Source organism: Myxocyprinus asiaticus, chromosome 5 (assembly GCF_019703515.2).
Source record: "Myxocyprinus asiaticus isolate MX2 ecotype Aquarium Trade chromosome 5, UBuf_Myxa_2, whole genome shotgun sequence".
NCBI classification, from domain to species: domain Eukaryota; kingdom Metazoa; phylum Chordata; class Actinopteri; order Cypriniformes; family Catostomidae; genus Myxocyprinus; species Myxocyprinus asiaticus.
This window is the reverse complement of record NC_059348.1, coordinates 45,989,497-46,092,495: the sequence shown is the minus strand read 5'-3', so window position 1 is coordinate 46,092,495 and position 102,999 is coordinate 45,989,497. Positions and strand designations below refer to the sequence as shown.

The 102,999-nt window shown below is 38.4% G+C and overlaps 2 protein-coding genes across 23 annotated transcripts; one reads left to right on the top strand and one right to left on the bottom strand.

Annotated features, from left to right (window-relative positions):
* Positions 1-5,255: 5,255 nt before the first annotated feature.
* Positions 5,256-56,210, top strand: LOC127440536 (zinc finger E-box-binding homeobox 1-like). Of its 18 annotated transcripts, none has more exons than XM_051697195.1 (9): positions 5,257-5,363; positions 18,668-18,829; positions 26,671-26,802; positions 27,504-27,706; positions 27,868-27,973; positions 36,366-38,059; positions 39,547-40,128; positions 40,651-40,822; positions 56,082-56,210. In XM_051697195.1, exons 1-9 carry the CDS (start codon positions 5,306-5,308, stop codon positions 56,099-56,101), a joined length of 3,129 nt encoding a protein of 1,042 aa, XP_051553155.1. In that variant the 5' UTR covers positions 5,257-5,305; the 3' UTR covers positions 56,102-56,210. The 18 variants fall into 18 exon arrangements, 3 of the variants coding, with proteins under 3 accessions (XP_051553155.1, XP_051553153.1, XP_051553154.1); XM_051697193.1 differs by lacking the exon at positions 56,082-56,210 and adding an exon at positions 41,514-43,322; XM_051697194.1 differs by lacking the exons at positions 5,257-5,363; positions 56,082-56,210 and adding exons at positions 5,370-7,164; positions 41,514-43,322.
* LOC127440538 (rho GTPase-activating protein 12-like) lies at positions 43,883-102,772 on the bottom strand. 5 transcript variants are annotated; one of them, XM_051697197.1, is made up of 17 exons: positions 102,618-102,772; positions 92,015-92,736; positions 64,134-64,391; positions 60,877-61,008; positions 58,655-58,738; positions 58,181-58,249; positions 57,558-57,643; positions 57,350-57,431; positions 57,153-57,251; positions 56,750-56,848; positions 56,542-56,644; positions 56,314-56,430; positions 56,050-56,148; positions 48,746-48,823; positions 48,532-48,666; positions 48,324-48,429; positions 43,883-47,421 (listed from the first exon to the last, which is right to left on the bottom strand). In XM_051697197.1, the coding sequence occupies exons 2-17, from the start codon at positions 92,660-92,662 to the stop codon at positions 47,247-47,249; spliced, it is 2,370 nt and encodes a 789-aa protein (XP_051553157.1). In that variant the 5' UTR covers positions 92,663-92,736; positions 102,618-102,772; the 3' UTR covers positions 43,883-47,246. The 5 variants fall into 5 exon arrangements, with proteins under 5 accessions (XP_051553157.1, XP_051553158.1, XP_051553159.1 ...); XM_051697198.1 differs by having other exon boundaries at positions 57,558-57,619; XM_051697199.1 differs by lacking the exon at positions 58,655-58,738.
* Positions 102,773-102,999: the final 227 nt, after the last annotated feature.

Genomic DNA, 102,999 nt, shown 5'->3' with positions numbered 1-102,999 from the left:
CATTGCATCTATTGTAAATGTAAGTAGGCCAACAATTTAAACTATAGATAACTTTTTATATTCTCTATATATCTACATATTAAATATGTTGGATATCTTATAATGGTTTCGAGACCTATTTAGCACTTTTTACTGAAGACAGGACTATAAACCCTAAACGAGCAAATGTTCAAATCAGAGTTGGAAAAATAAGAGAATGAATGTGCAATATTGTAAGTATAAGAGAGAGTGTATAGGATCAGTGATCATTTGTGCATGTGTGTGTGTGTGCGTGTAAAAGAGAGTGTGTGAAAGCATGTGTGACTTCAGTTCCATTTCATCATACTTCTTTATGATGAAAAAGGACTGTTCTGTGCTTATGATTTTTGTCATTGTATATTTCACAGTTTTATTCATCTTTTTAACAGTTCATAAGAAATATGTATGGTTCATGTGCTTTTTCCCATTACAGCTTTTTTTTTATTTTATTTGTGGTTATTTTTTCCACAGTATTCTCAAATAAAAACATCTCTTTCTTAGAACCTCAGGATTTTATGTCGTTTTTGTCATTTAGTGAACTTAAATCGAGAAAATCAAAAAGGATGGTCGAAACTATATGATTGTTTCAAAAATGTTTCAGACAAGCCATTAGGAAGTAAAATGGAATTTGGGAATATACTGTACATACACAAGGCTGGAACTAGTTCCACTTATGGACCGGTAACAGAATATTTCACCCAAAACAGCACGTAAACATCGCAAGCATCCAATAATACTGCCTGACTTACAGTATACTCAACTTCTGGGAGTCAGAATGCACAGGTGTTTACCATTCTGCCTGTAAACAAAATAATATTTTCAAGGTACCAGACTGCAACAGTGACCACTTCTGAGGAAGACGTTATCACTGGACTTGTCAAAGTTTGTTAGGTTTGTATCATAAAATCTTTGAAAGCTGCTTTGAGTTTTGGCCTACTGAACTCTGCTGGGTTTAGACTCCAGTTCATCAACCAGGTGCGGTTCCTTCTCTTTCAGCAGTCTGTAAAATTCTGTTTTTACGGCAGAAGAACATCGTACAAGATTCTCATTTTTGCTTGCTGTGGATTTGCAGCGTGAACTTAACTGTACATTTCATCTGCAGTCATATCTGTGCTCTTCAGACAGTCAGCAATCTCCATCACAGATGTAACTCTCTGAATGTGTTTATCTATTATGTTTAACAAATTCAGATTCTGGGCCTGGGTAGCTCAGCGTGTAAAGATGCTGACTACCACCCCTGGAGTCATGAGTTCGAATCCAGGGCATGCTGAGTGACTCCAGCCAGGTCTCCTAAGCAACCAAATTGGCCCGGTTGCTAGGGAGGGTAGAGTCACATGGGTTAACCTCCCCGTGGTAGCTATAATGTGGCGTGAAGCCTCATTAAAAAGGGGGTCAAAAAGTCACTAAATCTAGCGACAAAGTCGCTAAATTGGCAACACTGCTTTGATCATAATATTGCACTATTGAGTGCTAAGTTTGATTGTTTTTTGGAATAGGAGAGAGAAAGCACGCACACTCATGCATGGTTGCTAGATTGCATAAAATAATTTATGACATAAGGCGAAATATTTCTTATTTGTGTATAAATTTCTGATTGGGGTGTTCATCTATTATCTGGCAACCCTGAGTATATTAAAAGCTTGTGGATGCACAATGGGTCCAAAAGCCAGATAAATTAAAGATCTAATAAAAATGTTCATGATAAATCGACCCGCGGGCAGTAGTTTGCCCTGGTCTGCAATTAAGGGTGCTCTAAGCTTCATTTGAGGGTGCTTGGCACCCTCAAGCACCCCCGTAGAACTGGGCCTGGGAGTATGGGTAGACAGGATGCTTAATGTCATCGCATCGTGCGTTAAATTCACTGCTGTGGAGAATTTGATCTTCTAACAGAATGTCGCTTTTCTATTTTTGTTTGAGTAGTGCTATGGAGAACATATGTGGTCTTTGAAAACGTCCTGGTTACTTTCGTAATCTCCGTTCCCTGATGGAGGGAACGAGATGTTGTGTCGATGTAGTGACATCAGGGGTCACTCTTGGGAGCCCCAAACACCTCTGCTTTTTTTAAAAAAGGCCAATGAGAATTGGCGAGTGGAATTTGCATGCCACTCCCCCGGACATACGGGTATAAAAGGAGCTGGTATGCAACCACTCATTCAGGTTTTGTGCTGAGGAGCCGAGACCAGGTCCCGGCCATTTTAAAGGGTAGTTCAGCGTTGTGGCAAGAGGGACACAATATCTTGTTCCCTCCATCAGGGAACGGAGGTTACGAAAGTAACCAGGATGTTCCCTGTCTGACACTCACTCAACGTTGTGTCGATGTAGTGACACTAGGGGTCCCTATACAAAACGCCACAACTAGCTGAACTGTTACGTGAACTGGCGGTGTGTGACAGGCAGACTGCTGTGTGCCTCGTAGCCAGTGCACCAGACCGTCACGTAACCTCCCCCAATGCTCTTATGAGCGTCGAACGGTCCATCAGGAACAAGTCGACTGCCCAACTATAGGGACAGGCTAGCCCAGCTGAGGCCTCTTTTCCCTTTCTTTTCTCCCCAAAAAGACTGGAATTTGTTAACTGACTGGGAGCCATAAGTGTCTACGTCGGGGGGTGTCCCTCCCAAAGGGAAGACACCGCGGAGACCACACCCCGCCCAAAAAGAGGGGGGTATTTTGAGTGGAATACGTCACATGGTCTTACCGAGTCTTGTTGGAAGTATGTCATGTGGAGAGGTCCCATGGTAGGTCCTACCCAAAGGGGAAGGAGTTTCTACAGAGCATGGTGACCGGGGGCAGAGGGGCCTCTGCCCAAGGAAGACGCAGTTTACCGAAAGGGAAACGATTTTGCGGAAGATATCACATGGGGTCGCCTTCGGGGATCCAGCACATGTGGAGCACCTACCTCAGTACAGGGGCTCATTAGCGCATGTACTGGGCTGGTCAGCGAGTTTCTCTGCAAACTCAACTGCTAGAGGGCTAAGGAGGAAAGTCATCCAGGGATCACAGTCTGTGAACACGACTGGGAGTCAAGAGCGCACGTCTTCACCTCAAGGGAGGGGAAAGGCGCTATGCGCAAGTTGTTCCGGAACTTACCTGCTCGTGCTTGCCATTACACGGGACGAGACCGGCTCAACCCGGAGATTGTAGAACCTCACATAACACACAAACGGAAAGGCATCTTTAAAAAGACGTTCCGTGTGTGCCGCTCTTTTAGAAAGAAAATATACTCTTTTTAGAATATACTCTTTAAGTTGTTTCTGCCGAAGCGCCCAGGGGCATTCTCTGCACTCCATGGGTGCAGAGGGGGAGAAGCTACTGAAATGCGCCATAGAATCCAGCAGATGAGGTGAATGAACTTTGCGGATGAATTCAGCTTCAATGAATAGAACCGCTCGGCTCCGAAGAGAAAATCTGAATGAGTGGTTGCATACCAGCTCCTTTTATACCCGTATGTCCGGGGGAGTGGCATGCAAATTCCACTCGCCAATTCTCATTGGCCTTTTTTTTTTAAAAGCAGAGGTGTTTGGGGCTCCCAAGAGTGACCCCTAGTGTCACTACATCGACACAACGTCGAGTGAGTGACAGATAGGGAACTTAATATGGACAACAGTGGCTTTTGTAAAGGACCATTTCATTCATGGTAAAAGGCTACCACTTGTTCTGTTTCAGTGCTTCGTGGATAGTGATGACGACCCATAACTTTACCCTCTTTGTCACAAATTGTTGGATTTACCATCATGCACTTACACTTTTAGGCAACATGAGAGATGGTACATCTATGCTATTCACGATCACCCACCTAAACATCACAAGACACCCATTCAGCTCATTTGGCCTCCATTGACTGGTTTCCACTTTCATATTGGCGCAAAATCGTGTCATTAATTTATTTTCAGTCGTGTATTTGCGGTGGTATATCTGCACTGGATCATTTCTAACAGCAGAGGACAGCAGAGTGCTCTTAGAAATGGTGAAATAATGAGAAAATAGTGAATACACACATTCTGACTCTGTATACACCTGGCATTTGGTGTAGGCTATGGTAGACATTTTTTTGTGAATGTCAATATAAGTACAATCATATCATAATGACCGGTAATGAATATTAGAAGTGGATATACACTTAATACTTACTCGTACTTAATATTCCTAAAAATCTATACTAATTGAAGAGTATTTTTACTCTGATCATTATGACTGTTATTTTGATTCTGTGCATAAAAACAGCATTTGTGTTGTTTTTCACAGTCGGAGATTGAAACTGGTCTGTTTGCATAATACTGCAGGTATTATAGCTGCAAATGTTCTGCAAACACAGACCAGTGTGAATCCATGAGTGCATGCACATGCAAACACAGATAGCTCTGTATGATATGACCCTAGGTACACAGAATTTTAAGTACATTTGAGATTATGTCTTGATCCACGTTGACCACACAAGCGCACTTTATTCTCTCATTTAATGCGTCCTCCTCGAGCCGCGTGTGAATTAATTCTTTCCTATTTTAAAAACAGATTTGACCATAGGTCATAGGAATGCAAAGCAACAAACCTTTTAAAAAAATAAAATTAGCATTTATATTATTAATGCTTCATTAGTATTCCTGTTTAAGCAATATTAATATTAAAATAAACATTAAATGTAATTTAATGTTATGCTACTTTAATAAACATTTCAACAACATCGTGCAAACAGCCAAAGAGTCCATGCAATGCTGTAACTCGTGCTAACTCGTTACATTGTAACATTCATTTTTTGGCAAAGATTTAATCTTTCACCCCATCGACTTCCAAATGCAACAGCAAAAATTGTCCGTGTTTGCAGGGGCGTAGATTACAGGGGAGACAGGCGTGTATGTTCACTAAACTTTCATTATGTGCCAACTGCACTCACGCAGATCTATAACTTGGCTATTGAAAAGTTAAACTACATCATCGGACTTCCATGCCAGTCGGAGGCGCTGCTGATATTACAATTACACTGTAGGCCGTTGAAAACTTTTAAAACGACCCCACACTCTTTAAAAAAAAAGAAGAAGTAAAAAGTACAACATTTTGTATCGAAAAGCTGTATTTAAACACCGATTTGAAAGAGATGGTGGACGGCTGCTTAGATTGAGAAGTGTCAGGCGAGAGGTGTTCTCTGCTTGCACAGAAGGTGATGTCGTAAAGCAAGCAAAATGTCGTAAACCAGGTGCGGAGAGGGGGCTGGCATGGGGAGGGGTAATGGAGGGGGAGACCCAGGGGGATCACTCCGCGAGTCAGCGCTTTTACAGACTCAGTGCAAAAATCATGGCGGATGGCTCCAGGTGTCAGCGCAGAAAACTGTCACAGCCACGACGCAACAACGGTGAGTCCCTCCGGCTGAAATCAGATTGCACACACAAGTACAAAGGAGGGAAAAAAGTTGTTTTAATTTAGCTCCGGATGCATTTTCCACCTCTGGACTCGTTTAATGGCGACTTAAGAAGTTGTGGAGTGTGGGATAATAGGCTGTCCCAGTGTGCTGCACCGTTATACCTGAGTCTGCCCGGACCGTTATACGGAAGGACGCACGTCTTTTCCACCCGTTCTCATGCAGTAGCTGCTTTAAGAGCTGAATGTTCATTTAACGACTTCAGAACCAGACACAATTTAGTCTCTCAGCGTTTGTTTTGATCGGAAACTTGTGCAGCAGAGTAGGCAAACATGGCTGTCTCTTTAATTTTTTTTTTTTTTTTTTCAAAACTACAGAACATGTCTGCTGCTTTAGGAGAAAAAAACTTTGTTTTGCATCTGAATATTTTTTCTCTGGTTAGTGGCTTGACAATTGATGGTGCCATACGCCAATTTCCATCACAATTTACTCAAAAATGTAATAGAAGACACAATAGCGTCAAGTCTTGTTTTCAAAATGTGATGCGTTTCGAAAGTTAGCGTGCCAACTTCAGCGAAATATATGCAACTTTAAAATAATAATAATAATAATAATGCTTTACTTTATTAAGAGTAGCCTAAAAACACACTCAGTTTTATAATTGTGTTATTTTCTTTATTGAAACATATCCACAGTGTAACATTGCTATTGTTTTTCTCTTTTCAACCGACTGAAAAATGTATTGTTTATATCTCTGGTTAAACATACATTTATTGACATGACCCTGTTATAGCAATAGTATGACAACTGCAGATCTTTTTAAGGAAATCCACTATCAAGTTGACATTATCTAGTTCATTTCTTAAAGGATAGATGGTTTATATTCACTTAATAATCTACAATGACCAGTTTACTGTTTTTGCATGGCCAATTTTTCAATATAAGACAAATCTTAATATAAAATATAACAGCGTCAAGTCTTGCATCTTAAAAGAAAGCTTTCGTGCCAACTTAAGCGAATATCCTTCTTTTTTTAAATAATAATAAAAAAAGAATGGTTTTATTTCTTTAAAATAGCCAATGAACACTCTCACCTTTCTAAAAGTGTTATTTTCTTTATTGGTGCAAGGCAATATACTAAGAAATTATGAGCTAAAGTTATGAATTACGGCTTTTATATCATTGTTTTTCTGTTCCCAACAGATTGGAAAATGTATTGTTTACATCTTTCGTTAAATATACACTTAGTGACATTACTTTGTTATAGCAACTGTATGACTGACTGTAGTTAAAAACTTCAAATAACTATATCGGGTTTATCCAATTAATTTCTTAAATGCACTTCATCATCTAAAATGCCCAGTTTACTATTTTTCCATGGTCAGTAGTGCAATGGTCTCCTCTTGCCTGGTAACACGCACTGAACGGATGTTGACTTGTGTTTAGATGTCGCTCTCTATTTAAATAACCTCTCCGGTAATCTGGTAATACAGTCCAGCGTGCAGTCATGAACAGCAGCAGCGCGCTACCTTTTCCTGCGCATGCGTATGACAACGAGCGCCGATCCGCCCGCGACGTAACGCGCGCAGGAGCCGTCAACGTGTTTACCTGAACGGTGAGGAGACAACGGAGCGAGCCGATGTCCTCTTTTACCGGTCATCACACTCCTCCCGTCTCCAGAGCAGCGATTACACAAACGGCGGAAAGGAAAAGGCGTGTGAAACACGATCTGCCCAAAAGAAGCGAGAGGAACGAGGCGCCCAGTACACTCCACAGCAAATGGCAACTTGTGCAGGTAGAGAGAAGATGGTGTTTGATATCAGACGTGCATGTCGCATCGTTTTGCATCACACCAGTGTGTGGCTGTAGCTCAGATTCCTGGTTGTCCCCTTTTCTTTTGCTTTCATGGTGACATTTAAGGCGTCCGCTCTTTGCTGGGACACGGATTGTTTTGTTTATTTTTATTTTACGCTCGGGCGTCCAGTTTCAGTGGCCGTAAAGTGCTCGGACGGGGTTGATAAGGAACTAAAGTCGCGCATAAGGTGGTTGTTGGCGCCTGAAATAAAGCAGATCTCCGTTACCCAGTTTTCCCCATAAGGTATTCATGTAATGGCGGTGTGGACCGTTATTTGCTGCAGTGAGGGCGGGGCGGTTGCTCTCGCATGTCGGAGACGAGCCAGGTAGGATAGGTGACGAAACACCTACATAGGTGCTTTCATTTGCGTGTCTTAGTAAATACACATATTCTAACGCAAGATATACACACAACAGTCGTTTTCACAAGCCTAATCATTTGTAACCTACATTGCTTTGTATGGAAACAAAGGTAGTGTCTATTCATCTCAGCGTGGACAGGTTCAGGGAGGAGCTGCTTCGCTGTTTCTTTTTTTGTCGAGTGTAATTACACGCGAATAGTCTGTTTTGACAGCTCTGAGCAGTTATGAAACATTAATAAAACGTATAGAAATACATAGCGGGCAGTTTGGCGAGCAAGTTTTGGCGCGGACTGATGTATTGTGTGTGTGATGAACACAAAGCGTGACGTAAGCACGATGCTGTCGTAACTTTTGTTTGCTTACGGCACTGCTTCTCTTCAGGACTCGAGCTTGACATGTTCATCGGACCATACGAACTTTACCATACGTTACTGCAGGGAGAGGCATTCGGAAATGAGGTCACACGGTGGTCCACCCGAGGCTCATTTTCATTGGTCCAGTTACTCAGCCTCATATTTCAAGGGAAATGAGTCGCACATCATGTTTGTGTGCGTCTGTGTACTTTTAACTGGTGTGTGGGTCATCAGTGCTGCAGGAGTGAATGCTAGCAGAGAGGCCATAGGTAATCAGTACATACATGTACATCTCTCTGTATTTGCCACGAGTATGGTAGAGAAAGACAGAAAGTGAAACACATGTGTTTGGAAACCATTCTTTCCCTGGCACTCTCCTCCTGGCCTTTTAAGTTAACCTTTGACCTCTACAACCACATATGTTAGCATTTATCTCTCTGGTCAGCAGCATGCTGGTTTTAACCAGTCATTGTGTGTGATTGTGTGTGACTTAAGGAATACCAAACCTAAAAAATAAAGTTCCCTATTAAAAATAATATTTATGATATAATAATAATAATTAAATCTACATATAAAGTAATGCATATGTTGTTACTTACGTTTCCTTTAATTGTCATGCATCATTAACAGTAAACATTAAACAAACTTAGATACTGTAGTTCTGCACAGGTGGCAATGCACAGATATAATATACATGTTACCAAAAGTAACAATGTGCAATCATCCTTATTGTCTTGTTAGTATTAATGAACAGATTAATGATGTAGTAAGCTACATCATAATATAACAGTTTAAATATTGATTAATAATCAAGATAAAGGTGAATTCAATTTTCAAACCATGTATACATAAAATGAATTAAATGTGATTTTTTACATTTCATTTGAGCCCAAATCACAAAGTATTATTAGATTAGATGCTGCCAAGTCAAACTACGAGTGTCATTTCACACATTTTTTCATTTTGAAAAAATAAATAAATACATTCCTCTGGAAAAAAAAAAGCATGGCGGCATGTGACACGAGGCAAAAAAAGAAAGAAAAAGGCATAATTCTGAACCTGTGTTTATTTTAATTGACACTTAGAAATAATGATTAAAACGGTAGTTTTTTTTATTGATTATCATTTATGGCTGCATTTAGAGTAGAAATAAAGCATGGTCATATGTTTTGTGTCCCTGGAACATAATTGGAACATAATAAGGGTTAGAGCAATAAAATATAGTATTGGTATTTGTAATAATAAGGTTTGTGATGAAATGGAGTTAATATCTTCAAGTGGTTATGCAACTTACCTATCTATTTAACATGGTGATAGCTTATATTTGAGATGACTCCCATTGCGATTTGTGCAATTTGTGTCCAGTAAGTCACTTTGGATGCAAAGCTCCTACAAAATAACAAGGAGCCATAAATGGCATTTTCCTGTGGATGACAGACCCTCACAGGCCCTGTCTACACCTATTATTTAGATGCATTTCGGGCAATCCATTTGAAACGGGACGACCCTAAAGACAAGTGTAAAAGAGGTTCGAAATGTTTTGAGAATCGTCCACTTTAACCACATTTGGAGGTGATTGAATATGCATGTTGACCACATTTTGCATGTATCGGACACACTCATGCATGCAAACAGCAATGAAGGACCACCTACTCACCTGTCAATAAACCTCTGTGCATAAACAAGACTTTGCCAGTTACGTGTGGTAAATATTTTTAAGTTAATACAGGTACTTCACTTAAATTACTGGGAATACTACTTGAAGCATCATGTTTGTGCTTAGATTGAATTTAAGTATAATTGGGAAAAACATCTGTCTGACTTTGTGGATCTGGGAGTGTTTTAGCAGAGTGCTTGAGGATTACCTGTGCTTGTTAATTCAGAGGAAAATGACATTGTTCTCATCATATTGTTCTCATCTTTCTCTACATTTTACACTTAATCTTCTCCCTCTTCCCCGGAGTGTGTGTAATGCGCGTGTCAATGTGTGTTGTAAAGGTATGGTGCGAGTGTATATGTGCAGGACAAAAAAGGCAAAACGAATACCTGTAGCCCTGAGCTCTTCTCACACTTCCCTGTTGATGGAAAAGGGAAATGGGAGGGCATTAAAGAGCTTTTCACATCTCACTCTGTGCATTGGAGTAGTGGGGGGCTTGTGACTGCTGGGAATCTCTTTTTGCATGCTAATCTCTCCCAGTGGTTCGCCGCCTCTTTGTACGGCAGGGGGAAAGTTTCTCAGGGTAAGGGGAGGGTTCTTCTCTTTCTTTTTTTAAGGGTGGGGGAGGGTTGTGTTCGTGCGACTGAACGAAACAGAAATATGTGGAATAAGTTTGTATGGATGAGAGAAATAAAATGCACCGATAGATGGTACAGAGTGTTTAATTGGTCTTTAATTGGTCTTAAGCAAAAGGTCGGGGAGAGATGCTCCCAAGTTGTTCTAAATTGATTATGTTCCTAGACACGTGCATGCACGCACACACCCCTCAAACATAAACACACATGCACACTTCATTTCATAACTAAGACATATTGAAAGTCTTTCTGTCATAATAAACAGTCACTTCAAGAGATTCATTTATTCCAGCTAATAATTTGCTGCTGATTTTAAACTTTAAAATGTTTAAACTTTGATTTTTTTTCCACACACACCTTCACTTTAGATTCGCACCTAAAGTAATATATATACTTTGTTACCTTTGACAATTATGTTTAAAATAATGTACCCACATTAGAATAGGCTCTAGTTACCCCTCATGGTGGTAGAACTGCAGATAATTAGAATACAGATATTTATTGATCATTTTTGAGTGTGTTTACGTGCACACCAATAAGCTGATAACTACCAAAAAATAGCTTATTTAAAAAATCTGACAACGCAAGAAAACTGTGATTACATGAGATTTGAAACTATCAGGTTATTCTCTGCTTTTGACCTCAAAATGTACACAGGCATGCGCACAATGTTTGCGTACATTAAAGCGCTGGTGAAGGTGTTTACATGCAATGCAAAATCAGGGTAATAGGTAATTTGTGTGTCGATCAGTTTATGACCTTACCATGATAAAAGAACATGGTTTAAGGGGTTTAAAAGACCTTAAACACTGTCGGCTTATAAAGCATGATCAGTGTAAGATTGTACATTTAAATGCGCTCGTTGACATATTCAGAGTAATTAAGGAAACTGTTAGTACTCCAAATGTGGTACATTTTAGTACATCAAAAGTCGGTAAATGAACAACAAAACACTGTTGTTTAGATAATTATTCACAAGGTGTGCCAAATGGTAGAAAAAAACTATATGAGAAATAATGTGTGGTTTTGTGGTGTTGTACTGCCACCTGCTCCAACAGGTGGCAGGGCAACCTTTTGCTTGTCCTAGGTGTGTTCCTATTTTAAGATATAAGTGTGTGTTAAAGGAATGTTCTGGGTTCAATACAAGTTAAGCTCAATCGAAATCAGTTGTGGCATAATGTTGATTACCATAAAAATTTATTTTGACTCATTCCTCCTTTAAAAAAAAGAAGCAAAAATCGAGGTTACAGTGAGGCATTTACAATGGAAGTGAATGAGGGCCAATTTTTGAACATTAAAATACTCACTGTTTCAAAAGTATAGCCACAAGACATGAACAATATGCATGTTAACATGATTTTAGTGTGATAAAATCACTTACAAACCTTTTCTGTGTAAAGTTATTGCCAATTTACTACTTCGTTACCATGATGATGTAATGTCAGCAAACCCTAAAACTCTAAAAAGACAATAAAAACTACAATTTAAACAACAAACAGCTCAAATTATACACAAGTTTTAACTGAATAATTAATGCAAATTATAAGCTTCACATTTCTGTTTAAACCCTCCAAAAATTGGCCACATTCACTTCCATCAGTGCTTCACTGTAACCTTGATTTTTGCTTTTTTTAAAGAAAAGTAGGAATGAGTCGAAATTACTTTTTGTTGTAATCAACATTATGCCACAAATTCTGTCAATTGAGCTTAACTTGCATTGAACCCGGAACATTCGGTTATACTTCTGTGTCGAACCTACGCCGTATCCAACGCATAGCTATGGTGGTTAAGGCGTAGCTTGCGCTGTAGCCTGATGTTACCTCTCCAAAAATATAACTGCGCATCGCGTAAACACAGACCACAACAGCTGTAATTGGTTCGCTTTATAACCAGAGACCGCAGCATGACAAAAATAAATCTGAGGTAGCAGCGCTTTTTCTCTAAGATTATTTTAAGATCAGTGCATTGTATCCAGTGATCAGTGATCATATCACATTGTATTATTTTGGACTCGTTTTGCTTTTTGAAAATCTGCTGTTTTTATATTCTGTTTGTGTTTTATGAAGTTACAAGCAAAAATCAACAAAAAGACACTTCTGTTTACAACTTAAAAACTCTAAAAGCTGTTTCTCTGAGATTTTACTCAATATATAGGCTATTTGGTTTGTAAGTGAAACAATATTTGTATTCTACATGAGACCGTTCCGATCTGTACGAACTAACATATGTGCACAGTAAATAACCGTATTTGATAAGTTATGAAAACGGAACACTTCTGATTTGTTAACAAATTTAAAAGCACCTGTTAAGAGTTACATTGCCTATATACATTTTAAAGTCTGTAAAACAATACCCATTTTGTGTTTGTTACCCATTAATTTGATGATTTCTTTTTCAGCACGAAACATCAAAAGTAGGCCAAAATATTTATTTATTATAAAGTGACTCAAGAGCAAGCATACAGGTGCATCTCAATAAATTAGAATGTCATGGAAAAGTTCATTTATTTCAGTAATTCAACTCAAATTGTGAAACTCGTGTATTAAATAAATTCAATGCACACAGACTGAAGTAGTTTAAGTCTTTGGTTCTTTTAATTGTGATGATTTTGGCTCACATTTAACAAAAACCCACCAATTCACTATCTCAAAAAATTAGAATACATCATAAGACCAATAAAAAAAACATTTTTAGTGAATTGTTGGCCTTTTGGAAAGTATGTTCATTTACTGTATATGTACTCAATACTTAGTAGGGGCTCCTTTCGCTTTAATTACTGCCTCAATTCGGCGTGGCATGAACAAATTGCACATATTTTCTTGCTTGATTCACTTCAATAGCTATTTATAGGCATATTATGGAGATGTAATAAAATAAAAAACTATTAATTTGGACTGTTGTTTTTAAATGGAATGAACAGTATGGTACGTGAAATCGCTTTTTTATGGAACGTATGGTGAAAATTTTAAAACGGGAGCTTTTTAAACTCAACAGTCTTGGCCACAACGGATTCAATAGCAGTGGGTTTAATGAAGATATATTGGTGTGGTTATTGCTTTGAAAAAAATATCACTCACCTGTAAGTTAATAGAATTTCCTATTCCATATGTTCTGCCAATGGCCCTATGAAGATTGCAGTCTTTAATCGCACACTAAATTTAGTTTTTATTTAAAATGTGTGACATGAAGACATAAACTCCTGTTATTATATTCAGAGACATTGCATAACTTTACCTTAAAATGACTGGTAACAATGTCATTCCCTAGTTGCTGCTCATATCCAATTTTAAGAGGGAAAATAACAAGAAACAGGCTGGGTCGGAAATATTTTCATTGTCATATAGAAACTAGACAAACTGGGAGAATCCACTTCTCCAACCACTGCCCCTTGCATTGATGTTATTCTACACAAACTTCCAAAAGTTTTAAAATCTGTCTCACCCTCTCTTTCTTTTGCATGCACGCACATTATCTCTCACTGAAACGAACATGATGAATGAGGTGGTGTCTAGGTAGAGGATGTGATTGGTTCTTAAGAACGGCAATTCGTTATTTTGAGCCAATCACAACATCCTGTTCGTAAAGTTACAGAGTCGAACTAAAGAATCGATTCCTGTATCAGAGTCGACTTCGATTCTAGGATGATACAGAGTCGAGGAATAGACTCTTGGAGTCAACTCCCAATCACTAGTTGCAGCATCGTGCATCAAATAAATGCGGGAGAAGTTCTGTTCAAATTTTAATTTGTCTCAGTTTCTTATTTTATTATATAATAGTGTTTAGGCGAACCCTATACGAATGCTTGGTTACATTAAAGTTCTCGTCACGGAGGAGTCAAAACAACAGGAAATAAGGTAAGAATCCAATTAGATAACACATTTACTTAAAAATAATTTAATGTTGTTACATAAGGTATGTTGAGGCAAAATGCTTGTTAAATGAGCTGATTCATACATTTATGATGAGCCATGTATTGTAAGTACATTTTGTAAATGCTTGTCTTGCCATAAATCAATGATTACCTGCCACAGTTGTAAGCAATATTTGATGACGGACCAACGCACCACCGTGTGTTGTGCATTCAATGGTCTGGAATCAATAATTCTGCTCATCCAAAGATTATCACATTTGTTTTAGCACATCTTTCAGATTTTGGTTCTCACGATGCTCTTCGGGTTTTACTACAGTAATATTAATTGTACTATCCATGTCTTTAGGAACCTTTTTTTTTACTATAGTAAAATTGTTTAACGATTTTACTACATTAATACTGCAGTATCCTTATAGTAACCATAGTTTTAATAAAATTATATTGTAGTAACTATGACTGTAGTAATCATGGTTAATTTTGTGGCTCTGGTTTTACCTCAGATACCATGGTTTAATGATGCTTACTAAAACATTGGGTAGTTTTTGCAAATATAGATAGTGCTAAAGACTTGTCAGTTTTGAATCCTGACTCCACTTCTGTGCTCAAAGAGGACTGGGTGCCTGTGTTTAAGGACAAGATCCTGCACTTTGCCAACTGGGAGAAGTCGCTCTTTATCTGCTTTCCAATGTGGAAACTATGACAGCAGGTATTGGGGATAAAGAACATTATCTGTATTTAAGAGAACAGCAAGACTATGCTGTCATTCAGGCTTAACTATTTAAATTACATAAAGGAAATATTTTACCCCAAAATTAAAAATTGTCATTACTTACTCAAACTCATGCCATTACACGCCAAAGGAGAAACTGCTTTTATGTCCATTTTGGTGGTTTACAGACTGGTCACTATGTCCTGACATCGTATGGAAAAATATGAATTTGAACAACATTTAACATTTTTCAATTTTTTATTCCATTGGAAAAATAACAACAAAAGAGTTTAGTATGGCATGAGGTTAAAGTAAATAATAACTAATCAAGAGTAGGGTTCATACAAAGAGTAAATGATGATAGAATTTTCATTTTGGGGTGAACTCTTCCTTTAAGAAACTTTACATAAATTAATTTCACATCATACATCCAAAGGTCATAGCAGTCAAATTTTCTTAAGATTTCAACTTTTTTAGTTCACATTGAACAATTGTACATTCTCGTTTTATTTTAGACAAGTTGTCATCGCCTTTCTGGTCCCTATTGTGCTCTCAACATTGATACATGATTGGAAGGAAAATGTTTGGATCAAGCTTCACAGGAACCAGGAAAGCCTTCATTGACATGCAGGCTGTAAGTTAACACAGACATTTTTAAAATCATAGGATTAAATACTTACACGTACACATTTGCATGTACACATACACATGCTCAGTTGCATGATGCCCCACCATCAAAACTGCCCTTAGATCTAGCAAAATCCTGAAAAATGCATTGTATGTTCGCAAACAGTATGCCATTGCTCAGCTGTTTCGAATTTCTTTTTGGCTCGGAGCGAAGATTAAAAAAGAACTTCTCAGTGAGTATGCCAGGGCCATTATGGAAGCCTTCAGAAGGAAATACAGTAACACTACAATAAGGTTCTAGACCAATTTGTTAATGTTAGTAAATGCATGTCTTGCCCTTGACCCACCTACTGAGCACTGTACATACACACTACTCATGTACACGTGCTGTATAAATGACGAGATAATTATAATTTTTTGGGTGAACGATTTTAACAACTGTGTTTTAACATTAATGCATTACTAACTAACAATGAACAAATTTCATAAATTTACATTAACCCAAAATATTGTTCATTGCTACTTTAATGTAGTTAACTAACATTAACGAATACAAAGTTATTGAAAAGTGTTACTGAAAATACTAAATACTTTAGAAGAAGCACTTGTAAGTCATGAGTACTGTGTCAGATGCATAATGATTTTACTGCTCCTAAAGATTTGTACGTAAAGGTTTTAAACTTCATGCATTGATGCACAGTCATTTCTGTTTTTACAGGTTGGTACCAGTGGCATTTCTGGAATTTCTACTGACTGGAAACTTTGTGTTGACAGTCTTCAGTTGTATCCTTGTAGTCATGTTTTAATGTGTTTTAGTGTGGCATGTTAGTTCAAAATGTTTGTTTTATGTAAAAGTCGCTAATTAAATAAGTAGCTAACAATGTTTGCACATTCCACTTAATTATAAAGTTTGCAAAATTAATTTGTCTTTGCTATTGTCATTTTTTGTTTTTAAATTTGTATGTGATATTGCTGCAACATTGTAAACTTCACAGGTGCTATTTTCTAAACTTTATTTAGTGTTTAACATTAAGACCAAATGTAACTGTAGTTCAAGGTACATAGGTACTGTTCCTGTCTTGTACATATTTCGATACCAAACCTGTTTCTTTGTACTCCCATTTGTGTTTTAGATTATATAAGTTGGTGTGTTTTTGTGGTTTTATATTTTTCTTGGATACATTTACAAATGTATTGCGGTTTAAATGTTTAATGAATTTGTAACATTGTAACATGAATAAATATTTAGAATTTCTTTTGAAACACTTGTTGTCACCACTTTTTATAATAAATAGGCTATATTAGGAAACTTGGAATATAAATTAAACGCATTTGAAAATCAAGTGTAACTAACTTAAAAAATCGGTGTAGCCTATCAGAAAAAATTAGTACATTTTACTTGATAATGATTGTTCAGTACAAGATAAATATTGCCTTTATAACTTAAAAAAAATGGCCTGTAAATTGATACATTTGAGTTGGCATTACATGTAAAGTCTAATATGTCAAACAAAAATTTAAGTTCAAAACACTTAATAAGCTGATGCAAATAGTTGCCTCAATTTTTTTGTGTAAAACCAGCACAATATTTTTTACAGTGTACTGAGCCTGCATGTGTGTATCTAAAGTGAAGTCAGTGTGAGCATGTGTGGGTGCACAGTCTGCGGTGGCAGGTGCACTCTATAACGAGCCAAATCACCTTATCCCAGCAAATGCCACATGAAATGGGGGTTGCCATGGTGACTTGATTGTGTTGATTATGAGAACACACTGGAACAGTTCTACCTGCCAACACTTTGTCTCTCATGGTGTAATCTAAACACACCCATAAAGTAAGTGTGTGTGTGTGTGTGTGTGTGTGTGCATGTGTGTGTGTGTGTGCAAGTCATTTAAAGTTCACCCAAAAATGAAAACCCTGTCATCATTTACTCCTTTGTTGTTCATATACTGAAAGCATACCGTACATTGACCAGGGGCTCTCAAGCTCCAAATAGACAAAAAAGCACCATTCAACTCATACAGATAAAAATTGAAGTCATCATTAATCACTGGAAATCTTTTCTCCTCCTGTTGCTCTCAAATTTCATTTATGCTTCCTCATTAGCATTGTGATGCGATATTGATATACAGTATAGGGTAAATGCTTCTCTGCTTAATACATACCTGCTTTATAATTCAGATAAGGAATCTGCATTCATTGGGATGGGACAAATATTATATTGTACTAACTATGACTGTAGTGATCATGGTTAATTTTGTGGCTCTGGTTTGACCTCAAATACCATGGTTTAATTATGCTTACTAAAACCTTGGGTAGTTTTTGCAAATATAGATATATGAGCAGTCCATACCCTTTTTCACCTCTCTCCCCTTTATGAAAATAAAGATGAATTAAAATAAGATGCATTGAATGACACTAATATATACTGGCATGTTTAGACAGATAATGTCATTTCAGATGCAGCATTCTGGCATCCACAGCTATGTGAAATGACCTGGTAACAACTTATTTAAAGGAACTGAAATCTCAAGCAGAAACAGATTTACATAATCTGAACACCTTTACATCACTTCCTGTTGACATCCTCTAATTCTGCCAGCAGTAAAGGGATCAGAAGAAACTGGATGAGCTCCACATAAACAAAGCATGTTTATACATCAGATTCACAATCTGTGTGTATTAAAAACACACATTTGACACGCACATCTTGAACCAATATGTAGACGCACACACACGAACAAAAGATTTTCTAGTATTTTCTGCTTGTTCACAATCCAAAGGCATTTGAAAATGAAAGCTCTCAGATTTAGATGTGTGTAAATGTGTTAGTAAATACATAAAAAAAATTTCAAGTAAACACTCCCATCATAGCTCTGATGTCATCACACAGCAGGTAAAAAGCTTTTTAGAGCAGCAGGAAACTGATCTAAAAATAGCTGAATCTCACTTCCTGGCATAAATTCTACATTTGATTGCATGTGTGCATATGTATTTGTGCCTCGGGGACATAAGTGAGTGTGTGTGTGATGTGTGCATGTTTGAATATTTGTGTATCATCTATGATCTGAAGAATCTTACATAGTTTATGTAAGTTAATGTGGTGCTAAACTGGTTGTTTTACCAGGATCACAAATGATCGACAATACAATGTGAGTGCAGGTATTCTGCTGATATGTGTTGGGAACTTTACTGATCATAAACTGAACAGGTCATTCTCTCTCTCATGTAGTGAGAAGTTTTAGCAGTGTGCCAGAGGCGACCTCAGATTCAGATGATGAAGACAAACTGCACATTGTAGAGGAGGACAGTATTCCTGATGATCTTGACCCAAAGACCTCAGTATTCCTGCTCAAAGCAGAACAGCAGCTCTCTAGCAGATGCGCACAGGATGGTGAGTAAACAATGAAAACAAATTAAATCTGCTTAAAACTAAATGAAACAAAATGATAAATTATCTAAACAATGAATGAATAGTTAAAAAAAAAAAAAAGCAGATGGCAGACTGGGGCCCAGATTCTATGATAGAAGAAATAAGGGTCAAAGGTCAGTCTAGTGCAACAAACACTCATAGGGCTCATCTGAATTTGTTTATTTTTAAATGAATTTTCTAGACTTCTTGCCTTAAAGGACAGGACAGGAATGAAAGGGAGAAATGTTATATGGCATAGACTAGAGCTCAAATGATGCAGTGTTTGAACTGTAGTTGTCTGCACATGCAAATGTTGAAATGACTGTCTGGGAGAGGGTATTATGGTAGCATAACTGGAACAGGTGTGTGTGAGCTCACTTAGCTGTCTCCAGGCCATTATTCATACTGAATAGTCACTTGGTCCTTATAGACATCCATAGCTCATAGAAGTGGGTCTTACTGACCCACTTTCAAGTTATATATAAATACACTTCAACTTAATGCCTAAAAATGCAGCCTGTTACTATCAAACATCCAAATCCAATGTATGCATATTCAATTTAATTTGAACCTGTAGGTGTTCAGCTGTGTTTAAAAGAGGTAAATATATTCGATGCGGAAGCTAGGAATGCACAAGGGGTTTACTGAAAAATAAAATGCAGTCTTCTACATTACTTCACCACACGAAAAAGACATCTGTTTACTATAACATGTCACACCTAGCAACACTGCTCAGCATCAACTCTGAATGGATGTCAAAAAAGAAAAAGAAGAAATAAGAAATTACTTATGATGTGTTATACAGAAATAATAAAGGATAAAAAGTTGTGTGGAAACAACAACAGTGGATGTGCACGTCAAGAGTGCGTGTGTGAGGAGGTCAGGAAATACTTGCATTTGTATAACTCGAGTCTTAAGTAATATTAAGACATCTTTTTTATTTTTTATTTTATAGCCTTTTCTCCCAATTTGGAATGCCCAATTCCCACTACTTAGTTGGTCCTCGTGGTGGCGCGGTTACTCGCCTTAATCCGGGTGGCGGAGGACAAGTCTCAGTTGCCTCCGCTTCCGAGACAGTCAATCCACGCATCTTATCACGTGGCTCATTGTGCACGACACCGCGGAGACTCCCAGCACGGGAGGCTCATGCTACTCTCTGCGATCCACACACAACTTACGACACGCCCCGTTGAAAGCGAGAACCCCTAATTGTGACCACGAGGAGGTTACCCCATGTGAATCTACCCTCCCAAGCAACCGGGCCAATTTGGTTGCTTAGGAGACCTGGCTGGAGTCACTCAGCACGCCTCGGATTCGAACTCATGACTCCAGGGGTGGTAGTCAGTGTCAATACTCGCTGAGCTACCCAGGCCCCTATATTAAGACATCTTTATTGTTTTAAACTCTTGAAGAGCAATAGTCCAGCATTTCATAGCGCCAGCCGCCTATGTATGTGAGCACTGTCAAATTAAGTATTATTTAAAAGGTGAGCGTTCGACTGTACGTAGGTGCTAAGCATTCACGTCAGAACTGAAGTATACTTTGGGCTTATCTGCTCCTAGAACTTTCAAGCTACATCCACCAATCTTGGTATAGATCTTCAGGCTGTTCTGGAATAGTGTGCTATGTTTTTTTTGTTTTTTTTTTTTTTTTTAACTAATCAGACTTGTGGTTTCTGCCATGCAGAAGATCAAAAATCTGAAGAAAAAAAAAACCCATAGACTTACATTGACGAAATGTTCAAACAGGCCAAAGGAATGCTCGTTAATTCAAACTCCAACTGTCAAAACAAATAAATAAATAAAAAAAATAAAAATATTCAAACATAAACAAACCCCCAAAAAGCCTTTGATCTCTCTCTCTCTCTCTCTCTCTCTGTGTGTGTGTGTGTCTATATATATATATATAGACACACACACACACACACACACAACCGGTCAAAAGTTTAGGGTCACTTACTCATTCTTTATTATTATTATTTTTCACATTTAAGGATAATAGTAAAGTAATTAAATCTATGGAAGAACAGAAATGGATCTATAGGAATTGTGTTGTGACTAAAAAAAATCCAAAATAAATCTAAACTTATATTTTAGCATCTTCAAAGTAGTCACCCTTTGCATAGACTTTGCAGACATGTACTCTTGACATTTTCTCAACCAGCTTCTTAAGGTATCACCATGGGATGCTTTTAAAACAGTATTGGAGTTCCCATCAATACTGGGCACTTATTGGCTGCTTTTCTTTATTATTACCTATATTTCTATATTTATTTATTACCAAGTCATCCATTTCCAAAAAATTTTTTTATTTTGTTTTATTATACAATTTGAGTTTTGTAATGAAATAAATTAATATGTTGGCACAATTATATTTTTGTCTACAAAACTAATTTCAAACATTTAAGCGTACGCCTTCAAATCAAAAGATTTTTAAGATCATAAGAAACATTTCAGTCAAGTGACCCCAAACTATAATAAAATTTCATTCAGTTTGACATTTTATTTTAAAACACGAACTCAAAATCAATTATTGTTAGGTGACATTGGTTTTATGTTGGGAAATATATATATATATATAAAAAAAAAAAACTGAAATATCTTGCTTGCATAAGTATTCAACCCCTGTGCTGTGGAAGCTGCCAGGTTACACCGATGAAAGAAATTGCCCTAACGAGGACACAGTTATTTTACCATTGGCATTAAAGTTGCATTCACATTTTATGGATAAAAAAACACATTGTTGAAGGATCATTGGTCAGGCTGTGAATCTGAATGAAAATGAAGACCAAAGAGCATTCCACAGAAGTTAGAGATAAAGTAATAAAAATGCATAGATTAGGGAAAGGGTACAAAATAATATCCAAATGTTTGGATATTCCAGTGAGCACAGTTGGATCAATAATCAGGAAGTGGAAGCTGCACCACACCACCCAGGCACTGCCAAGAAAAGTCCATCCCTCAAAACTCAGTGCTCTAACAAAAAGGAGACTTGTGAGAGAAGTCACAAAGAGGCCAACAGTCACTTTGAAGGAGCTACAGAGTTCAGTGGCTGGGAGTGGAGTAATAGTGCACCAGTCAACCATATCAAGAGCACTGCATAACGCTGGCCTGTATGGGAGGGTTACTCAAAAAGTATCATCTGAAAGCACGTCTGGAGTTTGCCAGAAAGCATGTGTGTGACCCAGCTGTTGTGGGAGAAGGTTTTGTGGTCAGATGAGACCAAGAAAGAGAGTTTTGGCCAAAACTCAAAGCGCTATGTGTGGCGCAAACCTAACACTTTCTATGCCTCAAGACACACCATCCCTACAGTGAAATATGGTGGTGGCAGCATCATGCTGTGGGGATGCTTCTCATCAGCAGAACCTGGGCATCTTGTTAGAATTGAAGGAAGAATGGATGGAGCAAAATATAGGGAAATACTGCAAGAGAACCTGCTTCAGTCTGCTAAAAAAACTGAAGCTTGGGAGGAAATTCACCTTTCAGCAGGACAATGATCCCAAGCACAAGACCAAAGCAACATTGGAGTGGCTCAAGAACAAAAAGATAAATGTCCTACAATGGCCCAGTCAAAGTCCTGATCGCAATCCTATTGAGAATCTGTGGCACTATTTGAAAATTGCAGTCCACAAGCATCACCCAACCAACCTGAACAACCTGGAGCAAATCTACAGAGAAGAATGGGCCAAAATCACTTTGTCACTATGTGCAAAGCTGTTACATATGTACCCCAAAATACTTAAAGCAGTTATTGCAGCAAAAGGTGGCTCAACCAAGTATTAATGTGTGAGGGTTGAATACTTATGCAAGCAAGATATTTCAGTTTTTTATTTTTCATAAAGATATTTCCCAACAAAAAGCAATGTCAACTTACAATAATTGATTTTGAGTTTCAGTGTTTTAAAATAAAATATCAATCAGAATTAAATTTCAGTGTACCATTTATAATTTGGTAATATGAGAGAATTGGTCAGGGGTATGAATGCTTTTGCAAGGCACTGTATATATATATATATATATATATATATATATATAGTTGTGCTCAAACGTTTGCATACCCTGGCAGAAATTTTGGCATTGATTTTGAAAATATGACTGATAATGCAAAAAAAAAATACTGTCTTTTATATAAGGATAGTGATCATATGAAGCCATTTATTATCACGTAGTTATTTTGGCTCCTTTTTAAATCATAATGATAACAGAAATCACCCAAATGGCCCTGATCAAAAGTTTACATACCCTTGAATGTTTGGCCTTGTTACAGACACACAAGGTGACACAGGTTTAAATGGCAACTAAAGGTTAATTTCCCACACCTGTGGCTTTTTAAAGTGCAATTAGTGTCTGTGTATAAATAGTCAATGAGTTTGTTAGCTCTCACGTGGATGCACTGAGCAGGCTAGATACTGAGCCATGGGGAGCAGAAAAGAACTGTCAAAAGACCTGCATAAGGTAATGGAACTTTATAAAGATGGAAAAGGATATAAAAAGATATCCAAAGCCTTGAAAATGCCAGTCAGTACTGTTCAATCACTTATTAAGAAGTGGAAAATTCAGGGATCTCTTGATACCAAGCCAAGGTCAGGTAGACCAAGAAAGTTTTCAGCCACAACTGCCAGAAGAATTGTTCGGGATACAAAGAAAAACCCACAGGTAACCTCAGGAGAAATACAGGCTGCTCTGGAAAAAGACGGTGTGGTTGTTTCAAGGAGCACAATACGACGATACTTGAACAAATATGAGCCGAATGGTCGAGTTGCCAGAAAGAAGCCTTTACTGCGCCGATGCCACAAAAAAGCCGGTTACAATATGCCCAACAACACCTTGACATGCCTCACAGCTTTTGACACACTGTAATTTGGAGTGATGTAGGGCTTTACTGGTTGTTTAGATCAGTGTTACTATCAGAAATAATTAATAATTATTTCTTTAGTTATTAATTAATATTTTAATTAATTAATTGAATCTAACTCATTAAAACCTCATATGGGGCTCCAGTAAATGTAGTGCGCTACGTTTAGGAGCGGGTTTGGTTAATAGCAATAATTAATAATTATCAAAGATAATTATTAATTATTAAAATCAATAGAACATTGATGAGAATCAATGTTAGCTTTTTTAATCCTTTAAATCAACAATTATCAAAGATAATCGTTAATGGTTAACATCGATGAAACGTTAATTAAAATTAACACTAGCTTATTGATCATTCAAATTCAACAATCTTCAAAGATAATTAACAATTATCAAAAATCAACAGAATATTAATAAGGATTAACATTGACTGGGCACCACCCTGGAATCAGGGACTAATAACCAGATAGTATAACAGTCTCAATATTAGATTGTTTTCTTAGGAAAATCGACATCCGAAGAATATCGATTTTCGGGAAAAAAACAATGAATGAAGGCTTGAATCCGAGCACTGACATCCCGTCAGCATGACACAGGCGTATGCAAAACAAACCAAAACACTTCTCTTTGTAATATAAACAAAGTTTATTTATGCAGTAATATAAATTAATAATTAATACAATGCAGTCAATAAACTTCCGACTTACAACTACAAACTAAACAGTGATATGATTAGATATGGAAATCAAAATAATCCTATAACACATGAGGGTGTGTGTGTGTGTAAGAGCGAGTGTGTGTGTGTGTGTGTGTGTGTGTGTGTGGTTAGTACGAGAGAGAGAGAGAGAATAAAGTGACGGCCCTAAAGCCGATTTCGCAATTGTGGGAGAGAAAGCAGCTGTTAGTTTATCGCTCAGAGACGCGGTGGACGGCTTGTAAAACAGTCCCGCGTTCTTTGACTCTTTAATGGATGAACTCAGTTTACCGGTCTCACCCGCGATGGCGAAATTGCACAACAGTCCAATTTGGTTGGACCACAATACAGCAAAACAAATTCGTGATAATTAATACCCTGAGTATTAATAATGAGCAGACATGGCGGTCCGTAAACTGTACAAGCAAAAACCTTGAAACACAAGAATAACACACTATAATATTCTATCTCTGCCCAGATGTAAACCTCTTACTTGAATCGCTTGAGGATGCAGAATGTGTGTTCATCCGTCCTTATGCTCCGACCCGGTTCCTTGAGGCTCGGGTGATGACGGGAGGCCGTTTCCTCGCTCTGTTGGCGGGCACGGCTGCTGATTCTCGGCGGGCTGGCGGAGAACTCAGAAATGTCGACTTGATTGAAGATGGAAGAGAAATCTTTAATCTCTTCACTTCTGCAGGCAAACGGATGAAGATGCGGATTGCTCGGTGGTCTCCTTCGGATCCGTTAGAGTGTTTGGTTGAACAGAGTAATCTCAAGTCGTCCAGCGAGATGGAGATTGTATGGCCACAGTTTGAAGTCTGACGTTACTTCCTTGTGCCACGAGGTTGCACCTGAGAGCAGCGATGAGCTACGTCTATACAGGGCGAACAAAGTTGCTGGAAACAAATCCCAGAAGCATTTCAGAGGTATTTCTACTCCTGATGATGTCATGGTTTGAGGGATGTTCTGTTGTGTGCCTCATCCAATAGGAGTTGAGAGTTCGATCCTTTAGTGAGCAAGGCTTCATGGGATTTGTAGTCTGTTTTGTACTCCCTTTGTTTGATTTTGGCGCGGTTTTTATCAGTAAGATTTACGACGTGGTGTGTGGGGGCTGAGTTAGGTTTTACGACTTGTGTTAGGCCTGCCTTTGTCTTCTATCTGAATACATGAGGCCCGACAGTGATGAGACCAAAATAGAGCTTTATGGTCACAACCATAAGCGCTATGTTTGGAGAGGGGTCAACAAGGCCTATAGTGAAAAGAATACCATCCCCACTGTGAAGCATGGTGGTGGCTCACTGATGTTTTGGGGGAGTGTGAGCTCTAAAGGCATGGGAAATCTTGTGAAAATTGATGGCAAGATGAATGCAGCATGTTATCAGAAAATACTGGCAGACAATTTGCATTCTTCTGCACGAAAGCTGCACATGGGACACTCTTGGACTTTCCAGCAGGACAATGACCCTAAGCACAAGGCCAAGTTGACCCTCCAGTGATTACAGCAGAAAAATGTGAAGGTTCTGGAGTGGCCATCACAGTTTCCTGACCTTAATATCATCGAGCCACTCTGGGGAGATTTGCCAAGACGAATGGGCAGCTATCCCACCTGCAAGAATTTGGGGCCTCATAGAGAACTATTACAAAAGACTGCACGCTGTCATTGATGCTGAAGTGGGCAATACACAGTATTAAGAACTAAGGGTATGCAGACTTTTGAACAGGGGTCATTTCATTTTTTTCTTTGTTGCCATGTTTTGTTTTATGATTGTGTCATTCTGTTATAACCTACAGTTGAATATGAATCCCATAAGAAATAAAAGAAATGTGTTTTGCCTGCTCACTCATGTTTTCTTTAAAAATGGTACATATATTACCAATTCTTCAAGGGTATGCAAACTTTTGAGCACAACTGTATATATATATCTGACAGTTTCTCTGACTATATATATGTGATTGTTGACTATCTAGCTAGCTGGCAGTTTGTCTTACTGTAATGTCTGTATAACCAACAAACTTTTAAAACTAGTTTATACCTTTAGACGAGGCTTTGTCAAGCCAACATAAAAGATTGTCTTGACAAATTTTACCTATGTAGTTAAAATTACAGCTTTACTAAAAATACAGGTATCGATGAGCACAAAAGTGAAAGTATTGGTACATGAACCCGGTATCTACAAAATATTATTGGTAGTAGTAGTTGAGAAAATCCTATAACAGAAAAGGGTATTTGTGTGTGTTATAGTTGATCTAATCTACCTGTATGTGTTTCAAAGAGGAGTGTATTACTGATGAGGAAGATGAAGAAGTGGCTGGTCAGGAAAAGCAGGTGGAAACTACGAGTATTTACTCAGATGCCCCAGAGGAGCACCAGAGCACTCCAGAGAGAGGGGTCCACGATGAGAATGGTACCCACCCAATAAACATCTTTCAGTGTTGCTGCATTCAGCTCTCTCTCCACCCTTCTGTTTTTCACCTCTCCTACAGTTGCTATGAGCTTTTCTTTTAGAGTCTATCACATAGGTTCCGTTTACACCTGGGCAATACCAGCATTATGAACAAGACTTTTACAGTCAAAACGTGTGATGTAACTGCTCGGAGAAATGACTAGTTACCAGTATGTCAAACCAATTGAATTTATAACCTTAAAGCCCTGCAGACAGATTCTAGATATCAGAAAAATGTCTTTTTGGGAGACAAACTCAAGAAATGTACAATTCAGAAACAGCCACAGAATGTAGTAGGGATGTCTCTCCAGAGAACATGCAATAGTTTTGCATTTTCTGTAATTTAATTAAATTAGTAATTTAATTACAAGGTTCACCTGGTCATAGAAACCCTGGAAAAAATCAGGGAATTTTAAAATCCAGGCCTGGAAAAGTCATGGAAATGGGTCAAAAAGTGTGGGAACCCTGTAACTATTTAATATTGTCCTTTTGACATGAATCATTACACATTCATTTGAATGTTTGGATCCACTTGTGATCAGATTATCTGAAACGGATTTCAATACCAGGTGTAAACGGGTCACAATTAGGTCTATTACCAGCTTGTTTTCCTCCTCATCAGTGTGATCATCTGTCCACCCCTCTCTCTGTCTTTCTCCCAGGTACCCCGGATGCATTCTCTTATCTGCACACTTGTCCACACTGTTCCCGTGGTTACAAGCGTCACACTTCTCTGAAGGAACACATCAAACTGCGGCATGAAAAGAGTGACGATAACTACTGCTGTTCCTTCTGTAGCTACACCTTTACCTACCGCACACAACTCGTCCGTCACATGACCTCACACAGAAATGTCCGGGAGCAGGTACGCCACCCCAGTAACACCTTTGTGATCTTCATACCTTTACTGAGCTTTTGTTTACAGTCACAGTCTATTGTCACCTAAACTACTCTGTAGAAGCACTTTTAACCAACAGTTTGTTTTGCCTCTATTTTGACCACCATCCTCTCTCTTTGTCTTCCCAGCTGACTATTTCTCAGTCAGGTGGAAACAGAAAGTTTAAATGTACAGAATGTTCCAAGGCCTTCAAATACAAACATCACCTGAAAGAGCACCTGCGCATTCACAGCGGTCAGTTGCATACAGAAACTACATACAGAAATTATTTTGACAGTGCCACTGTCAGCACACTTTGCTTAACCTGTATTAATAGGTTTTTAAACCCAAAGTAACCCTGGGTAAAACAACCTTTTTACATTTATCATTTTTAAAGCAGTTAGCACAGCTTTTAACCCTGGGTTATAAAACGCTGCTCCAGAGAAAGATGTTTTTGTGGTGCTGACCATGAAATGAGATGCCAAAGTTATACATTTTAAAACTATGTGCTGCTAGATTATTACAGCAGGTTGTTTAGTAACAGACAACCAGTCACAAACTTTACAATACCTAATTAAATATTAATATGCTTTGTAAAGTTGCAGAAACATTCATGTGCTGTTTCATTTCAGTGGATTTTTTTTTTCTTCTCCCCTTTTCTCCCCAATCTGGAATGCCCAATTCCCAGTGCACTCCAAGTCCTTGTGGTGGCTTAGAGACTCGCCTCAATCCGGGTAGCAGAGGACAAATCTCAGTTGCCTCCGCGTTTGAGACAGTCAATCCGCGCATTTTATCTCGTGGCCTGTTGAGCGCGTTACCGCGGAGACATAGCGCGTGTGGAGGCTTCACGCTATTCTTCGCGGCATCCATGCGCAACTCACCATGTGCCCCATCAAGAGCGAGAACCACATTATAGAGACCACGAGGAGGTTACCCCATGTGACTCTACCCTCCCTAGCAACCAGGCCAATTTGGTTGCTTAGGAGACCTGGCTGGAGTCACTCAGCACAATCCATGGGTGGTAGTCAGCGTCTTTACACGCTGAGCTACCCAGGCCCCCTGAAGTTTTGCATATTTAAAAAAAAAAATTTGGTATTATTATTAAAACAAGTTGTCTCATCGATCTCTGCTCTAATGAATTTGACATAGTTTAAGAACGATTTTAATGGTTTCACAGGGTAACATGGCTGCCCATGTTAACATGGTACATTGGTTTGAATGGGAACTGGCGATTACACTTGTCAGTGCAGTAAATCGCAAGTGGAATTATTTTATTTGCAACACTAAATCATCATAGGCTGATATTTTTGCTGCAGATCAAAATGTATTTTTAACAGGTCTGTTGAAGACGATTTTGTAAAACACAAATACACAATTTATTAAATTGTTTTAAATAAATCAATCAAAATTGCAATTGAATCTGACAGCCAGTAATTACCAGGCATTTTTTGTTGTATGCTGTGTTTTGATTTAATTGTTTGTTTTTTACTTAAATTGAATGGCAGATCACCATGATCACCATAAATAAAAACAGTTTTGAAAAGGCATGACACTTCTGCTCAATCTATCATTATGAACGATTAACATGTCAATACTGCCCTACAAAGGCAAAATACTAGGCCTATACTTACACCAACACTTAAACGGAGAAACAGTGCTTCAAAGATTGTCCAGCCAAATATGATTGATTAAATTGTCACAATCCTTTGAATCTGAGCATAGTGAGCAAGCCAAACACAGTCTGACACAGGTCAGATCATAATCAAAGAGACCCAATTTCAAGCTCACAATTTAATTTGACAAAATGTGTAGCTACTGTGTATTGCCTTTGCATAGCAAGTGTTAACAATGCCTTATGCCAATGAGAGATGCAAAAGCCTGTAAGTATGGTACCCTCAAATTTCACATTTATGCCATACTACAGTATAATCTATAGAATTTTCTAAGAACGGTTGAATTACTGAAAAAAAAAAAAAAAAAACTATGTTGTCCTTAGTTAACAGTATTATAAAAAATTGTCAAACAGTTTTAAGATTTAAAAATGGAAAATCTTATGATTTTGCCAATCATTTATTCTCACCCATTGGTCAGTTTGACCATTGTACTTGCTCTCACACACACACACACACACACACACACACACACACACACACACACACACAAATCACTGTTCTAAAAGATCATCTTTTGGCAGTGTCATCATGGATGGTCATAAATAGCTTACAACACTGTCATAAACAGAACCTTTGAAAAGTGAAGGATGCTTTTATAACAACTTAAATCATAATGCAGCTGCTTACAGGGGAATTGAACCCAGGTCGACATGCATAGTTTGCGAACAAACTACCGCGAGACCAATGGGCCTTCAAATCCCATGTGAACAATCAGTTTTATTAACTTTATCAAGCTATTATTTTTTTTAAATACATTCAGTTGATTTAAGAGCACAGGCCTGCCAATGACACATATCAGCCTATGATGCTTTAGTGTTGCAAATAAAAGAATTCAACTTGCGATTTACAGCTCTGACAAGTGAAATTGCAAGTTCCCATTCAAAACAATGTCCCACGTTAACATGGGCAACCATGTTACCCTGTAAAACCATGTTAAAATTGCTCTTAAGCTGCCTTTTCACTGCATCCGACAAAACGCTAGACGATAGGCCAGAAGTCATTCATTTCCAATGGAGAGTCGCACAGGGGCTGCTTGGGTTTCCGACCGTCTCCGGGTGCAACATTTTCAGATCCGATCTGAGCTTCTCCTGCGTTGAAATATTTCAGCAAGAACATATGCGACCGCCTGACAAGTGATGTATGTATTCATGCAAAATTATCAGCTCGAAGTGAGAAATATCAACAGATTTTGTCCTAAACTTTATTGTAAATGTCTGTTACTTCTGTATTTGGACAATTATGGATGTAGAAGTCAGAAATGATTTTTTTGCATTGTTATATATAACAAAAAGATTTTGTAATTAGAGTAAATGTGTGATTAAAAGTGTAAATGTTTCACTTATTTCTGCACATGAAAAACCTACATATTTAAAATCACATCTATGAATTTCTCCTTCGTATTTACTGGATTATGGTTGTTGTTGCTGTTAATTATCATAAAATTAACTATAAAAACAGTATTAAAATTAAATAATTTCAATAATACTGAGTGAATAGTAATCAAGAACATCCATCTGCTCAAAATCAAACACAGTAATGTCATTCCATGGTAAACCTTTGGTAGCTTCTCATGAACAAAATCCATTCATGCGAGCAACATGACAGTTCATCACGATTGCTACTAGGGAGAGAAATACGACAGTCATATACGAATAGCGGAGACAGTGAAAAGCATACACTTGATGTTGCGTTTGCTAACGCATATGGGGAGTGTCCTTCCACACGATCTAGTTGAAACCTCTCTACAATAACACCAGTATTCTTATAATGGCTATGATGTTTGAGCCCCGCCCTTTTAGACATGTAGCTGTTCGCTATAAAAACAGGCACGCAAACACCATTCCTTAGAATTTTCTTCCGTCAAGACAGCAATTCATCTCTCATCTAGAAGCCCTCTATTGCCTCACTGTCGACTACACGAGTCAACGAGAAGACTCTCCGCCTCCCTGCAGTGTTCCGGCGAACATCACTCCGCCTTGCCGCTTGATGCTTCGCTGGTGAATGGGCTGCTTCAGCATCCTGATTCCCCACAGCGTTTCGGCAGGAGTTGTGTATCCTTATAAGCAATTGTATATTGTTATATTTTGTGTATATACAGTATAAATATATGCGTGTTCGCGTCTTTTTAAAGATGTCATTCTGTAAGTGTTCCTTGTGCAAGAGGCACATCTTGCCGTCAAATCAGCACGAGAGCTGCATTCACTGTCTGGGCTGCGCCCACGCAGAGTCAGCTCTCATGGGGACAGACTGCCCTCACTGCGAGGGCAAGAGTCTCAAGACGCTTCCTCGCGAATCGCCCTCGATTCAGCCTACTGCACACTCCCACCCATCTTTTCTATTACTCCTGAGGGATCACACAAGGAGTCTCAAGACGCTTCGCTCGCAAATCTCCCTCGTTCTGAAGGGGGATTCAGCCTACAGCACTCCCACCCACCTCTTCTGTGACTCCCGAGGGATCACAAAAGGAGGCACGGCGGGGCCGCCAGGTTGAGCAGGATAAATTTGAGGTGGTCCTCGTGCCTGCACATGCCCCATGAGCCCCTCAATCTCCATGTAATGCATCTATGCTGATACAGTGTGCGTAACGAGCTCCGGCCCTCGGCACATGATGAAGCTGGGGATGATGAAGATGTCATGTCTCTCGCTGCATCAGGCGAGTGGTCAGTGGATGACGCTACTGCCCCTTCCCCCAGCAAGGTCGAGGAGCGTGTACGTGCCACTGACAAGGAGATGCTTCGTGTCCTTTCAAGAGTGGTCGAAGAGCTCGATATCGAGTGGTCTCCTGCAGAGCAACCTACACAATCTCACCTTGATGAATGGTTCCTGCAGTTCGGATGCCGTCAAGTGACTGCATCCCATAGATCTACCCCGTTCTTCCCTGAAGTTCATAATGAACTGTCAAAATCCTGGCGCGTGCCCCATTCAGCTCGTTCGCACAGCGATTACATCCTCTCTAATGTGGTAGCGGCACATCTCTGCCCGCAGAGTAGCAGGGCATGGAACTCATGCCCCGTTCATCTTTCTAAGCCGTGTCGACTAACGTCTGCACTGGCTTGAAGAACATACTCAGTGGTTCAACACTCCAAGTGATGACGGTGTTCCAAGTTTTCCAAGCTATGCTCCTCAAACAAGTAAGGCTATGATCCAGAGATGTTCAAAGGGGTCTGCACCGCTATGGACTTTGCGCTGTGAGCCACGAAAGTCACTGCACAGGCCATTGGCAAGTCAATGAGCAACCTGGTGTTTTTGGATCGTCACATCTGACTGACCCTCACAGAAATGCATTACATGGGGAAAAGCCGCACTATTTGATGCTCCGGTGTCTCCAGCCAGCCTTTTCGGAGGCTCTGTGAATAGAATTGCGGAGCGCTACGTCACGACTCAGGCTATGAGACATTTTATGCCAAAACGAAGCAGTACTTCATCACAACCGGCTCGCTCCCGCTCTGTGGTTTGTCGGGAAAGGAATATTGTTGTTCAAAATGTTGTTCAATATGTTGTTTTCTGTGTCTCACATTAATCACATGCAATAAAGTTTGCACATTATGCACAATCGCTTCCCAATGGTGAGCGGCACATTATATCATGTATGAACATACAAAGGTTGCAAAAAGAGTACAGTGCTCGCACGAGACACTCACATTTTTTCAGTAAGGGCTTTCCCTCTCCAAAGCCCACACATTTGCATGTTGGCCGCCCCGTTTCAATGGTGTTCTGTCTTCCACAGTTCCATCCGAAGACACGCCGGTGTTACAAGCCGAAATGCACAATCTTCTCGCAAAGAACGCAATAAAGGTTGTTTCATATGAATTAATAAGCCTGCTGTCCCGCTCCAGAGAAGGACGGCGGGCATCTCGTCGCACATCCGTCCTCAAGACTGATTTGCGTCAATAGATCTGAAGGATGCGTACTTTATGTACCAATTGCACCGCGTTACAGGCGGCTCTTTAGATTTGTGTTCGAGGGAACTGCGTATCAATTTCAAGTCCTTAATTTCAGTCTGTCTCTGGCTCCCTGCACGTTCACAAAATGTATCAATGCAGCGATCGCCCCATTGAAAATGAACGGTGTGTGTGTGTGTGTGTGTGTGTGTGTGTGTTTTGAATGACCTCAGCGAATTGGTTATTACTAGCCAATCAGAGGCACTACTGAGCAAACACAGAGACTTGCACACATTTTCACACAAAGCACACATTTTCTCCAGCCAGTAAATCAGTAAAAGTATAGGCAAACAAGTTCCTTAAAAGGAACAATATTATTAAATCCACCTCGGCCAGCTACAGTCCCAACTTGGGACCTAACTTTGGAGAGCGCTCACAGGACCCCTCTTCAAGCCTTTGGACTCTGTTTATTTGTGCTTGCTCTCCATTCAGACCACACTAATGCTGGCTCTGGCCTTAGTAAAATGGGTCATGACTTACATACACTATCAGTTGACAATTCATGTTTGGAATTTGGCCCCGGTCTTTCAAAAGACACTGTGAAACCCAGAAATGGCTATGTGCCTAAGGTTCTAACCACTTCCTTCAGAGCGCAGGTGATTCACCGTCAAGCCTTCTTCCCTCCTCCATTTAATTCGGATGAGGAACAATCCTTGCATTTTTTACGCCCTGTGCAGGCGCTACACGCATGCATTGAGTGCACCTGCCAGTTCAGAATGTCTGATCAGCTCTTTGTGTTCTATGGAGGACACACGAAAGGAATGTTCATCTCCTAGCATAGACTTTCTCACTGGATCGTTGATGCGACTGCTCTGGTTTACAAGTTGCAGGGTAAGATTTGCCCAATTGGTGTTAAAGCACACTTAACTAGAGGCATGGCCTCCTCATGGGCATGGACGAATGATGTTTCTTTACAAAACATATGTTTTGCAGCAGGATGGTCTTCTCAAAACACATCTGCAAGGTTTTACAACCTAGACGTAACATCTCTCTCTTCACAAGTCCTCTCTGATTAGAGCGCTTGCTATTTCGTTTTCCAAACATATACTTATGCCCCTCCCTTTAAGTACGGGCTCCCCATAATTTTACACAACCGCCTGCATTCAGGCCGTTGTAATTTACCATAAAGTCACAAGCACTTTCATTATAAATAAACTCCCTTCCTGACTGGGTTCGTGAAGGGATTAATTCATACTATATGACTATAGTTAATATATTCATTCTGAGTGCTCCCCTCCTGGCCCAACATGAGGGTCACTCACTTGTGGCATACTCATGTCAGTCGCCATCCCGTGAGACTGCGGCATCACGTTCCCTCTCTGGAAGGTTATGTCGTGTAGTGTGGCGTGATGGGATTCTGTTCCCCATATGCATTAGCAAACACAATGTCAAGTGTACTGAGTTGTAAGGGAATGTCTCGGTTACGTACGTAACCTCGGTTCCCTGAGACGAAGGGAACGAGACATTGCGAATTCTGGCCGCACTACTTCTTTTGAGGTGCGAGCAATGCATTCCTTGCCCCTCAGTCAGAAAATTGTGAGGAATGGTGTTTGTGCACCTGCTTTTATACAGCGAACAACTTCACGCTTAAAGGGTGGGGCTCAAACTCCATAACCAATATTAGAATACTGGCATTATTGTAGAGAGGTTTCAACTAGGTCGTGTGGAAGGATACTCCCCATATGCGTTAGCAAACGCAATGTCTCGTTCCCTTTATCTCAGGGATGTCTCATTCACTTTGTCTCAGGGAACCGAGTTTACGTAAGTAACAGAGACGTTTTAAACTGTGACAAATTCACTAGAACAGACATCATCATAACAAAGCAAGTTAATAATTATACCAACATATTTTATAATGTGCAAAACATCTTTTCTTTGCTCCTTGGCAATTCACATTGAAAGAATCAGCTGAAAAGGCAAGTAAAATGATTCACGTGCACGTGCCCAGTTAACACAATCCCCAGATGATGATTGATTATCAATGCGTGAAAAGGCCATTGATCCCAAGCCTTGTGTAAAATTATAGCCAATATTACAACTTTGTTGTCACTGCAACAAAACCCTGTAATCCTGATATAGGATATAATTTTGCACAGATAAGTTGAAAGAGATTTCATCACACTAAAATCATGTTAACTGAACACATATATTGTATTGTTTACATATTCTGGCTATACTTTTGAAACGATGTGTATTTTAGCGTTTATGGACAGGCCCCATTCACTTATATTGTAAGTGCCTTAATGTAGCGAGGGGCAAGTCAAAATTATTTTTTGTGGTAATCAACATTATGCCACAAATGCTGTCAACTGAGCTTAAAGGGATAGTTAATCCAAAAATGACATTTCATCATTGTTTACTCACCCCTGTGTTGTTATAACACCATATGACTTTATTTTTCTTAACACATTTGTGAATGAGATTTTGTGCATTACAGTGTATTTTTTTTAATTGGGTCTCATGCAGATCTTGTGTGTGATTATTGTTTTTGTATTGTGGTGAGAAGTCAAAAAAAAAAAAAAAAAAAAAATGTCCATGTCAGTGGACAATAAAGTTAAGTAAAAAAGAAAGAACACAAAGGAAGAAATTGTGGGGGGAAAAAATTTTGCTTAGTGATGTCATGAAGTGGTGGTTTATGGTGACTACCTCTTCAATCTTCATAAAGGACACAAAAGTATAATTCAGAAGTCTAATAAATTATTGTATGTCTCATGCCTTGTTCTGAAGGCATACATTAAGGTTTGGTGAGAAACAATCCAAAATCGAATGTATTATTTATTGAAAATACTCATTGACCGTTGCTGTCCAGTGCATTTTTTACATAATTTCTCCCTTTGTGTTAAGAAAAAGAAAGAAAGAAAGTCAAATGGGTTAACATCAACACAGGGGTGAGTAAACAATGACTGAATTTTCCTTTATGGGTGAACTGTCTCTGTAACATGAATTGAACCTGAAACATTCCTTTAATAGGCTTTATATCTCAAAATCAATGCGTTTATCTCTCTAATTCTCTCTTTATCTGTGTGTGTCCAGGTGAGAAGCCGTATGAATGCTCTAATTGTCAGAAACGTTTCTCCCACTCGGGGTCCTACAGCTCTCACATCAGTAGTAAGAAATGTGCAGGAGGGACCCCTGCAGTCAACAGTGTACCTCGCACACCTGGAGTGAAAGCAGCCATTACCCTCTCTCTCCCTACACATATCCTTCTGAGAGAGAAGGTGGACATTACCAACAAGCCTCTACAAGAGCAACTCCCCCTGAAGCAGATCAAACAGGAGCCTGTTGAACATCAACCCAAAGCGGTGTCAGGAAGACCAACTATACACGCCACCACCAATGAAGTTGCGGCCACAAACGTTCAAGGTGTTGTGCAGACTTTGGTCGTGCCCACTGTCGGGCTGGTCCAGCCAATCAGCATCAACCTTAGTGACTTACAGAATGTGGCAATGGACGGTAATGTTCTTAGGCAGGTGTTGGCAAGTGCCAGTGTAAATGGAACGAATACCAAAATTCTAGGCCAAGTACAAACGCAGACACAGGCACAAGCCGTTGTGTTGCAGCAACAGCAGACGCAGCCACCGGTGATCTCTGCCATCTCTCTGCCATTTGTGGGACAAGAAGGAAATGGCAAAATTGTCATCAACTACAACCCCCAATTAGACTCGCAACTCAATGCAGTTAAAGTAAATGCAACACAGCCTGTTGTGACACAGCCCATTGCAGCACAAGCCGGAACACCTCAGGCAAATTCTACGGTTTCTGATGTCACACAGCCAGAAGTGGTGCAGATTCATTCAGCACAGTCCAACTTGACTAAAACCCAAACATCAAGTACACTCAATGCAAAACCTACACAGGTAAATATTATCAAACCAGTCCAAGCCGGAAACCCCACTAAACCAGCATCTATCATCAGACTAACCCCCACACAGGCTGCCAGGTTGGTCCAAGCCCGTGCGGCACAACCAAAGCTCACCCAGCAATCTTTACTGCTAGTGAGGAGAGCAGATGGGACACAGAGTCTTGTGGTTCGACAAGTAGCTATCGCCAATCCCAACACACAGGGCAATCCAACAGTGGAGACAAAGCCCACTGAGATGAAATCATCCCCAGAAAAGACTACAAATACAGCGCTTGAACCACAAGCCGAGAGGAGAGACACAACAGAAAATATGAGTTCCTTGGAGTCTGATGTTTGTAAACAAAACCTGACTGCCAATGTATCATTGGGCATCAAAATCAAAGCTGAACCTGACTCTCCTTCCAAGATTGAGACTGAAATGGAGAAGGAGGGAGAGAAAGATATGGAGACAGACAGCGAAAAAGAGGAAGGGAAACAAGCTGCAAATAACACAGTCTCACACTCTGGAACAGTTCACAGCCATGTTGCATGTGGAGAAAACTTCCATAACTACGCAAGTTGTTTGCTTTGCGAAAGTGGCCCAAGCAAACATAAACTCCTTGACTCTCTGAACGGTGACACCAAGGGGTCACCTAAAACAATCTCTCTGTCCTCTCTACTTGATAAGGATAAGAGTGGAGCAGCAGAGCGCCTCCTCCCTCTTCTGAAGGCCTATAGTCAGGACCCTCATCCCACTGAGGAGCAGCTGTCTCAGGTTGCCAAGTCTGTTAAGCTGCCTCTAGAGGCGGTCTGCAAGTGGTACCAGAAGATGCGTTCCAAGAAGATTTTGCTTAAGGCTGCAAGCAACCTGAAAAACAGCCAACAGGTAAGTACAAAACACATTTTGTTTTAACTTTATCTATGGTAGGGTGGTAAATAAGTTTAATTAAAACATGCATGTCATGTAGTCTTCAGAGTATTTCTCAATTAAGTAATTTTTCCCAACAATCAGTAAACAAGTTAACAATCAGTAATAAAAAACACTACAGTAAGGTTGTATTTGTTAACATTGCTTAACTACATTAGTTAAACTAACAATGAACAATACTTTTACAGCACTTATTAATCTTGGTAAACGTTAATTTCAAAATATACAAATATTTTTTCGAATTAAAAGTTGTATGTGTTAACATTAGTTAAAGGTACGCTCTGTAATTTTTTAAGTCTTGGACTTACACTGACACCTAGCGGCATGGATGCAGTATCATTCAAATGCAATAGTTTTAAGTTACCGATGCCATTGTAGAAAGTGAAGGGCGGTGGGAGTATTTAAGGAGAGGAGACAGCAGTAGATTGAGAGAGAGAGAGTCATGAAGCGATGTGTTTGTGAGTGTCTTTATGTTGAACGTGTTTGCTGAAAAGCAGCGCATGTATTGAATGTTACGGCTGAAAAGCCTTATTGTGTGACACTGAAAAGTGTATGTGCAATAAATGTCTACGTGTTGTGTTAAGCCCTTCCCAGCTTCCTCCTTTGCCATTCTTAAATCCATTACACAGCATTTACCCAGAACATTAACACCATTTTTCGTTTAGAGGATATGTGATACAGGAGCAGCAATTTACCCAGAATGCAAAGTTGAAACATTACCGGAAAAGTATCATTTTGCTATGTGTGAATAAAGCGGTGAGTTTAACGTACACGTACGTAGTCAGGACGCAGTGATCTAAGAAGTCTGCTTTGGGCCAATCACAAAGTTGTGACAGAGATTATGCAAATACTCCACATCTTTTAATGCCTGGGATTTGAGTAAGAAAAAAGAAAAAAAAATCTGCAAATTGGACATAGTGAAAATGATAAACGATGCAAAGCCGTTACATATGAATAGCAGATATGGACACAATTTCACCCGTTTACATTCACTTAAAAGATTAGTTCACCCTCATGTTCCAAACCCATATGACATTCTTTCTTCTGTGAAACACAAATGGAGATGTTAGAGAGAATAACAGTCACTAAGTCAGGAATAACAAGTCGCTAAGTCCAAGTCATCTTTTTCTGAACAATGAAAGTGAATGGTGACTGAGGCTGCAACATTCTGCTTTGGTGTTTCACAGCAGACAGAAAATCAAACTGGCTTGGAACAATATGTGAATAAGTAAATGATCAGAGATTTGTCATGCTTGGGTGAACTATCCCTTAAAGACAACTTCATGAATTCGTGTTTATTGTAATATTATAATTAGTCCACTTACAAGTTTTTGCTTTTGACATCCCAAACTGTAACAAAATTCTTCTAAGGTGGTGGTCACTAGGCTAACTAGCCTTCAAACAATAATGATCCAATAATAAATGATGTCCTGATTTCTCGCCAGACAAAGGAAAACACTCCATGTGATCCCTCTGAGGCGTCTCAAGAAAATAACTCAACCCAGGACACCTGCACTCCTACTCAGCCTCTTGATGGCACTTCGACGGACACCCAAAATGGAACCCTCAGTGCAGCTTCACCTGATTCTGCAACCAATGTCTCCACTGATGATCTTGTCATTGTAAAGACTGAAGACATAGAGGAGGAGTTGCAGTGTGAGCCGCTGGACCTCTCGATCCCCAAGTCCATCTCTACACATGCCATCACTGCCAATAAGCAGCCAATCTCCAACCAAAATGAGCCGCTCAACCTGACCTCCCTCAAGAAACAATCGTTGCCAAGCAACACCATCTATGTGGCACAGACCGGCACAGGCCCATTAAACATTATGACAGCGCCATTGCAAACACTGGTTGCCATAGCAGAGCCAGGCGGTGTTCCGTGCATCGGAACTACACTATCCACCAACAAACAAACCATCCTCATCCCTCAGCTCACCTACACCTATAGCAACAACTCTAACATCAAGACAACTGACAGTGCCTCGGCAGACACAAACGGGATGGTGATACTCAACAACTGTAAGGTAAGGAAATCAAATAAACACATATATTAATGTGATAGCTCATATTGTTCCAAACCCATGACTTTCTTTCTGACACCCTGTCTAGAATGCTCTGTTCTATTTCACACTGCATGTGTTGGCGCTACTCCTGCCAACCTTACAAATGGATGATTTAAAACGTTCATTTCGACACATCCATTGTAGACAGCCTCAAGGCGTTGCGATGCAACATTGCTCGCGTCCAGTTTAGACAGGGTGTTACATACTGTAGAATTCAAAAAGAGATGTAAGGCACTATGTTAGCCTCGGACACCATTGAATTTCATTGCATCTTCTTTCCATGCAATGAAAGTGTATGTGGACTGAGGCTAACATTCTGCCTTCTTATTTTGTGTTCCTCAGAAAAAGTAAGTAATACAGGTTTTTTAACTACATTAGGGGGAGTAAATGATGACAGAATTATTATTTGGCAAACTATTCCTTTAACAAAGTTATGCTTTTGCACACTTTTTCACTCTCCCTCTTTGATCTTGTCACCCTCAGGTGGTGGCGGACACTGCTTCTGACTGTGTGTCAGGGGTAGACGACCAGACTGATGAAGATGCACCTCTTGCGAAGAAAAGGAAGAAGACCGGTGGCCTTTATGCTTGTGATCTGTGTGACAAAATCTTCCAAAAGAGCAGCTCACTGCTGCGACACAAGTATGAACACACAGGTATGTAAAACACAGCAAACATGCACTACACATGATTTACCGTGGCCCCCCTAAAAGTATTTAGACACTTTAAAATATATGAATATAATTGCATTCAATATTAACTGATAAAAACATTATTTTGAAGAAATCACAAGCGCAATTTTCAAGAAAAAAAAAAAGAAGTGTTTGGACACATTTCTGGTTGTAAAACGTAGTCGTTAAAGAGATAGCTGACCCCAAAATGGACATTTTGTAATCATTTACTCACATTCATGCTCTTCCAAACCCATGCACTTCTTTATTTTGTGGAACAAAAAGGAGATGTTAGGTAGAACGACAGCCTCAATCATTTTATGTGTATGTATGAAGTCAGTTACCTGCAAGTTCACATTGCTACTTGAGGATGAACTACTGACTTCATGCATCCACTAAAAATTACCTTGGGATGAGTTCTCTAAAAGTAACTGCAAAAACATCTAAAAGTGAAGTTACTTCTAGTTCAAGAAAAATTCTAGCATCATTTGTTTGCAGATGCCACTAGATTTGATGATTGTTATCTAATGCAACATCATGAAACATTTTGAAAGTCCCAAAAATACTTCTTGGGGCCATTGTACTTGTTCATTCTACAATTCAAGGACACTTTTTGTGGGGAAATCTTGCTGTTATTGCTTACCAACTTCATCACCATCATCATTACCGTTCCCAGGTAAGCGACCTCATGCGTGTGTTATCTGCAAAAAGGCTTTTAAACACAAGCACCACCTGATCGAGCACACACGACTGCACTCCGGAGAGAAGCCCTACCAGTGTGATAAGTGTGGGAAACGCTTCTCGCACTCTGGGTCTTATTCTCAGCACATGAACCACAGATACTCCTACTGCAAGAGAGACACCTATGAGCCGCCAGGACAAAACAGCACCTCCACACCTCCCTCTCAGCTTGACTCTGATGAGAGAGAGAGTGACGGAGAAGAGGAGGAAGAAGTAGTGGATTACTCTGGTCTGGACATGAGTGATATACGGGTGGTTAGAGTAGGAGAGGAATATGAGGAAGACCTGGACAGCAGGCATGAGGAACACGAGACTGATGAAGGAGAAATGGTGATGGAGGCGGAGCCTGGAGATTTTGACACTTTGCTGGAGGGAGTGTGGGAAACCGTGGAAACGGAGGATGCCATGGAAACCGAGGAATCAAGGGAGGTGTCAGGCAATGCAGAGGAGGACAGAAATCTTACTTATTATGAAGAGAACTCAGAGATGACAACAGAGGAGCAACAAAATGACTGAAGGAGAGCTTTCATTCATGTGGGACTAATGAAAGAGAGAATGTCCTTTTCATCATAAACTTACAATCGTCAGTTGCTGTGTCTCAGCTCTTTACTGTGTGTAAAACCCAGGTGTGCCTGATTTACAAACAAATATTTTCCTTGTAAAAAAAAAAGGAAAAAAAAAAGTATTCAAATATATCAAGGAAAAACAGAAGAAGAAAAAAAAAAAAAAAACTCCCAACACGACTAGACCTCTTAGGACTCAAAAGTTGGTTGTTTTACTTTGTTTTGTTACTGAACCGCCCCAGGTATGTCGATTTAACAGTGTTCACGTCTTTTTTGTTGCTCTCTTGTTTTATTGTATGTACAGTCAGATTTCTATATCTTTATATTGCCAATGAAGTTTACGAAATAAGTATTTTAAAGTTTTGAGAAACAAAACTAAATTCTGCACGGCAGGTATAACTGGTTTACTTACAGGGATGAAGCTCTCAAAAAAAGTAATTTTTTGCAATGTGACGTTTTCATGACAATAAAGCACACTCCCCCTCCGAACTGTCAGAAGTCTGCTGTAATGTAAAAAAAAAAAAAAAAAAAATTATTCAAGTACTCAATCAATTTGTGATATTAGAGTAGCGTTTTAAATAGTCGCCTAGTTGGCGCAGAACAATTACTTGTTTAGTCGATTACTCGTGCACATCTCTAAATGAGAATGAGATTTGTTTTGCATTACAGAAATGAGATTTTTTCTTATTACAGTAATGCCAATTTGGGGGTGAAATATAATTGTCAAGAAAATATCATAAATATGCTAAAAAATAAGCTTAAACTTTATTTCTTACATTTGTTGTTTTAATTAGGGTGCAATGTGAACCAGACATTTCTTTGTGAGTTTCACACACAGATACTTAATGCCTCAAGTTTAAGATACCATTCAGTATTATTATTTTGTTAATCAGGCAAGTCTTGTTAGCCTCTTGTTTTTCCATTTGACTGTTTGTCTGCCTTATGAAGGAAATTAGATTGCACTTCATTATTAAGAGCTCATCTATAAAGGTAAAGAAATAATTGAAAAACATAAATCAATTGAATCATAAATTACAGAGATCTTCATTGGAATGCTTTTTGCCATTTAATGATTTATTAACTGGCATTTAAACTCACTTGTAACAAGCTACTCATTTTACTAATGCGTTTGTAACAAGCACGCCAAAATATTTGTCAAAGTTTTTTTGTTGTTATTTTTTTTAAGAAAAGAAACTGAGGATGGATCTTTAACAGTTTGACGGTTTTCATTGTGAAGTTTACTTTTTTTTTTTTTTTTTTGAATCATGACTTCACAAGATAAAATGAAAAACAAAAACTTCAGTCAGGGAAAAGAGTTTGTTGTTTCAACCTCAAAGTTTCATGTATGTCATTTCAATTACCTTTGTGTGGATTTATGTTGTTATGTGTCAGTCTGTGTTCATAGAAGATTCTCTTAGCCTTAGAGTCTAAGGAACTGCACACCCACAGCCTTATGCAAGACCGCCAAGCTGTAAGTGCCATTCACCAACGTTAACATAGTGCTCCACAGTCAGACTGGACAATCTAGACTTTTAGTCTGCTGGCCAAGAATTTATATAAGATAAAATGTCAACACTGGTCAAAAATGCAACAACCTAATTTTTGATGTTTAGATATGTAAAATTTTCAAATGTAACACTGCCCCCTACCTGTCGTAATCAGAATTGCATACCATATTGCTAAGAGTGGCTTTTACATTGCACTCTCAGTGTTAAGTTTGAGTGATTTGTGAAGTGAGCAGTACATTAGATCTTTTTTTTTTTTTTTTTTTTTTTTTTTTTAAATCAAGCCAAGTATTGCCAATAAATTTTCATTCAGAATTCCAAACATTTTCTGCTTTAGACAACTTCGTATTATTCTTGTATTTGAAACCATATAATAAAAAGAATAGCTTAAAGTAATCAACTGCAAATCAACTAGTAAGCTAAAGAATTATTTCAACCAACTATAATTGGGTTCAGGATTGTATACAGCAGGCAAATATGCACAGTATGTAAAATGATTGCAAAAGAGAGACACACTAGAAAGAATAGGAAAGCAAATATCTCTCTTTCTTTGGTTAGAGGAGTGCATGATGAAAGCAGCACTTGGTCGAGGCATATAGAATTAAAATGTTTTATGTGATTGTGTCAACAGTATTATTCATTTCAATGTATTTCTAATTGTTTATTCTTTTTTGTGTATGCATGTGTATATTGCGTCTAGTTTTACCATCAGTATTATTGTCATTGACAAATGTTTTTTGTTTTTAAAACCTTTTTATACGTCTTATTTTTGTATTGCTTTATTTATTACATGTGTAATACACAATTCTGTAGTTTAACACAATTATATATTTTAGAGTTAATCTCAGTGCCACAAAGGAGTTTAAACCCTGATATACCGTATATAAAGCTGAACTTGAGAGTATTATTTTAACAATTTCAAGTTATTTTAAACTACCACAGAGTGAGTCTAAAGGACATCATGCGATCCCATTGGCAACCATTGCCAGTTAAGTTAAACCCTGAACTTTTTCAACAGCTTCACAGTAATTAACTGACCCTTAAACCTGTGATGAAGAGCATGAATTGTTGTTGTTGTACTGATGTTGAAATTACCATTCTGAAACCAAAATGAGTCAACCCATTTTATCTACATTTGCATTGTGTGTAAATGTCACATTTTCTACAAGTTGATGATAAATCCATAATTTGTAGGATTTTTCTTCCTTTGTTTCTTTTTATGATTCCCCATAAAATAAAATGAAGTGAAGCACCAGGTTGTTTCTTAAATGACTTCAGTCTTTAACAGATTTAATGAACACATGATCAATATTTAGCTGTTAATGTTATTTCTAAATCTTCACAAAATACACAGTTGCTCTACATCGATCTGTGTCAATAATTTTGACTCTTCCCTCAGTTTGTAGAAACAAGCAAATAAGGCAACATAGCAACTTGGCGCGATAATATAGAATTTGTAATCAAAGGTGTGGGTTTACATTCATTTTACAACAGCTTTCAATGTAGCTCGTCCAATCAGAATTTTAAGTCAAAACTATCAGTTTTATAAAAGAAGTTGTCACATATGTCTTCGTCAAATACAAAACCAAAGTGGTGCCATTCCCTGTTATTCGCTGCCCCCTGGTGGACAAACGCACACTCAATTGGTGGCAGGTTTGCCTTGTCAACTTTATTCTGATCAAGACAAAACTTTGCAACATACAGCAGAATGTTTAAAGAATTACATTCAACAACTTTTACCAAACAACCATGCCTGGGTTAACTCAGAATTCTTATTTAAACATTTTTAATAATCCAGTCTCTATAATAATACAATTGTGCTGATTTTACCCCCATGTTCTCTTTTCACTCATCCCATCCACACACTCATTGTCATCAAACTCTCATCTTTACAAAGAGCGATCTAGTATTCAAGTACAAACTCTCCAACAATCTCTTCCATTACTTCTTTCAAACAAACACAGGATCTTTACGAGTGATATTTACTCTACAATACACTGTATAGACTGGGTAGATGCCACATATTATCTTTCGTGTTTGAAAACGCAGCTGTGAGGGATAGACATACAGTCTGTTCAATGGATTGAACGATTAAAATCGAACGGAAAAAAGCCACGTCTAATCAATCTAATTTTTAATTATTTTTGTCATAACATATTTTGATATAATAAAGGACATATATTAATTATTTGATAGCTGAACTATCAAGACAAGGGTCTATAACAGTTCAACCCATTGAACATCTGGGCATCTATTCCACACAGCCTTGTTTTTGATCACAAAAAATAAATATGGTGGCTATCCTGATCATGGTCTATTTAAATATTCAGTAGTCTGAGACAGTTTTCAATGCATGACTAGGTCTGGTGTGGAACAATAGCAAGTCTAATGTCCTCACAGGTTTAAATGTGTCCTGCACACATTTCATTCCAGTGTCTTTCTACAGAACCAGAGTGGACACAGTCTGAAATTTGCCTGACATACACTTACTGAAAGAGTTGTCAGCTGTACATCCAGAAAAACGGTCCCACTTTATATTAGGTGTCTTTAACTACTATGTACTAACATTAAAATACATAGAATACAATTCATTTATAGTTTAACTACATGATGTTCAGCAAAACTCTCACAAGAGGCACATTTGCTGCCACTGAGGTTGAGGTACAGGTAGGTTTATGAATAGGATCAGGTTTAGGGTTTAGTGTTAGTGTAGGGTTAGGTTTATGTTTAGATGTAAGGTTAACAGTGTAACAACCAATGTAATTAAATGCAGTAACACGTATGTACATAATAAGTACATTGTATCAAATACTTTAAGTACATAGTAGTTAAAGACACCTAGTATGAATTGGGTCCAGAAAAACTTACTTTTATATTTTACTATTAACAGGAAATCAATACTGAGACTCTGAAAATGAGACTCAAAGCAAATAATGGCTTTAGTGTATGTGACCAAGTGTTCATGTTCTTGATAGTCTTATGTAGTAACTCCAGTGTGTTTCTCTGCAGTGGTCATCTCTGTAGTCAGTGCCAGCGTTCAACAGTATGTAATCCATCGCCACAGAGATTTTTATTTGAGTTTTAAGTCTAGAATAAATTCCATGTTGATTGTGGTATTTAGTCAGTTGACATCTCGTTCCAACTCCGATTTACCACAAAAAGTAGTACTAGAAGTGAACGGAAACATGCTGCATTCAGGACAAAAAAAAAAAAAAAAAAAAGCCCTTGTTGGTCCAAATGGGAATATGATTTGTCCAAAAAAACAAACAAATTGGTCCAAAAATAACGTAGTCCAATGGGTGACAAATGTTTGTATATAAAAAATATATTATCCAGTCAAGAAAGCAGAAAGCAGTCAAATAATTATGCCCAACTGCATAATAAAGTCCAATAAAGATATGGTAAAAGATTTCATTTTTTGTTTGTTTTTCTTTTTTTTTCCAATGTTGAAGCCAGGGTGGGTGGAGCTTTTTCTAATATGGGTGGTCCTCTCATGTAAACGTACCAAAACAGTGTTCAGACTGGCAGTCCATGTTTGCTTGGCTTCTTCAGCAGTGATTGGCCTGTTGAGTTTAGTCAGAGGCTTGCTGTGGGTGTGACCTACCTGCCAAATATGATCTCATATTCCATAAGAACCAGCTCAACGATCTGGTTCTGGTAGACCATGTGCACTGCCATATTCGCTGTCTCTGTCTCCGGGCGCAGGAGTGTTGGGCCGAACACGATTGCAACACTCTGAGTGGTCATCCTGTTCTCGTTTACGTGCTGTATCACTCTACAGAAAGAGAGTCAAGAAAGAGTGTCAATATGTGATTTTTCTTGCTTCTCTTTTTAGAAGCATTTTATTATTTAGTTGTCGAAGAAGCCAATGAACATACAACAAAGAGCTCCAAAAACACACAAGGGCAGTTGACACATCACAGGATTGTCCGGTAGCGTGATGTGCTATATTACATCTAAAACTATTTTAAACAGAATTTTTTCAATTCTGTAATGCATGCAGTTAAGACCACATACTAATTGAGATTATTTGGAATATTAGTATTTTAAAACAATTTAAAACATATGTCACATGACAGGACCATTAAAGTTAACTAGTGAAGGTAAAAAGGTGATTAATAATAGTGAAAAACGTAATATTGTAACCAGTTATTACAGCTAAAATATAAATGTTTCCCCAATATGTACATATATATTATAACATAAAATTAATGTTATTTTGTCAACTACCCACAACAAGACGGAAGAGAAAAAAGCAACTTGGACAATATAGTGTATATTTAAGTCATTTAAGGAAAGTAGGTTTACTTGGTGGCCACTTGGCAGCTATTTTCTATGTAGTAAATAAGCATACAAGTACAGCAATCTACTTGAATGGGAAAAGACCAAAATTATGTTTCAATATAATATACTGAAGAATGAGCAATCAAATCTGACAACAATGGTATCCATACATTTTGCTTCTTCAGCTCATAGCAAGCAAATCAAAATTTCTTCAAGTTGGTCCTAGTAATGTATATGCACATTCTGGGGAAAAATACTCTTAAAAATGGCTCTGTAACTAAAAGTTGTGGCTTCCATTCCTATAGTCACCATTTTGAGTGTTGCAATTTCTCCAAATAATTTTTCAATGAGTGGTCCATATTTTCATTTTAATATTGCCTTGTGTATACTCACTTCTTCAGGTGTTTGAAGAGCACCTGTATGGTGTCATGGTTGGGCAGTGGCAGCTGCTTCATTATATCCATGACAGCTTGAACTTTCTGCTTGTAATCTGGCATTTCTACACACAAACACACAAATGCATTATATTTGCATTACATTTCTCTAAACATTCCTGTCTCAAACAGACAGGTAAATACACATTTGATTTGTCTCTACTTACTAATAGCACTGATGAAATTGTTAAAGAAAGCGTAGGTGAACAGAGGTTCTGGTAGTTCACGGAAAAACATCTTTAGCGCTCCAGTAGTTACATGAATGTCGTCCCATTTGCTGTCCCCCAAGTCCACTTTCTCATCTGTGTTTGTTTGGACAAAATCATAGTGAACATTTGTTTTACAGACATTAGTAAAGGAATGAAAGGAGGCATGGCTTACCATGATTGACTGCAAATCTCAGTTTTTGTATAATGGCCAAATTTCCACTGACTCTATACAAACCGTCCACTCTTAACCCTGCAGAAAGAAGCATCAAAACACATCAGAATACATATAAGTGTTCTTCAAATTATATTAGCAGCATAACAATTTAAGTGAAAAGTGTAATGGAAAAATTTACATGAATTTTAAATTTGTTTCAGTATCTCACATGTCCTCCCATTTGCTTTATTGACAGCAAGCACATGAGCATGAAACCCCTTAGTGGTCACGTGATGCCATGCTAGGATTGGACGTGTGAATGGCGAGCTCTGCGCACTTTGCTAGTTTTAATACTTTTTATGACATAAACCGGTGTGATTCAATACACTCTGTTCCATAACTGTTCTAGGACAATATGTCAAAGAATTAAAAATCCTCGGGCTCTGGAGACATTAAAAGACACTTACGTGCTCAAGCTGATGTCCCCTAACAGGCCGCGGGCCTGGGAGTCAACTTGGTCGGGCAAGTGAGGGAAATGCGGCGGGAGATGCTGAACATGTCGGCAATGCTGACAAAGGTCGTTGCTGACTTGGAGGATATTGCTGTGATACGTCGATCGATCACCGCCATGGAGGTGAAGTTCACTGATGTGGTTACAAGAGTGGGGTATGTCGAGAAACGGATCGATTACCTGGAGTCATCGGATTGGGAATTATCTGCTAATCCGCTAGCAAGCAAGGTGGATTTGGAGCGTGTCTGGGAGAAGTCGGAGGACATGGAAAACCGTAGCCGGCGGAATAACGTCTGTATCTTTGGAGTCCCTGAGGGAGTAGAGGCACAGGATATGGTGAAATTCCTGTATGGGCTCTTTCCGAATCTGCTCGACATAGCAGCCCATAAGCTAGAAATCGAGCAAGCTCACAGGTTTCCTGCTCGGTGAACCGCGGAGGGAGACAGGCCCCAATCAATTCTGGCCAAATTTCAGAGATCATCCGATAAAGATTTTGTGTTACGCTAGGCAAGGAGTACAGGAAGGCTTTCTGGATGATACTAGAACCACAGCATTTTCTTGTTCCCAGACTTTGCGAAGAGTAACACACCTTCAGGACAGTTTTATGGATGAATCTACACGCTCTTTGTGCTTAGTTCACCTATTGGCTGGAGTTTATTTTGTGGAGTATCTCTTGCAATGTCATTGGAGAAAGTCATTTGCTTGTACTCATGTTGCCGCCGAGTGGACTGGCTCACTGAACATTTGCCTGACAGTTTGAAGAATCTGCGTGCTTTTTTTGTGCTGGTTCCGCCTATCGGCTGGAGAATATTTGATAGAGTAACACACCTTCAGAACAGTTTTATGGATGAATCTACAAGCTCTTTGTATTTATTCCGCCTATTGACTGGAGTTTGTTTTATTGATTATCTTTTACTGTGTAATTCTGTCTCACAAAATTTTTATAGAAACACCGGACTTGAGCAATCCGAGAGCAAGGTTGTCGCAGGGGCTCTCGTAGGTGTGCATGGACTGTTTGAGTTTGGAGAGATGGACGCCAGTTGGCACTGTTGTGTGCAGGGTTAATGCGCACATTTTTCTTTTTGGTGTTTGTTTTGTTCTGGGGGATGTTCTGGTTTTGATGGTTGCACTTATGTTGGAATGTGGTTTTATAATCTCGTTTTTGACACACAATCTATTTTTTCTTATATGTCAATGTTAATATGAGTGGATTGTCTCTCTCCATGTGGAATGTGAATAGATTGGGGCACCCCATAAAAAGAAGGTAGGTTATTTCTCTTCTTAAGCGTAAGAAATATGATATAGTGTTTCTTCAAGAAACGCACCTTTCTCCACAGGAAGCTGAACAATCTGGAAAGATATGGGGTGGGAATTTTTTTTTACAGTGTTGGCTTGAAAAAGAGCAGGGGAGTCATTACACTGATAAGTAAACATCTACAATTCAAATGTCTCAAACTGAGTAAAGATAAATTAGGAAGAGTCATTATTGTTTTAGCTGAAATTCAGGGACAAAGTCTTATTTTGGCTAATATTTATGCACCTAACGTTGATGATCAGGGCTTTTTTATAGATCTTGAAGAGATGATGCAAGCCGCTGGCATCCCTCATGATATAATATTGGGAGGAGACTTTAATCTTTTGATGGACTCAGTCCTTGATCATAGTGAAGCAAAAGTGTGTAAGCCTCCTAGAGCAACATTGATGCTTCACAGGATGTGTAAAAATCTTGGTCTTACAGATATTTGGAGACTTTTGAACCCATCTAGTAGGGACTATACATTCTTTTCATCAGTCCATAGGATTTACTCTAGAATAGATTTTTATTTTTATTTATTTTTTTATTTATATATATATCTAAGTCCCTCATTTCATCTGTTGTTGATTGCTCAATTGGAAACATTTAGTCTCAGATCACACTCTGGTGTATTTAGAGGTGCTGCCACATATGGAGAAAAAGAAATCATATAGTTGGTGCTTTAATGTATCCCTGTTGCAAAATCCTGAATTCCATCAAATGCTAAAGGCTGAAATCAATGTCTATATGGAGACCAACTGGTCATCAGTATCCTCTGTGGGCATGGCTTGGGAGGCACTTAAGGTGGTTCTTAGGGGCCAGATCATACAATATGCCTCATTCACCAGAAAATCCAAAGCACAAGAACACGTGGAATTGGAAGGGAATATTAAAAGTGCCGAGGCAGAGCTGAAGTGCCGAACGGCGTCTAATGGCGTCAGGAAATTGACCTGATTAAAATACAGAAATAATACTATTTTGTCGCAGAAGGTGGAGTTTTGGCTATTTGTGGCAAGACAGTCATACTTTGAGTCGGGGGACAAGGCAGGGAAATTCTGTCTAGATATATAAAACAGAGAGAGTCTTTTTCTACAATTCCCTCAGTGAAATCTGCTGGTGGTGAAATATTTACCTTGGCCACTGATATTAACAATGCTTTTAAAGAATTCTATCTTGATTTCTATAGTTCCACGTGTTTGTCTACTGATGAGGATATTAGAAACTTCTCTTGATTCTGAGATAACCTTGGAGGAGCTGGGTGAGGCTTTGCCTCTGAATTTTTTATATCTTATGCTACAGAACTGGCTCCACTTTTGCTAGTTTATACGGTATCATTAAAGAATCGAAAGCTTCCACCAACCATGACACAAGCCCGAATCAGTCCGATTCTTAAAAAGGACAAAGATCCAAGCAAGTGTAAGAGTTACCGTCCAATTTGCCTGATCCAGCTAGATGTTAAAATACTGTAAAAAATATTGGCTAACCGATTAAGTTATGACATCTCTTATACATATAGATCAGGTGGGGTTTATTCAGGCCGTAGCTCTTCTGATAACATTAGGCATTTCATCAATAACATGTAGTCAGTGGTGAATGATCAGGCTCCGGTCGCTGCCATCTCACTTGACCCCGAAAAGGCGTTTGATATAGTAGAATGGGATTATCTATTTTCAAGGTTTTGGAAATGTACAGGTTAGGGCATACTTTTATTGGATGGATTAAGTTACTTTATAGACACCCGGTAGCGGCGGTACAAACAAATGGATTAATTTCAGATTATTTTACTCTGGATAGGGGCACCCAGCAGGGTTGCCCTCTTTCCCCATTATTGTACTGTCTTGCCCTGGAAACATTAGCAGCCACATTAAGAAAGGAGGATGATTTTTACCCAAGATTTTGTTTTATTATGCATTCGGTCTCAGACATTTGGCTCATTGGTCGCTTCCACCTGAGAGAGCCCCTCCCTGGTTTTGTATTGAACAGGAAGTTCTTGCCCCTATTTCGCCATTGCAAAGCCTTTCTATCAAACTAACCAGAGAAGTTAAATTACACCTCGTTATTTCGCATTTGCATGCGGTCTGGACAAAAGTGTCCAGAGTGTTTAATTCAGACATTTATTTAAATGCTGCTTCGAGCATATGGCTGAATTATGTAATAATAAGTCCCCTTTCACACATTATACATTTTTTTTGCACATATACAGTGAAATTCTTTTTTTTCACATATCCCAGCTAAGCTGGGGTCAGAGTGCAGGGTCAGCCATGATACGGCGCCCCTGGAGCAGATAGGGTCAAGGGCCTTGCTCAAGGGCCCAACAGTGGCATCTTGGTGGTGCTGGGGCTTGAACCCCTGACCTTCTGATCAGTAACCCAGTGCCTTAACCACTGAGCCACCACTGCCCCTCCTTTCTGCTGGACAGAGTGGAATATGAGGGAGGTTAATACGCTCAGTGACCTATATGAGAGTGGAGTGTTGAGATCCTTTGAAAATATGGTTCAACATTTTGGGATTCCCAGTTCTCAATTCTTTAGGTACAGTGCATCCGGAAAGTATTCACAGCACTTCACTTTTTCCACATTTTGTTATGTTACAGCCTTATTCCAAAATGAATTAAATTCATTATTTTCCTCAAAATTCTACAAACAATACCCCATGATGACAACGTGAAAGAAGTTTGTTTGAAATCTTTGCAAATTTATAAAAAAAAATAAATAAATAAAAAAAAAAAAAAAAAAAAAATCACATGTACATAAGTATTCACAGCCTTTGCTCAATACTTTGTTGAAGCACCTTTGGCACCAATTATAGCCTCAAGTCTTTGAGTATGATGCTACAAGCTTGGCACACCTATTTTTGGGCAGTTTCTCCCATTCTTCTTTGCAGGACCTCTCAAGCTCCATCAGGTTGGATGGGGAGCGTCGATGCACAGCCATTTTCAGATCTCTCCAGAGATGTTCAATCAGGTTCAAGTCTGGGCTCTGGCTGGGCCACTCAAGGACATTCACAGAGTTGTCCCGTAGCCACTCCTTTGTTATCTTGGCTCTGTGCTTAGGGTTGTTGTCCTGTTGGAAGATGAACCTTCACCCCAGTCTGAGGTCCAGAGCGCTCTAGAGCAGGTTTTCATCAAGGATGTCTCTGTACATTGCTGCATTCAACTTTCCCTCGATCCTGACTAGTCTCCCAGTTCCTGCCACTGAAAAACATCCCCACAGCATGATGCTGCCACCACCATGCTTCACTGTAGGGATGGTATTGGCCAGGTGATGAGCGGTGCCTGGTTTCCTCCAGACATGATGCTTGCCAATTAGGCCAAAGAGTTCAATCTTTGTTTCATCAGACCAGAGAATTTTGTTTCTCATGGTCCAAGAGTCCTTCAGGTGCCTTTTGGCAAACTCCAGGCGGGCTGTCATGTGCCTTTTACGGAGGAGTGGCTTCCGTCTGACCACTCTACCATACAGGCCTGATTGGTGGAGTGCTGCAGAGATGGTTGTTCTTCTGGAAGGTTCTCCTCTCTCCACAGAGAAACGCTGGAGCTCTGTCAGAGTGACCATCGGGTTCTTGGTCACCTCCCTTCTCCCCCAATCGCTCAGTTTGGCCGGGCAGCCAGCTCTAAGAAGAGTCCTGGTGGTTCCAAACTTCTTCCATTTACGGATGATGGAGGCCACTGTGCTCACTGGGACCTTCAATGCTACAGAAATTTTTACTGTACCCTTCCCCAGATCTGTGTCTTGATACAATCCTGTCTCGGAAGTCTACAGACAATTCTTTGGACTTCATGGCTTGGTTTGTGCTCTGACATGCACTGTTAACTGTGGGACCTTATATAGACAGGTGTGTGCCTTTCCAAATCATGTCCAATCAACTGAATTTACCACAGGTGGACTCCAATCAAGTTGTAGAAACATCTCAAGGATGATCAGTAAACAGGATGCACCTGAGCTCAATTTTGAGTGTCATGGCAAAGGCTGTGAATACTTATGTACATGTGATTTTTTTTCGTTTTTTATTTTTAATAAATTTGCAAAGATTTCAAACAAACTTCTTTCACGTTGTCATTATGGGGTATTGTTTGTAGAATTTTGAGGAAAATAATGAATTTAATCCATTTTGGAATAAGGCTGTAACATAACAAAATGTGGAAAAAGTGAAGCACTGTGAATACTTTCCGGATGCACTGTATTTACAACTGCACCACCTGCTCTGTACTATTTTTGTGAGTAGCATACACCCTCCTAAAGCACCAGATACTCTGGGAGTGGTGATTACTGCTTTTGGAAAAGGTCATGAGGCATCAGTGTATTACTCCCTGCTAATTCAGAGTCTGGGGGACAGAGCTTCAACTTCTCTCAAGAGATTATGTGAGAAAGATTTAAACTTAGTATTGGTGGAGGGAGGGTGGGCTAGGATTCTAAAAAATGTCAAGTCTACATCTAGAGATGCAAGGGTGCAATTTAAGATTTTACATCGATTCTATTGGACCCCCTCTAGATTGTTTAGGCTTGGTCTTAAAGACACACCCACCTGCTGGTGATGCCAATCAGAAGATGGGGAGACAACCCATGTTTTTTGGTGGTGAGTTAAGAGTTAAGAATTTTGGTTGAGGGTTCAGAGTTTTATGTGTGACGTATTGGGCACTCAAATTTCATTTTGACCCAGAATCTGTATTTTAGGCGATGGGGAGGTAATTAATATAGGGGATAAATGCATAAATAATTGGGTCCCAGCCAGTGTTATGATCGGCAGACAGGTCATCCTTAGGAGATGGAAGTCCACTGGAGCACCCTCATTTCATGAGTGGTGCACAGAGATGGGCAGGGTAGTGGCATTCGAGGAAATGTCATATAGGAGGCTAGGCAACTGGGACTTATTTGATAAGAAATGGGGCAGCTATTAGGCCTTTTTTGAAGGCTCTCGGGGAGGGGCAGTGGAGAAAAATGTATAGTTTTAAATGTGTGTGATTATTATTATTACTATTTATATATAATTTATTTTTTTGTTTTGTTTTTGTTTTTTTGTGTATACTTTGGCTTTGACCACAGGGATATTTGTTGAGGATCAGAGTGGGCTTGGGGATTGGGAGGGGGAAAGGGAATAATGGGGGTTAAAAGTTGATTCTGTGTATATATGTTTTGCTTTTCTGTTTCATTTGTCAATAAAAATGTTAATCGGAAAAAGAAACCCCTTGGTGACAATACACTTTCAATTATATCTAAGGGCTTTCTTAAGGTTTTTTTGCAACTGGGCCAGACCTTTACAAAGAAGTTGACATGGCCAATGTCACAAATCTGCTTTATTTGATTAGTGACAAATAAGTTGTGCAGAATCTTAAATATGTCTTCTTAATTTTATTTCACAACATTTTAAATGTTTTACAATCCTAAAGTTTAATTTCCAGATTTACATTTTTAATCCCAGATTTTCATGTGGGCTCAGATTTTTCAACCCCACTGTGTATAGTTTTAGGATTTCTTAGGGTAAGAACTAGTTCATTAAGGTTAGACGTTAACAGAAATATACCATTTTTTTCCACATGTTCAATGCACATCCAGACAAAGTGAGGAACAGTTGAATTCTCTCTCTGACAAAGACTGCTCAAACTGGAACCAAACACAACATCTACAGAGAAAGAGAGAGAACATCAAACAACAATCCAAAAGACAGAATCATCAATATGTAAACATGCTGTTTGGATTTTACTAATATCCCTTTTACCAACCAGTTTTGACAGAACAGTGTGTTTGAGTGTGTGTGTGTGTGTGTGTGTGTGGGGGGGGGGGGTACCTTTAATGTACCCCTTGTCCTTGACGGCCTGTAAAGTTGGTCTGCGTGTGAGGAACTTCTTCAGTTTGGTCTTGGTCTTCTGGTCTGAATTGTCCATGCTGACTGAGTTCTTCATAGCTAAAAAATTGTGGGAGTTGAAGTATATTTAAAGAATGGCATACAACTCATGATGAATGTTGAATACAGGACATACAACTTAATGTTGAATACAGGATGGGTAACACTTACCTCTGCCTTTCTTGGAGTCTCTGTGCTCTTTTTCTTTGTCATGTTTCTCAGTATCAGGTGATTCTGACATGTCCTCCTCAATGGCCTCATCAGACTCCCATGCCTGTAACATGAAAGAATGGTCAAATGTCTGTAACAATGTAAATCTGTAAATATCTGCAACTATGTGGGCATGTAGAAGAGTAATCTTATATTTTAGTGTACTCACGTGGGTGTTTATGGCTTCACTTAAAGCTTTGTGCCACTCATTGATGACACCATCACTATCTGACTGCAAGAGGAGCTCCATGGCCTGCCGGGTTTTCAGCTACACCAACATATAAAATCAAACAATATTTGTGTCACACCACGAGAACACAGGTAAATCAACTGAATGACCAAAACAGTTCAACATGTCATTCAGACCTATTTTAACCACAGATATTCTGACAGACTTTGAATTTGTCACTTCATGTAATATTTAGCTTTCGGTGAGTACAGAGAAATTTCTTCTCGCATCATGCCTGGTTTGTACACAGTGCTGGGTCAGCACAGACACACCAACCCTCAAATAATTGTAAACGTATTTGCTAATTACTCTACAGGAACAAGAGCGCCATCTGTGTGTTTACCTCCAGAACATGTTTCTTGCTAGATTTGTCTTTAGACGCCCACTCCACTGACCCTCCTTTCAAATCCACACTGAACTCCAGCTTCTGATCTCTTCCAAACTGGTGAGAAAGAAAAGCATAAAATACATTCAAATACATAACAATTGGCATGCAAGACATGGGCTACTTTCAACCCAAAAGACTGAGCTGTCACTCACCCAACCAGTCCCGCTTCCCTGACTCTTATTAAATAGTAGTGAAGAACCCTGCAAAACTGTCCAAAAGGAAGTCCAGTTCTTCCTGTGGGCGTGTCATACAGCAAAGAGATCAATCAGAGCACTACAAACACTGTCATCACAGTATAGTAATGGGCGTTCACTCATTTAAATGAGAGCATTCCCACCTGTGTCTCCCTTTCTCACTCACCTGACTTTCTTTCCATGTTCTGTGATTTTAGTCATGTTTAAATTGCCACATTTCTCTGATGGCTGAAAGGTAGAAGATAGAAACATCTGTGAGAAAACAGAAAGAGGACAAACTGAACAAATACACACTGCAGCAATGAATAGCAAGCGCTCACAGCAATAGCCCAAAACAGACAATGCAGAGATATACAGCTTGATTCTGTCCAGTGATGGAAAAGACTGATCGCAAAAAACACCTGTGAACGCCCATCAAATTAATTTAATATTGATGCACCAAGTTGTTCTTTCTTTCATTGCTACATTGCTTGTCAACCATAAAAAGCCTGCAGTTATGCTAATGAACTAAATTACTGGGCGAAATCATTGTATATTCATTGTAAATAATCATTATTATTCATAAAAAATCGAATTATTTCACATTGGTGTCTTATTATACTGCCGTAAGCTAATCAAGCATGTGTGTTAGTGATTTTCCCATAGTTAAGAGGGTTTTATACACACACCACAAGCATTTAGCATAGTCAACACACAAGACAAGAGAGGAAAAAGACAAATAAATGTTTGTAACAGGAGGGACAGGAAGAGAAGAATGTGATGGAAGAGAATGGTAATGCTGATACTAACAGAGTGGGGGGGTTTGGGAGAGGAAGGGCAGGAAGAGTCAGAGTCGGCTGAGCCTGTTTTAGTGGAGTCCTAGACAAGAGAACATTAAATTACATTCAAACTTATTTATTCTATAAACACTGTATTAAACCAACAAACACTAATCAATCCACAGTTATTAGAAGTCAATAATCATGAATCACTACACCAATACATCTGGATCAATGCCAGGCAATATATCAATCAACATAACATCATAAACAATAATTGAGACATATTTATTACTTGTGATTGATTACACCAGTGCATACGCATTTCTTAAAGCATAAAGCAGGATGATAAATGTGAGTATAATTTTTCATGCAATATGGGAGGAGGACAAACACATTTTACAGGATATGTTCACTGAAATGAGTTGCAATCCGCAAATGTGTGCATGCAGAATCTCATTGGATGTGATTGGTTTCTGGGGCATAAGTGTGGGGCAGCACTGACTTGAGGCCTATAGGGATGAGAGCGGGCGGTGCCTTTGCGGCGTGGGGGGAAGATTCGCCGGTCCTTGGTGGACTTCTTTTTTGACTTTGGTCAGACATAAAGCACATGTAAACTTGTAAACATTATCAACAAAATCAGGGGAGTTAGTTGCAGCACACAGTACCAAAGTAATCCAGTTCATTTTTATTTTATCCACCTCATTTTTCAGCAAAACCAGGGCGCCGCCATTTTCAATCTTGAATGTGGACAACTTCAGGTATAAGCCACTTCCAACTATTTTAGTTATACAAAAATGCTACATTATGCTGCTTTATATTACAGGCTGGCAATAAATGTTGACATTTTATTATCAATAATTAAGATTTTCATAAACTCATTGGTTTTGACCGCATATAGTTTTACCGTTTATCGCATTTTGTCCTTGTTTTATCACACACTGTTGCACAGGCAGAACGAATGAAATCAGGCACTGACAGGTCATGCCTCCACAAAATTCACACAACCAGCAGAGAGGAGAAAGCAGCTGGGAAAATGCTGCTTCAACTTTCTTTGCATTAAAACTGCATCTTGTTTCATCTTGGCAAAATAATAAACGCATTTTACTCTCCATTCTTGTCAGAGATCATTCTCAATTTCTTAGCAGTGCATTGTAAACAAACACGCAGATCTCGCATTCAGCGTGGCTTATGAAACATCGTTTTTGGAAATAAAGGCATCATCGGAGGTTATGCAGGTACATATGAACGGAGGTTTACATGGAGATAAGAAAGACTGCATCGTCACAATCTCGGTAAAGAGAGTAACAAATTTTATTCCTGTCTCTTCAATATAACACACAGCAACAAGTGAATGATTTACTTTCTCTTTTACTATAAATGTTGAAGTTAGAAAATTATCCGACATTGGCACATAATTCTTCTGTACATCATGTGGTGGTGTGATAGTTTATAAGCCCAGATCACTAACTCTGGTATTTTAACCTTCTAGTTATTTACACTGTGGTCAATGCCAGCGGAACTTTTACACATTCGCTGGAAATGCAGCCGCTGCTTAGTTCCACGTTGCAAAATAAGGTGGATAACAGTGCTTGTGTTTCATAAGTGATTTCAGTATTGGTACACAGTTTGACAGCTTGAATACATAAAATCACCCCCTTAGCAGTTTTGCTGTGACGGGAACACCATACATGCTTCAAGATAATAAAATAAGAGGTTAACCACATACTAAAGAAAAAGTCATCTTAAAACAATGTGTTTGATTATTTGTTTTATGTTAGCATATGTGTTTATGTTCACCGATCAGCCACAACATTAAAACCACCTGCCTAATATTGTGGCCCTAATATTCAAAACCCCTCGTGCCACCAAAACAGCGCCAACCAGCATCGCAGAATAGCATTCTGAAATGCTATTCTTCTCACCACAATTGTACAGGGTGGTTATCTGAGTTACCGTAGACTTTGTCAGTTCGAACCAGTCTAGCCATTCTCTGTTGACCTCTCTCATCAACAAGGCATTTCTGTCAACAGAACTGCCACTCACTGGATTTTTTTTGTTTTTGGCACCATTTGGAGTAAATTCTAGAGACTGTTGTGCGTGAAAATCCCAGGAGATCAGCAGTTACAGAAATACTCAAACCAGCCCATCTGGCACCAACAATCATGCCATGGTCCAAATCACTGAGATCACATTTTTCCCCCATTCTGATGGTTGATGTGGACATTAATTGAAGCTCCTGACCCGTATCTGCTTGATTTTATGCTCTGCTGCCAAACGATTGGCTGATTAGATCATTGCATGGATGATTGTTGGTGCCAGATGGATTGGTTTGAGTATTTCTGTAACTGCTGATCTCCTGGGATTTTCACACACAACAGTCGCTAGAATTTACTCAGAATGGTGCCAAAAACAAAAAACATCCAGAGAGTGGCAGTTCTGTGGATGGTAATGCCTTGTTGATGAGAAAGGTCAACAGAGAATGGCCAGACTGGTTCGAACTAGCAAAGTCTATGGTAACTCAGATAACTGCTCTGTACAATTGTGGTGACAAGAATGGTTGGCGCCGTTTTGGCGGCACAAGGGGAGCCTATACAATATTAGGCAGGTGGTTTTAATGTTGTGGCTAATCGATGTATGTGTGTTGGTCTCCAGTATAATTGTTAGATGCCATTGTTTTATTAATGTTTCTCTTAGTATACAGTACATGTATATACATGTGTCTACCTTGTCATTGGACTCTGGTGAATATGTGCTGTGTCTTGTTCTGCTGATCGGAATGGGATCTGGCAGTCTCCGGTCAAGACTGCAAGTTTTGTGCGAGTCTTCGCCTCCAGGCAGCAGAGGGGAGTGGTTAGACTAAAATGGGTGAGACAAGAAATAAAAGAGGCATGATCATTAGGACTGATCATCGTGTATAACACATAGGCAAACACACTTTGAAATAGACTCACCTGAATGTACTTTCAAGCATTTACAACTTCAATCATACACACACAAGCTATACATTTTCACACTTTGAAGCACCACACAATACACCGAAACCACTATTAGTTGGTTTTAATAACTCAGACAGAAAGGGATTTACAGAGTATCTAGCACTTCCTGATCTGAAACTGACAGGATGCCTTTTAATGCTGATAATTACTGGTAATGCTAGTAATACAGCCGGCCTCGCTCATCTGTGTCTCAGCCACTACATACAATTACAAAACACACAATGCTTTGAGCAGGGCATTCAGTGGCCCAAAAGTATTAAGCATTTAAGCCACACTTAAAATGTATGAATGTCATAGCATTAGATATATCAAATCAAATGGCATCTGCAAACATATGATGGTAGATGTTTTTCTCATCTAATTTGTATAACCCTAACTGGTCCCAAGGTCAATTTTAGTGGATATATGAAGTAAGTTTGGCTTAAGTGTCCAAATACATTTTGGGGCCAGAGTAAGTTCAACTGCAGATAATGGAGGCAAACCCACATAAAACATCTGTATATTTCAAAAGCAATATACATGCATGTTTTTATCAATTTGTTAAAGGAATATTCCAGGTTTAATACAAGTTAAGCTCAGTCAACAGCATTTGTGGCATAATGTTGATTGCCACAAAAAATAATTTTGACTTGCCCCTCCTTTAAAAAAAGAAAAAAAATCTGGGTTACAGTGAGGCACTTATAACAGAAGTGAATGAGGGCCAATTTTTGAACATTAAAATACTCACTGTTTTAAAAGTTTAGCCACAAGACATACAGTACATGATATGCATGTAAACATGATTTTAGTGTGATAAAATCACTAACCTTTTCAGTGTGAAGTTATAGCCAATTTTACAACTTCATTACCATGTTGATCTAATGTCAACAAACTCTAAAATGACTATAAAAATGATGATTTAAACAACTTTACAGCTCAAATAATAAACAAGTTGTAAATGCAAGTGCTTTTATAAAATTATAAACTTCACACTTCTGTGTTTAAAGGGGTCATGAACTGAGAAATCAAAATTCCCTTGACATATAAGAGGTCACTGTACTATAAAAACATCCTGAAAGTTTTAGAACTCAAAACTTTCTTGTTAGTCTAAAAACACCTTTTATTGAAGCCAATCTGCAAAAACGACAGGATATGGAATGTGCCACTTTATTACGTAATAGTGTGGATAAACACAGCCTCAGCAGAAGATCAACGCCTGCTTCTACATCACTGCCTGTTTAGCCCCGCCCACCGATTCACGAATGCAGTAGGTAAATAACGAGAAAGGCAAACAGAGGTCTACGCAGAAACCAAACAATAAAGATTGCTCTGAAGACAACAAAACGCTGTGCATTGCCAAGTTGTGGAAAAACACAGTCTTTGCATTGCCTTCCTTCTGATCCCAACATTAGGAAAGAGTGGATGAACTTTATTTTTAATGAAGTTCCAGACCATGTCAGTAAGAACTTGGTCCTTTGTTCACTTCATTTTACAGTGGATTCGTTTACAAACAAGGCACAATTCGACGCAGGATTTTCAGAAAGATTGAAACTAAAAGACGATGCTGTGCCGACTATATTGGATCCGACAGTAGTGTCGCACCACACAAGTGTGAGTAACTGTTTTTATTACGTGGTCACTATTGCTTTATCTGTTATTACAGATCGTTTGATATGTACTGAGTATTTATGCGTTTTTAACCTAAATCACAGCAGCGTCCATCTATGAAGGATGTAGGCTGTCGGTGGGCACACAGCTGTCCTTTGGAAACTAATCATAGAAGCAAAGGTTTTTTAAATATGCAAAACTGTTAGCCAATCATACCAGTGGGCATTTACTTCCGAGTCTACAATCCGCCACGCCTATTTAAACGGTGTGTTACGATGAGGGGGGTCAAAACAGGACAGAAAATAGCCTATTACTTCTAAATGATGGTGTTTTTTTATGTAAAAATCTTGATAACATAAGTGGACCTCAGAGAACAGTACAAAATTTAAAAAAGGCAGTTCATGACCCCTTTAAACCCTCCAAGAATTGGCCACATTCACTTTCATTGTCCCCATTCACTTCTATTGAAAGTGCCTCACTGTAACCTTGATTTTTGCTTTTTTTAAAGAAGAGGAGGAACGAGCTGAAATTAATTTTTGTTAGAATCAACATTATGCCACAGATATTGTTGATTGAGCTTAACTTGTACTGATCCTGGAAAATTACTTTAATAAAAAGTTAGTAAAGAGAGATTTTTGTGCTTTTATGTATAACTTGTCATTAGTAGATAAACACAGATTTGAATGAGATGGTTTGTGTACTGTCTAGTGACACACAGTTTGTGTTCTGTCTGTGTGTTTGTACCTTCTCAGGCTGAGAGAGAGTTGCGCAATCCGATCATGCATTTCTAAAGGCCCCAGAGGATATTTGGAGTGTTCTCCCTTTGTCAAAAATATGATTCAATTATCTGTGTTTGTACCTTCTCATTAGTATAGTCAGACACATACAGAGTGTGTTCATGCTCATCCATTTCCTCAGACCAGCCTCTAGGGGGCGAACCATACTGGCTATCTGATTGGCTGCTCAGACAGTTCTCAGAAAAAGACAGAACCTTTCCCAAGCCAATCACAGAAATGAAGGATGAAAAAGAAGAGAGAAAGAAAGAGAGAAAGTAAAAGAGTTATTTCAGAGAGGGAAATAGGTCAGGCAGTAAACACTGCCATGTAAAGAAACATCGGCAGCAAAAAATAAAAAGTCTGTGGTTTGGGGCTGATGTTTCAAGATTAGTGCTGTCTATGGCAGCTGTCAGTACCACAAAAAACACTGGTATCAATATTGCCTAGTACCAGAGGAAAGGAAGTATTATACTCATAACCAACCTTATAAAATTGTGTTGGTCCATCCCTAAAATATGTGATTTGTCAAGGGTGTAGTGTGTGTGAGTGCATATCTGCTGTGTAGTGTCTAACCTATTATTTGCATTAAGGGTGTTGCGTGTGCATGTGTGTGTTTATGTACCTCAGTATCAGTCATCTCTTGTTTCTCCTCTTTCCTGCTGAGGCTGTCACGTGTCCGGGGGGGGTTCCAGGTCCTTTCCTGCGTGCTGCGGTTGTAGTAGAAGTGTCTGCTGTTCTGGTCTTTGTGAGTCTCCCAGTTGCCACTGGTGTGGAGTGGAGAGGAGGACGGCAAAGGTGGGGCAAAGGAATGAGAGATCTTCAGCTCCTGCAGATTTGTGTAGACAGAAGATTCAGGCATACCCTGTCCTGCTGACACAGACTGCAGAAACAGAGACAGACAGAGTGATTATGTCTCTTATGTCATTCAAAATGGCTTATGTTTGATAGAATCACAGACAGCAAGATTGTTGATTACATATTGAGATTATATCGAATCGTGAACCTCATATCGTATATTGAACTATATCGTGAGATAACCATATCGTCCCATCCCTAGTATTCAGACAGAACATGCTAACTCCATTCATACTATGTTCTATCGATAATTTCAGTCTAAAGACAAGAAGTGCCACACCGCGTTGCAGCTGGGATACGGCACAGGTATCAAACACAGGACACGCCAATGCGGTTCAGGTGGTAGTAGGGCAGGGTGATATGTCTTAAACTATATCTCAATATTTTTCAGCAAATTGACAATATTCTATATATATATATATATATATATATATATATATATATATATATATATATATATATATAGACAGATAGATAGATAGATAGATAGATAGATCGATAATTATGTATTTGCTCTAAAATGGCTCAAAAGTGTGTTTTGTTTTATTTTTTTATTTTTTTTAGAGGAACCATCATTTCATCCAAACAGCCATTGCAGCAAAGTACATTCAATATTTTAAAGACATTAAAATAAAATAATTCATTTTTCATTAAATAAACACAAGGGAGAATGGAATTCAATACTTTTCATTGATAAGTCTTAGGCACATAAGATGTTTCACAAAAGCATCTGAGATGGTTATTTATGTCTTCAGCTTTAGTGTGTCAATAGGAAATATAAATGTTAGACTCCCAAACATTACTTTTGCAAATAGAAAAGTTCAGAATAGAAGAACAGGGAGCCCTGCAACAGATGTCATGGCCCCCACAAACCCCCCCACTGAACATCGTGTCAGTCTAAGGTTACATAAAAAGACAGAAGCAATTGAGACAACCTAAACAGATAGAAGAACTGTGGCAAATTCTCCAAGAAGCTTGAAACATCCTATCTGCCAACAACCAAGAAAAACTGTGTCCAGGTGTACCTAAGAGAATTGGTGCTGTTTTAAAGGCAAAGGTGGTCACACCGAATATTGATTTAGCTTTTTTATGTTTACTGGACTTTGTATGACATTAAGTGATAAATGAAAACTATTTATGTCAATATTTTTGAAGACATCCTCACTATGCAACATTTTTCACCTAATGTGCCTAAAACTTTTGCACAGTACTCTATATATACAGGTGCATCTCAATAAATTAGAATGTCGTGGAAAAGTTCATTTATTTCAGTAATTCAACTCAAATTGTGAAACTCGTGTATTAAATAAATTCAGTGCACACAGACTGAAGTAGTTTAAGTCTTTGGTTCTTTTAATTGTGATGATTTTGGCTCACATTTAACAAAAACCCACCAATTCACCATCTCAAAAAATTAGAATATGGTGACATGCCAATCAGCTAATCAACTCAAAACACCTGCAAAGGTTTCCTGAGCCTTCAAAATGGTCTCTCAGTTTGGTTCACTAGGCTACACAATCATGGGGAAGACTGCTGATCTGACAGCTGTCCAGAAGACAATCACTGACACCCTTCACAAGGAGGGTAAGCCACAAACATTCATTGCCAAAGAAGCTGGCTGTTCACAGAGTGCTGTATCCAAGCATGTTAACAGAAAGTTGAGTGGAAGGAAAAAGTGTGGAAGAAAAAGATGCACAACCAACCAAGAGAACCGCAGCCTTATGGTTGTCAAGCAAAATCGATTCAAGAATTTAGGTGAACTTCACAAGGAATGGACTGAGGCTGGGGTCAAGGCATCAAGAGCCACCACACACAGACATGTCAAGGAATTTGGCTACAGTTGTCGTATTCCTCTTGTTAAGCCACTCCTGAACCACAGACAACGTCAGAGGCTCTTACCTGGGCTAAGGAGAAGAAGAACTGGACTGTTGCCCAGTGTTCCAAAGTCCTCTTTTCAGATGAGAGCAAGTTTTGTATTTCATTTGGAAACCAAGGTCCTAGAGTCTGGAGGAAGGGTGGAGAAGCTCATAGCCCAAGTTGCTTGAAGTCCAGTGTTAAGTTTCCACAGTTTGTGATGATTTGGGGTGCAATGTCATCTGCTGGTGTTGGTCCATTGTGTTTTTTGAAAACCAAAGTCACTGCACCCGTTTACCAAGAAATTTTGGAGCACTTCATGCTTCCTTCTGCTGACCAGCTTTTTAAAGATGCTGATTTCATTTTCCAGCAGGATTTGGCACCTGCTCACACTGCCAAAAGCACCAAAAGTTGGTTAAATGACCATGGTGTTGGTGTGCTTGACTGGCCAGCAAACTCACCAGACCTGAACCCCATAGAGAATCTATGGGGTATTGTCAAGAGGAAAATGAGAAACAAGAGACCAAAAAATGCAGATGAGCTGAAGGCCACTGTCAAAGAAACCTGGGCTTCCATACCACCTCAGCAGTGCCACAAACTGATCACCTCCATGCCACGTCGAATTGAGGCAGTAATTAAAGCAATAGGAGCCCCTACCAAGTATTGAGTACATATACAGTAAATGAACATACTTTCCAGAAGGCCAACAATTCACTAAAAATGTTTTTTTTATTGGTCTTATGATGTATTCTAATTTTTTGAGATAGTGAATTGGTGGGTTTTTATTAAATGTGAGCCAAAATCATCACAATTAAAAGAACCAAAGACTTAAACTACTTCAGTCCGTGTGCACTGAATTTATTTAATACACGAGTTTCACAATTTGAGTTGAATTACTGAAATAAATGAACTTTTCCATGACATTCTAATTTATTGAGATGCACCTGTATATATATATATATATATATATATATATATATATATATATATATTTCATATACAATGATACATAATATCTTAATAAAAAGCATTATTTACCTTCAAATGTTTTTACTAATACATTTTTGTGAATGAACAGGGTGTGCAAAGCTACTTCCCTGACTTATTTTTGAAACCCCAGTTGAACATTGCATAATACTAAATTATTACTGTGGGACACATCAGGTTTATTATTATAATATAATTCTGAAGTATCATTATTATTCTTATTATTAGATTTGCATTATACAAAAGTAATATATTTCTATCCTGTTTACTTCACCTCCAACTGGGGCTTTTATTTTGACACCGAAAGTGCGGTCATATTTACTTCAACTTCACAAGGAGCTTTTACTTGGACACATGATGCATCTCAATCAACCCTAGTTCATTAGTCAGGGCACTGATCAGGGAGTCGGACATTTTTAGGGCAGTCTCAATCACAAAATCGTTCCAGTGCACTAAAATGTATGTTCCTTAAAAAAAAATCCCACAATGCACCGTAAAACCCAGGGAGCATCATTGCTCACTATGTTCCCTCACCGGAAACGTCATCATGTCTTCTGAAGTCTCAAGTCATTAGAAGACGAGCGAAGGAGCGGCCATGATGGCGTCGGAGTAGATGGTAGCGTTTCGCCTTTCGGTATCCTTTCGAGGAGTTTAAGGCTAACAAGCTGAAGTTTCATCTCTAAGACTCTAGTTATTATAATTTAAACGATGTAGGAGTTTTATTTGGCAAAAATTGGGATTTTTTGACATGAAACCATGGGCAAAAAAGAAAAAAAACAGTTTCTCCACGAGAGCGCCATATTGACGGGACACCTCGTGGACGAAGACTTAGAGATTCGGTGAACTTCAACTTAGAGACTGAAATTGGTGCCCAGGAAGAGATTTTTGCAACTCCTATTTGCTCCACTCCTAAAAATCTCCCTGGGGAAAAAGCTAAAGATGACGTCTCTTTGTCAACACTCTTTTGTGCCATTCAACAGTTAACAGTGAAGCTTGATGCCACTCACATTAAGGTAACCTCCACTGACAAAACAACTGCTGTGTCTTGTGAAAACTTGACAAGCTGACAGAGACAGTTTCCCAAATGGGTAAAGATATCAAACTGCACACCAACAAGATTGAACAACTTGAAAAGGATGTAAAGGGGCTGCAAACTGAAAACAAAGATCTAAAGGAAAGTCTGGAAGAAATGCAAAGATACTCACATAGTTGGAACCTCAAACTACAAGGAGTTCCTGAATTTGATAGGAAAAATGTCAGAAAAGTTATCACTGACATCCTTGCAAAGGTTCTAGCATCCAAAACAAGCTGGATGACGTGATTGATGTTGTGCACCGTCTTGGCCAGAAGAGATCCGATGGTACACCATGCAATATTGTCATGCGTTTTACATGCAGATCTACAAAGACATAGTGTGACTCTCGTTACCTGGACGACAACAAGCTTCACATCAAGGAGGCGCTGATTAAGCAGGACGTGGAAGCAAGAGCCAAACTTTGGCCGCTGGTCAGGAAAGCTCAGGAGGAAGGCAAGAAAAAATCTTGGAAGGGTCCCTATGCTTTTGTTGGTGGGCAAAGGATCAAACTTCATACCTGAAGTGAAGCATAAACTGCTGTTGACTCAATAAAAAGCATAAGCTGTTACTATAGAGTAACACAATAAAAGATACTGTGCCCTTCGTAAATAACAAGATATACATATATTGAGTTTGCCCCAAAAAAAAAAAAAAAAGAAAAAAAGAAATCTGTGTTAGCTTTAACTACCTCCCTGTTTTAAGATAGCTGGTTCTTACATCGCTGAACATTACATTACGCATAAAATTTAACGACAATGTTCAATTTTGGAAATCTCAGTGGGGAGATAATGCATACTTTAGTCATGGATCAAATCACTCAGCTGGCATTCTCACCCTGATTAATAAATGTAAGGGTAATATTATAGAGTCATCAATCTCTACAGAAGGAAGCTGGGTAATTATTGTTACTAAAATAGATAATGCTGTATTTATAATTTGCAATGTCTATGGCCACAACTTATGCTCTGCTAATAAGTCACTTTTTTCGCTGTTATCAAAAAAAATTTAAGAGCTAAAAAAATAAAGTCCAAATAGCCTGCCTTGTCATTGCCAGAGATGTTAAAGAAACATTTGATAATTCTAATGATAGAGTTCCTCATAAGTTTGGTTCCAGTAATTGTATTATTTCCAATTTTTGTGATCAACTTCAAATTGCTGATGAATGGCGTTACTTCCACCTAAATCAGAAGGAATACACTTGGAGTAATAAAACTCTAACCAGTTAATCAAGAACAGATTTATTTCTAATGTATCACTCTAAATTGTAATATGTGACAGAAATCAAACATCAATATGTACCATTTTCTGACCATTTAATGATTGTATTGAATTTACAAACAGAGCAAGAAAATAATACCTTGCATGGGTATTGGAAACTTAATAATACCTTACTAAAGGACAGGGTTTTTAGTGACCAGGTTAAGTTGCTAGCTAGTGGTATATTCTCTAATAACGAAGCTGCTTCAAATGTTAATAATTGGGAATATTTCAAATTCAAAGTCAGATCCCTGGCTATCCAAAGATCCAAAGCTTTAAAACAAATAAGAATTAATAAAGAAGCTGTTCTACTAAGTAATATAGATAATCTAATTAAAAAAAGAGAAGCACTCAGAATCAGAAGCCATCCAATTAAAGGCAATGCAGTTAGAACTAGACCAATTCACTGTAAACCCTTAAAATAATTAACTGTTTTGGAGTAGGGAAAAATTAAATCATACAAATTAGTTCAAATAAATTAACGTTGATTTGTATTTAGAACTTTCTCTTTCTTTTGAGATCACGAAACCTACACCTTTTAAGCAGCCTGAATTTTTTAATTTTTGAGTTAAATTCACATGAACTTAAATTTAAGTGAAACTGGGAAGGGGATTTTTATTTCCCAGCATGTTTTACATGGCACTCAATAGGTAGAGTAAATATTAAAATGAAGTTTTATATAGTGTGTCTGTGCAAGATGAATGTAAAGGGAGATCCTTAGTTAGTTAGTGTTTAATGTTTTGTTGTGTTGTTTAGAAAAGTTTCTGTCATGTTAAAGTTTTTGGGGAGTTACCTTTATGGTGAATAGTGGAGCTTGAGATTAGCTTGAGGACAGGTACAATATTAGATCGTTCTACAGTATATTGATTTACTTGTTGAGCAATTGCTGCTAATTAAAGCATGGTTTATTCACATAGCATGCATTCAGCATGCTAACATTCACTGTACAAGCTTGTTCTAGCTAGTACTAGCTAGCTAGGTTCCCTCTATTTGACATATTTATATTGAGCCTACATGGTGATTTTAAGTTCAGCAGTTAAATTTAAAGTTAAGTACCATTAAAATGCATATGTTATCTTATTCAATATTTCAAGTTAAGAAATCAACACGCATGAGTAGTACAAAATCAAAATCTGACATTTCTGCTTACTTAAACTTGTAATTTATTAACTTCAATTTATTAACTGATTACTTCAAATTTTTTGAGTTCTGCTAACTTATTCAGGTTTACAGTGTATATGGAAATTGTTAAAGAAGTCTTCATAAGATCAAGAGCAAAATGGATTGAGGAAGGAGAGAAGAATACAAGCTATTTCTTCTCCCTTGAAAAAATAAATTAAGAGAAAAAACATTTCAGTTTTGCGAATCAATAACTTGATCTCCAAAAACCCAGCAAAAATAGAATAATTTATTACTAATTTCTATAAAACATTATACACCCCCAATTTTCAGGCAAGTAAATGTGACTGACTTTCAACAGGTTAAGAACTCTATACCCCAAATTAATGAAGCATCTAAATTAATTTGCAAATCACCTATAATTTTAAAGGAGATCAAAGAGGTTCTGATGGCCTCACTTTAGCATTTTTTGTCCACTTTTGGGAATTACTAGAGCAGCCTTTATTTTTCATGATGGAATGCTTAGAAAATGGTGCAATGACTTCTACCATGAAACAAGGTTTGATTTCTCATTCCAAAATCAGACAAAGATATATTCCTAATTGATAATTGCGACCTATTACTCTTCTGAATATAAGCTGATCGCAACAGTATACGCCATCAAGTTATAAATTAAACACAAACTGGCTTTATGAAAGGATGTCATATTAGTTGTAATATCCGACTTGTTTTGGACCTTATAGACTACAAGGAGGAAGTTAATTCAGATGCAATAATTTTATTTCTCGACTTTTATAAATCATGCGATACGGTAGAACACCAATTTCTTTTCAAATCTTTAGATGCCTTTGGATTTGGGAAAAAAATTAATGTTGTAAAAATGCTGTATAGAGATATTAATATTTGTATAATATTGAATTTGCGTACATATCCAAGGTTTTCTATCCTTCGTGGAATGCGTCAGGTTGTCCTTTAAGCCCCTTTTTATTTGTATTTGTAGTAGAAATTTTAGCCATCAATATTTTGCACAACAAGGGCTTCACTGGTCTTAACAATTTTAATAGGGAGATTCGAATTTCACAGCGGATAATACAACTTTGTTCTTAAAAACAAAGATCAAGTCATGCCAGCTTTAAATACAATCAAAGCCTTTTTATATTGCCTCTGGGCTCGAACTTAATTTATCAGAAAATTTGCTTATATGAAACTTCAGAAACCCATATTGACAGTATACCGATTAAAATTATATGAAATACCTAGGAATTCATATAACAAAGAATATTAGCAGACAGCATTGAAATAATTAATCTTGATTAATTAAAACTAAAAGCATATTTAACAACTGGCTTCAAAGAGATTTATCAATCTTAGGTAGAGTCTTTTTGTCCAAGGCAGATGGATTATCCAGATTTGTGTATCCATCCTTATCTTTACATGTTGAAAACAAAATCTCAAAAGAAATTAAGAGTATTCCAAAAAAAAAAAAAAAAAAAAAAAAAAAAAAAGTGAAGAGGGGCTCGAAATACTTAATTTTGATATTAACACAAAGTTAATTGGTTGAAAAGATGTTCCCTTTAAAGAATTCCACTTTGTTATAAAACAATTCCACACAAACATTTGTGTAATTTTTTTAATGAAAACTTTAAGTTATGAGATATACCATAAACAATTGCCCCAACTATCTCTGGAAGGAGTCTCGTTGTTGAGTAAATCCTGTAATAAAGTTTATTCAGCAATTGTTACATTCCCGAACTTCAATTTCCCCAAGAGGAAAATTCTTTTGGACCTCTCTTATTAATAATATTCATTGGAGGAAAACATGGTTGTTACCATAGAAGTATTGTATATCTAATAAAATCAAAGTTAATTTTAAAATATTGCAAAACATCTACCCATGTAATGCTCTTCTATCCAAGAACTGTGATGTGAATGATTCATGCACTTTTTGTAAAAGCGAGAGTGAAAGTCTCAGTAACCTGTTTTTTCTGTGTAAGATTTCATTTTTTTTTTTTTTTTTTTTTTGTGAATTGAGTAATTACTGTTTTTCTAAAGTAAAATTAAGCTATAATTTTAATGTTATCATTTGCTATTATGAAAACAAAAACAAGGCTTTGGAGTCTACTGTTAATTTTCTTATTCTTGTAGCGAAATATTACATTCATAAGCACAAAAAAAAAACTACCTAGAATTGCAGAATTTTTGCTGGAAACTGAATATTTAATCAAGTCTTTGAGGGTAATTAATAATAGAAAATGTATATTTTTTTTTATGTGCAATGATGAGATCTTTCCTGTCTCATGACTTTCACTGTGTTTTTCTTTTTATCTTATGTTTCAGTGAGTGTATTTATGCCCATGTACAGAATGTTCAAACTGCACAACATTTACATTTTGTGTATATGTGCATTGTTAATGTTTTGCCTTAAAAGCAATAGAGAAGAGAAAAGAAAAAAAAAAAAAAAAAGATGAGCACAAGTATAAATCTATGAAGTCCAAGCCTTATTTTCTCTTTAAAAGAGATGTTATATAATTACCATGAAAGTAAAACAATCTTTTAAATATTTAAGTTGTTAAAAGAAGGTTTAAAACACACTCCTTTATATTTTTATTTCTTCGTTTATGCCATTTATCTGTTATAATAACACTGTACGTTTGAATATCTTCAACGAAAATGATAGTGCCATTTATACAGGGATGGTGCTTATTAATAACAGCTGAGCTTCAATGCACGAGCTCGTTAACATTTCGTGGGTGATTGGGTCTAAAGTGTCCCAGTGTTCAGTGGATGAACACCCTTGCCAGTGCCCGAATTTGTGTTCACGATATACTGATTCACGACATAGGGAGCTGATTGAGACACAGGGACAGAAAAGGCAATGGGTATTTGACAGTTTACAATGTTCCACATTTCCTAAATTGCTGTAATTTCCTCCTTTTCTGTTATACGATGCCACGTTTGTAAATTTGTATAATATATTGTAGCTGTTACTAATGTTTGGAATTGCGCGAACGCTTGAACCTGCATTACTTTGATTTCACAGTGCACGTGAACTGATCTGAGTGCTGCCATGAGCATGCATACAGATCAGCGTGTCACCGGTTTGTTCTGAATCACACACAGACTATGTTTATCTGTCTTTAAATCACAGCCTTTTGTGGATTGATAATCATATATGACCAACTCACCAGGTTGATGTTATTTTGATTAATTGTGCAGCCCTGAAGGATCATGAAATTAGTGTACCGATGTGCTCTTTATGAAACTTAATGGCCAAATGAAAGCACATTAAAATCATCGCGATATTCACGATATTGGTTAGACACGATTTTTACATCGTCAGCAACATTATCTCAATTATATAGTTAATATTTGATATATCACCCAGCCCTAGGTGGTAGACAGTACATCAAAAGCTACCAAGGTTTTTCCCTTCTTCAAGAATAAACAATACTAGAGTAAATAAATCTATGTCCTTTGATAGTGATTTGGGTTGAATTTAATGGAAAATATGCGAGTTGCGCTCCGTGGCGCAGCAGAAATTTGAGCAGGCTCCGGAGTCGTAGCTGGGCACCACAGACTAGACAGAGCAGCGGCAGCGGTGTGCGTACATTCATAGAAACAATTGTTTAGAATTTTAGAATGCGCCATGTCCTCCGCCAGACACATCCGGTGTCTTAAGGTGTCCTATCTACTTTTGGTTCTGGTAAATTTGATAGTTTGTTTTTTTAAAGTAGAAACTATGTTAAAATTTGGAAATCGCCCTTTGAAATTAATAGAAAGTTCAGCATTCAAAATGTAACTGACAGTGAGGACGTCAGTAGAATGAATTGCGTTAGGTCTTGAATTGTAACTGGTCTTGTTTTCCTTACATATATTTAACCATTTAACCAACGCTGAGGGTCATGACAACGGCACAGCGGTTGTGATGCAGAATTTAATTTACAGCAAACCAAAGCCTAAAACCCAAGCTTACCTAAAACTTATTATCAATATCATTTTGCCGCTTTACAAGCACTGGTATATCCTTCTGGAAATGCTAATCAAATTCATACTTTTACATTTCCCAAACAAAGAAATAATCAATAAACAAACATACCGCCTTGCTCTACACAGGAAGAAAAATGGGAACATCACATTAGTTTGTTTGTTAGAGAAGTGTAAGTGCTAGTGTACATGCTAAAGTTTCAACATCACAGATATTGCACAGATGAAGTTCAAACAAGCAAAATCCACTCAAACAAACAATGCATAAAAGCTACATGGCACAAAATTAAACTGTTGAAACTCTTTGTGGAGGTATAAAAAATGAAATTCTATGAGCAAAGCAAAACATGAAATAAGTGAAGATACATAGATAAGACTCACTAGCTCAATGTATCACTGTTGCCTTAAACATTTATGACACCCACACTGATCTGAAATCAGTCATCCAGAAGATCTTATAACAGGCAGCATAACCGGATGAACCATTTCATTATTTTTACATTATAGAATGTTACTGAAATATTTAATATAGTGCATGCGAGCGAAACATTCAAATAAATATAAGTACTTTAAAGACTTTGATACCTGACTGCCATACATACATACACACACACACAATGAAGTTACAACTCCATGTAAGAGCCACATACACACATCATACATCTTTCCATGCAGGCCATGTAATACCCAGTCTACTTGTAATGTGCTGCTGTAGGTGAAAACTTCATCATCCTCTGCATCAGGAGAGAGCCGTAAGCTGACTCTAAAACGTTTCAACATCACGACTCATGAACACAATGTTTGCACTCAGTGCACTGTATCTACTTCCACGTGTGTATGTGTGACTGTGTAAATCGTTATTATTTGGGCACATTAACTTTAGTATACTGCCGTCTAGTGGTGTTTTATGGCACTGTTGAGAGAATTTGAATGCCAATGACCTGCTTCATTCATACCCTAGTTTTACTAATACAGATACCTCGATGCTCACATAACAACAATGATAATACTGATAATGCTCACATAGGGGCCTGGGTAGCTCAGTGAGTATTGACGTGACTACCTCCCCTGGAGTAGCGAGTTCGAATTCAGGGTGTTCTGAGTGGCCAGCCAGGTCTCCTAAGCAACCATATTGGCCCAGTTGCTAGGGAGGGTACAGTCACATGGAGTAACCTCCTCGTGGTCGAGATTAGTGGTTCTTGCTCTCAATGGGGCACGTGGTAAGTTGTGCGTGGATCGCAGAGAGTAGCATGAGCCTCCACATCCGGCGTCTCCACAGTGTCATGCACAACGAACCACGTGATAAGAGGCGCGGATTGACGGTCTCAGAAGCGGAGGCAACTAAGACTTGTCCTCCGCCACTCGGATTGAGGTGAGTAACCATGCCACCTAGAGGATCTACTAAGTAGTGGGAATTAGGCATTCCAAATTGGGGAATAAAAAAAAAGGGGATAAAAAAAATAATACAAATAATAATGCTGCAATGACTCCTGCAACTGAATAGAACGATATTTCTTTCTATTTTTACTGTATGTATGAGAAAGAATGAGACACGAGAGTGACAATCACAGAACAGAGAGAGACCATCATTCATACCTGACACTATTTATAGAAGAACCTGTACAACTACATTCCAGATACTTCTCACACACACACACACACACACACACACACACACACACACACACACACACACACACACACCTGATGTATGGTCCGGAATACCTTGTCAGGTTTAGGTTCTACCTGACGGGACCGTGGCAGTATCGGCCTACCTCTGTGTTTTGTGTTCCCCCTTTATGAGCGCACGTGTCCGGTTGTTTGGACCACCGTGCGCTCTCCAGTGATGTCATGGTTCTGTGAACCGGTCAGGTTGGGCTTTGTCTGACGAGGACCATGACATGATCGTCCCGTCTGTCTTGTGTTTTGTGTTTGTGTGGGTGCACGTGTCTGGCGGTAGGTTATCGCTGCGCGCGATCATGGCACCTTGCCAGGTTGCGTGTTCGCCTTTTGAGGACTGTGGCATCATCATTCCCTTGTCTGTTTCTGTCAAAGCGTGTTTACGTTTTACCCTTATGTGTTTCAGGGGTCGCTGGCATGCTGAATCAGCATTTCCATGGGAACTCTGATTATTACAACCTTCAGCTGTGAGCGACACCCGCCCTGTGTTTGTTTCTCTTATTTAAACCCCCGCGTGTGTCATGTCCGATGTCGGATCATTGTCTACTGTCGTTGTGACTGTTACAGTGGTGTTAATCACTGTCTACGTGAAGGTATTGTCTGCTGCCAATTATTAACTGTGCTTTTTGTGTAGTTGGAGCGGGCTCATGTATTGGTTGGTGGCCTGTCACTAGAGGTGAGGCTTCCCTATAGATCGCCTTCGCCTGTGATCAATTGCCCAGTTTTCCTGTGAAGGAGGATTCCTCACTTCTGCCTGAGTGTCGGGGAAAACCGATCGTCTAGGCTTAACTTTGAGTTTGAAGAAAGAACTTTGTGTTTGTTTAATAAATCCACTTGATTGAACTTTCCCTCTGCTCTTGGGTCCTGTCCTTCCCCACATTATGACACCTGAATCCTCTCTTCCATGACCACAAGAGAGAATGCAATGGGATTTGCAAGCAATAGAAAGGGACAAAACATAATAATCTACACAGTTCACACTCAATGGATAACAGTGCCATACAGTGATAAACAGAACGAATGGAGAGGATTTATGAGAAAGCACTATTATGTGTTTACAAATGCTTTTGCAATACAAATGTACAGTTTCTGTCATGCCATTAAAGCACACTTAAGTAAATAATGAGACAAAGAGGGAGAAAGTAATAAAGTTGTTTCCTGTTTGTGAACTCGATGACTTAACTTTTTAATAAGGACTGTTCTACAACAGAAATGAATTGGGTAAATGAATTATGACAAGCATATTAGAGAAAGAGAGAGAATGTGAGTGTGTGTTGTGGGGGGTTAGGTTACATTATAATTGTATCAAAATTATAATGCTAGTGAACCACTCCAGTCGAGTTCTACCTTCCAGAGTTAAAGCATCGCAGCATGCATCGCTTCACTGCATGAAACAAGGTAATGATGATGAGCTCACAAGAATTTAGTGCAAGCATGTGTGTGTGTGAGGTGACCTAGGATGGCACTTAACGGTTTAAGCCACACAGAGAATAATGACATTAGATTAAAGACGCAGCCTGAAGCCCCGGTCACAACAGGCTTTGAGCATGCAAAATTATTTTGGACATCGCAACAGACAAGGATATGTTACGTGAGGGCTTCTGGCTTTAATAAATATTATTATATTCAAAATTTTAGAATATAGCCTACTCACTTTCTAGCAACAATAAACCTTTGAAATATGCAGCCTCTGAATTGAGTCAAGAGGTCAGTGTGTGTTTAAATATTCTATTGGTCACACTTCTTCACATTATCCAGATTCGCAGGTCAGAGTTTGCCAAACTTTCTTCCGCAGCATAGCGCAAAAATTTCTTCGCATGAGTTTATGTTTACAGTCTCTTGTGTTTGGATGCATTTGAATGGAAGTGAATGGAGTGCAAAGTGTAGTGTGACTGCCCCTTAGGGCACAAACTCACTTTAATGTGTTGTGTGGTCTGATTGAACAGAATCAGAACTAGGGATGTGATGGTATCAAATATTCATATCACGATAACTGCTGAAGCATTTATCATGGTATACAGTATTAATCATGGTATTGTTCTGAATTACAAAATGGGTTGAAAGGTAAATAAACTTTATTGTAGTTCTTAATTACAAGATTTAGTTGTTTGGTACTTTTTAAATTAAACGATTACAAAGAAAGTAACTTTGCAAAGATCAAACTATACAAGATTCAAAGAGACATGGTGGCTTTGAGAAGTCTGAGTCCAATGCTTCTATTTTGCACTTATCTAATTTATTATGGTTTGTTTTCATTGCAAATGAACAAGTAAAAACAAGGGTAAAATTTTTATTTTAAAAAAAAGTTTTATTTTAGACAATTTTTGAGTTTCCTAGTAATTTGGAAAATCTTCCTATTACTGTAAGAGTTAGAGTTTTGGGAATGTTGATTTATTAATGGAAATACTATAGTGCATTCAGAAAAATCTAAACAATTTGGTTAATAGGTTATCTAGAAATTCTCACTGTATTTTGAAGTGCTTATGATAGCAATATTGTGCATGTTAATTACCACAGTATACCTTATTACTGAATATTGGCAAATGTCTAGTCAGAACTCTTATGCACTGTGAAGGCCAACATCAATCCAAAACAGCACTGAGAATGTGCACCACAAAATCCCTAAAATGATCAAAGCTAAAGTAATGTAAATCTGTGTCAAAGGAGGGAGGGAGGGAGGGAGAGAGAGCACATGTTAGTCACCAAGAGTATGGGAGTCACAGAGTTAATGCGGATAGAACAGCACTCATAATATAATGCAAGGGTTAGGCGGCATTTCTGTGTGACCACAAAAATAAATGGAATGCAGGAAGGGAAGTAACAGACTCATTTGAGTAATACTGGCAAACGAAGAGTTGCATGCTGGGTGTTGCACCTGACAGATGTACCGAAGAATATAAACACTAACTTGAACCCGCTGGGGCAAAACCAACATTTTAAAAACCTTTAGACTAAAGGAATCCTTAAATCCTTTAATTAAAGGAAACGTTCTCTAAAAACAAAAGTAAATTCTTTCATTATTTACTCACCCTATTGTCGCTTTATTTCTTCTATGAAACACAAAAGGAATCAAATGTGTATAAAACTGCTTAAGATGATGATGAGAAAATAACAACATTTAGATTTTTGGATGCACTATTCCATTAATCAAGATATTTGCATTCATTACAATTACAGGATAACATGTGGGAAATTATACTAATAGAAGCACTAACATTACCATAACATTGTCATAGAAAAACACAAAGGTAAAGGCAAAAGAATAAAACCCTACCGCATGGTTAGAACTGATGGTAATATAACTAGCGGCTTAAATCCCCTGCTAAATAACCAGCTAATTACTCTCTCTCTCATGTAATTGGTCACAAGATTATGTAATGTTTTAGTGTGCAAAATCTTTAAATGTTTAAAAAAAAAAAAGAAAAAATATATATGTTTTTTTTTATTTGTTGTGAATATGCAGTTAGTGTGAGTCAGTGTTTCCTCCACCATGATCAGCAGCAGGGCTGCTGTATTTACAGCCCCATGGTAAAAAGATTTCATATTTTGGCCAAGTTTGCAGTCTGAATTGAACATGACATGAGAGAGGAAGACTGCTCACTGAAATAATAAATAGACAATTTTCTATTACATTTTCCTCAGTATGATGAACATACAGTCCAAATTTGTTTACATAATGTCATCCAATATGCAAATTAATTATTGGTATGAGGGAAAAAGAGAAATGAGTGATGGAGCCTGAGGCAACCATCACTCTGCGATGTAACAACAAAACATCAAACTAGTTTCCACTATGGAAACTCACAAATAAAGCATTTCACATGCACACACCAAATAAAAGCCCTACACTAGAAAAAGACCCACATAACATTGACAACATCGCATCTGGAACACTAACACAACAGGCTATAATAAACACACATATACACACACAAAAACAATGGGTATTAAAAATATATACAAAAAGAGAACCAATGTGTTATTTAGTCTATAAACACCAAGCCTTTTCTAATTCAAGAATTGCACACATATTGGTGAGAAAACACTTGTGAAACCAGCTTGATACTGATAAGGGTGTAAATAAATCCAGCAGGGGGCACAATGCTCACCCTGTATTGTGTAAATCCACATGATTAAAGGGATAGTTCACAAAATAAATAACTGCTGTCATCATTTACTTATTCCCATGTTGTTCCCAAACCTGTGTTGCTTTCTTCCATAGAACACAAAAGGAGAAGATGCTAGGCAGAATGTTAGCTTGAGTCATCTACCTAAAAGAACTGCCTTCAGATGACATAAAACTGAGGTCAAAAAAAAAAAACAACATCTCTCACTAAGTGTCTTGCATTACTTAAAGATCAGATTATAACTTTCTAAAATTTGTCCATCTCTGATTGGCTGATATCCCCCCTCCACTGAACAGCTGATGTGTGTTGTTGTCTGACTGGCTGCAGTTTCATCACAACTATGAAGGCGTAGTCCCCACCACATGTGAAGCACTTCAGGGGTTTAAATGTACAATTTATTCAGTCACTTGAAAAACAAATCTTGTGGCATTTAATTAATATTTCAATATTTCCTAAAAAAGGGAAAGTTTTTGCAGTGACGGAGCCTGTAAAGTTTGACTGGTTAAGTGAAGGTTTGACCAGGGTTGTTTCATTATTCATTCTGAACGATTAAAAAGATATGGCTCATAAGAGTCATTCGTTCATCGCTACTCTGGTTGCGCTGTATGTTTGTTTTTGTGTGCAGCCAGCGAAGACGATGCAATAGAACAATGTTCTGTCTTTGTATTTTTCCATACTGTTTCCAGTCTTTTAATTTCATCATCACATTCAATTCAGACTGCACTAGACGCATAACTCTGGTAAATAAAATTACTTTTGGTACAATGGCAAGCTGTAAGTGAACATTTTGTATTCTTTGCGATTCTTTTACCTAATTGAAGTCTACAGCAGAATGGGTGCAGCCATGATTTGTGCTGCGTGTGCAAAGCTGTGGCTACAGAAAGACATCTACTCAGAATGAGCAAGTATCTTTATGAGTGTGTCAGTAGGAGTGCGAACAACATGCAAGTGCTGGAATGAGGAAGCTTATGTGCTCTAACAGCATGTCAGAACAGAATATCTGGAAAGTAGAAGAGAGCAAAGCTACCTCTACAACTCTCGGTTGTCTCTCTACCCCTAGAAATCCTTACTCAGGTACTTGGTTTCTCTTTCTACCTCTACAACTCACTCACTCTCTCTCTCTGTAACATCAATTTAGTTTTATTTGTATAGCAAGGCTAAATGGTAAGGATTTTATCAGAATTTTTTTTTTTTTTTTTTTTTTTATTATTATTAAATAATATATACACACTGTATATATATATAAAATAACAAAAAATAATTTTTTTTTTTGCTAAGTATTTTTGTATCTATATTTGTCAGGAAAAATTTTCATATTTTTCTTTATGAAAAAAAAAAAAAAAGCTTTGCTGGAAAATTTGCTGGACTATTCTTACTTATGCCTTAAAATTGAGACCAGACACATTCTTGCACCCCCCCAAAAAAACTAACAGCAGTGCAACCAATAGAAAAGTACACGGGTGTCTATAGACGCACTAACAGTTCTTTTTAACTTGACACAGCATCTAAAAAAAAAACAAATAAAAAAAAAAAAAAACACAGTGCTCCTCCACGAGACACGAGACACAAAAATCACATAGACAAGGCACAACGGTCAAAGATGTCCATCTAGTGCATGTTTACATAGGAATACAACTGAATAACAGCACGGGTGGATGCAAAAATGCATTTGGTGTGAATGTCTCCTTGAAAGATACTGCGTACAGTAGAACGCAAGCCTGTCAAAGTATGCTTCATTTGTGTGCGTGCATACTCAGGCGGCTGGGTGCATGCGTGCTAAGACCACTATGAGATACTGGACTGTTTCTACTCAGAAGTTTAGACACATAAATTTGTCTTAATATTCCATCAGACTTGATCTATACAAATGCAGGTATCTCCTGACCATCCAATGTTGTTGTTTACACATTCGTCTCCTGTTGTTAACCGGCGATCCTTCTGCTGTTAACCGGCGATCCTTCTGCTAGTGCTTCTTCTGAAATACACTACTGTTCAAAAGTTTAGGGTCACTTACTCATTCTTTATTTCTTTTTTCACATTTTAGAATAACAGTAAAGTCATCACAACTATGGAATAATAGAAATGGAAATATGGGAATTATCTTGTGTCTCAACCAACTTCTAGAGGTATCACCCTGGGATGCTTTTTAAACAGTATTGAAGGAGTTCCCATCCATATGCTGGGCACTTAGTGGCTGCTTAATTATTCGGTCCAAGTCATCTATTTCGAAAACTTTTTCTAAATAAAATTTTAGTTTTGTAATTAAATAAATTAATATGTTGGCACAATTATATTTTTTTCTACAAAACTAATTTCAAACATTTAAGCATACGCCTTCAGATCAAAAGATTTTTAAGATCATGAAAAACATTTCAGTCAAGTGACCCCAAACTTTTGAACAGTAGTGTAAGTATCCTTTGTGCTTAAGATTTAGTGAGAATATAGCACTGGCCCAATTGGGCAAGTGACCGTTCCATCAACTGAAACCCTCTCACACTGGTCCTGGGACAGCAGGCCATCCTTACTTATGAGCTTTATTCACATTACATATTGTTTTAAAGCATATTTACAATAAACAGTGCCATACAAACCCCAGTGAGCAAGCCAAGGGCAACTCCCTCTCTAACAGTAGAACTCCCTCTCTCCACCTCTATTTCTCTCTGCCTCTCTTTTTGTACCATTCTCTCGATTTTCAAATCTTAGCATGTTAATTTGTTTTTCACTTTACCACTAAATCTCTGTCCACTGCCTCTGTTTGCCCTTTACCTTGTCTGCCTCTTTTCCTCATTCCACTCCAACACTCTTTGCGTTTTTAACATTATTAGACTTCCCACCTAAAATCAACAGAACACGGTGTGCCAACATGCCCTAACAACACTGCATGAGACGAGTGTGTGCACAAGTGTGTTTCTATACCACTCTAATAGGCACACAAAAAGGGAATCAAAGAAAGATGTTCAAAAGAAAAGCCAGTTGAAAGGAAGAGAGAAAGGAGGAATAGAGGGAGAGAGATAAAGAGCGAGAAAAATTATTTTAGTGCCTTTGAATAACATCCTCAAAACACAGTAAAACAAAAAATGTCTAAATGGACATTTTTGAAGCAAGTCCAGATCGGGTTACAGCTCAATATCTCAAAGCAGGCCAAAGAACCCAAGCATGCATCAGTACATGTTTTCAAATGAAGGAGAGGAAGACACATTAGCTTGTAATCTAATAATGTCTGAATTTCTCATTCTAAGTGCCTCTCTCTCGGTCACAAAAGGGTCATCTCTGGGTAACAAACACACAATTTCTTAAAGTTTGTTTGTTGATCTATGTGAAGTAGCCTTTACAATTAGGCCCTCTGTGATCATTTATAGACTACACACACATCATGATTAAAGCTCAATCCACTCAAGAGTCACAAATGACCAACCTTGAAGAGCTCCTCACTTCACAAAGAATATTCCTGTGTGTGTGTCCTCTGTGGTTGCTGGGTAGTGACCGCTTAGAATGATGGGACACTGATTATGCTGTTCAATTCCCCTTCTTCTTATGCCTAGTGGACACTATATGACTCAAGCTCATCTTCTTTGACGTTTCGAGTCGCTGACTGGTCTGCGACGAGAAGTCTTAGATCTCACGACAAACAGTCTTGTTGTGTGCGCACTCCTGCGACATGCTGAGACTAGTCCCAGACGCTACAACAGTTTTAAAAACAAATTGAAATCTATACGTCTTGTCGTCAGGTGTGAGCACTGTCCCCGATGAGTGAGAGACCATTATGAGCCAAAGTCAATTAAATATAGAGAGAACACAAGAGAAGGGCAAGGTATTAGGTGCTGTAGCCCCTATTGTATCCGTTAGTATTATTATTATTATTATTAGGGGCCAAGCGAAGGTGCTGTGGCACTTATTATTTTTGTTGGTTTTCTTATTATTATTCTGCTGCTTCTTCCCCAATGAGAGTCTATGGCAACCCTATGAACGCTACATTGGAAAATGATGAAATCTGGCACACTGATAGAGGTGGTCATCAATAGACCACACGCAACATTTGGGGTCTCTAGGCCACACTCCATAGCGCCACCACCAGATCAAAAATTCACTTTTCTTTTGCGTGTATCCTTTGAACCGGTAGGCCTACAAACAAAATTATTTTTGCATCTGATTACTCTCCTGTTGATGATTCAATGGACCCCTTACATTAAAACCCCGCCCTTTACAGTGGCCGCCATCCTGGATTATGACATTTACAGTTTAAACTTGGTCCGATTTTCCCAAACAATGGCTCAAAATAACTCCAGACCAAGCCGCATAGAAATGATAATACAGAATTTAAAAGTTACAGCACTGCAAAGTTAACAAAAGGTTGATGTGAAAATGGATTTGAGGCTGTATCTCGGCAACCCTTTTTCCTATCAAAACGAAACTATGCTTCATGAGGACCATGGTCTGAGGGCATATGAAGAGTTTTTTGACAGTGCCACCTATGGGTCAAGAATGGGAAAATGGCAATTTGTGCCCATAACTTTTTAACCATATGTCCTAAAATAATCAGGTTGGTGTCTATGGATTCTGTGGGTCATGAGGTTTTCAACGATTCCTATTTTTCCCATATCAACCATACTGTCTCTTCACCATATTGAAATGTATTACAAAATGATATATCTTTTAAAAGCACTGTCAGATTTAAAAGAAAACTGGTATGCATCATCGACATCATGTCCTGAAAATAACTGAGCAGTTTGGAGACAGCACCACATATAGTTCAAAAGATAACCAAGCGCTCGCGTCTGCGCTCGTGTACTTGCATGAATTATATTTCGGCCTTAAAAGCAATATAAAATGTACTCATATATATGCGTGTATGTGTGTGTGTATAAAAATATAGTATCACCCCATCCCTGATTAACACTCAAAAAATCTGCTCACCTGAACTATAGCGCGATGGGTGAATGGCATGAGAAGATGGCCACAGAGATATTTTTAATGACTTTGTGTTGTCTCTTGGAGTTTAATGAGCACAAAGGCGTATCAGTACATCCACAGCGTGAAGATAGGATCTTGTGTATTTATGAATGAAATACTCGTTTTAAATTCTCCCGTTGCCATGACATCCCCTGAATACTTTAAAATACTCATGATAACTTTTGGCAACTCTATAACCTGTAAATCTACTTTGCTAGCTAATTACACTTAGACATCAACACCATAGAAATCTATACAGAATACGCTAGACTGGATGAACAAAGAGAACATTTTCAAGATGGCTGCGCGCTAGTTTCTCTGGCGCATAAGGTGAATAGCAACACTGATATGATTGATAAATGGGTTCTTCTGAAAATGCATAAGAGATCAAGTATCATTTCAGCTGGAGCAGAGAGAAGTGGAAGTTCTTAATATAATGAGCCAAGGAGCTTGAGTGTGGGGGAGACAGATCTTTGTGTCAGAGAGAGCCAGAAGTTTTTCCCCAGGTAGATCTGAACAAACCCCTAACTCTAAGTATTACACTTCAGCACAAATCATCCTATACCACCTGTGCTACAGACATGAATGATACCTCAAATTATGCAACTTGTTCTTTTCTAAGTGATCTTATGATTTTATGACTTATGATTTTTGTCTTGCAGACTAGAAAATGGGCAAAAAAATTCCACTGACTTGCATTTAAGGAGGGGAAAAAAACTTATTTAGGGCCCAGAATATGATAGGGACTTGGGGGTGGGCTCTTCTGGGTCAATAATAACCAGCTAGCAAACACCTAAAACACCCTAGCTATTACAGTGCTGTGATTTCTTGTATTTCGGTGTATTTTTCATACTAAATTGTTTTAGATCTTCAAACGAGATATAACATAAAACAAAGGCAACCTGAGTAAACACAAAATACAGTTTTCAAGTGTGTGTGTATATATATATATATATATATATATATATATATATTTTATTTATTTATTTATTTATTTTTTTAATTATTATTATTGAAGCAAAAAAAGTTATCCAACACCTATATCACCCATGTGAACAACTAACTGCCCACTTAAATTGATAGCTGGATGTGCCACCTTTAGCAGCAACAATTGCAACCAAACGTTTCTGATAACTGGAGATCAGTCTTTCACAACGCTGTGGTGGAATTTTGGCCCACTCTTCTTTGCAGAACTGCTTTTGTTCAGCCACATTGGAGGGTTTTCGAGCATGAACTGCCCATTTAAGGTCTTGCCACAGCATCTCAATCGGGTTCAAATCAGGTCTTTGACTAGGCCACTCCAAAACTTAATTTTGCTTATTTTGAGCCATTCAGTGGTGGACTTACTCATATCCTTTGGATCATTGTCTTGCTGCATAATTCAGTTGCGCTTGAGCTTCAACTCACAGACTGATGACAGGAAGTTCTCCTTTAGGATTTTCAGAATTCAGCAGAATTCATGTTTTCCTCAATTATTGCAAGTTGCCCTGGCCCTGAAGCAGCAAAGCATCCCCACACCATCACACTACCACCACCATGCTTGACCGTAGGTATAATGTTCTTTTTGTGGAATTCTGTGTTTGATTTATACCAGATGTAACGGGACCCCTGACTTCAAAACAGCTCCACTTGATTCATCAGTCCACAGAACATTTTCCCAAAAGGTTTGAGAATCATCAAGGTGTGTTTTGGCAAAATTCAGACCAGCCTTAATGTTCTTCTGGGTTAGCAGTGGTTTTTGCCTCGCCACTCTTCCATGAATGCCGTTTTTGGCCAGTGTCTTTCTGATAGTGGAGTCATGAACAGTGACTTTCATTGATGCGAGAGAGGCCTGCAGTTCCTTGGATGTTATCCATGGCTTTTTTGTGACATCCTGGATGAGTCATCGCTGTGCTCTTGGAGGAATTTTGGAAGGCTGACCACTTCTGGAAAGGTTCACTACTGAGTCAAGTTTTCTCCATTTGGAGAAAATGGCTCTGAGTGTCATTCTTTGGAGTCCCAGAGCCTTTAAAATAGCTTTCTAACCCTTCCCAGACTGATGTGTTTCAATCACCTTTTTCCTCATCATTTCTGGGATTTCTTTCAACCATGGCATAGTGTGCTACTGGGTGAGACCTTTTAGCAAACCTCATACTGCTGAAAAAGTTCTATTTAGGTGTTGATTTGATTGAACACGGCTGGCAGTAATCAGGCCTGGGAGTGTCTAGTCTAGCTGAACCCCATTATTTATGCAGTTTCATAGATTTGGGGATTTAGTAACTAAGGGGGCAGATACTTTTTCACATAGGCCCAGTTGGTATTGGATAACTTTTTTCTTCAATAAACAACATTATCATTTAAAAACTGTATTTTGGGTTTACTCAGATTGCCTTTGTTTTATGTTAGATTTTGTTTTAATTTTTGAAAAAAATTTAGTATGAGATCTACACAAAAACTTTTTACCAGCACTGTACCTAGCAAATTCCTAGCATCGTTAAGGGTCGCTTTTGCTAATGTTGCCGAAAATTCCCAACTTAGTCATATCACTGCTACAGATGAGTGAATACCCTTTAAAGGTGACAGAACACAGTTATTAGACACAATCTCAAACCCAGCATCCAAATCGAACACTGAATCCACTAAACTGGGACATAAGAAGGTACCCTTTAAACAGATACATATCAGCTGTGGGCTAAAATCAACTCAATGCATGGGTACACAAAGTCTAAGACAGCTTAAACCCTTCTCACAGCAGCCTTCTAAAAGGAGTATAGGATTTAGCATTAGAATGGGATTGTATTAGTACATTTATGCCAGGGGTATTTTACGTAACATGACCCTAACATAATTTCACTACTAGAACAGTGAGGTGTGAAATTATTCTGTTAAAAGATCACAAGTGATGCAAAGTATGGTGATAGGTGATACATTTTTACAGTCAGGTGTATTAACAGTAGCTACAATGCAGTAGTATTATGAAAGCTTTAGTGCAATAGGCCCATTGAACATGTAGATTCAGTTGACAGAGCAAAATGGATTAAAACAGCTTATGAGTTTCCTCTGTATCAGGTCAGAGGAATCAGAATTCAGACTGTTATTTACAATTATTTACATTTATGCATTTGGCAGACACTTTTATCCAAAGTGACTTACAGTGCCCTTATAACAGGGACAATCCCCCTGGAGCAACCTGGAGTTAAGTGCCTTGCTCAAGGACACAATGGTGGTGGCTGTGGGGATTGAACCAACAACCTTTTGCTTACCTTTTCAGTGCTTCAGTCCACTACGCCACCACCACTCCAATACAATTATATTATTGCAGCTCTGTGTATTGTAAAGACAAATTAAAAACAAAAGTGTGTGCTTGTATAAGCCTGTTTGTGTAAAGATCTAATGTGATGTGTAAATGCTATGAGTATCTTTTGTTGCATTAGTGCATGTTGTTTTTTGTTTGTATTTTGTTTGGGGGGGGGGTATTCTTGCTGTAGTGTGTGTGTCTTTCTCAGGCCAGCTGTCCACTGAGCTGTTATGTAGCAGAGCTTATATAATACAGCAACGCACATCATTCACGTACACTTGCTAGAAACTCACACATACACACTTGCTTTGACACAAACACATGCACATTCTGGTCACATCACCAAGTCACAGCAATACTTTAAGAACAACATGTCCCTGTTTTGTTTCTTCCTTTGAAAGCAACTGCTGTTCTCTGTGTGTCTGCGAGCATGTCTACAGAGTGACCTGTGTGAGTGTTTTGCAAGCTTCACTGCATTTGCATGGCAAAGAGAGGTAGTGGGGAGCGTATCATAAACGTAATTTGTCGATGGTCCTGTCATTTAAATGTACCGTATGTGTAAGGGAGAGGAGAAAGTCAAAGAGAGCAAGAAAGAGAGAGAAAATGTTTTTCTCCTAACTCTGGTAGATGCAGTAATTGTGTCTTTGTGCAGTAATTGAGGCTATTTGCACTCATATGCTACAATTCTGCAGTATGTAAGAATGTTAATGTATGGTGCAAATGGAAAGCGTGTTTGAGTGTATGTATGTGTATCTATCTTACCGGTCCCTCTGGGTACATGATGTCTCTGCAGTGCTGTTCAGTGCAGAATATTCTATCACGATACTGATCTGATACTGAAACACTGGATGGAGGATGCTAGAGCCAGTGCACAGTGCTAATACACACACAAACTAATACAGACAGAGAGCAACACTTCCTCACCCCTACCGTTCAACACTGTCACGTCATGCTGAACATCCCGACCTAAACTCTCTCTTACTATCCCCTTCGGTTCTCAAAGAGATTAAGCAAATCTTCATATCAACGTAGAGACAATCCTTCTGAAAGTGAATGGTGACTGAGGCTGTCATTCTGCCAAACAACTCCTTTTGTGTTTCACAGAAGAGAGAAAGTCAAATGGATTTGACTTTCAAAATGATTATGAAAATCTGATAATGAGAATTTTCACAACTCAGATATAACAGTTTCTTTTGCAGAGTTGCTGTAGCCACCACTTAATAGTCAGAGAATTTTAGTGAAAATAATTTTGCTAAAAATAAATTTTCACTGCTAGGGCTGTTCCAGTGTCAATTCTTTTACAACCGCGGTGGTTAAGGTCCAATCACCGCCGGTGAACGGTGTTATACGGTGGTTGAAGGGCGGGGGAGGGAGTGTGTTTATTGTGCATCAAACTTTAAAAAGTGCGTAATTGAAAAAGAAATAAAAATTAAACTCTTTGTAAATATCAAAAAATACCCCCCACAAAATAAATACAAAACTTTTTGCATTTGTTTTATATTTCTGTCAGTTATTGGACTATACAGACGATCTTATAGGCTACGTCTGTAACATGTAGCCTATACGTCAAGGACTAAAAATATTCCAGATGTCAGATTCTGTTCATATTGTTAAACAAAGTTCAACAAAACTAAACAGCTTTGCTGGAAGCTTTTCAATTGTCAGCTGCTTTTAATTTTTTGCAAGTTATGTTTCCAGCCACATTCAATACACTTCCAGAATGCAGTTACAAAGAAATTACACGAAAATGTTTTAGTTGTTATTTGATTGAGTTTACAAAGACAGGATTATGAGGATCAATTTAAAAATTTTACTTCAAACATTGTTGATGAAAATATGACGAGAAATAAACAACTCTGCAAGACATTACCTATGCCCTGACAATGTTTTAGATGAAAAGTCTTTTTGAATAAAAACTTGTTTATTTAAATGATCCAGTCGTTAGTAAGAGGATTTTTTTTCCATCTAAACTGCATGTCGAGAGATGGAAGCGCAGGTACGGCGCTTTTATAATCACCTATTTTCAAACGCGTCTTATATATATATAGCCTATATGAGCTTAATCAGCTATATCAACAACATTAATAAAAAATTATAACTTAAATCTGTGAATCAATGAATGTAGCGATTGCACAATTAAGCTTGAGTTCTAGATAGAGCAAATAAAAGGCCGCAAGCTCTTTCTTTCATATTGTCTGTTGACATGATATCAAGAATAAGCTCTTCTGTGCATGAGTTTGTGAAGGAATTTAGGAATTGTAACTTCAGTCGGGAACGAATGGACATGTAGTTGATTCACATAGTCTTTGTGTGTGTTTGGCTTTAGTTGCGTGCTATATGCGTATCTTGTGAATACGCCTTTACCATAACAATGCGCAAAATCAAGAAGACTCTAAAAAACTGAAAATGAATAGCCTACGTCCCGCTAAATAATCTACAAAAGATCTAATACTTTATTATACTCATTAAATGACATTATTTCAGGAATTTATTTCAAGTTTTCATAAGGTCTTTTATGCAAGCTGATCCGTTAATGTCACATGCACAACCACCGGTGGCACTCTACCATTGCGGTGGGGTGGTTGCCGTGGTGATGCCAGCAGCCCTATTCACAGCATCGCATCCCTTTCTGACTCACAGCCCAGATTTTCACTAAATTGCACACAAACTGTTTAACTCACTCCCTGCAATTTTTCCTTTACTGTAAGTTGATATAAAAGAGCATTGGTGTCAAACAAGTTCAGAGCACTGTCTCCTGCAACAGAATATTACGTTACACCAGATGACCAGAGATTGCTGCAGCAGGTCTGTATGTGTGTGTGTGTGAGAGAGAGAGTGAGAGAGAGAGAGAGAGTGCATTTAAAATAAGGCATTCACCTCATCCTACACATGCCATGATGAAAAAACAGCAAGTATACTCTGCTTAGCAGAAATGCTGTGATGATGCAGCAGGAGGAAAGACAAAAAAACAGAGGGAGGAGATTACTAAAATAAAAGGTTCAGAAAGAAGAGAGGGAGTGTGACTGTAGGTCTGTGTGAAAGAGAGGGTAATTATTCACCAAAATTAAAACTGAGTAACTATGGCTCGAAACAGAGTTGTGTAAAGGGATGTTTATGAATAGGTATTTAGATATTCCAACATATCAAACAGAACCAAAAAAAAAGAGCAGAATTTACTTAAATCTCCTTTCAAAAACTGAAATGGTGCTAATTTGATTAATCCAAGTTGTTCAATAGGGGTAAGAGAGATTAATGTTCAAGCAAGGTTTAAGAAAACCAGAAGAGATCATCAGGGGTGTTTGTTGTACTCTGTGTGAAGGTATACAAATCATTCTCACCTGCAAGTTATCAGTGGAACTGCTGAGCTCTTCCCCAGACTCCGAGTCATTCCGCTTCTTGTCCAAAACTCCTCCCTCTCTGGCCAACTCTTCCTGAATTGCACCTTTTTCCGGTCCTCGTTCCCACTTCTCCGACTCTATATCTTTATCCATCTCTACATCACCTGTGCGATTTGGGGACTCCGCTCTCAATTGAGGAAGTGAGCCGTGGGGTGTGTTTATTTGTGTGTGGGGTACATGCCCCATGGGGCTGCCCGGGCTGCCCCTGTCATCTCTGGGTGGCAGTAACGCAATGCTTTGCCCAGTGGAGGGGGATAGAGACAAGATCTTCTTCTCATCTGAACGCTGGATATCCAGAGCAGAAGGCCGAATAGTTCCAGTTCCCCCTCGGGCGACTGCCCCTGTGTGCGGGAGGGGTTTGGGAGGAGGCATGAGGGCCCGTCGCACCTCTCGGACATACTGTGCGGGGACATAAAAGGGCTTACTGCCCTCATCCTTGCGCACCTGCCACCAGTCATCATTGGTCTTCTTTACCATCAGGTAACGTTCCCCCTGTTTAATGGTGATCAAGCGGTCTTTGGATTTGTATTCATAGTCATACTCCACCTCTACGTACGTCTGACCGGGAGCCACTGGGTGGTCCGTCATCACTGTCAAAGGTCAAAGTTCAACAGCAGGAGGAGAGGAGCATGGTAAGGTGAGGTGAGTTGATATGGATTCAGCTGAAGGAGAAAGAGAGAAGACATTTTATCAGAAATACCAGTGACTGATGTATGTATCAGAGTGTGAAATGAAAAGTGATGTATTTCCCTGCCCAGTTCCCAACTAGAACCAGTAAAAACTCTTTAATCACAGTTAAGTACAAACAAGGATTTTTTTTTTTTTTTCCACTTGCAAACCCAGTGATGTGGTAAATGACTAAAGAATGATAAAAAAAAAAAAAAAAAATATCTACCAAGCACATGTGCATTGCTAATGGTTTTACCCTTTGACTACTTTAAAATTAGATTTGCTATAGGGATGGGCACGAGTACTCAAGTACCTGAGTACTCAGAAGTGACAGCAATGATTCGATCATGAAAACGAAATAGGGGCCTTATTTTTAATTTTGAGATTATGTTGTGATTTTCAGCAGTACCTTGATTGTCAACAGAGACGTGTCATAGCCAAACTGATAAATGATGCTGCAATGCTAGCGTTTGTTCTACAGGTTTACGATAATCAAAAGAAAGTTTAATTCACAGTGTTTTGAACACTTGTCTCTGCAAACATTTGCTAAACAAATTTTATCATCATATAATGTAGAAACTTTGACTCAATGTATATTATTTAACAAAAGTGTATGTTTATCATTGACTCTAAATCTCCCTGGCATGTTTGCGTGATGTCAGACACCTGCATCTCTGTGAATTCAGAGGTGCGGATTTCCGCACGAGTTTCCAAGTTGTAAGTCCAACAAAGTGGTGTTCCATTGCAGTTTTCCCAGCATGAAGTTTAAAATTCTAAGTTAAATGTGAAGAAGCATGAATCATCACAGCAACAAACTCCAGAGCACAGTGTGACTTTCTGTCTGGGGCAAAGACAGCGCTCTACACTCTGGAGGACTGAATTTGTCAGAGCAGTTCTTAAGAGTGTACACCAGGGGTCGGCAACCTTTTTGACATGGAGTGCCATTTTTTATTTTCCTGGTCAATGGCTGTGCCAATGCCATGAGTTAAAAAATGAGTTAACACAGTTAATGTCACAAATTGTCTTATTTGTTTACTGATCATGAAATTGTGTGGAATCTTAAATATTTCTTATATTATGAATGTATATTTTTCAAAATCACACAGAGGGGTAATCATAGCACGCAAGCAACAGCGAGAGGAGCAGGCTATTTTATTTTTATTGATGTAATCATTCCTCATGATCACACAGCGTGTTTTCATCAGCTGAATGGGAGGCTAAACACTATTAAAGTGTGACGAGACTCACACTGTGCGTGCAAGCCATTCGTGCATCACAAGCCAATCAACTATTTAGCTTTGATTGTGAAACCTTTTCGGTGAATCGCACCTGAAAAATCCTGAAAATATATTTCCAGGTTTAATTTAGATTTTGAATAGACTCAGATTTTTTAACCCCACGATGTGGGTTTATGTTTTCTCTTTTAATCGTTTAATGTAATTTCGAGTTTGATCATGGTTTAAGGACGGTGTACCTGTATGCTGGGTTGGAAATCTCAAGGATTAGTAGTGGTGTTTTCCTTATTACATCATGTGTTGTTCTGAAAGCAACAAGAAACAAATGAAACACGGAACGTAGGATGTCATTCGCACAGCCTGACCGAAGCAAAGCGGGCGCGTTTACTCGTGCGATTAACCGAAAGTGAAGTGCTGCCGGCTTGTTATGCACGAATGGCTTCCACGCGCTGCACGAGTCTGTTGGGTATACTGCAGACTCACCACATTTTAACTTTTTGTTTATTCTCCCATTCAGCTCATGAAAACATGCTGCATGATCATAAGGAAGGATTACATCAAGATGAAGATTGGAATGCAGGTGTGAATTAATATAAATAAAATAGTCTCGCCATTGCTGGCGTGCCAGTGATTACCCCTCAACATGCCAATGCTGGCACGCGTGCCATAGGTTGCCGACCCCTGGTGTGTACACACAAACACAAAAGGAGAAATCTTCCTTTCGTACATCTGATGGAGCACAGCTAAATGGAACACAACGCAAGGTCTTCAAAACTATTTTCAACTTAACATGGCGTTTTAAAAATGTGATGGTTATGGAGTCTCCAGTAACATCAACCACAGTTTGCAGATACACTGTTGGGTCAGTCCATCTCAAGTAGTCCCATAATTGTAAAGTTGGTTGCTTGACCATTTTTAATTTTCCTAATTTTTTTTTGTATAGTGTGCATGCAGAACATTTCAGGTTTCTTTTTTTTTTTTTTTAATGGGGCCTAGAAAGTGCAATTGTTTTTAAAATTCCCCTCACTTTCATATTGAATTTCTCTGGTTAGGGACCAGATAGAAACCTAAACTTTTCACAGAAAAAGTCCTCTATAGTAGGAGTCTGCTGTAAAAATGTTACCTTTGAGATTCCACTGGTTACAGAGCTAGGGCTAGTAGAAATCTGGGGAAAAGCCTACTTTATTCATGCATTTTGAGAAATGAACAGATGTAATATAAGCATTACAAATAACACAAATGAACAGTATTTTACATGTACATGTTTTATTAGAAGCTGTGAGATTTCCTGTCTCTCTGAAATGTTGTGGGAGCGTTCGGTGACAGTAGTGATTTCAGCAGGTGTCAGTTTTCTGAGTACATTGTTCATGGGAACACACACTTTGTCCTCAGTAGACATTTTGAATGATGTTCTTGGTCCAGGTGGGTGGGAGAATTTTACAAAAACACCACAGTTTTCCAAGCTGGTGTCCAATGGTGTGTCTTTAACGCATTGAGTTTCTCAGCCAGAGAAACAGAGAATTCATCCCTAGGGAGAACGACAGTGATCATTCTGCTCTGTCAGTAAAACCCCACTGCTTAAAGGTGATGTTATCAGGAAGTGTGTCATCTTTGTCTGAATCTTCAAGCATCTGCAGTAAGGCCTCTATACCTGCACACTGGTCACACTTGTTGAGCATGCATTCATAACTGTTTATGTCACAGACTAGAAGTTCCAGCAGCTTGATGTTCTGACGTTGTGCGCAGACACAGACAGTGTGTGTTCCAGATGCTTCTGCCAGCACACATTTTGGCCTCAGTTCACATATTTTTGATCTCCCTATCTTTAACATTTGATTTTTAAACTCCACATACAGTACATTAAGGTTACTGAAAACTAAACGCTCTTGTTTATGAACTTTTTGAAGAACCCTGTGATAGATCATGCTTCACTGTTGCCAATATAAAAAGTAGTAAAATTTTAGACCTCATTGACAAGCATAAGCTATTGCATGTCAATCAAACATAATTACTGTAAAATACTGTTCATTTTTATTATTTGTTTTGCTTATATTACATCTGATAATTTCTCAAAATGCATGAATAAAGTAGGCTCTTCCCCAAATTTCTATTAGCCCTAGATAAAAAACAGGTGGTTTTGCAATACCAATACATAGACGTAATCACTCAACAAAAAACAAAAAAATAGGAAAATTAAAAATGGTCAAGCAACCTGTATTGCACCACTTGAGATGGACTGACACTGTTCAGAAACAGTGGTGTGCACTTACGAAGCTTATTACGGTAACCTGAAGGAAGAACAGAGATGCGCATTCTGAGCATTGTTTCATTGAATTGGCCAGCGAGTCTTCACATAATGACAAAATATCATGCATTAAATTTTGATTATGCCCTCTTTTGTACTTATTGTAACAGACTACGTTATAACAGCCTATGATAATGAATTAACACTAGAAAAACATGACGCAATGCAGCAGCCAAAGATGTACAAACTGTCTACGTACCTGTCTAGGAAAGGAAAACAAAGGAAAGGTAAGAGAAAAAAGAAAAGTCTCTGGGCTCTACACTTATCTAGCCACCCTGATGACTATGCATTGCCAATTTACTTTATGAGCCTGCAAATTTAGTCCCTAATTTTCATGCTCAAAGTCAAATTTTAATAATCACTCTCCTCCTCATCACATGCAATAACTTTTTATTAGTGCCACTCTATTGAAATTACTTAATTGTTCAGTATATCATTAACGTACATGATCTACAATGGACAGTCAGGACTGCTGAGAGGATTATTGGTGCCCACCCTCCAAGACCTGTACGTCTCCAGAGTGAGGAAACGTGCAGGTAGAATCACTCTGGACCCCACACACCCTGCCCAATCCCTCTTTGAACTGTTGCCCTCTGGCCAGCACTACAGAGCACTGAGCACCAGGACATCCAGGCACAAGAACAGTTTTACCCTCAGGCCATTTTCCTCATGAACAATTAAACTGCCTCAGGACTCTCCCATAGTGCAATAATGTAAAAACATATCTCATGTATATGCAAATTCACATATTTAATTCAATAACTGTACATACCCCTACCTTACACATATTACCACTTGCACATGTACATATGCCATTCTGTTATATGTATGTCTATTTATATTCTTCCCTTGTTTTATATTCTGTCTCACTGTAATGTTCTGTGTGCACTTGTTTCTCCCATCACCAAAAACATTCCTTGTGTACGTGAGAACTCTTGGCAATAAAGCTCATTCTGATTCGGATTCTGATCCAGGACACAAACAAAATGAGCAAATCAACTCATTCTTGAGTGTTCAACACAACACTCCAACAAAAACACCATTATCAAGAAAACAGGATTTTGAAACAGGGGAATTTGCCTCAGGTTACATGAAATTCAACACACATCCACACTCGAAGTAACGTGTCTGTGATTGGAGCAACTCCATTAAACACTCCCTGAGAGACGATGATGGGGTCAGACATAAACTGTACAATCAGCACAAGTGACACTGCAGTGATTTTCTACAAGTGACACCTTTAATGCCTACACTCTTGCTCTCCCCAAACACATACATACACTTACTCAACAGCTACAGAAATGTTTAATATTTAATACGTTTTGCATTAAACATAGTTTATATATTCACAGGCAGGCACGAATGCACGCACACTTATAATTCAGAAGCCGCTTGGGTTTGACCTAAGATACATCTGTGAATAATATGGAAGTTTTACAATACATACAAGTGGTGTAATTAGGCCTGTCGTGATTACTAAATAATCGTCTGATCACGGTTATTTGATCTAACCACAGTTATTTGAGATAACAGCGATTATTGTGCACTTCCAATCACATTTTAATGCCCAAATAAGGGAATTTTAATATTTCTGTCACTGAGTCACACCACAGATGTCAGCTAGGGTAGCTCCTGTCCGCTCCAGCTCCTGAAGCGTGAATCGATTCTCAAATGCTCTGATGCTTGCGCTGTCAGCAGAGGCTTGCGCCAAACTACCGCAAAAATATAAACAAACAAATATAAAGTTTGAATCGTAAAGCGATCCGGCTTCACTTTAAACGTTCATGTAAACAGCAAACGTTCCTGGTCATAGAGGGTTCGTACATGCAGTGTAATGAAGCACTCATGCAGTGACACAGAGGAGGAGACGCACGCTTTATCTCTGTGGAGTGACAAAATGATCAAATTAAATTTCAAAGGTTTTGTTTCATGAGGAATAAGGGCTCGTGGGTTTAATCAAAGAGCACTAAGAAATTAGTACAGAAATATTTTACTATTGCATAATACTGAATAATATAATATAATATATTACAAATGTATATTTAATTTTTTATAAAAAAAATATGAGTTCCAAAAGACTAAACTAAACTAAGTTAAACTAAAGTTGACCAAAATGAGAAACATTTAGATATAGTTATTTAGAAATATTTTGATATTTAAAATATTACTTTTTCACATCATTTTCAGCACACATGCACCTTAAGAAATATGACAATTTATAAGACAATTAATTGTGAAATCCATAAGAGACAGTTCATCAGCATAGCCCTAAAACTGACAATTAATCATCAGAATCACAATTATATGTTTAATAACTGTCAGCTAAAATTCATAATCGTGACAGCCCTAGGTGTAATGGTTTATCATGGCACGATCCATCACAGTTCAAAAATATGACGATGTGTATCGTGAAGAGTGAATACTTATTTCTTTTTTTTTTGCGTCTATTCTATGAAATATGCACGACAATCTACACCAATGTAATGTGGGCATACAAATGGAAACTGCTTCCAGAGATCTTTTATACAGATATAACAACCTCTGTGCTTTTACCGTAGGAGAGAGTGTAGCAGTCAACTAGCACGTTACGACAGTTAACGTCGACTAATCGTTAAGATCCCATAATCCATTGGGAGCTGAGGCGATGTCACGTTCCAACTTTTTTTTTTTCTAACAGCTGTGAACCACGAGTCGGACGGCTCTTCTCAACTGTAAGTGATATATATACCAAGAAATTTGTGCTTAAATAATTATCGCAGTTGTTGTTCTTACGTCATATATTCGGGTCCCGAGACAAAACCCACGTCCCCGGATAAGTATGTCCAAAATGCTTTTGTACCACTCACATGGAAACCTAAAGAACATAATGTTTTACCAGCCAAGAAGTGCATCCTTCATCAAATACAGTACATACTGTGACAGTATGCGGTTTCGGAAGCAGGGTTAGCCTAGTGTTAATGAAAGTCAAATAGAATGTAAAATGAAATTGTCAACAATTTATATGCTTCTGAGTTTACATACAGCATGATTTTATGAATGTCAGCTGACATTACGTTTCCACCCAAGGGTTTTTTGTGACAAAAAGTGTAGCGCATCAAAAAGTTGGAATATGGATATGGAAACGCAAATTATCGCTTATAATTAAGTGTCGACATAATATTTTTACATTTAACTCTAACGCATAAACTCTATGTCGAAACTTCAAATGTCGTGAAAAACTGGTTTGGAAACATATAGTGTCACATGACAGAATTTACCCCAATCGTTAGCCTGTGTTAATCATGACGACAAGGTATACATACTTTAAAGCCAATTTATTGTATGTGAAGCATTTCTTGCAGTGTTATGGATTGGTCTTAATGACATATCTGCACAGATCCGGTGCTGCCAACACATCTGCATCATGACACTTCCAGGAGTGCCAACACAAATATTTTGTATCATGCACTTATCATCGACAAGTGCACGGAGAACTAATGAATTGCCACTCTTTGGGATTAATTTAATCGTGGTAGCCATACGTTTATTTATCAAAGTTGCTTTTCCACACCATTCAAAATAATACACGGCAGTCACGTAATACAAAAAACATATTTCTGTGAACAAAGATGTTTTAAATTAAAAATAAATACACAATACTAGGAGAAAAACATCAGTATGCTTTCTTGTAATACTAACATATAGCCCAGTTCTAATTATTGTTTAGCTTACTTTTGAAAAAATACAGGCAAAATTCCCTGTATTATATTAAATAAATTATCAAATGAATAAAGCATTAATTTTAAAAAAAATCATAATTGCCAAACGAAAAAGGAATATTGTTAGGCCTATATAATTGCCTTTTTTTTTTACATAAACTTAAATTAGCCTTACCCTGTTCTGTAGACGAAAAAAGTCAGCTGAATGACATTCTCAGAATGTTCTACACTTTTTTTCAAGACTATTTTTTAAAACTATTTGTCCAATGCTGAGTTCACTTTCAGAAAACGAGCTCGTTTTCTGAATGTTTAATATTTTAAATCTAACGCTCTTTATCTCGGATCACATTTGCTGAGCTTCTTCAGTAAAATGTAAATTGCATTATGACGCTATAATTAATTTTAGATGACAATCAAATTCAGTTGGTCATTAAAAGTTGCTGGACAAATGTGCGGGACATAATGCAGTTGTGACAGCAATACTTTAGATTAGATGATTGTTCAAAATAGCCTATTGAACGTCAGGAATGTATCATATGTAAACCCTGATATTACACCGCATCAGTATTTCTTTAATAGCTGTGCACACAGCATATACACATCGATGGATGGTCCTTATACTAAGACTGAAAGTTTCCCCCACTACTTGGTGCAGGTTGCCAGCTTGAACAGGGCCATGACGATTCACTTTCGGGTCGGAACCCGTGGCGATAGGTGCAACATCAGGACCAATATTACAGTCCTATCAGAAGGGCAACTGTTCCCTTTTGATTGCAATTCCTCCACTTCTGATTGCTTTTATTTGTGAAATTAAAATGACAGTAAGCTGGCTAATTTCAATGAATTGTCTCAATACTCTCCCCATTTAACCAAAACTTTGTGGGGGTGATTAGGGACATCTGGGGAGGCGAAAGGTACACAATTAGCAATATACACACATTTCTGTATGGAAATGGCTTAAGGGCAGGTTTATTTTGCGATAAACCAAAACTCATGTGACAAAGTATGTTTTTTTAAGCATGAAGTCATCACGCACACCATTTTTACCGATAAAAGGCCATTTGAATGGAAACCGGCAGAAGACGGCAAATTTCACAAACATCTTTTTACGCATTTTCACTTTGTCAATAACAAAACAGCACGAAAAGTGGATGGAAACTAGGTTATTGTGACCTTTAGTATTATGTATGAAAAAACATTCTTTCTACATGTTCAAGTGCAGACACAACAAAAGGTGTGCCTTGGATAATTACATAAAAGCAAATAAAAAGCAAATAAATCCTATTAATAAAACAATTAGTTTTTGAGTTCTTGAGTTCTTTTGAGTAAAACAAATAATTTAATTGAGTTCTTCAGGCACAGATTCAGTGAAGGCCTGTTCATAAATAAAACGTACAGCACAGGAAGACTGGCTACCCAATACAATGCTGGCACAAGAAGACTGGCTACCCAATACAACGCTGGCACAAGAAGACTGGCTACCCAATACAATGCTGGCACACTGCTTAGCCAGAGACCGCTGAACACAGCAACTAAACACTGGCTTAATGAACAAGTCTGATCCAATGAGTGATGACATCAGGAAGAGTAAATCCTGTGGTGAAGTGTCTGAGCACAGGATTGTAGGATGAGAGAGAGATCAAAGATTTCTTTCATGTGTAGGACCAGAAGAAAGAAGTTTAATACACAAGGACCAGACACAAACACACAATTCCCAGATGAGAGATCTGATGAGTCAGAGCTTTCCTTTTACTGTCACACTGGCAAAAGCATGAACAAACACAGACATTTGTCATGGGAAAACTACAGTGAATGAAAGTCAGAGAAAACAACGTGGGATGTTTCAGTTCAATTAATAACAAATCATGCTAAATTCAAGTTTAAGACCAAAGCATGTGACAGTTAGTTCCACCCACACAGAGAAACCTCATATTTCAAACACAATCCCTCACTAACACACAGCCCACCCAGTCAGCATGACAACTTAAAAAAAAAATGCTTGCTGTCATTTTTTTTTCACCTAAATGACAGCACATAAAACCTGTATTACAGTCTGTCAATGCTGTTAAACATTTCCATCAATACATGACATAAAAATGCTCCATTTCCTCGTCATTTCCCTCTGCATAACATTTAAAACTGTCAAATAATGTCTCAGGCAATGACACATCAATGTCAGATGAAAAACGTCAAACTTTCCCAGTTAAACGATCAAAAAATAACCCAACACACAATACAAAATGAGACTAAAATTACACTCAATACAATTAAAGCCAGACTGACACAAAAACGAAGAGTTTGTAATCTGTGGTGAATTCCCTCCCCTCAGGTAAATCACTCTCATAAACTCACCTGTGTGAAAGATTTAGTTCTCAACTTGTTTCCTGACAACAACAAAAGAAGTGCTTTTACAAACTTCCCCTGCTTCATAAAAGACACAGAACACTTTTTATGCATGTAAGGCAGTGTTAAATTCTTTATAAATGTGTTTATTTCAGCTGAGGTGAAACCTGAAGAAACAGGTTCGCTCTCATTCCTACCTGCTAACCTGCTAACGCGCTACAAAAATCCCCTCAAAACCGAGGAAACACCTTGAACAGTCCGTATTTTCACACATCACCGAGATAGGAACTTACCTGAAGCGATATTCCAGGTGTTCCGTGGACTAAAGTGGGTGAAATATGCCTAATTTGAGGGTCGTTGGTGTTGTTGAGGAGTTGTGTGTCGAAGTTCCTTGTTCCTGAGCCGCGGCGCGAGCGAACTCCTCCGGCACGCTCTTTCCCCACGCGCACACTCGTCGCTCCGCTCCCACGCGCTCCTGACGGGCCGGTGCCTGTGAACAACGCTGGGACTCTTCACTTGGAGGGATGATTGACGGGATATGGACGCCACCGTGAGGCGAGTGATGAAACACACACACACATAAAGTGGCACCGAAAAAAATTGCATTGGATCGAATAAATATCAAGCCAAGTTGCATTTATTTTTTAAAGATAGATAGCAAGCACACGTTTCAAG

Bases quoted from the DNA above. Each gene is read 5' to 3' on its own strand.
- LOC127440536 (XM_051697193.1), top strand. From the start codon at position 5,306: ATGGCGGATGGCTCCAGGTGTCAGCGCAGAAAACTGTCACAGCCACGA. The intron at 5,364-18,667 runs GTGAGTCCCTCC...TCTCTCATGTAG, and splicing joins ACAGCCACGACGCAACAACG to TGAGAAGTTTTAGCAGTGTG. The intron at 27,707-27,867 runs GTACGCCACCCC...TTGTCTTCCCAG, and splicing joins ACAGAAATGTCCGGGAGCAG to CTGACTATTTCTCAGTCAGG.
- LOC127440538 (XM_051697197.1), bottom strand. From the start codon at position 92,662: ATGACGGACCACCCAGTGGCTCCCGGTCAGACGTACGTAGAGGTGGAG. The intron at 64,392-92,014 runs GTGAGAATGATT...CTGTTTCTGCAG, and splicing joins GTTCCACTGATAACTTGCAG to TCTGTGTCAGCAGGACAGGG. The intron at 48,824-56,049 runs GTATATTTCTGT...TTCTTTCTGCAG, and splicing joins TGAACATGTGGAAAAAAATG to GGTTAAGAGTGGACGGTTTG.